This window comes from Oratosquilla oratoria, chromosome 11, assembly GCF_046742065.1.
Source record: "Oratosquilla oratoria isolate Oo_2021 chromosome 11, ASM4674206v1, whole genome shotgun sequence".
NCBI lineage: Eukaryota > Metazoa > Arthropoda > Malacostraca > Stomatopoda > Squillidae > Oratosquilla > Oratosquilla oratoria.
This window is the reverse complement of record NC_134787.1, coordinates 1-140776: the sequence shown is the minus strand read 5'-3', so window position 1 is coordinate 140776 and position 140776 is coordinate 1. Positions and strand designations below refer to the sequence as shown.

General features: G+C 38.4%; 1 protein-coding gene across 1 annotated transcript; it reads right to left on the bottom strand.

The window, feature by feature from the left end:
- Positions 1-41849: 41849 nt before the first annotated feature.
- LOC143029538 (protein dispatched-like) lies at positions 41850-130153 on the bottom strand. Its single transcript, XM_076192189.1, is given in 13 exon segments — positions 41850-44137; positions 44139-44919; positions 57045-57993; positions 61006-61204; positions 72358-72591; positions 72983-73136; positions 78632-78805; positions 80543-80766; positions 93114-93288; positions 103113-103310; positions 114994-115117; positions 119221-119283; positions 129925-130153. Coding segments are annotated over 13 exon segments (3771 nt in total). The 5' UTR covers positions 130005-130153; the 3' UTR covers positions 41850-43721.
- Between the last annotated feature and the right edge of the window lie 10623 nt (positions 130154-140776).

The following is a 140776-nucleotide window of genomic DNA, read 5'->3' as shown; positions in this document are numbered from 1 at the left end:
CAAGAACATGATTCCTCCTCCCTGTTTCTCATTTCTATTTCAATCCAGTAATTGTATAGCCCATCATAACCAACATTGTTGAGTGGTATTGGACCATATAATTTTGTCTCCACAAGTCCCATTATGTCTGGTTTTTCATCTAACAGGTAATCATGTAGTTCATTCAATCCTGAAATCAATTTGCAATATAAGTATAGGCCACTTTTAATATTTTTCTTTCTGCATCTTTTTTTTTTTTTTTTTTTGCCCATTTTGACATACCATTTTCTCAGCCTCATGTTGATTCTCTTCACTTTTTTTTTTTTTTTTTTTTTTTTTTTTTTCTTAGTTTTATCTTTTAGTGTCTTTTCTTTTTCCAATTCCTCAACACTTTTTTTTTTTTTAAATCCATATCTTGTAGTGTTTGCTCCTTGCCAACTTGCTTTTTCTAATATGTCTTCTACCTCCATTTGCAAGCATAGTTTTATCTTTAGGGGGCGATTTCTTTCCTTAGAATAATGTCCCACTCTACACTTCATCTATATCTTTCTCTATTTCCTGATCACCATCTTTTATTTCTCTTAAAATTGATATTGCTCTTTCTTTTTCTGCTTTTTCTCTCGTGTACCTCCCCAGACCATGTTTTTCCCTTAGTCCATATACCACAATACATTTTTTTTGTATCCACTGCATCTCTAACCCAATTTCCCTTTTCTTTAATTACTTGAATGATTTTATCTTTTACATTTTCCTGCATCTGTTGTTGGATTATTTCTTTCATTTTCTATGTTTTCCTTCCATTTCTTAATCTTTTGCATACTTTCCTCACCTAAGTTTTCTTCAATTCTTTCAGTCATTTCTTGTATTTTGTTACCCTTTTTTTTTTTAAGTTTTTGTTATTGGTGGTGTCATTAATTTTCATCTTTTCATTTTCACACTTAACCTCTATTATAACATTTTTCATTACCTTGAGTTTGGTTCTTAGTTCTGAGTTTGTTCTTTTTAGATCAGATATCTCAATGTTACCTTGGGCTAAACATTCCATTAATTCTACAATTTCTTTCCTTAGTTCCATGAATTCTTTCTTCAACCATTTTCCGTTATTACTCATTTCCCTTTCCATGTCTAAGATTCAACTCAAATTTCTTCTCTCTTACCAAAGCCTGAAAATGATTTTTCACTATATATCATGTCTTGCTGGTGTTTCAATTGGTCTGTTTACATAGTACTTTGGTGTGGCACCCCTAGATGTCTCTGCTTTTGAGTCAACTTTTGATTCAAAATTATCATTATTTTCCTGCATTTTCTCTTATTAAGTCACACTAGCACTGCAGAGAATTCATTATAAACAACCACAATTGCTCCCTCCCATTCAATACAAACCAGGCCTACTTCTTTCGTTGTACAATTAAGAATTTTCGTCTTCTATCGAGCGCAAATGAAGAGATGTTTACAGTTCCAATCCTCACCACTCTGTCAAGATGATATTGAAAAGAATCTTTTTCACTTCTAAAGGCACATGTTTTTCCTTTATTATTGGCCAGAGACCTCCAGCACTCGTGCTAAATTTATTAATTCTTTCTGAAATATTTTTCCTATTTCCACCCTCCCCAGTTACTATACTTCCAAGATATCTAAAGATATTTGTATTCCTTACCATCATATTTCCTATGGTAATGCTGAACTCTTGTTCTTTTCTTCTGCAAATGTTCCATATTCTGTCTTTTCTACATTAATTTTCTTGTCTTTCCTTATAAAGCACATATTCCATCTTTTTAAGTCTTCTTTGATCTCTTCCTTGTCTGTGCTCCATTCAGCTATATCATCTGCATATGGCATTACTCTATTCTTATAGTCTTCCTTTCTATATCCCAAAGGCATTTCCCCCCCTTACCAAGGACATAGCTAAGTCAGAATTTTATTCCTATTCCTATTCATTCCACTCCCATCCACCACCCTTTCTTACCTTTCATTTTAGCTGCTCATATTTCTGTCTTTTCTATATTCATTTTCTTGGTTTTCCTTATAAAGCACTCATTTCATTCAGCTATATCATCTGCATATGCCATTATTCTATTCTTATAGTCTCCCTTTCTATCTATATACCAAGGGCATTTTCCCCCTTACCAGGAACATAGCAAAGTCAAAAGGCATACTCACTCCCAAACATTTTATTCCTATCCATTCCACTCCCATGTACCACCCTTTCTTCCCTCTCATTTTAGCTGCTCATGGATGACAGGTCATCCCTGTATCTTGCCCACTGCCCTGGGTAAGAAGCAATGCAGCAAGACACAGCACATCCACAGCAAGGCTGCTTCATTTAATTGGTGTACCCCCCTGTTTGTCTCCTCATGCAGAAAAAGGCAGGGAGAAATCCCTTCTGGCTGCATCAAAATATCATTCACACACAACCATTCCCTAACCTTTCCATCCCTTACCCCTTCCCTTCTTTGCATCATAGTATCATCTATACATAACCATTCTTCACTCACCCTTATCTCCTGCCTTCTTCCTTGTTCAACAGACATTCCTCTCTTGTTCAATGCACCTTTCACCCCACCCATCCATCTCATCTTTGGTCATCCCCTCAAGTTCACTCCCACCACCTTTGCCTTCCACACCTCTTTTACTAATCTTCACTCATTTTTTCCATGTGTCCAAACCATCCCAATACTCTTTCATCATCCCTAGCTGCCATCTTTTCTACCCCAACTCTCCTCACATCTTTTCTCACTCTATCCAACCTTGTAACATTGACCATACTCCTCAGACATTACATCTCAAACATATTCAAACTTTTTGTCTCTGCCTCTCTTAAATTTCAATTTTCTGCCCCATACAGGGCTGTCAGCACAATCATCCATTTATATAATCTCCTCATAGCATCCATTTCCAAATCCCTATTTCTCATGACAATTCCTCATCCCTCAAGGCACTTACTTGCTTCTCTCAATCTACCAATTACAATCTCTTCTTTCTTAAAATCCTCTATCACAGTTTCCATATATACTATGAAGAGCAACAGGGACAACACACTTCTTTGTGTAACCCCTGTTTCCACTTGGAACCACTTTTCTGACCCCTTTGATATTCTAACACTACATACATAGTGGGATCTTCAGTTCATCTTACCAATGTCGTAGAAGATTGAACTACACAAGAGTAAGACCAGCTTTTAATGGTTTTTTGTAGACATTCTATAACACCACACCTCTCCTCCATACATCTCCATAACTTTGCATGAGGTATAAGAACATAAGAAATAAAGGAGACTGCAAAAGACCATAAGGCCTACACTAGGCAGCTCCGTATCCATCACCACCTGTCGTCCCCATCCATAAAGTTGTCTAATCGTTTTTTAAAACAACTGATAGTTTCAGCGCTTACTACGTGGTTACTAAGTTTATTCCATTCATCGACCACCCTATTTGTAAACCAATTCTTGCCTATTTCCTTCTTAAATCTAAATTTGTCCAGTTTATACCCATTACTGCGAGTCCTGCCCTGTTGTTTTATTATGATGACCTTGTTTGCATCACCCTTGTTATAGCCTTTGATCCACTTGAACACTTCTATTAGATCACCCCGCACTCTGCGTCTTTCCAGAGAGTGTAAGTTTAGGTGCCTAAGCCTCTCTTCGTAAGGCAAATTTCCGAGTCCTTGTATCATTTTGGTCATTCTTCTCTGTACTGATTCTAGTGAATTTATGTCCATTTTGTAGGACGGAGACCAAAACTGTACCGCATAGTCAAGGATGGGTCTAACTATCGCTAGATAGAGTTTAATAATTACCTCTGCACTTCTATTTGTTACCGTCCTAGCAATGAAGCCTAATGCTCTGTTTGCTTTATTTCTGGCGCTAATGCACTGCTTCCTGGTTTTAAGGTCCGGACTCACCAGAACTCCCAAGTCCCTCTCGCACTCAGATTTTTCTAAAAACGTGTCATCTAAGTTGTATCTATTTTCGGGGTTGTGTAGCCCTACGTTTAACACGCTACACTTAGAGATATTGAAGTTCATTTGCCATTTCACCGACCATGTTAACAGTTTATTAAGATCATCCTGCAGAATCTGGGCGTCTTCTCCTGACCTAATTAGATCAATGAAGGCAATGTAAAGGTTTTGGTTATAATTCCATGCCTTCTCTATCACCATCTTTAGTCCAAAAGTCATATCTGTTACTAATCTATTACTCCTATAACCATGCTCTTCCTCACCTAAATTTAGGTTTACTAGGCCTCTTACTCTTCTCTCAATTATTTTCTTAAATAGAAACATCACAAATGAAATTAATAACAAACAGAAAGAAATATGGAAAAAACTAACCAACAAAACAGATTAACAACTGATAATGGCAAAGTAATGAATATTGTAAAAACATAAAAATTCAAAATTTAGCAAAGAAAGAAAAAAAAAAAAACACCAATGAAGCAGTTGGTGCAACTCTGGGCAGAATACCATCACCAAAACAGCAACATGACATCATCAAAAAACATTTTTCCAAAACAAGCTTCAAGCCCACAATACCAGAAAATCTATATACCAAGGGCTTTTTCATCCTTACTAGGGAGGTAGCTAAGTCAGAAAGCACATACCCACTCCTACCCATTTCATTCCTGCCCATTTCACTCCCATCCACCACTCTTCCCCAGCTCTCATCTTATCTCCTCATGGATGATGGGTCTTCCCTGTATCCAGCCCACTGTCTTGGGTCAGAAGCAATGTAGCAGGACACAGCACATCCACAGCAATGCCACTTCACATGATCCTTGTATCACAGTATCATATATACACAGCCATTCTCCACTCACCCCTATCTTCTGCCTTCTCCATTCCTTGCTCAACAGACATTCCCCTCTTGCTTAATGCCATTTTCACCCAAATCCATCCATTTCATCCTCAGTCATCCCCTCAAGTTCACTCCCTCCACCTCTGCCTTCCACACCTCTTTTACTATTCCTTCTTCACTCATTCCATGTGTCCAAATCATCTCGGTACTCTCATCATCCCTATCTGCCATCTCCTTTCCCAACCCAGCTCTCCTTCTCACCTCATTTCTCACTCTATCCAACCTTGTAACCCCTACCATACTCTTCAGACACATTCAAAATTTTCCTTTCTACCTCTCTCAAATTCCAAGTCTTTACCCCATACAGTGCTGTCAGCGCAATCATCCTTTCATACAATCTCGTTTGGCATCCATTCCCAAATGCCTATTTTTCATTATACTTTTTAATCCCCCAAGGTATTACTTGCTTCTCTCAATCTACAATTTACTTCCATCTCCACTCCTCCCTTTCCTGCCACATGTGACCCCAGATACCTAAAGCTATCCACTTCCTCCAACCTCTCTCCTTTCAGACTTACTTCCAATTTGATGGCATCATCCCCCTTTTACATCTCATCACCTTACTTTTATCCACATTTACCTTCAACTTTCTCCAGAAAATAGGAAAATAATTAACAACCAGAAAACAGGAAAGCAAAGAAATACATAAAATTAAACCTGACAATGAATCCACCTTCTACAGTTTCCACAGTAAAGATACAAAATGGGCAATATGGAAATAAAAAAAACTCCAAAGCTAAAGGTCCAGATAATACTCAAATATCCATCTCAAACACCTTTCCTAACAACCATAATATTCTTAACAGTTATTGTCAAGGACTCCTGGCTACACCACAACATCCCAAGCAACTGGAACAGAGTTCACATAATACCAATCTTGATACCAAACAAACCACTCAAAAATCCCCAAAAAATAGAAAGAATCCAAAGAGCAACAACAAAGATGGCACCAACACTCAAAATTGACATACGAACAAAGATTGGCTAAACTGGAACTACCAACCCTGGAACAAAGAAGAGAAAGAGGAGATCTACTGGCCATTTACAGAATCATGAAAGGCAAGGAAGTCCTTGGCAGAGAAGACTTATTAAAGTGGGACATAAATATATGTATGTAGTTTTCCACACAGTGGTGGATGATCTGGAACAAATTGGAGACAGTTGTGTGTGCAAAAACCATACAAGAATTTAATAACAAGCTAGATGCTAAGAGATACAAAGACAGGTCACCACGAGCATAGCTCGTATAATACATACATATACCAAGGCTTTTTCCACCTTTCAAGGGAGGTAGCCAAAAAGAAAAAGGCATAAAATCATTCCCACCCATTCCATCCCTGAATACACTCCACTCCCCTCCACCCTCCCTCTTATCTCAGCTCCTCCTTGATGACGGGTCATCCCTGCACCTTGTTCACTGCCCTGGGTCAGAGGCAGTGTCACAAGGCACAGCACATCCACAGCAAGGCCGCTTCGTTAAATTGGCGACCCCCCCCCCTCTCCACCCGCATAAAAGGAGAAGACGGGGAGAAATCCCTTCGGGCTGCGTCAAATTTTGCTCACGTATACTACCTCACTGACATCATGATCTCTTTAGTACAATGCTCTTTACTCTTACATCTAAGTACCTCCCCTAGGGGCATGACTTTACTCCCATGAACCAATTGAATTTTCTCTTCCAACTTAAGCAATACTGCTTACTCAAGCAATTTCAAAATCAGTGCATCACTGGCTTAGTTTACATACTGTTACATCAGCATAATACAACAATAAAATCAGGTCCCCAGCAGTTGTTTGTAAACTTTAGACAAGGAGTGAAATTATACAACTCCTTTGCCTACTGCTGTTGTTTACCAAACATCCAGCTCATAAAAATGAAATTCTTGTCACCTACCCCTTTATCTAGTTTGCTTGTCTACCTTTATCTACCAGCCTCTTATACTAATCTCACTGCTATTCACAATATCCAAGCTGATGGAAAAAATTATAACAGCAAGAATCAAATCAGAAATACATACCTCCCCGAACCAACATGGTTTCAAGGAAGACCACTCTTCCAGCACTCTGCTCTTTACTCACAAACATCACACAACAAGTACTGGAAGAATTTAATAACCCCCCCCCCCTCCAAAAAAAAAAAAAAAAAATGTGGTTGCCATAGATATAGACAAAGCTTTCAACAGTGCCCAGACACATACTATACATAAAAGATCATTGAGATAAACATAACAGCAAGAAGTGGTTAACCAGCTTTATAGTGGAAAGATAGGGCAGAGTAACTCAAAACAACCAAATCTCAGGTACAGAAAGACCCTACAATGGAGTCCTTCATGGTGTAGTAATTTTGGCATTACTGTTCAACCTCTTCATGAGTGATCTCGCAACTCTATAATCAAAACTAAACACCAATATTCTCTTATATGCAGATGACCTGGCAATAATAACCCAGTATAGTAAATGCAAAACAGCATCAAAGAACACCCAAGCCTACCTGAACAAACTGGATCAATGGTTCAAAAATCACAGAATGGTAGCTTCACCCCAAAAATCAACAGTAACATTACTCTCCAGACAACCATGAATTAAAAATATATAGTAAAATTAAATGGCCAAATCCTTCCTCAGAGAAAGAACCCAAAAATTGTGGGCCTCACATTTGATTCTTGTATGAATTTCATGCCATAAAGACCTGACAATAGAAATCAACAAGGAAATATACATATACCAAAGGCTTATTCCCCTTTACAGGGGAGGTAGCCAAAAAACAAAGGCATAAAATTCACTCCCACCCATTCCATCCCCATATATTCCACTCGCATCGATCCCCCTCCCTCCCTTCCTCTTGTGTTGGTTCCTCCTGGATGATGGGTAATCCCTGCATCTCACCCACTGCCCTGGGTCAGAAGCAGTGTTGCAAAACACAGCACATCCACAGCAAGGCCATTTTATTAAATCAGCAACCTCCCCATCTCTGTCCCCTCATACAGAAATGAAGTAAATGGGGAGGAATCCCTTCAGGCTCTGTCAATTTATTTTTCATACATACTCCCTCACCCCCCATCCCCTTACCCACTCCCTTTCATGCATCACAGCATCATCCATACACAACCATATATCTTCTTTAAGTGACTTATGGTCCTACTCAGAAGCTGTTGCCAGTTTCCTCTAGGCTGCAGGCCTTCTACAAGAGAGACCAGGACCAATAGATTGATTGCTCTTCCCTAACTGTTGTGTATTTGTTGAATGTGGGTAGTGTAGATTGTGGCATTAATTCAGTTCCCTGTATGAATCAATGTGTATGTTATATAGGTAGGATTTGAAGCAGTTCTGTGAATTTATGATATTTTATGTTTGGATGGAATGGGTGGGAATGATTTTATGCCTTTTCCTTTTTGGCTACCTCCCTTGTAAGGGGGGAAAAGCCTTGGTATATGTATGTATGTATGTATATTTTGTAGTATGTTTATTATAACCAATTTATCTAAACACCACTTTTTCCATAGTTGAATATAATTTCACACAATCTTTTTCTTAGGTTGCTATTTATAGTAATTTATTAAAAGTGATAATTCCCAAACTATTTCAGATTTATAGAGTATCACATCTCACTTTTCTTCATGTTATTCAGTGTCATTTACAAATAAGTAAAGGTGAATCATTCACAAGACTTATTAAGTGTAAATGGAATGATGAGAGTAGGCAAGGCACCTGGGTTAGATGGGTGTCATGTAAAGTGTCTAAAAAAGGGAGGTACAGTGATGGCGGACTGGCTGGTGAGGTTGTTTAATGTCTGTCAAAAAGAAGAAAGAGTGCCAGAAGACTGGAGAAGTGCCTGTATAGTTCTGCTTTACAAGGAAAGAGGGGACAAATGTGAGTATAGTAGTTTCAGAGGGATCAGTTTGTTGAGTGTAGTTGGTAGGTCTTATTGGAGGGTTTTCATTGAGAGGAACAGAGGGAGTAATTGGTGAGGAACATTGTGGATTTAGGAAAGGTAGGGGTAGTGTGGATCGGATTTTTGTGGTAAGACAGATATGTGATAAAGTTTTAGCAAAGGGTAAGGATGATTTTTGGGCCTTTATGGATTTGGAAAAGGCTTATGACAGGAAGGTACTGTGGGGGTTCTGCAGATATATGGGATAGAAGGAAAGCTGTTATGAGCAGCCAAGAGTTTTTACAAGAGTAGTGCCTGTGTTAGAAATGGAGAAAGCAAGTGGTTTGAAGTAAAGGTGGGACTTTGCCATAGATGTGTCATATTATCTTGGCTGTTCAATGTGTACATGGATGGGGTGGTGCAGGAATTAGATGCAAGGGTAATGGGCAAGGGATTGCTGATGACACTGTGCTTGTAGCAGGATCAGAGGAGGGATTAAGGAATTTAGTGTCAGAGTTTAGGAAGGTGTGTGAAAGGAGGAAGTTGAAAGGAAATGTGGGTAAAAGTAAGGTATTGAGATGTACAAGAGGAGAGGATGGCAGCAAATTGGAAATGATTATTAAGGGAAAGAGGCTGGAGGAAGTGGATAGCTTTAGATATTTAAGGGCATATGTGCCAGGAAAGGGAGGAGTGGAGGTTGAGGTAGAATGTAGTTTGAGAGAAGCAAGTAAATGGGAAATAGATATTTGGGAATGGATCCTAAGAGGAGATTGTATGGAGGGGTGATTGTACCAACAGCACTGTATGGGGCAGAAACATAGAACATAAAAGAGGAAGAGTTTAAATGTGTTTGAGATGAAATGTCTTAGATGTATGGTAGGGATTACTAGGTTGGATAAAGGGAGAAACATGGAGGTGGGGAGAAGAGCAAGGGTAGAAAAGAAGTTGGGAGATAGGGTTGATGAAAGAGTATTGGGATGGTTTGGACACATGAAAAGAATGAATGAAGATTAGTAAAAGATGTGTGTGAGGCAGAGGTGGATGGAGTGAACAGGAGGGGACAATGGAGGATAAGATGGATGGATAGAGTAAAAGAGTCATTGTGAAAGGGGAATGTCAGTTGAGGAAGGAAGGGAAAAGACAGAAGATATGGGTGAGTGGAGAATGGTTGTATATGGATGAGACTATAATGCATGGAAGGGAGTGGGTTGGGGAGGGGGGATTGGGGAGTGGTAATATGTGAATGATATTTTGATGCAGCCCAAAGGGATTTCTCCCTGTCTTCTCTTTTTTTGCATGGGGGGATGGAGAGGGGGAATCGCTAATTAAATGAAGCTGCCTTCCTGTGAATGTGCTGCGTCTTGCTGCATTGCTTCTGATCCAGGGCAGTGGGCAAGATGCAGGGATGACCCATCATCCAGGAGGAGCCAAGAAAAGAGTGAGGGAGGGGTGGTGAATGGGTGGGGATGAAATGGGTGGGAGAGGAATTATGCTTTTTGATCCTGGCTACCTCCCTTGTAAGGGGGAAAAAGCTCTTGGTATATGTAAGTGGAATATAATGAGTTGTTTAGAATTAGAAAATGGTAAAATCAGTTCATGATCAACAGACAACATTGGTAGGTGGCATACCAGGACAGTTTTAGCTTAGCTCCTTGCATGTTGTACCCAATCTTTTCAGTTAAGATTAGGTATATAATACTGATGTACATGAGTAAATACAGTATATTAACCTATTAATTTTTTGGGGGAGGGATGTAGATAGTTTCTTCACTGTAGAAAATACAAATACAGTAAACTTCCACTTATCCGAACTCCAAGGGGGATTAGAAATGTCCGATTAATCGAAATGTTCGGTTAATCCGACTTTGTTTGTTTCATTCCCGTAGAGTTTTATGCGGTAATGTCAGCTGCAATATTCGTACTTGTAAACTTAACATACACATGGAAATGCTTATAATAGTTCATAAACATATTCTATAGAGTATAAAGAGAAAATGTTTAAGGAGAGCTTGTGATACTGTATTGTCACTGAGAGGACTCACGAATGTATGTACCGCCAAACAGCCGATCAGGTGTAAACATGGAGTGTGCTGCCACCGTGTGAGCACTTGGTGAAGCTTGCGGGTGGCGCGGGGGTGGCGGAAGAGGCGGCGGGGTGTTTGAATGTTTGGTTGAGATCCAAATACGTTCGGTTAAAGCGATGGCTACCGTATTGAGAAAATGTTCGGTTAATGCGATTATTCGGTTAAAACACGTTCGGATAAGCGCGAGTTTACTGTATAGTGTTTCCCACCCATTTTATCATTACTATATTCACAAGTTGAAAATACTTATTCTATTAAATGGTACATATATTTTTTCAGCTTTCAGTGACTCCTGACAAGTATGAAGCTTACAAATGTCACATGCCAAGAGAAAATACAGTCATCTTTTTATATATTTTTGGCTTTGTATCAGTTGTGGCTTATATTATAAGATTAAGAATTAGAAATCAGGAGGTTTGTTATATTCATTCAGATTGATTTGTGTTATATTTCATGAATTCATTCCAGATTTGCCCATTATATACTGGATATTATATACATTCCTTGTCAAATTGTGTCTGTTGCATTTACATACGGTAGCTGTTTTTCTAAGGCCATACAGAATAGGTAATAAAGATAATAATTGTTGTCTTAAGTTTCACAAAATGGAAAACCTGCAGCCCCACAGTGGCTGGCAATGGTCCTATGTCCCTCCCACAGATGTCTTGAGGAAGAAGTTTTGGAGTGCAATCTCTACTGTATTGGTGTGGGACTGTAGTTATGTCACCAGCTGAAAGCGGTAGGAGGGGCACAGTTACTGGTTGTCAGTTCTCCATATGTTAAAAGGTGTAAGAAATAGAGTTGAAGTTGATAGAGATCTCAAGTCAGGTCCTGAGACCAAGTGTCAGCCTCTCAGGGCTGCACTTCCTTTTGGATGTGAGGGGGTGAATGGATCACCATAAGCAGGTACCTGTCATTGGTCTCACACAGTAGATATAGAGTCAAATTGGAATTCATTCCTATATTCTAAATAATGGCTTATCATTAGTTTATGATAACCAGAGAAAGTTGTCTCATTTATTATCAAGTGAACAATAACAACAGTGTAGCTTCAAATTGTTGAGCATAATAGATGCTGTTTGATCATGGGTGGTAGTTGATTATGATTAATTGTTACTTTTCTTGTTTATATCTATATAAGATGTAATAAATGCAAGAGTGTGCTTTGAAATATTATTGTGGGTGATTTTAAACTTCCATAAAGGACATGTATTTAAAGTGACTATACAATATACTATATGATTTATTTATTTATTTGCACTTATACTTTCTTTAGTGTTTTTTGAATATTGAAGACAGATGGTTAGAATTAAGTAGACTTGGAATACCACACAGCTGATATTTTTCTAGTGCAGTATTTACCTAATTGTAGCATACAGTAAAAGAGCAATGCTTGTTGAGTCCCATCTCCTACTCTCCCATTTTTCATACCTAGCCTCAAGTTCATGCATTGCACTACCACAGCAGGACCCAACAGTCTGAGCTGATTTATCCACTTTTTTCACCATACAGCCTCCTTCTTTCTCATCAACACAGAATAATTTATGAAGCTACAACATCCTTTCATTCACACACAATTTCCCTACATTCACTCCCATCTTTTGCACTTTCTCTTCCCTGTTTGACAGATATTCCATGTTAATCCAAAACCTCCTTTACCCCATTCATGTTTCATTCTCAGTCTTCCTCTCAAACTCACTCCATCAAATTCAGTTTTCCACACTTCCTTTGCTAGTCTTTCTTATTTCATTCTTCCCATATACCTGAATCACCTCCCACTCCCATTATAAGCCTCACCTCTTCATTTCTTTTGGTCCAAATCATGTACATCATTAGATTATAGGTGTAATTTGTTGAAGAAAATTATGTTACCAGTAAGACATTAAAACTACTTTCACAGTATATGATATTTTATTTGTCTCCTTTTCCCCGGGCCAGAAGTTTTGCTGCATTGCTTCTGACCCAGAAGTAAGTGCATATGGGCCTGGCAGTGAGAAGAGTGTAGAAGAAAGGGAGGCCTTTTGGATAGATTTAAATGAGTGCATAGAGGATTTAGGGAGAAATGTCAATGTAATAGTACTGGGAGACCTTAATGCTAGGGTAGGAAATGGTCCAATTGATGGAGTGGTTGGGAAATGTGGAGTTCCAGGAAAGAATTGTAGTGGAGAGTTGATGGTGGAAATGTGTCTAGAGAGAGTTGATGATAGCAAATACAGTGTTTCGGAAAAAAGTCAAGCATAAGTACACATCGGAGAGGGTGGTGGATGGGAGGGTGGTAGATAGAGAGTTAATGGATTATGTAGTGGTAAATAGGATTATGATAGGAAGAGTTAAGTATGTACATGTGCTAAGGGGAGAGGGTGGGGAAATATCAGATAATTTTTTGGTGGAAGGTAAGTTGAGAGTGGAGGATAGATGGAGAAAGGGGAAAGGGACAAAAGGTAGGGAGGTTCTTAGAGTGAACTCTTTTAATGAAAAGGAGAAGGAGTACAAGAAGAAGCTGAAGGAGTGGGAGGGAGTGAAGGATAGAGTAGAGCTAGGAGTGGGGATGGTTCAAGGAGGGAGTCACAAAATGTGCAAGGATGGTGTGTGGAACAAGAAGGACAGGAGGAAATAGAAGGAAGGGTAGTGAATGGTGGGATAAGGAAACAAAGAAAGTTGTAGAAAAGAAGAAGCGAGCTTTTACAGATTGGTTACAAAATAGGACAAGGGAGTCATATGAGAGGTAGAAAGAAAAGAAAAGAGAAGTAAAGCAAAAGGTAAAGGAGGCAAAGAGGAGAGCAGATGTGAAGTGGGGTAAGAGTATGACAGAAAGTTTTGAAAGTAATAAAAAGATGTTTTGGAAGGAAATTAAGAGAGGAAGAGGAGGCAAATCAAGTAGAGAAGAAAAGGTAAAAGGTGCAGATGGAGAGATGATAATGGAAGAGAAGGCAGTAAGGGGAAGATGGGCAGAATATTTTAGGGAGTTGCTAAATGTTGAAGGAGGATAGGGAGGGAAAGATAGTTGCAGTGGGAAATGCTAAGAAAATGACCGTGATGAGTGAGGAACATGGAGGAGAAATAAGGAAGAATGCAGTGAAGGCAGTTGTTAAGATGATGAAAGCAGGTAAGGCACCTGGTCTGGATGGATGCCATGCAGAATGTCTAAAAAAAGGAAGTACAGTGATAGTGGACTGGCTGGTGAGGTTATATAATGTTTGCTGGAGAGAGGGTAGAGTGCCAGAGGACTGGAGGAGTGCCTGTATAGTTCCACTTTACAAGGGAAAAGGGGACAAGTGTGAATGTAGTAGTTTCAGAGGGATTAGCTTGGGAAGCTACCGTAAACCATTTGCTTGCAACAAACCAACTAATCGAGAAAACGACAGAATACAATATACCTCTGTGCTTAGCTTTTGTAGATTACGAGAAGGCTGTTGTGATATGGTTCGGACAAGCCAGGGAAATGAAACTCACTGTAACACTATGCACTTGGTTTTTATTTAACTCTAAACTCATAAAGGGATGAGCTTGAGAGCAGAGGAGTACTTGAAGCTTGGAGGTGACTGTTGCTTGGAGAGGAGTACTGCTTGTGGAGGAGAGCTGCTTGTAGAGAAGAGCTGCTTGAAGGGAAGAGCTGCTTGAAGATGTCGTGTCCTGGAGTGAACTGCTGCTTCGGCTTGGTCCCCCTCCTTATAAAAGAGGCTGGTGTGGACCCAGGCGAACTGCCCTGGGTCCTGATTGGTCCATTCATTTTCGGTGGAGACGCTCTTGCTAACTATCTTTGCCAACTATAGAGTGGTTGCACTGACGTCACAACTCATCGGCTAACCGGAACGAGCAGCCATATTGGAGTGTAAACAAACAGATCAGACGTGTATGTTACAGGCAAAACTTTTTGGTTACAAATACGTCTCAGCCATGGCAAAAAGGAATATTTCTAAAGTAAAATTGAAAGACACTTTAGATAGATATTGTGATGTAATTAAATAATAATAATGAATCGGCTGCTGCATAATCCTTTTTCTTTTGAATTCTGTCTTCTCATTGTTTAAACCTTAAGATTTCTGGAGAAGCAACTGGTGGTTTTGCCTTTGAACCAAGCATGTTTACTGAGGGTACCCAATCAGGACTGTCCCTTTGATACAATTCTGCCTTCTTCCCAGCTCAGCCATCAGCATCATGCCTCCTGTAGCAGCCCCGAGTCAAGGTAAAGATCTTCCCTCATACAATTTACTCACAGCCAACGGTACACCCGTCGCCACACATGGCAGCCACCACGTTGTCCTGGATCTCCAGAATGTCAAGTCAATGTCAGACGTCCACCAACCCATCCTAGGCTATGACTTTCTATAGCATTATAAAATGTCAGTCAGCACCATGGATAACTGTCTGTACCATGCAACAAGTCACATACCAGGAACTATCATCAACGACACTTCTTCCAAAGTGTCCTCCCTTCAGCCAGCCAGCTGGTGAATACACACAAATCCTACAAGACTTCCCTCAGCTGACATCTCCATACAAGTCCACCACTACCTGCCCCCACAGCATCGTGCACCATATCCAAACAATTGGGCCGCCGGTTTACAGTAAGCCTCGACGCCTTTCCCTAGAGAAGTTGGCACCCACCAAGTAAGAGTTCCAAGAACTACTCGACCAAGGTATCATCCGCCCCTCTGAGAGTGATTGGGCATCGTCACTCCATATGGTTCCCAAGACACCTCCACCACCCACCCAATGGCGGGCCTGTGGTGATTATCGCCAACTTAGCCGCATTACCAAGACTGACCGTTACCCGATTCCACATTCTCAATATTTCCACTTCAAGTTCCACGGGAAGCAGGTGTTCTCTAAGATCGACCTCGTCAGGGCATTCCACCAGATTCCTGTAGCACCAGAGGATGTTCAGAAAACAGCCATTATCACTCCCTTCAGCCTTTTTGAGTGGAGGATGATGTCGTTTGGCCTCTGCAATGCTGCTCAAACGTTCCAGCGGTTTATGGATCACGCCCTCAGAGACTTCAACTTCGTCACCGTCTACATCGATGACATACTGGTGGCCTTTGATGATCACGATCAGCACCGCCACCATTTCCGCCTCCTCTTCCACCGACTACAGGATTACGGCCTCAAGATACACCAGTCAAAGTCCCTTATAGGAGTACCATCACTCGACTTCCTCGGACACCGTATATCAACAGAACCGTTCCAAGCGATCGGTCGTACCCGATAGGTGGTCTCCTGAAGCAACCCAAGCATTTAGGCAGATTAAGGCTGCAATAGCAAATTTCACCCGCCTGTCCTACCCGGTGACTAATGCTCTTACCGTTCTCACCACTGACGCCTCCTCTACAGCCATAGGTGCAGTACTCCAACAGAGGGTCAACGGACAGCTCCAGCCGATCGCATTTTTCTCCAAACGGTTAGACACTTCCCAAATGCGCTACAGTGCCTTTGATAGAGAGCTTCTGGCCATTGTTTCGGCCGTCAAGCACTTCCTCTACCTTCTAGAAGAACGTTCTTTCACCATCCTTACCGACCACAAGCCTCTCACCAACGCACTGGACAGGGTATCTGACCACCACTCACCAAGAGTCTCTCGGCAGCTGTCATTCTTGTCCCAATTTGACACTCACATCAAATACATCAAGGGAGAAGATAACCATGTTGCTGATGCCTTGTCCAGGATTACCTGTAGCGTCATCCCTGAGCACCGACCCATCGACTATGCATTCATCGCAGCATCCCAGACTAACGACGGAGAACTCCATCACCTTCGCCTTGATAACACATTCTCCCTGCAGCTACTACAATTTCCCAATACTCCCGCTCTAGTGTGGTGTGACATCTCTACAGGCAAACCCCGACCATACACTCCAGCCTGTCATCGCAAGGATGTGTTCTCGGCGTTCCACGACCACAGTCATCCTGGAATTCGGGCAACACAACGTCTCCTCACGAATCGCGTCGTCTGACCTGGAATCAATAAAGACGTCAGAGAATGGACCCGTACCTGCCTTACCTGCCAGTCATCAAAGGTGACGCGCCACGTCCATCCCCTCTCCATCGCTTTCCCGCACTTACAAAATGCTTTCAATCGGTCCATGTGAACATTGTGGGCCCCCTACCTACCTCTCGTGGAATACATTACCTACTCACTTGCATCGACAGGTACACCAGGTGGCCGGAAGCGATTCCTCGACCTGATATCTCTGCTGTGACAACCGCTCGTGCCTTCCTCTCAGGTTGGGTCTCCAGATTCGGCGTACCTCACGCCATCATCACCGACAGGGGCTTCCAGTTTGAATCTGATCCCTGGTCTAGAATCCTCAAGTTCCTTAGTACCAACTGCAACCGGGCCACTGCGTATCACTCACAAGACAATGGACTCGTGGGAAAGTTCCACCGCCAGCTGAGTCAGTAAAAGCACAGCATCCCTCATATGGTTGGGCCGACGTCCTTTCTCTGGTGCTCCTCTCCATCCGCAACACTCCCAAGGTCGACAGCGACGTATCTCCATCCCAGTTAGTGTATCCAGAGGACCTTCGACTTCCCGGGGAGATAGCGACCCCGACCGACACGCCCTCCTTCAACTACTCGGGGAGACCTTTGCCAATACCTGCCCCCCCCCCCCCACACACACGGATGAAACACACAAACCCAGTGTATGTTCCCCTGGCTCTTGATTCAGCGGACCATGTCTTCGTCAGGCGGAACTCCAGACGAACCCCTCTCCAACGACCGTATGATGGACCCTACAAAGTTATCAATAAGTTGGCGAAGCACTTCCTCATTGACCGAAGTTCTAAGCTAGACCGCATTTCCATCGACAGGCTCAAACCAGATCACCTTCCTACATTGCAACCTTTCTGTTCCAACCCTTCTTCCCACCTCCTCTTATGCAAGAAGTCTTCCTTCCACTTCAACAGTTTGCCTTGTATTCTTCCTGCAGTTTCTAATTTATTTAGCAATTTCTTATATGGCACCTTATCAAAAGCTTTTTTCAGGTCTAGAAATACACAATCAGCCCATCCATCTCTTTTTTGTATTACATCTATTAGCTTTGAATAGAAACACATTAAGTTTGTGACGCATGATCGTCCTTGTCTAAATCCAAATTGCCTTGGATTTAGTGCGTTGATTTTTCCAAATGCCTTACCCATCTAATTTTGATAATTCTTTCACAAATTTTAGCTATCGTACTTGTAAGAGAGACCGGTCTATAGTTAGTAGGATCTTCCTTGTTTCCCCCTATATATATATATATATATATATATTATATATATATATATATATATATATATATATATATATTGGTACTATATTTGCTCTTTTCCAATCTTTTGGAACTGTTCCTTCTTTCAATGAACTGCTTATTAGACTATGTATTTTGTCTGTTAGTTCATTCCTGCATTCTCTCATAATCCAGTTTGCCATTTCATCTGGTCCATGCGATTTTCTAACATCGAGGCTACTCAAGTGATTCATTATTTCATTCCTTGTTACTTCTATCTCTTTCATAGAGGGGCTATCTCCCACTCGATATCTCTAGGTTGTATGTTCTCCCTCGTAAACACCGATTTGAAATGCTTGTTCATAATTTTCGCTATTTCTATTTCCTCTGTGCATTCAACTCCTTATCGTAGTTCCTCTAATTCTTGTTTGCTTTTCAGTTTGTTGTTTACAAATCTGTAAAATAGTTTTGGTTGATATTTGCATTTTTCTATGACATCCTTTTCGTATTTTCTCTTTTCTTCTCTGCACACTTGTACATATTCATTTCTATAACTAGTATATATTTTCCATTTTTCATTTTTTTTTTAATCCAAGCTTTATCCCTTTTGTCTTCTACCTCCCTACATCTTTTGTTGTACCAACACTTTACATATACTTTTTCTTGTTTTTATCTTGGAACATACTTTTCTACTCTATATATTTTTGTCAAAATATTCCATTTCTCTTCTACTGTTGTTTCCTCCTTGTGTATCCTTTCCCAGTCTGCTTTTTGAAAGAATTCTCTTATTTGATCAAAAAAACATTTTCCATACATCAATCTTCCCTTTCTATATTGTTCGTTTTTCCCATGTATCTCAGTTCCAGTTCAACCAATATGTGGTCACTTTTACTTATTGGCGTCTTATATTCAATCTTGTCCACTATTTCGGGTTCTGATGTGATTATTAGGTCCAATCTCGTTGGTTCTTCCTCATTTCTATACCTAGTATTCTCTTGTATCCATTGCGTCATTGTATGTTCTACAATCATATCAAGTAGTACATTTCCCCATAGGTCATCTCCATCCTTCACTGTCATTTCTTCCCAGCAGATTTCTTTACATTATCTTATTTAGTGTTATCCATGTGTCTTCTAACATATTTTTGTGTTGTTGTTGTTGTTGTTGTCGTTCCCTAGACTGTCTGTCCGAGCAGTCCCGTCTCCCCAAGGAAGGCCACAGCCGAAACTGGGTTTTCCCACAAATCCTTTATAGAGTGTATGTTGTGTTGTTTGCGTGCATGATTGTGTATAATGCAGTCTTCCATTATGTGTTGTATGGTATGGGGTGAAGTGTTACATCCTGGGCAGCTGTTCACAACACGGTCATCCATAATGCATAATCTCAAGCACTCATCTGCCTGTGGCCCTGATAACATAAGCAACATCCACCTAAAACACATTGGACCACAAGGTATACACGCACTCACAAACATTGCAAACTACAGCTATTCACACAACACTATACCCGACATCTGGAAGCATAGTAAAATAATCACCATTCCAAAACCGAACAAAGACCCAACAATCCCATCATCGCACCGCCCAATCACACTTCTCTGCACCCCCTCTAAAGTCATTGAACGCCTAATACTTAAACTTGTCACACCATATATTCCCCTTGCTGACTCACAACACGGTTTTAGGCCACTACACTCCACAAACACTCTTCTGACAAACCTCACACAAAGAATTTTAGATGGCATCAATTCAGATAGGCCCCACCACAGAACACTTCTTGTAACATTGGACATTAGTAAAGCTTTTGATGCTATCCCCCGCCACAACCTAACAAATAAAATATATAACACAGACATGCACAATAACACCAAAAGATGGCTGGCCAATTATCTGGCAGGCAGGAATGCTCATGTGTCATATAATGGCCAATCATCGCACATCAGAAACATTAAGAACGGAGTACCACAGGGCTCAGTTCTATCCCCCACATTATTTAATCTATACATGCATGACTTACCCACGCCAGACACCTCAGAAATACAAATCTCTTCCTACGCAGACGACATAACAATCACATGCACACATCGTAACACAGACAAAGCTGCAGAAATAATCCAGCCTTACCTTGACACACTCAACACATGGTTCATCACAAACAGACTCAAAATAGCTCCAACCAAATCTACAGCAACACTTCTCACCAACTGGACAAAAGAACACAAATACATACCTCATCTCTACATCAACAACACTCTAATACCACACACAAACACACCGAAAATTCTTGGTGTAACATACGATACATCCATGTCTTTCAAACAACACCTCACAAACATAAAAAACAAATGCACACCTAGACTTAACGCACTTAAGTCAATCACTGGAACAACATTTGGACAAAACAAAGAAACTAATATAACAATATACAAACAATGCATACGCTCAGTGATGAATTATGCGAGTCCTGCATGGGCTCCTAATCTCAGTGAGACACATCACAACACCCTTCAAATCATACAAAACAAAGCCCTAAAAACAATTACAGGCTGCACAAATACATCACCTACAGACCATTTACACCATGAAACAAAAGTCCTCAAAGTCAAGGACCACCTCGACATGAGAGGCACACAAACACTTGCTGCAGCCACCACAAACACATCACACCCGCTACACTACATAGCAGAACACCCACGCACACCAAGAAACATTAATTAAAACTACACCCAAAGACCTTTATTACGCACAGATACTCTCTTCTCTTCCTCCACAGCCACCAAATACCAGCCTCCGGAAACATATTCATAATCATATCACTCACCGCTCCATTAACACACTGAAAGACAACACACTGCTGCATGCCAGACCCCCTGATATCCACCCTTCTGAATCCTCTCTCCCACGAAAGGACAGAGTCCTATGAAGCCGTTTTAGGAGGCAGATAATTTACCGCAAACTTCCTGCTCTTCCCATCCCTGTCCTCCACTTCCATCATAATCATCTCTATTCTTTCCATATGTGACATTCCTCACATTTATATCCTTCTTAGTCAAGAACATAACTCCACCCCTTTGTTTTACCTCTCTGTTTCTAATCCAATAATTATATGCACCGTGTCCTACACTGTTGGGTGGTAGTGGACCTTTCAATTTTGTATCTACAATTCCCATTATGTCCAGTTCTTTTTCCTTTAGGTAATCATTCAGTTCGCTCAAGGCTGTTATCAAGCCATCTATATTTGTGTAAGACACTTTTAATTTTCTGCTACTTCCATCGTGTTTTCTGTTTCCCTTCCGTTTTTCTCTGCTATGAACCATTTCCTCACTTTCATATCCACTACTCTCCAATAGAATTTATATTTTTCTGGCTCTGTTCTTTTCTCGTTGTTGTTTTTTTTTCCCTTGGCTTATAGTCTTTTTGTTTTCTCATTCCCTCTTTCCTCTTTATTCATCTCTCTTTTTATCCATACCTGTTTATACTGATCACTTTTTGCTAGTTTCCCTGTTTTTGCTAAGATATTATCTACTGTCGTTTGTGACCTGAATTTAACCTTAATTGCTCTGGTCTTATCTGTATTGTATTTCCCTATTCTATATGTTTTTTTCAATTTCTTTCCCTGTTTCTTGTTCATCCTCTTGAAATATTTCTAATATCTTGTTTACCTTTTCCTTCTCCTCATTTACTCTTGTCCTATTTGAATTATACAGTACTTCTCTTCCATCCCTAATATAATTATACATTTATTTTTATCAGCTAAGTCTCTTACTATATTCTCCTTCTCCCTTATCACTTTAATAACTGTGTCCTTAGTTTGTTCTTTCATCTGTTGTTACTATATCTCTAAATTTAATTTTGTTGTTCTCTTGGACTTTTCTCCAACCCTGTGCTTTGTTTGCTATGGACTTGTAGTGACGTGATGCATCCTACGACCCGTCACACACTGATCAAAGAAATCTTCGGAGCTAGCCTTTCCAAGTTCCCGTAGTTGGCAAGCGTAGTTCGCAAGGGTGTTCCTGCCAGCCAGCGGTCAGCCAATCAGGAATTTGGAAAGCTCCTCATGTTCCCGCCAGCCTCCTTTAAAAGGTCGGCGTTTCGCCGAGATGGGAAGAACAGTACCGACCAGCGCACAAACAACATTTCGTCCAGTCTTCTAGCCGTCCCATCGAGCCTCGCCGTCATCATCTGCTACCGCCTCGCTGACGTTAGGCTCCACGTCCAGCTACAACCATAAGCTCCACTAAGCTGTGGCCTTAGTCCGAGCTTCACCTATATTTTTCATGTGACACTTCTAGTGTCGCACCTTGTGGCTAATTACCAAAAGAGATTAGATATTTTGAGTTGATTTTCATTTGTCTTGCCGTTGTTCCGAACTAAAACTACTACAGACTCTTTATTCTCTTTATTATTATTCTTTAATTCCTCATTCTCATATTTTACTTCTTTTAACTGTCTTTTTAATTCTTCCCTTTCTTTGGTTAGGTTTTGGTTGTCCTTCTTTAGTTCTTCCAATTTATCAACTCTTTGTGTAATCTTTATAAGTTGGCTGACCCTAACCTCACAGTTAGGTCATTTTCTCTAGTTTTCCTCTAGACTTGCTAATCGGGGGAGGTTGGCATCCCCCCCTCATTAAATCCATGGAAATTATCATCTCCACTTTCTATAGAGTTGTTCTTATCTATATTTCTAAATTTAATGCTTTTAGTTTTACTGATATTTTAGACTTCCCCTGCATCGTCTGCAGCCCTCTTGTTGACATTTCTTCTGACGTCCAGGGGAGCCAGTTCGTCTCCTTCCTCATCTTCCATTTCCCTCAGTAATCCCTCCCTTTCTCTTTTTTCTTCACCTTCCCACTACACGAGCTTTCCTCTTCCCTACTAATAGAACAAAGGTACTCCCTCGTCGTTGAGTTCCACGAAAATTGCACTTCTTTTCCGGAGTTCCAATCTTCGCCGTGAATCCGACGTACGTGTGTGTGTGTATATACGGGGGGTGCCACTGCTATATCTCTTCTTCCACCCTTTTATCTATTTATTTTCTAATAATTTCTGCCATATCGTCTCATATTTCTATTTCCACTTTAATGTATTTTTTTGTACTGTTGTCATTACTCCTCTATTTTTTCTCTTTTGCTCCTTCTCTACATTTTATATTCACTTTTGTCTATTTGAGCTTCAACGTTATCCTTTAATTTAGTTTCGATTATGGACATTACAGTATTTTTTTTATAATAATTTCACTCCAATTTTATTGAAAATAAATAATCTAAATTTGTAAATGCAATATTTAGTTTTGTATCACCTTCCCCCATTATTGTCTTCTGGGTGTCACAACTTTCGCGTTGTGACACATTGCCTAGTGCTTCCCATTTTCTTTCATCTCTTTTTCAGCCCCTTCGGTTATTACTTTTCCTTCGCTCTATAGAAGCGCTGGTAGTCTTAAGGCCTCCAGTAACTTCTTGGTATTTTTGCTCACCCTTCTTCCCAGCAACTGTTGTGAGAGTTTAGCGCTAATTGGTTGCAGGCCTTATCAAGTCTAAGTATCTTCTATTTATTCAGGAATACCGCCCCCCTCGTCTTCCAAGATGTCTTCGTAGGTTCATAATCGAAGTCATCACAAGTGTTATATTAAAATTGAAATGTCTCATCTTCTCAATTAGTTTAACTAATTCACCATATATTTTTGTATCCTTGTACTTTGTGATTATGATTGATACATTTTACCTATGTATTGCCATTTGATCTTATTTCTCGGTTTTGGTTGGAGGGTCCGCTGCGTTACATACCTTCCACCTGCGTGCTTGCCACTTCTTGTCTAGGCTAGTTAGGATCATGTGCCCCTTTCTCGTAACTAGTAACCTCACAAGACTCTCACAATTTAACGCTTGGAAAAGTGCCCGCCGAAAAACAGCGTACTGTGCCTCATGCTTGGTGCCGTTGGTATCACGTCGTAGCAGAAGGCACGCGACACTCCCATAGAACACGTCTTCTGGGGACCTCGCAACCTCGCCAGTGAACAAAATCACCACGAACATGAACAAAATATTCTCGTCGTTGGCCATCGCCAATCACGTTACAGTGACTCGTTTTTAGTGTCCCGGAAACTTACAGAAACAAGAAAATGTGCTTCGTGACGTGCCCCGAAATGAAAACTCACAAGTTCAATTGGGGCTCATTGCCAACCCCATTCCAGTGATTCAATACGTGGAACTTACGTGATCAGGAAATTTTACTTCTAGAACAGGATCTGCGCACGGAGATCGACGAAATCGGGGAAATGAAATCCTTGGGCTCGATTCCCCTCCCCCACACGTGTTCGGTGCTATCGACTAAAAACAGACTTGGTTCCCGCCGCCCCTATGCGACGCATGGATCCACGAATATCGAGAGCATCCTATTTACTAAGGGCATCCACTCATTTGAAGACATCACCGGTCAGTGCACTATTACAGGAGAGAACGAAGGAATAATCAGAGGTATCATTATATTTTAGCTAGGTCTTGGAGCACGCAGGGCTAGCCAGGTAGGAAGTCTCCAATCAAATACGTATGTTGTATCTTGCCCAGTTAGTTGATATGTGAATCACCGTGAAATAATTTTCATGATACATTTATTGAGGATAAGACTTGTTGAATATCAATTGCATGCCACTGATTGTGGAGACATCTTAAATCGTAACAAAACCAGTGTAGTAAGCTCTGTTTAATTAGCCCTACGGTTGTGATTTACACGAGATTGCTCCCCCCCCCCCTTTGAGAAACGTTTCTCTGGTCCTTCAAAATTACACACTCGACTTGAAGGGAACGTGCTCGGTCCCGGCCGGCGTCCCAAATTTCCTGGACTTTGGCTCCCCACTGCAGCTATCCCCCTTCACCAATTCTCCCAGTGTATGAGAATTCTCATGTCCCTCAACCACCCCCTTCTCCTTCCACTGTCCAGGGATTTCGGGACATTGGGTTTTAGTTTATGCACCATTTTCTCACTCCCTGATCTACCACTCTCCAATTATGTCTTTTATTTCATTATTTTTTCTTGCGCCGTTACTCTTATTTTATCTCTCTTGTGTTGTGTCTCTTCTTACCTATATTTTCTTGAATTTCCCTTAAACTAGCTAGTTTTCATGTTGTCTTTTATACTGTATTCAGATATAAATTTCATCTGCACTGATCTTGCACCAGATAATTCATATCTACCATGTCTGTAAATTTCATCACCTATGTCTTTCTCATTTCCAATTATAGTTTGTATTATTTCTTTAGCTTTGAGTTGTTCCTTTCTCTTCGATATGTGCTCTTCCTGCCACTATAACAGATTTTTTTTTCAACTGCTTCTCTTAACTTCTTTTCAGTCCTTATCACCTCCTTTTCTATGTCAATTCCTGTGTGTATTTACCTAATTGTAGTATACAGGAAAGGAGCAATGCTCATTTGGTCCCACCTACTCTCCAATTTATACCTAGCCTTAAATTCATATACAGTTCCAACTTCTATACCCTTGGTTTCCAATTATCATATTTAGATTAGAATTAATGTATTATTCAAGCTTGGACATAATCACTTTCTAAATAATTCCAAATATTTGTGCATTTATAAGGAAAACTATTTCTTCATATCCTTTAGACATCTAGTCTTCCTTAGTTTGGTCTCATGACCTCTTGAAGCCCTCCTATCTTATATAAAGAGATATCTTCTGTCAATGTAATATATTCCCTTTAGTGATCTGAATACTGTGATCATATCACCTCTTTCTCTTTGATCTGGGCCCCACAAGAGGGCCCATGAATATCAAATTTCAAAATTGAAATCAGCAATTATGTGTGACGTATTGGCCTCTAAAATAAGTCTGTGGTAGTACTTCTCTAATATAAATTTATCTGCAATAAAAGTATAAATAACGGCTGTGATTAGTTCTTTTCTTAAACTGTTGTGTTTCCTAATTTGCAACAACCTCAGGTTTGTATCACTGGATTCAGAAGGATTTTCCAAAGTAAAGAATAAGTCACTAGTGGCTGTCCATAACCACAACCTAGGAATGCTCCTAGATATTGCTCGGTGCACCCTTAAAACTGCTACTAGGTAAGAGATAATTTTTGCTGTCCACCTTAGATCAGAACCAAATCAGGGCCCAATTTAGAGCTAAAGCTGCCACTACTGGTGCTACCACCACTGCTGCTGCGAGTTTGCAACTGAAGTGCAAATTGGCTCACAGGGGACAGTGCACTTACTTTTATTAGGTCCCATTGCCTTGAGATGATGGTGCTTGCAAAGGGAATTAAAAAAAAAGAAAAAAAAAAAAAAAAAAAAAATTAAGAGGTGTATAGAGAAACTCAAAATTAATAAAACACCAGGGCCTGATGGCTGGCATCCAAGAATCTTAAAGGAAATGAAAAATGAGATTGTTCCATTAGAAATGAATAAAAAAAAATCATAACTGAAGATGTCCCAAGAGAATAGAAGCTAGCTGACATCACTCCAATATTCAAAAAAGGTGACAAAAAGAAACCAAATAACTACAGGCCTATAAGCTTGACTTCAATCATAGGAAAAATGATGGAAACTATCATCATAGATGCTATCGAACATCATTTAGAAAGTAACTGTTTGATAAATGATAGCCAGCATGGATTCAGATGGAAACGTTCTTGCGTGACTAATTTACTCAAATTCTACAACACAGTCATCTCGAGTTATGACAAAAGAAACAATATAGATTTAATATATCTAGACTTTGCAAAAGCTTTTGATACTGTCCCCATGAAAGACTACTTACTAAATTAGCTTCACACAGAGTAAGTGGTAGTCTATTAAGTTGGACTAGAAATTGGTTGAATGATAAAAAACAGAGAGTGGTTTTAAATGACAAAACTTCTGGATGGAAAAATGTTACAAGTGGAGTTCCTCAGGGTTCTGTTCTTGGGCCACTTCTATTCATAGTATATATAAATGATGTAGACCACAGACTAAAATCTATTGTCTCCAAATTTGCTGATGATACAAAATTGTGTGGAATGGCAAATAATCACTTAAATCAATTAGATATTCAAGAAGATTTAGATAAATTACAGCGATGGTCTGAAAAATGGCTAATGAAATTTAACACAAGTAAATGCAAGGTTATGCACATAGGTAAAAATAACAGTAAGTACAATTACAAGTTATTTGGAAATTCATTAACAAAAGTGGATAGTGAGAAGGATCTAGGGGTAATTATCAGTAATGATCTCAAATCATCTAAGCAGTGTATTTCAGTCTCTGAGAAAGCAAATTAGATTCTAGGACTGATTGCACGATCTTTTGACTTCAAAAGTCCATTTCTCATTAACAAGCTATATAAATCATTAGTTTGTCCACATTTGGAATATGCTGTTTCTGTATGGTCACTGAATCTCATCAAAGACATTGACATATTGGAAAAAGTACAACACGAGCCACAAAACTGATTCCAAATATAAAAAATAAATCATACGAAAATCGACTAAAACATGAGTCTATTTTCCCTAAAAAAGCGTAGACTTAGAGGTGACTTGATACAGGTATTTAAGATTCTAAAGGGGATTGACATCAAAAGTGACAGAATTCTTACACTGAATGAGAATTTGAGAAGAAATAATGGTCTCAAACTGTCAGGAAATAGATTTAATTTGGAAGTGGGTAGAAACAACTTTGCCAACTGTGTATGTAGTTAATGAATGGAATAAACTTCCTGTAGAGGCAGTGCAATGTAGTTCAGTTCGAAGCTTTAAGATTCATTTAGATAAACATTTAAGTAAGATGCTGTAATGACAGCTATTTATTTTATATTATTTGATCATTTGTTTGTTATTAGTCTGTTTATTTATTATTTGCTTGATTTCCATTTATCATTATTTGTCAGTTTATTATTTACTATTTACCTGTTTGTTTATTATTTAACTATGCCTATGCATTATTTACCTTATTTATTATTTCTTATATTATCATATATATTTTTTTTTATCTATTTTTTTATCATTATCATATTTATATATTTTTTGCATCCAACCTAATTATAGACCAAAGGGTCTCCTGTCAGCATGCTCTGCCTTTGTAATCCTTTGTAGACAGATCTATCAATATACGAAACACTGTTAAAATTGTGATTTCACATTCAAATACAAGAATATCTCATTATGCGACCGAGTGCTATAAAGTAGGTAAAACAAATGTTGGGTGTATGTGAAACCCCCAGGCAAAAATTGAGGAGGGGGCTGACAGGGTCAATTAACACAACCCCCCTATATACATGTAAAACCCACCTCAATATACAAATTTTTGCATCGTGACCAGTCAGCTGGGAACACAACTCAGTTGCATAATGAGATATTCCTGTATATACAATTTCTATGTAAATATTATGAATTACCTGAATTAAATATTTGTTTTAACAAATTGATCATTGCAATCTAGACCTTTTCACCCCCACCCTTTTCCAAAAGGGGTGGGGGGAGGGTAGAAAAGGTCTTGCACCAGCACATTTTTTCCTCTCAAGGGCCCTGCTTTGATCTTTCAGAGTTGGCATACCCAGTGCTTAGTCTTTCCTCATATGGTTTATCTGCTAGGCAGGGAACCAGTTTGGTTGCTGCCCTTTGTATTCTTTTGATCTTGCTTATATTCTTTGTTCTGTGTGGGGACCATACCACTGATCCACATTCCAATCTTAGACAGATCAGGGTTTCAATGAATTTTTTCATCATCTCTTCATCCATATAGTGGAAAGCCACTTTAATTTTCTACAGCAGTCCATATGTCCCTCCTACAATCCAGCTGACATGTCTGTCTGGTGATAGGTTGTCTTTTATCAATATTCCCAAATCTTTCTCTTCTTTTGCTTTTGTAATGGGATCACTTTCCTAGGAATAGTTTAAATATGATCTTTTGCAGCTATTGCCCATTTTCAGTTCTTTGCATCTTTTTGTATCTAATTCAGTTGTTGTTGTTGTTGTTGTTGTCGTTCCCTAGACTGTCTGTCCGAGCAGTCCCGTCTCCCCAAGGAAGGCCACAGCCGAAACTGGGTTTTCCCACAAATCCTTTATAGAGTGTATGTTGTGTTGTTTGCGTGCATGATTGTGTATAATGCAGTCTTCCATTATGTGTTGTATGGTATGGGGTGAAGTGTTACATCCTGGGCAGCTGTTCACAACACGGTCGTCCAGCCTCTTCTGGTAGCTTAGAAGTGCTGGGTGGTGACCGCATCGCAGTCTGGCCAAGTGGACTCTGTCCTTTCGTGGGAGAGAGGATTCAGAAGGGTGGATATCAGGGGGGTCTGGCATGCAGCAGTGTGTTGTCTTTCAGTGTGTTAATGGAGCGGTGAGTGATATGATTATGAATATGTTTCCGGAGGCTGGTATTTGGTGGTTGTGGAGGAAGAGAAGAGAGTATCTGTGCGTAATAAAGGTCTTTGGGTGTAGTTTTAATGTTTCTTGGTGTGTGTGGGTGTTCTGCTATGTAGTGTAGCGGGTGTGATGTGTTTGTGGTGGCTGCAGCAAGTGTTTGTGTGCCTCTCATGTCGAGGTGGTCCTTGACTTTGAGGACTTTTGTTTCATGGTGTAAATGGTCTGTAGGTGTTGTATTTGTGCAGCCTGTAATTGTTTTTAGGGCTTTGTTTTGTATGATTTGAAGGGTGTTGTGGTGTGTCTCACTGAGATTAGGAGCCCATGCAGGACTCGCATAATTCAGTTCCCATTCTTGGTTCCATGCAAAAAACATTGCTTCAGTCTTTTTGCAATGGTCTATAGCCCTCACTGTTTTTCATTCTATTGATTTTTGCATCATCTGCAAACATGTTTGGAATAACTTGTTGTACCTTCCATTATGTCATTGACATAATCAAGAAACATTATTGGTGCAAGCACTGAACTTTGTGGAACCCCTGCTTTTCATCTTGACATCTTATTCTTTACTAGTGTTCTTGTGTATCTTCCCTTCAAAAAAGCTTTCATTCATCTTTGGTTAGTAGCAGATCTAATCTCGTGGGAGTATAATTTCCTCTTACCCAAGTCAATTCTATTGCTATATCTAACAGGGTATTTCTCCATGATGCCTTGCCACTTGCAATTCATTCCACCGAGGACATCACTATAATTACAATCTCTAATAAGAACTAAATTGTTACTTTGTTAAACAGTTTCTTTAGGAGTTGTGTTGAACATTTCTTGATATTCTGCTTCATTCCAAGCTTTTGCCTTGGAGTGGAGGGTGGGGGGAAGGGACATATGCCATCATAAAGTCTTTTCTATTCTGCCCTTTAGTTCTAAATATCATGTGGGACTGCTTCAGCATTGCCTTCACTCAGACTTGTTTCTTCTACATTTATGTCACTTCTCACAACAACCATTACCCCTCCATCCATTTGATTTTCTCGGTCTCTTTTCCAGAAGTATCTATTGTTCCCCAGCTGTACATTAACATTTGGTGAGAGTTTGGTCTCCACCAAGCACAAAATGTCAGATTCATTTATCCTCAAGTAGTCATTTATCTCCAACCTGGCTGATAATAAACCATCTACATTAGGATAGACTACTTTTAGTTTCCTTGTAGTGTTTCCTATGCAGTAATGCCCTCCTGTTTCTTTTTTCAAACATTTCCTCACATTTTGACTGATAACTACAAAACTGCTGTTTTTCTTCCATCCTCATTTAATTTTTTACTTTAATGAAGAGCTTCCATGTCTTTGCATGTTCCTTTTCACTTACATATTTCCTAATCCAAATATTTTTTAATGACTCCTCTCATGCTAACTTCCAAGACTTACTGATTACTTCTTTTGCTATGGCTTGCAACAACTTGAAATTTACTTTCATTGGGCATTTTTCTCGTACTGACCTAACATGTTATCAATCAGATCTGTTACATCCAAGTAATTTCCCAGAATCATATAGGTAAATTTCCCAACCTTTTGCATCTCCTGTTCCTGGCATACTTTCCATGAGCTAACATGGTCTTCTCACCAGCCAGAATATGAAATATCTAGCTTTGTCAACTATATCTCTGGCAAGCTTTTTTTCCTTACAGTATATACAACCTTTACTACTACATCTTCCAATCAATCAGTTTCTCTTCTTTGTTGATCCATAATCTCTTTACAGGTTACTGTATCCCTTTTATTCTCATTTGCTGTTGACTTATCCTTCTTGAAACCTATCTTTTTCTTCTAGTTTGTTAAGCACCACAATGATCAATTTCCTCAATAGAATTACTCACCCTTATTTGTTGGAAACCTTCAAAATTTGCCATTTTCAGTATAGATGAAAAAACAACAACACTTTTTCATGTAAGCAAACTAAAAAGATTTTTTTTTTGTCATATGCAATGTCCAAGATGAAAAATAATTAATTTTCCTCCCTGACTTTCTCCAAAAATTGGAACCAACAATTTTATGCCTCTATAGTGACCCTGAATAGTGTTGATTTCCCCCTTGTCCACTGAATTGTGGACATTGTGTGTACTTGTTTTCAGTCAGAATTTGTGCTCTGTAATGTGAGTGTGGGACTGAACCCCTTTCAGTGAACTATGTACCTGTTATTTTTATGCATATGGACAACATTTTGGTTTTGGTGTGTAGATTACTAGGTGGATTTGGTGCATCCTGTTATTATTCTTTATGTTTTGTTGGGTGTCTATATTTTATCTGATTGTTAGGAACTATGCCATGGAAGTACAGACAAGTGTGCTTCTTAATAATTATTTGTAGACTATGATTAGTTTCCTTCTAATGGCTAAAACCTGTATTAGATAGTGACCTTACTATGCTTATTATCATGTTTTTTGCTATTGGGTACCTTCATGTGTAGACTGATGATCATATATCAAAAGTGAGACCCAGGATTTTTGGGCTCTTGTCCAACAAAAGTTATCTATTAAATTTTACTGCTTTATAATGCTTTGATTCAGTCTTGTCTTCAAAGAGTAATGTTGATGGTGATTTCTAAGGAGAGGTTTTCCATTCTGTTTTGTCTTAGCCACTGTTCTATTTCTTTTAAACATCACTGGATGTTCTTAGCAATTATTATATAGATAGTGAGTTGGGATATCATCAATAGGTCATCAGCATCGGTGAGTCTCTTGGTGTTATACTCTGGATATGGTTTGCGGAGACCTATTATGAAGAGACTGAATCATGCAGGTAAGAGTAATGCTCCATGGTGGACTGCTGTGCAATTATTAGATCCCAGATAACTTCTTGCTTAGAAGTTTGTTAAACATTTATTGTCTCAAGTGAGAAAGGGATGCATCCTCATCCCAGCATTTTTCAACAGTTGCACAGACTAGGTACTGGACTGAGTTGTTGATCACTGTCACTGTATTCACCTAGTTGTATTTTATGGGAAGGGGAGCTACACTTGTGGTGTCCTGCCTTAGTATCTCACAGTGTCTAGTTTGCTCTTAAATTTGTGAGTGGTTTTTGCACATACTATTGTTTCATCCAGTTTGTTCCAAGTGTCCACCACTCTGTGTGGAAAACTGTTCTTCTTCAGATCTCTTCTATAACTTTTTTTTTTACTTTCTTTCCATGTCCTCTTGTGTTTCTTTTGTCCCAATTTAACAAGTCCTCTCTATTGAGTATTTCTGTGCCCCTTCATGATTCTATAGATGGTCAATAGGTCACCCCTCTCTCTTCTTTGTTCCAAAGTCAGTAACTCCAATTTAGCCAGTCTCTCTTCATATGACAAGTTTGAAAGTGCTGGAGCTATTTTTGTGGTTACTCTCTGGATTATTTCAATTTTCCTTGTATTCTCTTTGGTACTGGGTGACCACAATGTTGCAGCATATTCTAGTCTACGCCTTATCAGTGGGACTAATATTTCTTTAATCATTTCTTCATCCAAATAGGAGCAACACTAATGTCACTAACATTGTCTTTGCCAATAATGGTGCAGGGAGCCAAAACTGCTGGGACTTCAGGTCTCCTAGATCAAGATCAAGGTCTAGGTGTTTTGGGGTTAATTGAATGATAAAGTCTGGTCTGTCTATGTACATGCTGAAGACACTTAGGTCTTGGAAAGTTTCACATACATTATTAAAGAAATGTGTCACAGTGATGGGTCATATCAGGAAGTCCTTTGCAGTATTGCCATGGCCCATAACATTATGAACTTGCTTGACTAGAATACATAAGAACATAGGAATGGAGGGGACTGAAAGAGACCATAAGGCCTATACTAGGCAGTTCTGTTCCTTACCACCTTTCATCCCTACCAATAAAGTAATCTAATTTTCTCTTATTACATTGTTACAAAGTCTATTTCATTTGTTAACCACCCTGTTAGTAAACCTATATTTGTCCAATTATTATGAGTCCTGGCATACTGTCTTTATATGATGACCTTGCCTGTATTACCTTTGATAAAGCCCTTGATCCATTTAAATTCCTCTATCAAATCACCCTGCACTCTTAGTCTTTCCAGAGAGAGAATGGTAAATTTCTAATCCCTTGTATCATTTTGGTTATTCTCCTGTGTACTGATTCTAGTGAATTAATATCCATTCTATAGAATGGAGACCAAAACTGTGCCACATAGTCAAGGGTATGTCTATGGCCACAGTTTAATGAATATTTCTACACTTTTGTTTATAACTGTCCTAGCAATAACTAGGGGCATTAGTCCTATTCTGGGCACTAATGCATTGTTCCTTGGATTTTAGATGCAGGCTCACTAACACTCCTAAGTCCTTTTCACAATGTTTTCTTTAATATGGCATTATCTAAGCTATACCTGTAAGCTGGGTTGTGTAATCTCACATTTAATACACTGCCATTTCACCAACCATGCAAATACTTCCCATCTGCCTTTTATACAGATGTTTGGGCCTAGGACATAAAACCCATTTCAGGAATTGGCCTAGGACATAAAACACCAATTCCTGATGGTGTCATCTGCAAATTTCCCAATGTCACTATTAATCTAATTGTCCAAATCATTTATATACATATTGAACAATAAGGGACCCAAGGCCAAACCTTGGGGAACTGCACTGGTGACACGATCCCATTTGGATTTTACACAATTAATGGTGACCTACTGTCTTCTGTCACTAATCCATGCTTTAATGCATTCAAACACTTCCTCCTATACCATGGGCCTTGAATTTACTTAGTAAAATTTTGATGGAGCACCTTGTCAAATGCTTTGCTAAAGTTCAGGTACATGATATTATAATTATCATTGTCATCTGCTGCCTTGTAGACATTAAGTTAAAAGAATAAAAGATCAGTTACACATAATGTACCATTGGTTAACCCATGCTGTGAGTCACAAATCAGATTATGCCTTGCTAAATGTTCCTTAATATTATTTACTAGTAATGATTCCAGCATTTTATCTATGACTGACAAACTCATTGGTCTATAGTTGTGCACAGAAAACATATTACTCTTTTTAAATACAGGAACAACATTTGCCAGCCCCCAAGAAATAGGCATGAATCAGTACTCATTGAGTATTCTCAGAAAAATTAAATCTGGACCCAGGGATTTTGTAGCTTTAAGTTTATCTTCAGTCCTCCAGCACTCTACCCTCTTTTAGAAAACCATTAAATGACTTCACCAGCCAGTCCACCATCACTGTACCTCCCTTTTTTAGACACTCTGCATGACACCCATCTAACCCAGGTGCCTTACCTGCTCTCATCATTTTAAAAACTTCTTTCACCTCATCTTTCTTTATTTCTCCTCCATTTTCCTCTTTGAGTATTCTCAGAAAAATTAAATCTGGACCCAGGGATTTTGTAGCTTTAAGTTTATCTTCAGTCCTCCAGCACTCTACCCTCTTTTAGAAAACCATTAAATGACTTCACCAGCCAGTCCACCATCACTGTACCTTCCTTTTTTAGACACTCTGCATGACACCCATCTAACCCAGGTGCCTTACCTGCTCTCATCATTTTAATAACTGCTTTCACCTCATCTTTCCTTATTTCTCCTCCATTTTCCTCATTCATCACTGTCATTTTCTTAGTGCTTCCCACTGCAACTACCTTTCCCTCCCTACTCCTTTACATTTGGCAACTCCCTAAAATACTCTGCCCATCTTCCTCTTACCACTGTCTCTTCCATTATCATCTCTCCATCTGCACCTTTTACCTTTTCTTCTCTACTTTATTCACCTTCTCTTCCTCTCTTAATTTCCTTCCAAAACATTTTCTATTACTTTCAAAAATTTGTCATACTCTTCCATTTAACATCTGCTCTCCCCTTTGCCTCCTTTATCTTATGCTTTACTTCTCTTCCCTTTTCTTTGTATTTCTCATATGATTCTCTTGTCCTATTTTGTAACTAATCTGTGAATGCTAACTTCATCTCTTTTACAACCTTCATTGCTACTACTCTTCCTTCTATTACCTCTTGTCCTTCTTGTTCCACACATTATCTTTCCACACCTTGTGACTCCCTCCTTGAAACATCCCCATTCTTCCTCCACTCCTAGTTCTACTCTATCCTTCACTCCCTCCCACTCCTCTCTCAGCTTCTTGTACTCTTTCTCCTTTTCTTTCTCATTTAAGCAGTTCACACTAAGCACTTCCCTACCCTCTGTCCTTTTTCTTTCTCCATCTATCCTCCACTCTCAACTTGCCTTCCCTTCTCTCTCCTCAAAACATGTACATTCAAAACTCTTCCTACTCTTCTCTTGGTTACCACTATATAGTCCATTAAAGCCCTATCTACCACCCTTCCATCCACCACCCTCTCCCATGTGTATTTATGATTGACTTTCTTCCTAAACACTGTATTTGCTATCATCAACTCTCTAGACACATCTCCACCATCATCTCTCCACCACAATTTTTTTCTGGAACTCCACACTTCTCAACGACTCCGTCTATTGGTTCGTCTTCTACCATAGTAATGAGATCTCCCAATACCACTACATTGGTATTTTCCCTGAACCCTCCTTGCACTCATTTAAATTTATTAAAAGAAAAATCCCTTTCCACTACACTTACAAAGATCCACATCTCCCTTCCCAGTTTTACCTTCATCCACATTAACCTTGAAGAAACCTCCTTCCACTCCACCACATGTTTACCTATCTCTTCAGTTACTAGTATAGCCACCCCTTCTATCCCTTATCCTCCCCTCCCAATTTCAACTTAGTTTCACTCAATGCCAACACACTCCATCTTCTCACAAACATACTGCCTATCTCTTCCCTTTTACCCTCATCTGTATCACATCCATGCACATTAAAAAACCCAAACATTAGGGTTCTGGTTGGAAAACTCCTCCCACACCCTTTTATGACTGTTTTTTTTTTAAGGAATGTCCCCCTTTGGGGGTACAGAGAGTAGAATGCCTAGTCCTATCCCTGTCCTGTTTTTGTCAGCTTTTGTGACTCAAGTGGGAACACTCAACAACAGTATTCTTTCCCCCCTACCACAGGGTTCAGCAGAAAAGTAAATGAATACTCAAAGAAGTGATACAGGACAGTATTAAGAGTGGGGGGGCAGCATAATGGAGGGACAGATGCAGTATAATAAAGTAGCATAATTTCTCTATCACAGACAAAATTATGTGTACCTCTGGTCCATAAGGGCACCCCATATAGACCCTAAAGTATCAGTTGCATGCTACTGAGCAGCTTTTAACCCCACAATAACATGCAGCCAATACCCCAGACAAGTGCCTATATAGTTCTGCTGTACAAGGGAAAAGGGGACAAGTGTGAGTGTAGTAGTTTCAGAGGGATCAGTTTGCTGAGTGTAGTTGGGAAGGCTTATGGGAGGTTTTTGATTGAGAGAATTAGGAGAGGAATAGTGGAAATAATTGGTGAGGAACAGTGTGGGTTTAGGACACCTAGGGGTTGTGTGGATCAGATTTTTGCAGTAAGGTAGCTATGTGAGAAAGTTTTGGGAAAAGGTAAGGAGGTTTTTTGGGTCTTTATGGATTTGGAAAAGGCTTATGACAGGGTAGATAGGAAGGCACTGTGGGAGGTACTACAGATATATGGGATAGGAGGAAAGCTGTTAAGAGCAGTCAGGAATTTTTATGAGAGTAGTAGAGCCTGTGTTAGAATTAGAAATGGAGAGAGTGAATATTTTGATTTCACCAGGGATGTGTTGTTGCCTTGGTTGTTCATTTTTTCTATTTACCTAGTTGTATTTACCTAGTTGTATTTTGCGGGAAGGGGAGCTATGCTCGTGTTGTCCCGCCTTTGTATCTTGCAGTGTCTAGTTTGTTTTTAAACTCATGAATGGTTTTTGCGCATACTATTTCATTGTCCAGTTTGTTCCAAGTGTCCAAAACTCTATGAGGAAAACTGTTTTTCTTCAGTTCTCTTCTATAGCTATGTTTTTTTATTTTCTTTCCATGTCCTCTTGTGTTTCTTTTGTCCCAGTTAAGTAAGTTCTCACTATCGAGTACCTCTGTGCCTTTCATGATTCTGTAGATGGTCAATAGGTCACCTCTCTCTCTTCTTTGCTCCAGTGTCGGTAACTCCAGTTTAGCCAATCTCTCTTCGTATGATAGGTTTGCAAGTGCAGGTGCCATTTTTGTAGCTGCTCTTTGGATTCTTTCTATTTTCTTTATATTCTTTTTGGTACTGGGGGACCACAATGTCGCTGCATACTCTAATCTAGGCCTTATCAATGTAACCAATATTTTTTTCATCATGTCTTCGTCCAAGTATGTAAACGCCACTTTTATTGATCTTAGCAAGTTGTAAGTCTCCCCGACAATTTTGTTAATCTGTATATCATAGGACAAGTCGTTCGTGATAATTACTCCCAAATCTTTTTCGGATCCTACTTTCTTTACTTCTTTGGTTCCAATTGTATATTTTCCTGATATTCTGTTTTTGCTTTTTCCAAACTCCATTATGCTACACTTCTTAGTATTAAAGTCCACTTCCCATTTCTGACTCCAGTTCCATACCCTATTTAGGTCTTCTTGCAGTGCTTCACAGTCCTCATCAGTTTCTATTTTCCTTAGCAGTTTGGCGTCATCGGCAAAGAAGCTCATGTAGCAGTTCACGTCCTCATCCATGTCATTCATATAGATAGCAAACATTATTGGTGCCAGCACAGATCCTTGCGGTACTCCACTGATCACCTCTTTCCAGTCTGAATATTTTTCTCTGAGCACTACCCTCATCTTTCTACCAGTCAGAAAGTCCTCTATCCATTTTAGTAGGTTTCCCTGTATTCCTCCTATGTGTTCCAGTTTTTTTAGTAGTTTTCTGTGTGGTACTTTGTCAAAGGCTTTTTGCAAGTCTAGGAATGCACAATCAGCCCATCCATTTCTTTCTTGCACTATGTCTATTAGTCTTGAGTAAAAGCATATTAAGTTTGTGGAGCATGATCTTCCTTGTCTGAATCCGAATTGTCTTGGGTTTAATATGTCATTGTCTTCCAGATGTTTTACCCATCTATTCTTGATTATTTTCTCACACATTTTGGCAATGGTGCTTGTTAGTGATACTGGCCTATAGTTGGTGGGTTCTTCTTTGTTTCCTCCTTTGTGTATTGGTACAATGTTAGCGTTTTTCCAGTCCTCGGGTATCTTTCCTTCTTTGAGTGAGCTGTTTATTAAGATGTGTATTTTGTCTGTTAGTTCTTCTTTGCACTCCTTTAGAATCCAATTTGCAATACCGTCCGGGCCATGTGATTTTCTGACATCCAGGGGACTGGAGATGGTTTAAGAAAATGGAGAAAGGTGATAGATAAGCTAATTATTTTTTGCTGATGACATTGCATTTGTGGCAGGATCAGAGGAAGGATTAAGGAAGTTAATGACAGTTTGGGAAGGTGTGCAAAAGAAGGAAGTTGAAGATAAATGTGGGTAAAAGTAAGGTGATGAGATGTACAAGGGGAGTATTAAGGGAGAGAGACTGGAGGAAATAGCTTCAGATACTTGGGTGTGAATGTGGCAGGAAAGGGAGGAATGGAGGTAGAATGTAGATTGAGAGGAGCAAGTACATGCCTTGGGGGCTTAAAAAGTGTAATGAGAAATAGCCATGCTGACAGCACTGTATGGAGTAGAACCATGAAATATAAGAGAGGAAGAGAGTTTAAATGTGTTTGAAATGAAATGTCTGAGAAATAAGGTAGGGGTTACTAGGCTGGATAGAGCAAGAAAAGAGGAAGTGAGGAGAGTGTGTATGGAAAGGGAATTGGGAGATAGGGTTGATGACAGTATTGGGATGGTTTGGACACATGGAAAGAATGAGTGAAGAAAAATTAGTAAAAGGTGTGGAAGGCAGAGGTGGAAGGAGTGAACATGAGGGGGTGACCAAGGATGAGATGGATGGATGGGGTAAAAGGGACATTGGGAAAGAGGGGAATGTCTGTTGAAGAAGGAAGGGAGAAGACAGAAGACAAGGGTGAGTGGAGAATGGTTGTGTATAGATGATGCCATGATGCATGGAAGGGAGTGGGTGGATGGGGGTGTGAGGGAGTATGTGTGAATGATATTTTGATGCTGCCCGAAGGGATTTCTCCCTGTCTTCTCTTTTTCTGTATGAGGGGATGGAGGGGGGGGGGGCACTGATTAAATGAAGCGGCCTTGCTGTGGATGTGCTGTGTCTTGCTACATTGCTTCTGACCAAGGGCAGTGGGTGAGATGCTGGGATGACCTGTCATTCAGGAGGAGCCAAGAAAAGAGGGAGGGAGGGGTGGTGAATGGGAGTGGACTAAGTGGGGCTGAAATGGGTGGGAGTGGATTTATGTCTTTGACTTTGGCTACCTTTCTTGTAAGGAGGAAAAAGCCATTGGTATATGTATGTATGTAAGTTTATCTATCTACTTGACTACATCTTCCTTGTTAATACTGATGCTAATAAGTCTATCTCTCTTCCCCATTAAAAATCAGGTTGCAATCAGGTACCATATTTAATCTCTCTGTTGTAAATACTGATAACAAATATTACTACTTTTTTCCACTGTATTTATCTAGGTATATTTGTTGGATATAATTGGGCCTATCCTTTCCTTGTTTTTAGTTCTGTAGAAATGAAAGAAACCCTTGGGGGAAGACGTCTGGCAACCTTAATTTTGTAGTTATGTTTCGCTGTCTGCATGTTCTTTTTAGCCAGTCTAGCCATTTCATTATACCTAGTTCTAAGGTGTGTGTCTACCCTTTTCATTTTTTCAACATTTATATAATACTAAAACCCTAGTATTAAGTTTCTTGCACTCCCTGTCTCACAGTATGGATATGAGATGTGGACACTAAATGCTGACTTAAATAGCCATCTCCATCTCTAATAAAAATTGGGTTTGGAGAATAATGGGATACTACTAGTATGGCTTTATATCAAAACAATGGCGGGTCCTTGAGATTCAGTGAAGGCCTGTTACCTGTATAATTTGTGAATGTCAATTCCAGCATGTGACATGCTTACCTGATGCTGATCCCACTCACAAAGTTATTTCCATAAAAGACAACTCTCATTAGAAACAATAAAGGGGACACCCACAGAACTCATGGCTGGAGTAAGTCAACTGATCCTGCTGAAAGGTGTTTGGAAAAGGAAAGGTGGCAGCATAAGTTGCCTGGGACTTTGCCTTTATGAATGGATGATAAATTGATGCAGCCCAAAGGGATCTTCTTATTTGCTTTGTAAATTTTTGAATGGATAGATTTGCCATGTAATGAAGCAGTGAAAATAAATCAGCTTTGGCTGTTGGGCCCAGCTGTGGAGGTGCTGTGTCTTGCTGCACTGCTTCCAATCCAAGCAGTAGATGGTGGACAAGGATAACCCTTCATCCGTGAGAAGCTATGAAAAAAGGGACAAAATATGGATTTAGATGGATGTGGGATGGGTGAAGTGTAGGTGTATACTTTGGTTGGGCCACCCCATCATAAAAGGAAAAGGGCCTTTTGGTATATGTATGGAACATTTGTTCTTTTATCATTTTATATGGCAATTTTTCTCTTATTTATTTTATTGTTTTACTCACTCTAGACATGAATTTTGTCCCCTTAGCAACAGTATGTGTGTTGGAGATGATTCATATCTTTTACCCCCCCTATAAAAAAAAAAAGTATATATATATATATATATATATATATATATATATATATATATATATATATACATTATATATATATTATATATATATAAAATTTATATATATATATATATATATATATACATTATATATATATATATATAATATATATATACACTATATATATATATATATATATATATAAAATTAACTAATTACATGAGGATATGTTATGCTGAGACAGCATAGCAGTTTGATCAAACAACATAATTAGCTTTGATCACTAACAAATCAGCAGAAAGCACCATTAGCCTTATGGACAGGTTTAAGAAGAGAAAGGGCATAGCTATTGGGTCCTGGGGTCACAGAGCCCCTAATCCTTATTAAAATTACAACATTGTTGATATGAAAAAAGAAAAAAAATATACTGTATATATCAATTCAGCTGAAAGAAATGAAAGATGGTTTCATACAGAGGAATTTAAAAAAAGAGGTAACTTTCACAAAATACAGTTGTTAAACATACTGTTGCTGTCAGACATGTCCCTGTCTACTTTCTTCCAACCCTCCCCAAAATAAAATTCCTGGTTACATTATTAGAGATGAGAACCAAGTATGAAGGTCTGAAAAGCTGTTGTCACTGGTACTTGTACTCCTTAATCTTTTGATGTCATGAGGGTTTTGCCTCAGATGAATAAAACTGCTTGGCAGCTACTAGAATAAATGAGTCAAATACTGATCATTTCCATCCTTTGCAATCATTAAGGTTTTCTCTCAGCTGAATAAACTCTCTTGGTGGCTTCCTGAACATAAGAATTGAATATCTACATCAAAGTGATAAAAAAGATGACTACATCCAAATACAGGTGATGTGGGATACAGTTAAAGTTGTAATGATAGATATGACTAAAAAAGGAATGAGAAAGACCTTTCTTAGATTTTATATGTTGTTCACTGCTCCAGGAAAAGTATCATTATTTGCATCATGGCCTTCTTTGCTTTCAACTGCAAATTCAAGGGAGGTATTTGGAATAGATCCAGATTAGCTGTAGTGGTAACAAAGGCTATTATCATGTCTATAAAATGTCATACCATACAACTGGTCAAGTTCATTGCTACCATTAATCTAGGTCCAATGCAACAACAATCAAAACTCAAACCTTACTTCAATCAAAAACATGTTCAAATAAAGCATCACAAAGTAAAATTCCATCAGCCCTTGCAGCACTGAATAGTGGCATGGATTCAAATATAAATCTTTCATCTCCTCAAGTTGGAGTAACAACTTTGTCTGGCTGATAATGTTATTTCTTCACCTTTCATCAAATTCCCATTTACAACATTTGACACCAGTACATACTGAAACTATATGGGCACAGTGTTTACATTCAGTAAAAAACATTAAAGGTTATACAGTCTGTTTTGTTTGTTGTATAGAGCAATGGATATAAAATGCCAACACTTGATCTTGGTAACCTGCATTCAATCCTGTCTAGTATGCATCCCTGCCATTTTTATTAACACAGCAAAACCTTCTCCACAAAGGTGTTCCATTGCCTTCAGGAACAACAAACCAAAGATATACTTTTTTGCAGAACAGTTATCTTATGAAACCTGAAACAATACAGTACCCTCAACAGATGCATCTTATGTGCATTGTTACTGCCAATCTACTTCTTAGATATAACAGAAAGACATTGTGTAAGATACATAAAAGCAAATTTGTTCTCCAAGGAAATACCTGTTATGAGCTTGGGAGACCTGATAGACTACATGGAAGATCACAAGGGTGGCAGCACTTGGATGCTCAGATGAAAAAAAGTTACTATTATGCTAATTGGTAAGAAAAACATTAAACTGGAAAGAAAAACCACAGTCCTCTAAAAAGTACAAAATGTCTTCTATTAGGTGAAAAATGAATTCTACTTTGTAGATAAGTGAGAGAAACTTGACGTTGCAAAGGGTAACAAGAGGCAACACCAAGCCACTGAGAAAAGGTAGCAAAATTGGCACTGAGATCACAATTAACAGTAAACACAAGGGATTTCACCAGCCACCATGAATGGTGAATACCCAGGTGGGACATTGGGCCAAAAACAAACCACACATGTGGCACTGGGGAAAGCGGGTCTTTTGACCACAGGTAAAGTATGTACATGTGGATACCATGGACTGGGATTTGTGGCAATGGCTGAACCACTTACACACAGGTACCAAAGGGGGAAAGGTCAGAGAAACCTGATGGCCCACAGATGAACCATGTATTCATACAAACACACACACACACACACAAAGGACACCTTTTTGGGTTAAGTGAGGGGGGGGGAGCATGGCATCTAAACTCTCCAAGGTCTACCATCATATAAAATCCAGACAAGACCCTGAATCCTCCTTAATTAAGGTTAACTGTTGCCTCTTTTTCTAAGTTGTGAAGATGCTGAAGTACACAAACTGTTCTGGTTGTAATGGGGCCGTGCCGGCAGGCACACTACGGTATTCAGGGTGCCAAGGCTACCAGACTTGGATTAATCTTTGCATGATTAATCAAATATTTGTTAAATTTTACATTATATAGACATGAAAATAATGCAGACTTTTTGGAATTCAACAATTGAGATGACAAAATACTGGTGAAAACTGCTAATACTGACTGTTAAAACTGGCAACACTTGGCAACACTGCTTTGAGACACCAGGGTGAGTTGGTTCCATAGCATCACAGCTGCTGTATATTAATCCTTGTCCTTTAATCTTGTCCTTTTTCTCTTCACGTCACCAAGTCAGCGGTCGCTGCCATCTCTGAACCCGGTGAAGCATCTGAGGGCCTTTGTTGGCTCTCTGTGTCCGGCTCTGAATACAAAATAGTCGTTGAGGATGAGGCTGGGGCCACCACATGACGAGGCGAAGGCCCTGCGCCCTCAGTGCCACTAGAGGAGGGCCCTGCAGGACAGGGCAGGGAGACTTTGCGGGGTACAGCAGCTACCAGTGACCCCATTGAAGGGTCACGGCATGGTGTTGTCAGTGACCCAGACCGACCGCGGCCAACGCCGAGGGCAGGATGATGATGGTGGTGGTGATGATGCTGATGGTGTGATGAAGAACATCCCTCTAGAGGTGGCGCTAAGGCTGTTGCCACTTTGTGTCGTGAGCCCCGCCCTCCTCCACTTCCACTTCCCCCACCCCACCCCACTCCCACCACTCCTGCTGAGACGCATTGCCGTTAGTGGCTCAAGTTCATGTGTGTCTGAAGTTGCAGATGGCGGAGGACAGCATGTGCTGGAGGTGGAAAGTGTAGATTCGCTGAAGGCGTGTTGGTAGACTGTCTTGTCAACATGGCCCTGGGACCACTCACAGCAGTTGAAGCGTGGATACTGGAGCTGTCCACAGCCAGCCTCGGGCCCAAAGAGCCGCAGAAGGGATAGAAAGAATAGCGTTGAGTAAAGGTAAGATGCTGTCATAATGACAACAATGAAGGTGCCGATTTGGATGTAAGCTAACACCTGTGAGGGGAGCATAAAGGCACCAGCCACAACTGTCGTTGTAGCAGCCATGAAGACCGGACTCCCCATCCGGGCCACTGCCCAGATAACTGAAGACTCCCGGTCCGGCTCAGGTGAAAGCCGATAAGTTACACCATAGTGGAGTGTGAAATCAACGGCGAGGCCAATGGCCACACTCACTGTGATGCTCTCAAGGATGTTGAGCCTCCATCCAAGGAGCACCAAGATACCGATGCTCGTGAACATGATGGCTGCAATAGTGAAGGTGGCCAGAAGGCTGATCAGGAGGTTCAGGGTTGTCAGGAGGAGGACAGTGAGGGCCACACCCACTGCCACACCAAGGGCAACTCCAGTCCCAATGGAAAGCGACCTCTGCAAGTCGTAGAAGCTTAGGTAGGATGTGAACCAGCCGCCCTTCATACTGGGAGGTGCTGTCTCCAGTTTTCGTTGCACCCACGTCTCTACCTGTGATTGTCAAAAAACAGCATTTGGTTTATTAAGAGTAAAACAGTAAATTTCAGCCTATCCATTATTTTCAGACTGAATCATAATACATTCCAAAGTCTCAGTATATAAAAGCTGTTAACCTGTAAGGAGAAGTGGCTTATATGTGATGCCACCTGCCCTGTCCAGGCAATTTGATATCATGTCAACTCCTTAGATATTTTCAACAAATATGGACAGAGTTCATATACATTGATACATTTCATACAGACTAATTTGGGAAAAATTTCTTCCTAATTCAGTCATACTATTTGAATGGGATATTTTTATCATGCAGTCACCCACAAAATTGAGACTTATGAACAGAATGTGCATAATTGGGAGACAAGTTTTTCAATGTTTTCTGTTCTATAGCTATGGTATCTGGCATCAAAGAAAATTGTAAAATTTTGTAGTGAGGTAACAGAGTCATTTGATTACATTTGTAACTGAAACTTATCTTATTGTGCTCCTCAATCAATTTACAATTCAATTGCCACTTCAACAAATGAACATTATCAAGGGATTAATTTCCTCACTTATACTTTCAGAGACATTGATCACAGTACATGGGAGAGTGCCATTATATTGATGATGATGATTAATTTATAACAATAATGAAAATAATATTAATAATAATAATAGTAATCACAATAATCTATCTACATATCAAAGGCTTTTCCCCCTTATGAGGGAGGAAGCCAAGTCAAAAGGCACATACCCACTCCCACCCTTCCCTCTCATTTTAGCTCTACTTATCATAACAATAATGACAATAACAATAACAATGATTATAACAACAACAACAATAATAATAATGACAATAGGAACATAAGAATGAAGGAGACTACAAGAGACCATAAGGCCTACACTAGGCAGCTCCATGTCTATTACCACCTGTCATCCCCATCCATAAAGTTGTCTAACAGTTTTGTAAAACGATAGTTTCAGCACTCATTACATGGTTACTAAGTCCATTTGTTGACTCCCCTATTAGTAAACCAATTCTTTCCAATTTCCTTCTTAAATATAAATTTGTCCAATTCAAATCCCTTACTGCAAGTCCTGCCCTGTTGTCTTAATATGATGACCTTTGTGTCACCTTTGAAAGCCTTTGTTTGATCCACTTAAACACCTCTATTAGATCACCCTGCACTCTGCATCTTTCCAGAGTGTGTAAGTTAAGGTGCTTAAGCCTCTCTTCATAAGGTAAATTTCTGAGCCCATGTATCATTTTGGTCATTCTCCTCTGTACTGATTCTAGTGAAATGATGTCCATTCTATAAGACGGAGACCAAAACTGTACTGCATAGTCAAGGATAGGTCTAACACTAGATAGTTTGATAATTACCTCTGCACTTCTATTCATAACCATCCTAACAATGAAACCTAGTGCTCTGTTAGCTTTATTCCTGGTGCCAATGCATTGTTTCCTGGATTTAAGGTCAGGACTCACTTGAACTCCCAGGTCTCTCTTGCACTCAGTTTACTCTAAAAATGTGTTATCTAAGCTATACCTATTTTCAGGGCTGTGTAACCCTATGTTTAACACACTACATTTTGAGATATTGAAGTTCATTTGCCATTTCACCAACCATATGAGCAATTTGTTAAGATCATTCTGCGTCCTCTCCTGATCAAATTAGGCACTCTCCAATCCACAATACAGACATATTAGAGGCAGGGCAATTTTTTTATACATTTAATAAAAAAAAGGGTCTTATACCCTGCCAAATACAATACTTTAGGTATGTAGCAATGATAATAATGATAATAACACTAATAATGATAACAACAATGATAAAAAAATCATAATAATAATGATAATATAATAATATAATTATAATAATAATAATGACACGAATAACAATAACAATATCATTATTATTGTTACTATCATTATTGTTATTATCATTATTATCATCATCATCATCTTATTATTATCATTATATCCCTATATTATCATTATCATTACTAATCAGTAGTAGTTGCCTCAAGTTTCACTGATGGGAAAATCATTGGTCACATACACATACCAAAAATTGTATGTATATGTATATATGTATATATATATGAATATACATATATATATATATATATATATATATATATATATATATATACATACATACATATACTAAAGGCTTTTTCCCCTTACACAGGGGGAGCCAAAAATAAAAAGGCATAAAACCACTCCCACCCATTCCATTCCCTACATATTCCACTCCCCACCACCCTCCTCCCTCTCTCTTATCTTGGCACCTCCTAGATGACGGGTCATCCCTGGACCCTGTCCATTGCCCTGGGTCAGAAGCAGTGTTGCAAGACACAGCACATCCACAGCAAGGCTGGTTCATAAATTCAGTGACCTCCCCCCCTCTCCATCCCCTCATACAGAAAAGGAGAAGACAGAGAGAAATCCCTTCTGGCTGCATCTATTTTTTTTTCTCATACATACTTCCTCACCCCCCATCCCCCACCCACTCTCCCTCATGCATCACAGCATCATCCATACACAACCATTCTCCATTCACCCCTATCTTCTGCCCTCTCCCATCCTTCTTCAACAGACATTCCTCTCTTTTGTAATGCCCCTTTCACCCCATCCATCTCATCCTAGGACACCCCCTCATATTCACTCCTTCCACCTCTGCTTTCCACACCTGTTTTACTAATCTTTCTTCACTCATTCTTTCCATGTGTCCAAACCATCCTAATACTCTTTCATCAACCCTATCTCCCAGCTCCCTTTCCACCCCTGTTCTTCTCCTCACCTCTTCATTTCTCACTCTATTGGTCTTTAACAAGACATGTCTACAAGAAAATTTACTGCCAAAATATACTAATATGTATATATATATATATATATAAAGTATATATATATATATGTATATAATGTATATATATATATATATATATATATATATATATATATATATATATATATATATATATATATATATATATATATATACAGTCGAATCTCGAAAGCCCGGACCCCGAATGCCCGGACCCTCATATGACCGGTCAAAATGAACAAAGGGCAGACTTTTCAAGCAAAGTTCCCTATTTGTCCGGTAGGTGGCAGCAACGGCCGTACACGTGTACTCAAACCCGGCCCAGTCAAGCCGCCATCAGGGCTGCCGTTTTGTAGAATTTTGTACCAAAACGTAGTAAAATAGCGGCATGTGGCAACTGCACAAGGACATGAAATTTTTTCTACATATCAGCGGGCTGTTAAAAACGTTCAAAAACTCAAAATTTTGTTTAAAAATCATAGAACTAGTTATCAAATAATAAATGGTACATCAAAATATGACTTTTATTGATATTTGTGTTACTTATAAAATATTATACCCCAAAAGATACATTTTTACCGTGTAGAAAAAATTCTACGCTAAAGTTTCAGCTTTCTTTTAGCGATAATAATATAAAAAAAAAAAATTATATCTTACTGAATATGTTAGGGCATGAGGGCCTTATATACATTCAAGAATAAAAAACTAGAACCAACATTTTGTCAAAGTTTGACAAGTATATCTTGCTATGAAAGTCTGCACACGCCCAAGAAAAATGTATGCCCCGGTATGGCAACACTCCCATTCTACACAGCAACCCTGGCCGCCACCACTGTCCCGCATGCATACCTTCCGATATTTACAGTGTAAGTAATAAAAAATACAGTACAGTACACTGTATATACAGTACATTTACATGCCTGTATTACAGTTATTATTACAGAATTATTAGTATTATAGCATTATTATTACAGTACAGACGCTCCTCTACTTACGTTCATTTGTTTTACGTTTTTTCGATTTTACGTTTGAACTGACTAAAAGAAAAAAAAAAAAATTGAGTGAATTCTTTAGTTTAGCGCGCTCTCCGTAGTTCAAATGATACTTACGCATGACGCTGCATCCATTGTTTACATGGCACAAATGACAGACTGAACATGCCTTGCCTCCTCCTCCTCCTCCCCCTCCTCCTCCACCATCTCAATTTATGTTGCTTGAATTTAATCTATTGAAATTAATGTTATTATTTTACAATGTTATGTGTATAACTAATGATTTAGGGGTGTTTTATAAGATACGGTAATAGAATTTATGGATGTATAATACAGTAACAACTTACGTTCATTTTCAACTTACGTTCGGCCGTTTGGAACGTAACTAAAACGTAAGTTGAGGAGTGTCTGTATTGTTATTATTACATTGTTAGAGTATTATTCTTATGTGTTTCTATGCCATATCATACATTACCTATACGTATACCACTATGAAAATCTACGGTTGTTAGGGCAATATTTTCGATGACCGGACGTTTGGCATGACCGGACCACCCTTCCCCCCAATTAGTCCGGGCTTTCGAGGTTCGACTGTACTAAACTTGCTACACAAACAGGGTACAAACGAACAGATCGTAAGAGTTTTGGAAAAGATTTATTCGAAAGGTACTGCTATAGTTCGACTACATAAAGATACAGAAAAGATCAAGATCGAGAAAGGAGTATGGCAAGGCGATACAATTTCACCCAAACTATTTACAGCTTGTTTAGAAGATATTTTCAGAAGATTGAGTTGGGAAAAGAAAGGTTTGAAGATTAATGGCGAATATTTGAACCACCTAAGATTTGCAGATGACATCATTCTTATTTCAGAAAGAGCAGAAGACTTGCAAGATATGCTGAGTGATCTAAACAAAGAAAGTACCAAAGTAGGTTTAAAAATGAATAAGAGTAAAACCAAAGTAATGTTCAACACAAAAGTTCAAAGTAAAGAGATTGTAATTGATGATGAGAGTCTTGAGGAAGTTGAAGAGTATAATTATTTAGGTCAGATGGTGAAGGTGAGGAAAGATCATGATAATGAAATAAAAAGACGCATTACAATTGGTTGGAAAATGTTTGGTAAGTATAATAAAATCCTGAGAGGCTCTCTACCTTTATGTTTGAAATGTAAAGTTTACAACCAATGCATTCTACCAGCAATAATCTACAGATGTGAGACTTGGAAGCTGACGAGGGTGATGGAAATAAAGCTAAGGACTGCACAGAGGAGAATGGAGAGATCAATGATGGGAATAACACTGAGAGACCAAAAGAGAGCAAGTTGGGTGAGAGAGCAGACTAGAGTGAAAGATATTGTGGAGGCAGTAAAAGAGAGGAAGTGGAATTGGGCAGGTAAGTTGGTGCGAACGACTGATGAGCGATGGAGCAAGTGTGTTACTGAATGGACGCTGCGAGATAAGTGTGGAAGAGGGAGACCAGACAGAAGGTGGAGAGACGAGATTGAGAAGTTTGCAGGAGTGACGTGGCAGAGGATGGCATGGTTGTGTGAATCATGGAATCCTATGAAGGAGGCCTTTGTTCAGCAGTGGACACAGGATGGCTGATTTGATTGATTGATTGATCCAGAAGGCAAGAAAAACACATTCTTGGAGATGAGAGGAAAAAATACCTCTAGCTACACACAAGATAATCACTTTAAATAGAAAAGAAATAATCTAAAAAAGCAAACAGAAAAAAGAACATCTTCAATAATTAATCAAACAAAAGTATCACAAAACAAATAAACAACAAGCAGAAAGAAAACTGGGTGAAAAAATTATACATACATACATATACATACATATACCAAGGCTTTTTCCCCCTTTCAAGGGAGGTAGCCAAAAAGGAAAAGGCATAAAAACACTCCCACCCATTTCATCCCTAAATACACTCCACACCCCTCCCTCTCATCTGAGCACCTCCTGGATGACGGGTCATCCCTGCACCTTGCCCACCGCCCCGGGTCAGAAGCAGTGCCGCAAGACACAGCACATCCACAGCAAGGCCGCTTCATTTAATCGGTGACCCCCCCTCTCCGTCCCCCCCTTGCATATAAGGAGAGGACGGGGAGAAATCCCTTCGGGCTGCGTCAAAATTTACTCACACATACTACCCCACCCCCCACCCCCCCGCCCATTCCTCCTCATGCAATCACAACATCATCCATATACAACCATTCTCCACTCACCTCTGTCTTCCGTCCTCTCCCTTCCTTCCTCAACAGACATTCCCCTCTTCCCCAAAGCCCCCTTCACCCCATCCATCCACCTCATCCTAGGACGTCCCCTCATGTTCACTCCCTCCACATCTGCCTTCCATACCTCTTTTACTAGTCTTTCTTCACTCATTCTTTCCATGTGTCCAAACCATCCTAATATTCTCTCATCAACCCTATCTCCCAGCTCCTTTTTCACCCCTGTTCTCCTCCTCACCTCCTCATTTCTCACTCTATCCAGCCTAGTAACCCCCACCATACTTCTCAGACACCTCATCTCAAACACATTCAAACTCCTTCTCTCTTCTTCTCTTATGTTCCACGTTTCTGCCCCATACAGTGCTGTTGGCACAATCACTCTTTCATACAGTCTCCTCTTCACATCCATTCCTAAATGTCTATTCCTCATTACACTCTTTAATCCACCAAGGCAATTACTCACTTCTCTCAATCTACATTCTACCTCCACCTTCACTCCACTTTTTCCTGCTACACTTGCACCCAAGTATCTAAAACTATCCACTTCCTCCAGTCGCTCTCCCTTAATGTTCACTTCCAGTCTACTGCCACTTTCACCCCTTGTACATCTCATCACCTTACTTTTACCCACATTTATCTTCAGCTTTCTTCTATCACATACTCTCCCAAACTCTGCCACCAGCTTCCTCAATCCCTCCTCCGACCCTGCCACAAGCGCAGTGTCGTCCGCAAACAACAGCTGGCTCACCTCCCACTTTTCTCCATTTTCTTTAACCATCTCCAATCCCTGACCCACTGCCCTAGCATTCACCTCTCGCACCACCCCATCCATGTATAAGTTGAACAGCCAGGGCGACATAACGCATCCTTGACGAAAGTCCCACCTTTACTTCAAACCACTCACTCTCTCCATTTCTAATCCTGACACAAGCTCTACTACTCTCATAAAAACTCTTGACAGCTCCCAAAAGCTTTCCTCCTATCCCATAAATCTGCATAACCTCCCACAGTGCCTTTCTGTCTACCCTATCATAAGCCTTTTCCAGATCCATAAAAGCCCAAAAAACATCCTTCCCCTTTCCTATAGCTTTCTCACATATCTGTCTTACCACAAAGATCTGATCTACACAACCTCTACCTGTCCTAAATCCACACTGTTCCACACTGGCAAAATATGAAGAGCTATGAAATAAAAAACTCAAAATTGAATTCCCCCTTCACCCATGAAGCAATTAGTGCATCCTCAAAACAGAAGTGCAACATTGTTTACAACCACTCCTCCAAAACTAACCTCAAGGCCATAACACCAGCAAATAGGAAAATAATGAAATGAAATTTGGAAAATTAAACCAGACACAGAAGCCCCTCCCTCTTCACCAGTACATACTGTAAGTCTATCTATCTATATACCAAGAGCTTTTTCCCCCTTACCAGTGAGATAGCCAAAGTCAAAAGGCATATACCCACTCCTACCCATTTCATTCCCATCCATCACCTTTTCCTCCCTCTCATCTTAGTTCCTCATGGATCATGAGACATCCCTGTATCCTACCCACTGCCCTGGGTCAGAAGTAATGCAGCAAAATACAGTACATCCACAGCAGGACTGCTACACTTAATAAGTGACCCCTCCTCTCTGTCCCCTTATGTAGAAAAATAGAAGACAAGGAGAAATCCCTTTGGGCTGCATCTAAGTGTATTTCACACATAACCACTCCTCAAACCCAACCCCCCATCTCTTCCCTTCCTTGCATCACAGTATCATTTATACACAGCCATTTCCACTAACCACTACTTCCTGCTTTCTCCCTTCCTTCCTTCCTCAACAGACATCCTCAATGCCCCTCTTACCCCATCCATTCATCTCATCCTTAGTCATCCCCTCATGTTCATTCCATCCACTTCTACCTTCCACACCTCTTTTACTAATCTTTCATCATTCTTTCCATGTGTCCAAACCATCCCAATACCTTATCTGCCATCTCCTTTTCCACCTCTGCTCTCCTCCTCATTTCTCACTATCCAACTTTGTAACCCCTACCATACTTCTCAGATGTACAGATGTAGAAGGGGCAATAAAGAAATTTAATAACTCCCATGCTGAAGGCCCAGACAAAATCTCAAACATCCAGCTCAAACACTTTGGCCAAACAATTACAAGAGCCTTAACCACTACGATATGATGACGCCCATGTAGGTGTCATGAAATACAAGTAACTACACGAGGATGGTGGTGATGGCATCTTGATTATACAGTATATATATTTTTGCAATTGTACATGAGTTACCCCCAGATTCTGTGAATTGGTTTGATCATGTTTTCTGTGTTTATTATTACTCAGAGTAAAAGGGAATAAGTAATACAGCAGTGACTTTATATTTTATAATGCAAATAGTGTGATGAATCATATGTTTGGCAGCCGATGCTGCATGTGAGAATTTGAGATGTACTGAAGTGGTTACCTGACATCTTCAACTACTCTTGGTTACACAATAAATTCCTATCAATCAGGAAAAGAGCTTATGTAATAATTTACATACCGTATTTTTCAGACCATAAGGCGCTTCGTACCATAAGGCGCACCCGTAATTTGCTATTCCCCATCCTTACATAAGACGCACCTGACCACAAGGCGCACCTGGTTAGGTAGGTCAAACACCACCAGAGGCGCCACCGTCGATGACGAGCACAATAGCGCGTCATTTTATGCGCACGCCATGCAAACGGCCAAATTTACATACCGCGGGAAATTTCATTCATACAAATGTTATGCGAGTGTATTTACTACGATTGTAGTAAATTTCAAACAATTACATCATCAGTTACATGTCGGTACATAAAAACATAAGATAAACATGGCGGCTGGCATTCAGCAGTAAATCGAAAATTGGTTTATGTTTCAGTGTAAAAAATGAGCTCAATAAATTCAGTGTATTGGCAACTGACCAAAATAAACGAAAACTACTAGTCTCGCGGATTGTTCTAATACCAAAATAAAGGCAGCGTGTTACGGAAGAGCTGAGAAATCGGAGGTACTAATTTTTTTTTTTTTCTATCGGGTCGGATTATCGGATAACAACAGCATCAACGTCCATCCCGCCATCTTATCTATGATCACTGGTGGTATGAATCAAACTTCACTCTATTAAGTTTCTTACTATTATGTTATTAGTGTAATAGACTTATAGTTGAATTATTTCATCTATTTTCTTTAAAATGTGTGATTTTCATGTAATATGATCAAAGAGAAGTTACGTTTTTATCCTCCGTAATATTACGGACCACAGCTACGATTCGTCCTGCCCGCTATCTATTCTATGATCATTGGTGGTATGGATCAAGCTACACTATTAAGTTTGTTACTGCTGTGTTATTAGTGTAATAGATTGCATATAGTTGAATTATTCAAACTATTTTCTTTAAATTGTGTGATTTTCAAGTAATATGACGGTATTCATAGCTGTGGTGGGTAATTTTACAGAGGATAAAAACGTAATTCTTTGATTAAATTACATGGAAATCACACATTCTAAAGAAAATAGGTCAAATAATGCAACCATATGCTAATTCTTATATAAAATTGTGCCTGTCAGTAAAAACCGACATTGTTTACGTTTGATCGGCGATTAGTCAGACCGCACGTTTCGGCCCGATTTTCCCTTCAAAATGCAGTATCTAGAGATCTAGGACAGCTAGATGGCTAATTCAAATTGCATTATACTCATAGCGACTTTCTGCATACCATGAGAACTACTTCAGCTCAAATATCAGGAATTCCATTTTCATGTTGACCTAGCTAACCTGGTCTCGTCATTGGATAATCATGCAAATGTGAGTGCATTCAGAACTGAACATTTTCATTGTTGAATGAGAAAAATCGGTTGGGATTTAGCAAAATTACAAAAATAAATGATATATTATTTTATTTTGGTCAGTGAAATCAGACCACCTCCATGGATGGTCTGCCCTGCCAATACCCCTATGAAACAACAAACATACGGGAATTGTGGGGAATAAAACCAACAGTAGCAGTTTATTCCCGGAATTCTCTATTCACTTAAAAACACAAGATTACAAATGAAGGTAAATTTTTGTTTCGACCATGGGCGCAATATAGCAATAGAAAATTAATTATTAATTTTGTAAATTATAATGTATCAACGTAATATGCAATTTTGTGAGCGGAAAAAAAAATTGCTGAAACGGATATCGTAAGTAACGAAGTCGTGTTGGACGAATGGTACGCCATGTTTGTTATGATAGATGCCGACGTCGAAGAAATGAAAGGGTGATAAATTCGTCTAACCTAATCTAACCTGTGTTTAATAAATTACCTGTAAATTAAATGTCATCCCGCTCGTCCTCGATGTCGTCGTCGTGAGAGACGTTGGCGTCCCAATCCTATGCTACCGACTTCTTTCATTAGCATATTACGTTGATACATTTTAATTTACAAAATTAATAATTAATCTTATATTGCTATATTGCGCCCATGATCGAAACTAAAAAAATACCCAAATGACTAGTCTGAGTGGAGCGAGACTAGATCAATGCAAAATGGCTGTCTGTGTTGTGGACGCTATCATATCATAGCCATGATAGCGTGAATGAATGCAGTGGCATGGACCCGAAAACTGTCGAAGTTTTCGCAATTTTCTTGTCAAGATACATGCACCTTGGTTATAACTTGGTTGTAACTTTTGTTAAGCCTATGCACTGTCGCCGTCGGCAGGCTAGCTACGAAACATGTCAAAATAGTACGTCACTATCCGAGGCATTTTTTTTGCACTGAAGCCACACATAAGGCGCACCGCACGATAAGGCACACCACCCGATTTTGGCCGATTTTAAGGATTTTGCCCACGCCTTATGGTCCAAAAAATACGGTAATTAAAAACCAAACAAACCTATTAACCCCTTCCATACGGTGCCGCATACGTAGGCGGCATGAGGAGCAAGTGGATACACAAGGCTGCCATATCGGTGTCTTGATTATATTTATTGTAGTTGCCCCTGAGTAATGACATACTCTCTAAACTGTCTTAATCACATTTTCTATGGTTATCAAAATTCACGGGTGAAAGAGAGAACGATCGATATAAGCGGTGACTATATTTTATGATGCGAGTATTATTACGACACATCGTACGTCTGGCAGCTAATGCTGCCCACGAGATTTTGGCCCGTACTGAAGAGGTTAAAAACTCTGAATCATACTGACTAATTTCACTACTATCCACAATATAGCTGATGGAAAGACAGGTAGCAGGAAGAGTCAAAACAAAATTACCAACTTCCCCTAACTAACATGGATTCAAAGAGGGCCACTCTGCTAGCACACTGTTCACACATATCTCAAAACAAATACTAGGATTCAACAAGAATGCCTCACCAAAAAAAAGTTGTTGTAACCACTGACAGGATCAAAAGACACATACTATGCAAAATGATAATTGAGATGGGCATTCATAATAATTCATAAAAGTTCCAAGAAAAGCTCAAATTCTGGGTAAAATTTTCTTTAAACTATAGCTCAGATTCCAACCTGTTCAATCCCTGCGGCATTTGAGTTCCAAGGTACCACTGTATATATTTATATAAGGTACAAAGGCAATACATTTACCTTTAACTCTTCCCTACTGAAGTACACACATATATACATATACCAATGGCTTTTTCCTCCTTAAAAGGGAGGTAGCCAAAGTCAAAGGCATAAATCCAGTCTCACCCATTTCAACCCCACATACTCCACTCCCATTCACCACCCCTCCCTCCCTCTTTTCTTGGCTCCTCCTGAATGATGGGTCATCCCTGCATCTTGCCCACTGCCCTGGGTCAGAACCAATGTAGCAAGACACAGCACATCCACAGCAAGGCCACTTCCCACATGCAGGTATTGCCATGAAAATGAATAGCCTGGTGATAGCCAGAATAAAAAGAAAAGTGCCAGCTAGTGTGGAAGGAGTCAGGCATTCTTTACCTTTAACACTTTTCATTTTACTATAACAGACCTCTCATCATGAAAGGGCAGCCCCACATACCTTCCCACAGAGAAAGGAAAGCCAAGTGATGTTACCTACCTCATTGTAGAATTGGTGCATCTCATCGTAAGAAACAGTCCAGAGGTAGTTGCTGTCATACTCTACCACCACTGCAGCAACACTGCCTGTCTCTCGACAAAATTTGGGCCCTGCCACACCTGGCAGGAAGAAGTCTGGAGGTGTCTGGTAGAGGGCCCGGATGGCACCATGGAGGCACTGGTTGAAAACCTGCTGTGAATAAGGAAAGGTGGAATTCTCGCAGCAAGGTGATCGGTCAATACCATCGATTGGGTCCATGCATCGCCGTTCCATCAATGATTTGAAGGTCTCAATGAAGCAGTTAGGTAGGAGTGGACCCAAGGTATTCTTATAGAAACTCTGGTTCCGGAGGTCATGGCAGAACTCAAGGAGCCACTGCTGTGCTTCTGGCAGTGACACATCAAACTCCTCATCATACTCAAGGGTGCCCTTGGCATCTGGATTGAGGTAGTCACCATTGTCCACTGGCTTGATCCCCCAGACAATGCGGATAGGCAAGCGATTAGCAATGTCTCTTCGCATCTTGCGTTCAAACCAGAACTTGTCCTTGTACACGAAGTCATACTTCTCAAATTCATGGTCACCTGAGAAGAGCTGAAACTCTTTTGTGTCAGCAAGCTTGAGTTTGGGGAAGTAGAAGACAACCACAACACTACACACAGCCAGTGATCCCAGAAGGAGCACCCACAGATACCGTGGCTTGACTACAATACAAGGCAGGATTTTCTCAAAGTAGATGCGTGCAAATTCAGCACAGCAATAGCAGAGCCGAAGAGGTGCAGCGCAGACAACGGAGCAGCGTGGGGAGAGGTTGGGTGCATAGACAGGGGCAGGTGGAACACAAAGGCAGCATGTAGATGATCCCCACTTCTCAGCCACAACCACACAAGCAGGCACCCATGTGACCATCAGGACCAGGTTGGCCAGAACCACTGTGCCCGCGAAGATGCTACATGGGAAAAGCAAATCATTACTCTGTATTCAGCTTCTAGACTAAAACTATGTTGTAAAACACAGCAAATGGGTTAATGACGGGGTCAAACCCTTTCACTGCAGAAAGTGTTCATCAAATTAATAAAATTACCAGATGGCAGCATGAGTAAAGATGTAGGTTGTAAAATGCAATGAAAGGGTTAATACTTTGTTGGGTTTGGATGCTCCTTCATGTGAATAAAATTATCTGGTGAAAACCAAAATAAATCAATATATCTATTGTCTGACAGTACTTAGTGGCTAAATAAAATTACTATTATTAAAAAAAAAAACAAGCTGTAATGTTAACAGGTTGATATTTATTGTAGTGATGCACAAATTCATAAATCTATACTAACACAACGTGACACACAAAACTGAAGGTTACACAATTCAGGTAGCTCACATTAAAAAAAAATTGAAGTTGTGAGATTTACCTATACTGCTATGCATTCCAATGTCAAAGTATGACAATAGATCTTTTTTGTCCATACTGAAGTTCAGAAGTTGGCTCCAGAAGAAAATGAATTTAAATGAAGGAATTAAGTTAAGCCCACAAACATGCAAGTATGTGCACAAAAAGTTAACTGACAGAAATTGGGGCATAAATAGGTCTTTGTCCAATTGAATCTAACTTTGAACTGTTCTACAGTCTTTGCTTGAAGTTTGTTCCTTTCATAACATGGTTGGTGAAATTGTTTCTGTTTCTTTCTCGAGATATCACTCTCATTTTCTTTTTATCTCTTAGTGATTTATGACAGAAGTTCAAAGTATTTTATCTCCAATGTCTGTTGTGTCTGCGGATGCTGCTGTGACTAGCCTGCAAGAGGCTGCACTGTTGGAACCCTTGGTCAGTGAGAGAAGGAAGACCCCCCACTATGGGGACACTGAACTCACAAGACACTGCCTAAGGGGCCCACAAGTGGATGCAAAAAACCCTTACCTCTCCAGGAAGGTGCAGCACCTGATCTCCAGACTTGCAACCAACCCACATATGCTTGCTTCTTCTCTTCTACTACTGCTTTCACCTTTTCATCCTACCATTCACTTCCCTTCCTTCTATTTCTTTCTATCCTCCTTGTTTTACATACCTTCTTTGCACACTTTGTCACTTCCTCCTTAAAACATACTCATTCTTCTTCTACTCCTGGCTCCCCTTTCTCACCACTTCCCTTACCTCTCCCAGCTTCTCATGGTATTCCTTTTCATTCAATTTATTAAGTCTCAGCACCTCTCAATCTCCCACCCTCTTCCTCCTCCTCCATTTTTCCTCAACTCTCAATATTCCTTCTACTAAAAAATTATCTGATATTTCCCCACTGTTTTCCCTTGAAAACATGAACATCCAAAACTCTTCCTATACCTCCTTTTGATACCCTTATATAATCCATTAATGCCTTATCAATCATCCTTCTGTCTACCATTCTTTTCCATGTATAATTCTACTTGGCTCTCTTCTTAAACATTGTGTTTGCTATCATCAACTCCTTTTCTAAACACATCTCCAACATCATCTCTCCACTACAATGTGTATCTGGTAACCCAAGCTTTCCTACTGCTCCATCTATTGGCTCATCCCCCAATTTAGTATTTAGATTCTCCAATGCCATTACATTTACATTGCTCCCAAAATTCTCTAAACACTCATTTGAATCTCTTTCTATACACAACTCATGGCACAGTTGGTAGAGTTACCGGCTGCCACTATGGAGGTCCAGGTTCAAATCCTGCCCAGGACTGAAATAATTTCAGTATTGCTGTGCTGCAGGTTGTTACTCCAACTCTCATGGGCAGGGAGTTGGGTGTGTGTGTGTGCATGTAAGGTCACAGCATTACCCATAGATCAGTCATATATGAGCTCTGAGCTGTCAATCATGAGTACAACATGTGATCTAAAAACCATGGTGAATCACATGTCCAACACATGATCCAAAGACCATGGTGAATCATGAATCCCACATGTGATCCAAAGACCATAGTGAAAGTGCATCCCTTTCCATTTCACTTGTCTCACTACCAGGTCCATATCAACTCACAAAATCCCACATCTCCCAACACAGTTTCAACTTCACCCACATTTACCTTGAAGATACTTCCCTCCACTCCACCATGCACTTTCCTATCTCAAACCATACAAGAATTTAAGAACAAACTAGATGCTGATATACACAAAGACAGGTCACTACAAGTATAGCTCCCCTTCCTGTATAATACAACCAGGTAAATACTTATTGGCAGAGTCACTGCTTCCCTCCCTTCCCAAATCATCTCTCCTGACATTCTCCCCTCCACACTCCAAAACTCACAATCACCACTCCCTTTCAGCTTTGTTTCACTTATGGGCAACATAGCTGTCTTCCTTCTCATAAACATAATACCAATCTCTTCCCTTTTACTCTCACCTGTGCCTTAATCACACACATTTAATCACTAATACTTTAAGGTTTTGGTTGGAGTTCTCCCTGACCTTCTTATGCCTTTAATTTCTGTAGGATGAATATACAGAGTAGGATCCCTATTCCCATAATTTCATCCCACTTTGTTGCCTTTTATGACTCACATGGTAATCACAATAACAGAATATTTTTCTCCCCTTACCACAGGGTAAAAGAAAGGTAGACTTAAAGAAGTGGTAAAGGACATTTTCAGGGAAACACCATAAAGGGATAGTCATAGTACAAAATATAGCATCATTCCTCTAGGGATTGAGATTCTACTCTAATACAAACAAATGATGTATGGCTCAAGTCTGTAGAGACACCCCAAAACAGTCCCTAAAGCATTGGCTGCATGCTACTATACAATTACTATTGCATGATTGCATGCAGTCAATACCTTAGTATAGAAATAATGCATTTACAGTAAGAAATTACAACCTTTTTAAGTGGAGTAACTGCTGAAGGGAAAGGTGCATTGGAGCTATAGTAATTCATGACTCCAGTCCCGGCACAATTAACATTCCCTACTACTCACCCACATACATTGTTACCTGAAACATCTGATAGCTGTGATGTGGGACACACAGGAAGCATAGAAGGCAGCAGCAGTGGTGAGTGATGTGACAAGGATGCTGGCAGCTGCATGTTTGAGAGCATCCTGTACCAGCTTGACCAGAGTCCCAGCATTTTTATCCTGCTTGCCTAAGCCCCACACTTTGCAGTAGATGAATGTGTCATCTGCTCCCAAGCCTGTGGGGCACAAGGGAAATAAACCAAATCACTAAACCAACATCAAGTAAGTGATTAATAACCTGCAGCCTTTGGGGGACCTTTACAGAAACCTATTTTGCATAACAAAAGGTGATGACAGCCACTGACTTGGCCCACAGAGCTTATAATTAAATTTCAAGGTGAAAGTATCCTCAGTAGAAATATAGAATATTGGATAAATGTATGTTTCCTGACAGCAGTCTCACAATTTCTCTATTTTGCCCTAAAGAAATCAATCATTCTGAAGGATGTTGTTAAAAAATGTGTCATAAACAAATCATACTGTTTAATTTACAAATTAACAAAAATGTGAATGTGACATTTTTCTGCCATTTGAGGCCAAAAATTCCTAAAAAGATAAAAAGAAAAAAAAAAAAAAAAAAAAAAAAAAAAAAAAAAAAAAAAAAGGATATAGCTACTCTATGCTTTTGCCAGCACTGCAGTGCTACTTAATTTAGGTGCTAGAGTTGTCAGTATGCTGGATACTATTGAATGGTTGGAATAATTCTAATCTTTTTCCACCTACGCTTTACTCTCAATCTCCCCTATTCCAAAAAAAGTCAAGTGACATTCCCCCCCACTCTCTTCCCCAAGAACACAGACATCCAGAACTCTTCCTATCATTCCTTTAGATACTACTATATAGACCATTAACCACTTCAGTATGAGTCAAATTCTCATGCACAGCATCGGCTGTCACACAGTGACAATTGAATGAATTGAATGTGCCTGAGAATGCTCCGCGAGCTAATGCTAAATCTAGATTCTTCGACCGAAAATTGGCAATTTAACTAGTTGTAAACAAATCTGAAGGGGGCAATGATGAGTGGTACCGTGATGTAGCAAAGTGATTTAAGTTTAACAAGAATAGAAAAAAGAAGGGAAATGGATGATAAACCAACATACTCAGAGACAACCAAAAGAAGATTAGATATGAGAAAGTATGAAACACCTTTGGGAGTGGTTAGAAAGAAAATATGCAACATAAAAAGTCCCAGATATGAAGACAAATCATTCCATGGATTCAAAACAGAAAGAGGTATCGACCTAAAAAACACACTAATAAACTAAGAAATATTTGAAATGAAAAGGGATATTGTTGAATGGAAAAGGGAACATAACCAATTATACAAAGAAGTGAGTGAATTGAGGAAGGAAAATGCACTATTAGTTAGGGAATTGGAAGAAATGAAAAAGGAACTGGCTAAAGTGAAAAATTATAATGTAAAGATGAAAAATGAAGACACAAATATAAATGAAACTTTGTTGAGGGAAGTTAATGAAAAGATATTAATAGAGGCAGGCAAAGTTGGTGAAAATATAAAAAAAGTTAAACATGATGGAAATCAAAAACGAAATGAAAGAAGACAAAGAAAACCAAAAAATACTATTTAAAGAAATAGTCAAAGAACAAATGAACGAAAGTACAAAGGACACATTGATACATACATACATATACCAAGGCTTTTTTCCCCTTACAAGGGAGGTAGCCAAAAAGGAAAAGGCATAAAATCATTCCCACCCATTCCATCCCTGAATACACTCCACACCCCTCCACCCTTCCTCTTATCTTAGCGCCTCTTGGATGACGGGTCATGCCTGCACCTTGTCCACTGCCCTGAGTCAGAAGCAGTGTTGCAGGACACAGCACATCCACAGCAAGGCCGCTTCATTAAATCTGCGACCCCCCCTCTCCGTCTCCTCATGCATAAAAGAAGACGTGGAGAAATCCCTTCGGGCTGCGTCAAATTTTGCTCACACATACTACTTCACCCCCATCCCCCCGCCCATTCCACCTCATGCATCACAACATCATCCATATACAACCATTCTCCATTCACCCGTCTTCTGTCCTCTCCCGTCCTTCCTCAACAGACATTCCCCTCTTCCCCAAAGCCCCCTTCACCCCATCCATCCACCTCATCCTAGGACGTCCCCTCATGTTCACTCCTTCCACATCTGCCTTCCATACCTCTTTTACTAGTCTTTCTTCACTCATTCTTTCCATGTGTCCAAACCATCCTAATACTCTTTCATCAACCCTATCTCCTAGCTCCCTTTCCACCCCTGTTCTCCTCCTCACCTCCTCATTTCTCACTCTATCTAGCCTAGTAACCCCCATCATACTTCTCAGACACCTCATCTCAAACACATTCAAACTCCTTCTCTCTTCTTCTCTTATGTTCCACGTTTCTGCCCCATACAGTGCTGTTGACACAATCACTCCTTCATACAGTCTCCTCTTAGCATCCATTCCCAAATGTCTATTCCTCATTACACTTTTTAATCCACCAAGGCATTTACTCGCTTCTCTCAATCTACATTCTACCTCCACCTTCACTCCACCTTTTCCTGCCACATTTGCACCCAAGTATCTAAAACTATCCACTTCCTCCAGTCGCTCTCCCTTAATGTTCACTTCCAGTCTACTGCCACTTTCACCCCTTGTACATCTCATCACCTTACTTTTACCCACATTTATCTTCAGCTTTCTTCTATCACATACTCTCCCAAACTCTGTCACCAACTTCCTCAATCCCTCCTCCGATCCTGCCACAAGCGCAGTGTTGTCCGCAAACAACAGCTGGCTCACCTCCCACTTTTCTCCATTTTCTTTGACCATCTCCACTCCCTGACCCACTACCCTCGCATTTACCTCTCGCACTACCCCATCCATGTATAAGTTGAACAGCCAGGACAAAACACATCCTTGACGAAGTCCCACCTTTACCTCGAACCACTCACTCTCTTCATTTCTAATCCTGACACAAGCTCTACCCTAATAAAAACTCTTGACAGCTCCTAGTAGCTTTCCTCCTATCTCGTATATCCACAAAACCTCCCACAGTGCCTTTCTGTATACCCTATCGTAAGCCTTTTCCAGATCCATAAAAGCCCAAAAAACATCCTTCCCCTTTCCTATAGCTTTCTCACATATCTGTCTTACCACAAAAATCTGATCTACACAACCTCTACCCATCCTAAATCCACACTGTTCCTCACCAATTACTCCCTCTGTTCCTCTCCTAATCCTCTCAATCAAGATCCTCCCATAAGCCTTCCCAACTACACTTAACAAGCTAATCCCTCTGAAACTACTACATTCACACTTGTCCCCTTTTCCCTTGTAAAGTGGAACTATACAGGCACTCCTCCAGTCCTCTGGCACTCTACCCTCTCTCCAGCAAACATTAAATAACCTCACCAACCAGTCCACCATCATTGTACCTCCTTTTTTTAGACATTCTGCATGGCATCCATCCAGACCAGGTGCCTTACCTGCTTTCATCATCTTAACAACTGCCTTCACTTCATCCTTCCTTAATTCTCCTCCATTTTCCTCACTCATCATGGTCATTTTCTTAGCATTTCCCACTACAGCTATCTTTCCCTCCCTATCTTCCTTCCCATTTAGCAACTCCCTAAAATATTCTGTCCATCTTCCCCTTATTGCCTTCTCTTCCATTATCATCTCTCCATCTGCACCTTTTACCTTTTCTTCTCTAATTGATTCACCTCCTCTTCCTCTCTTAATTTCTTTCCAAAACATCTTTTTATTACTTTCAAAACTTTCTGTCATACTCTTATCCCATTTCACATCTGCTCTCCTCTTTGCCTCCTTTACCTTTTGCTTTAATTCTCTTTTCTTTTCTTTGTACCTCTCATATGACTCCCTCGTCCTATTTTGTAACCAATCTGAGAAACAGTGAAAAAAATACATGGGAGCGACAAGCGATTTCGCTCGGGAAAGTTTTTCATGCATTATCCATCATTTGGCAATCCCTGAATCCCATCACCAGTGATGAAAGGATCAGAGCAAACACAACTTACCCGTGATCAATCATTGCATTATCAATCGATATCATAAATGCAACACATCAATCAACTTTAATTTGTTGATGTACGTACATATGTGTACACGGTATAGCTGCTAGAGTTCAATGGCTTACCTAACCTAGCTTCGTATCAGCTGAATGTGCGCGTATACTAGTTCATGTTGACTAGACTCTACACGACTATCGTGCTACATAATGTCACTAGTTGCGAATTGCATGGTACCTGTATGCAGGGAAGTTCATTGGTTGCATGCAGCTAGCTGCCCAATCAACGCACTGACTACATGTACAATGCACCATACCCAATACCACATCACCACATGCATACGTACACTGTACATATACAAACTCGCTCCGACATGAGTAATGAGTTAGCCTTCCAATAATTTGAAGGAAATCGAACCTGCAAAAACATGGCTCTGGAAGTATCAGAAATGGCTCTGGTAATTAAAAAAAATGGCTCTGGTAATTAAAAAAAATGGCTCTGGTTAAAAAAAAAAAAAAAAAAAAAAAAAAAAAAAAAAATTAAAAATGGCTCTGAAAAACATACATACATATACCAAGGCTTTTTCCCCCTTCCAAGGGAGGTAGCCAAAAAGGGAAAGGCATAAAAACACTCCCACCCATTTCATCCCTAAATACACTCCACACCCCTCCCACCCTCCCTCTCATCTGAGCACCTCCTGGATGACGGGTCATCCCTGCACCCTGCCCACCGCCCTGGGTCAGAAGCAGTGTCGCAAGACACAGCACATCCACAGCAAGGCCACTTCATTTAATCGGCGACCCCCTCTCTCCGTCCCCCCTTGCATATAAGGAGAGGACGGGGAGAAATCCCTTCGGGCTGCGTCAAAATTTACTCACACATACTACCCCACCCCCCACCCCCCCGCCCATTCCTCCTCATGCAATCACAACATCATCCATATACAACCATTCTCCACTCACCTCTGTCTTCCGTCCTCTCCCTTCCTTCCTCAACAGACATTCCCCTCTTCCCCAAAGCCCCCTTCACCCCATCCATCCACCTCATCCTAGGACGTCCCCTCATGTTCACTCCCTCCACATCTGCCTTCCATACCTCTTTTACTAGTTTTTCTTCACTCATTCTTTCCATGTGTCCAAACCATCCTAATATTCTTTCATCAACCCTATCTCCCAGCTCCTTTTTCACCCCTGTTCTCCTCCTCACCTCCTCATTTCTCACTTTATCCAGCCTAGTAACCCCCACCATACTTCTCAGACACCTCATCTCAAACACATTCAAACTCCTTCTCTCTTCTTCTCTTATGTTCCAAGTTTCTGCCCCATACAGTGCTGTTGGCACAATCACTCCTTCATACAGTCTCCTCTTCGCATCCATTCCCAAATGTCTATTCCTCATTACACTTTTTAATCCACCAAGGCATTTACTCGCTTCTCTCAATCTACATTCTACTTCCACCTTCACTCCACCTTTTCCTGCTACACTTGCATCCAAGTATCTAAAACTATCCATTTCCTCCAGTCGCTCTCCCTTAATGTTCACTTCCAGTCTACTGCCACTTTCACCCCTTGTACATCTCATCACCTTACTTTTACCCACATTTATCTTTAGCTTTCTTCTATCACATACTCTCCCAAACTCTGCCACCAGCTTCCTCAATCCCTCCTCTGACCCTGCCACAAGCGCAGTGTCGTCCGCAAACAACAACTGGCTCACCTCCCACTTTTCTCCATTTTCTTTAACCATCTCCAATCCCTGACCCACTACCCTAGCATTCACCTCTCGCACCACCCCATCCATGTATAAGTTGAACAGCCAGGGCGACATAACGCATCCTTGACGAAGTCCCACCTTTACTTCAAACCACTCACTCTCTTCATTTCTAATCCTGACACAAGCTCTACTACTCTCATAAAAACTCTTGACAGCTCCCAAAAGCTTTCCTCCTATCCCATAAATCTGCATAACCTCCCACAGTGCCTTTCTGTCTACCCTATCATAAGCCTTTTCCAGATCCATAAAAGCCAAAAAAACATCCTTCCCCTTTCCTATAGCTTTCTCACATATCTGTCTTACCACAAAGATCTGATCTACACAACCTCTACCCATCCTAAATCCACACTGTTCCTCACCAATTACTCCTTCTGTTCCTCTCCTAATCCTCTCAATTAAGATCCTCCCATAAGCCTTCCCTACTATACTTAACAGGCTAATCCCTCTGAAACTACTACATTCACACTTGTCCCCTTTTCCCTTGTAAAGAGGAACTATACAGGCACTTCTCCAGTCCTCCGGTACTCTACCCTCTCTCCAGCAAACATTAAATAACCTCACCAACCAGTCCACAATCACTGAACCTCCCTTTTTCAGACATTCTGCATGGCATCCATCCAGACCAGGTGCCTTACCTGCTTTCATCATCTTTACAACTGCCTTCACCTCATCCTTCCTTATTTCTCCTCCATTCTCCTCACTCATCACTCTCATTTTCTTCGCATTTCCCACTGCAGCTATCTTTCCTTCCCTATCCTCCTTTACATTTAGCAACTCCCTAAAATATTCTGCCCATCTTCCCCTTACTGCCATCTCTTCCATTATCATCTCTCCATCTGTACCTTTTACCTTTTCTTCCCTACTTGATTCGCCTCCTCTTCCTCTCTTAATTACCTTTCCAAAACATCTTTTTATTACTTTCAAAACTTTCTGTCATACTCCTACCCCATTTCACATCTGCTCTCCTCTTTGCCTCCATTACCTTTTGCTTTACTTCTCTTTTCTTTTCTTTGTACGTCTCATATGCCTCCCCCGTCCTCTTTTGTAACCAATCTGTGAATGCTCGCTTCTTCTCTTCTACAACCTTCTTTGTTTCCTCATCCCACCATTCACTACCCTTTCTTCTATTTCCCCCTGTCCTTCTTGTTCCACACACCATCCTTGCACACTTTAAGACTCCCTCCTTGAACCATCCCCATTCCTCCTCCACACCCATCTCTGCTCCATCCTTTACTCCCTCCCACTCCTCCTTCAGCTTCTTTTCGTACTCCTTCTCCTTTTCCTTTTCATTCAAGGAGTTCACTCTAAGCACCTCCCTACCTTTTGTCCCTTTCCTCTTTCTCCATCTATCCTCCACTCTCAGCTTACCTTCCACCAAAAAATGATCTGATATTCTCCCACCCTCTCCCCTTAGCACATGTACATCCTTAACTCTTCCTATCATAATCCTATTTACCACTACATAATCCATTAGCGCTCTATCTACCACCTTTCCATCCACCACCCTCTCCCATGTGTACTTATGCTTGACTTTCTTCCGAAACACTGTATTTGCTATCATCAACTCTCTTTCTAGACACATTTCCACCATCAACTCTCCACTACGATTCTTTCCTGGAACTCCACACTTCCCAACCACTCCATCGATTGGACCATTTCCCACCCTAGCATTAAGGTCTCCCAGTACTATTACATTGACTTTTCTTCCTAAACCCTCTATGCACTCATTTAAATCTATCCAAAAGGCCTCCCTTTCTTCCACGCTCTTCTCACTGCCAGGCCCATATGCACTTACAAAGACCCACATCTCCTTTCCCAGTTTCACCTTCATCCACATTATCCTTGAGGAAACCTCCTTCCACTCCACTACCTGTTTACCTATCTCCTCCAAGAGAACAACAAAATTGTATTTAAGAGATATAGTGACACAACACATCAAAGAACAAACTAAGGACACAGTTATTAAAGTGATGGGAGAGAAGGACAATATAGTAAGAGACTTAGTGGACAAAAAGAAATGTATAATTATATTAGGGATGAAAGAGAAGCATAATCCAAATAGGACCACAAGAGTAAAAGAGAAGGAAAAGGTAAACAAGATATTAGAAATAGATTCAAGAGGATGAACAAGAAACAGGGAAAGAAATTAAAGAAATATATAGAATAGGAAAATACAATACAGATAAGACCAGACCAATTAAGGTTAAATTCAGGTCACAAACAACAGTAGAGAATATCTTAGCAAAAACAGAGAAACTAGCAAACAGTGATCAATATAAACAGGTATGAATAAGAAGAGAAATGAATAAAGAGGAAAGGGAGGATGAGAAAACAAAATGACTAAAAGCTAAGGAAAAAAACGAGAAAAGAGCAGAGTCAGAAAAAGAGAAATTCTATTGGAGAGTAGTGGATATGAAAGTGAGGAAATGGTTCATAGCAGAGAAAAATGGAAAGGGAACAGAAAACACGATGGAAGTAGCAGAAAATTAAAAGTGTCTTACACAAATACAGATGGATTAATAACAGGTTTAAACAAACTGAATGATTACCTGAAGGATAAAGAACAGGACATAATGGGAATTGTAGAGACAAAATTGAAAGGTCTACTACCACCCAACAGTATAGGACATAGTGTATATAATTATTGGATTAGAAACAGAGAGGTAAAACAAGGGGGTGGAGTTATGTTCCTGACTAAGAAGGATATAAATGTGAGGAATGTCTCATATGGAAAGAATAGAGATGATTATGATGGAAGTGGAGGACAGGGATGGGAAGAGCAGGAAGTTTGTAGTAAATTATGTGGCTCCTAAAACAGCTTCGTGGGAAGAGAGAGAACACACGAATATGTTAGAAGACACAAGGATAACACTAAATGATATAATAGAAGATGGAGGAAGAATAGTTATAATGGGTGACTTTAATTGTAAAGAAATCTGCTGGGAAGAGATGACAGTGAAGGGTGGAGATGACCTATGGGGAAATGTACTACTTGACATGATTATAGAACATACAATGATGCAATGGGTACAAGAGAATACTAGGTATAGAAATGAGGAAGAACCATTGAGACAGGACCTAATAATCACATCAGAACCCGAAATAGTGGACAAGATTGAATATAAGACACCAATAAGTAAAAGTAACCACATATTGGTTGAACTAGAACTAAATGAGGAAAAACACACGGAAAAAACTGAACAATATAGAAAGGGAAACTTGAGGTATGAATTTTTTTTATATAGAATAAGAGAATTAAAAAAAAAAACAGACTGGGAGAGGATACACAAAGAGGAAACAGCAGAAGAGAAATGGAATATTTTGACAAAAATTTATAAAGGAGTGGAAAAGTATGTTCCAAGACAAAAACAAGAAAAAGGACATGTAAAGTGTTGGTACAACAAAAGATGTAGGGAGTTAAAAGACAAAAGGGATAAAGCTTGGATAAAATGGAAAAAAGACAAAAGACCTGAAAAATGGAAAATATATACTAGTTATAGAAATGAATATGTAGAAGTGTGCAGAGAAGAAAAGAGAAAATAAGAAAAAGATGCCATAAAAAAATGTAAAGATCAACTGAAACTATTTTACAGATTTGTTAATAACAAACTGAAAAACAAACAAGAATTAGAGAAACTACAACAAGGAGGAGTTGAATACACAGAGGAAATAGAAATGGCAGAAATTAAATCAGTGTTTACGAGGGAGAACATACAACCTAGAGATATCGAGTGGGAGGAGAAAGCCCCCCTATGAAAGAGATAGAAGTAACAAGGAATGAAATAATGAATCACTCGAGTAATCTCGATGTCAGAAAATTGCATGGACCAGATGAAATGGCAAACTGGATTTTGAGAGAATGCAGGAATGAACTAACAGCCAAAATACATAGTCTAATAAGCAGCTCATTGAAAGAAGGAAAAGTTCCAAAAGATTGGAAAAGAGGAAATATAGAGCCAATATATAAAGGAGGAAACAAGGAAGACCCTACTAACTATAGACCAGTCTCTCTTACAAGTACAATAGCTAAAATTTGTGAAAGAATTATCAAAATTAGTTGGGTAAGGTATTTAAAAAAAAAAAAAACATACTAAATCCAAAGCAATTTGGCTTTAGACAAGGACAATCATGCATCACAAACTTAATGTGCTTCTATTCAAGGCTAATAGATGTAATACAAGAAAGAGATGGATGGGCTGATTGTGCATTTCTAGACCTGAAAAAAGCTTTTGATTAAGTGCCACATAAGAAATTGCTAAAGAAATTAGAAACTGCAGGAGGAATATAGGGCAAACTGCTGAAGTGGATGGAAGACTTCTTGCATGAAAGGAAAATGAGAGTGGTGATAAGAGACAAACACTCTAACTGGGATGAAGTGATTAGTGGAGTTCCACAAGGAACAATTTTGGCCCCAATAATGTTTGCTATACATATTAATGATATGGATAAAGGAATTGAAAGTTATATCAGCTTCTTTGAGGACAATGCAAAATTGTTGAAAAAAGTGAACATTGTAGAAGATAGTGAGTCGCTACAGAGTGATCCCAATAAAGTATGGGAATGGAGTAGGAATTGGGAGATGGAATTCAATATTAAGAAGTGCAGTATAATGGAATTTGGAAGAAGTAAAAAAAGAATAGTGGGATCATATAAATTGGGAGAGGAAGAAATTAAAAAAGTAGAAAATGAGAAGGACCTGGGAGTCATTATTATGAATAATATGTCACCTGAGAAACATATAAACAAATTTTTGGAGAAACAATTTAATAAGAACAATCAAAGTGGTATTTACATACCTGGACAAACAAATGGTGAAGAAAATACTGGTCACTTTGATAAGACCAAGATTGGAGTATGCAGCGGCAACGTGGTCACCAAGTACAAAAAAAAGTATAACAAAACTTGAAAGAATACAAAGAGCAATTACGAAATTAGCACCAATGCTCTCAGAACTATCATATGAAGAGAGATTAGTAAAACTTGAGCTACAGACATTAGAGCAAAGAAGAGAGAGAGGAGACTTGATAACTATTTATAGAATCATGAAAGGTATAGAAACTATTAATAGAGAGCATCTAATAAAATGGAATAGTAGAGATATAAGAGGACACGGAAAGAAAATCAAGAAAGACAGTTATAGAAGAGACCTGAAAAAGAACAGCTTTCCCCATAGGGTAATAGACGTTTGGTACAAGTTAGATGAGAATGTGGTGTGTGCAAAAACGATACATGAATTTAAAAACAGTCTAGATAAAACGAGATATGAAGAGAGGACACCACGAGCATAGCTCCCCTTCCCGTAAAATACAACTAGGTAAATACACACACACACTTATATATATATATTACATGCAACACTATAATGTCATTTCTGTATCTAAAAGTATCATAAATCAAGTTTATTCTCTACATTATGTGATAACAAAAATTAAACTAAAACATTTCCCAATTCTAACTGACATTCCTTTCCATTTGAAGATCTTGTGCTAAGGTACAATTTTTATCTGTAAACTTGCCTTAGCTTTTACGAAACCTACCAATGGCAATGATGAGGGTGAGGACATTCATGAAAGGGAAGAATGTGATCTCGAAGATGAAGATGTAGAGGAAGTAGGCGATGATGATGGAGCAAGCGACGGCTGTGATGGTGACGGTAGTGATGAACAGCGACCCTGAATAGCACCAGATGAGGAGAACCACAACACTGCCCCCGATGGCCAGCAGGATTGTGTCGTTGATCAGATGCTCATCAAACAGGATGTTCTTCAGACCTGAAGGAATGTGAAAGGGTGTCAAGGTGCAGAAGTGGACATAAGGAAGAGAAGGAAGAGAAGAAAGAAGTAGGTGATGACATGCAAGGACTGCTCGTCTTGTGAGAGGCTGATTTACTTTGTACATGTGGGGTGAATACTTTTTTCCAAGCTACTATGATGCTAAGAGTTAATGTAACCAAGAATACTCTACGTATGGTAGGACATTAACAACAACTATGAGAGTGAAATAAAATAAATAAATAAATAAATAAACAAATAAAGATATCTACATGTATCCTTGGCCAGCTGGGGAGGGTCAGTGACTACCTAAGGCCTGGTCAGCCTGCTAGTCCACTGGCCCTGCCCTAGAATTGGCCTTCAGGCAGGGAGGATGAGGCTGTTACCGTACCAAGGTCCATTGCCACTACCGTCACGTTGTCGACAGTGAGGCTGTCCTTGGTGTGCGTCACGACTTGATAGAAGGGCAGTGCTGCTGAGCTACGCGCAAAGGGCAGGAATAGCATGGTCAACTCCACGCTGCTTGCATGCTTCCTTGGCGACACCTGCAACAGGGGTCTGCAATGCACCTACAAGCTCACTACACTGGGGGGGGAGGGGTGCAACAGATGGTCTGTATCCTTAGACCTTACTATGGCATTAGGATTGTTTATCCCCATCATTTTAGGGACTTATGTCCTGTTAATTACACAGGTGGCATGTAAATGATTTATGAAACTGTTTAGGCATTTTGTAATGTGTCCATCTAGGCACATCGAGCAACTGTTTTATAAACTGATTTTAAAGTTAAAGGGTGGTGCAACCCCAATGCTTTTGTACCATTTAAGAATGAAATCCAGTGTTTGACATATGGGGAGCCGGCAGGCACACTGGAAGGCACTCAGTACAGGTGGCATAATACCAAGACATGCCACATGGTTTACTGCTGCATCAGTATACTGCATGTACTGTTGACAAAATTTTTATGTGGTTCAGTGAATCATGAGATGTGGTTTATATGGCAATAGTACTTATGTGTTCACAGAATGAGGATCTGTAAATACTAATAGAAATTAATAATATAATCACATCATTTCATATTTACATGCAAACACACATGTATTGTTACCATGTCATCCATACTGTACAAGCAAGTCAACCATGTAGAAATCTTGACAACCAATACAAACTGTCACAAAGGTCCACATTCACCAATATTTGTTTTCAGCACAGTCTACTTCATGTAATCACAACAGCTCTATTATGTGGTTATTTTAAGGTCAAATATATATGATGTTCTAATGTCTTCTGTTTACACCCTATGGACAATACCACTGACAAGACATGAGCCTGCTACATGTCTGGTGATTGATTGGTGGTTCCAAGTAAAAATTATTTAGTAAGGTGTGGAATTATGGGAATGAACTTAGATCATATTTGTGATGGTGATTGTGATCAGTCAAGTTAATTCTGGTTGTCTGTTATGGTGCCCAAGAACTGCTAACCAGTCATTATGTATGCAACAGGTTCACATATCCCCAATGGCATGTATAATGATTTTACATTATATTAGAAAATGAGACATGGAAAACAGCATTATCACAAAGAAAAATGTTATTCTGTGTGACAGCATCTATTAGATTCAAGAAATAGTTAATTGTTTGCCTTCAAATGAACCTTGCTTTCAGATTTTCTTTAAACAGATGTTAAACTATTTTTACTATTAATCATTTATACTTTGGTTAAGCATATCTACAACTGCAAGTTCAGGCAACTATTTTAATAAGACTATATATGAAGGTTTTATGGTGAATATGGCACAAAATAACTTACCTGCAAAAATCTACTCTATGAAAAATAGCTTAGTAAAATCACATTTGTTTTCTGACACAGGACAATAATAATGTTTCTGTACTTTGAAGGTTGATGAAAAAATCTGCAATGCTGCCAAAGTATGAAGAACACTATAGTATAGTCCCTGAACTTGTTGTATGTTTAAACCATTAAGCCCACAAATTCCTCTATGATAAGCAAATTGTCAGGTGTTAGCCAGGACTAGATTAGATTATTTCAATGACCACTGGGTTTCATGAATCGAGATAATCTTTACTCCTTGCAGACCCAAACAAACATTTAGGATTGAATAAAATGATTGAAATTGAATTATAAGTATATTCTAATCTGTGCTCCACATCCTCTTCTATTACTAAGGTTGCTTTACTGTCCCCAGGTGAAGGGAGTCTCTTCAGCTCCTGGGGTACGGGAGAAAACTTCTCCACTTTACCTCCATTTCAAATTTCTTTTCTACCAGCCCATGGTATACATTCATGTTCAGAATTCTTCAAATCCTCCTTCTGGGTAATAGTACATTGTCTATCAATACCATCATGACTATCCTCCCACCTACCATCCTGTCCAATGTATATTCATGCATGTCTCCCTTGCCAAACACTGTGTTAACATCATTCCCTTTTTAACACATATCTCTAAAATCTCTCTGCTATAGTTCCTTCCTCCTACTCCCATACCTCCCTACTACTTCATCTATCAGAGCATCTCCTACTCTAGAATTAAGACCCCTTGACACCATTACTTTTACATTTTTCCCAGAACTCTCTTCACACTCATTTAAATAAATCCAAAATGCTTCCCTCTCCTCTTTAGTTTTCTCACTATCAATCGCCATATGCACTCACAAAAGCCCATATTTCTCACACCAATTTCACAATCACCCACAGTATCTTCAATAGGGTCTCTCCTTTCATTCCTCTCTCTCTCACCACTCTAGACACTCTACCCACTATGCTCCCAAACTCCGACTCTTCCTTTCATTTTAGATTTGTTTCATTCGACACTAACATGGGTGATCAGAGAAGGAAGAGTCATACAGCAGGTAAACAGTGGACTTAAGGTGATGGCATAAAGGAGAGATAACAATAATATAAAAACATCTCACCATTCCTTTAAGAATAAAGAATTTACTCAAAGATGAATGATGTGTGACTCTGGCTCACAGACCAATTTATTTATCTATATACCAAAGGTTTCTTCCCCCTTTCAGGAAGGTAGCTACACATGTACCCACCCTATCCATGCTGTTCTGTCATCCATTTAACTCCCCTCTATCTTAGCTCCTCATAGATGAAGGGTCATCCCTATCTCCCACCTACTGCCCAGATCAAAACCAATGCAACAAGACACAGCATATCAACAGCAGGGTTCCATCACTTCATTTAAATGGTGACCCTCCCTTCTTGTCCCCTGATGCAAAAAATAGAGAAAATGAGGAGAAATCCCTTTGGGCCATCTTTTGTCTTCTCCCTTCCCTGCTCAATAGACATTCCCCTTTTACCCAAGGTCCCCTTTAGCCCATCCATCCATCTCATTCTTGGTGTCCCTCTCAAGTTCACTCCATCCACTTCTGCCTTCCACATTCTTTTTGCTAGTCTTTCTTCACTTATTCTTTCCATGTGTCCAAACCATCCCAGTATACTTTCATCAGCAATATCTCCGAGATCCCTTTCCACCCCTGATCTCTACCTCACCTCTTTACTTCTTACTCTATCCATCCTTGTAGCCCCGACCATATTTCTCAAATATATCTAAATGTCTCCTTTCTCCTTTCCTTAAATTCTAAGCCTCTACCCCATACTGTCTCATAGCGACAATCACCCCTTCATATATTCTTCTCTTTGCATCCCCTAAGAGATTTACTTCCCTCACTCTATAGTTTACCTCCCACTCCTCCATTCCCTGATACATGTGACCCCAAATAATTAAAAATATCTACCTCATCTAACTTCTCTCCTTTAAGCCCTAACTCCAATTCACCATCACCCTTGTCTAATATATTTCATCACCTTGCATTTACCCTATTTACTTTCAACTTCCACCTATCATATACCTTCCTAAACTCTGTCATTAACTGTCTTTAGGCTCTGGAAAAGGTAAAGGTTGCAATTGCAGAGGCCACCCGCCAGTCCTACCCAGTGACCCATGCCCCCACCTTCCTTACCACCGACGCCTCCTCCACAATGATAGGTGCAGTCCTACAACACAGGGTCAACGGCCAGCTCTATCCGATTGCATTCTTCTCCAAACAAATGGACCCTTCTCAAATGTGCTATAGTGCATTCGACAGGGAGCCATATTTTCAACCATAAAGCATTTCCTCTATTACTTAGAAGGCCGGCCATTTACCATCCTTACCGACCACAAACTGCTCACCCATGCACTGGACAGGATCTCTGACCACCACTCACCAATAGTCTCTCGGAAGCTGTCATTCCTGTCCTAATTTGATATTCACATCGAGTACATCAAGGGAGAGGATAACCAAATGGCCAATGCCTTGTCCAGGATTACCTCTAGCATCCTCCCTGATCGCCACCACGTCAACTACGCCACGTCAACTCACCAGAAACAGGAACCAAATAATTATGCTTATGTTCAGGACAATCTAGCTCTAAGAGAGTATTAGCACAGAATAGGCCTGGCCACAGAATCAAACTGCCCTAGATGTACAAACTTAGATTTAAGAAGGAAATAGGCAAGAATTGGTTTACTAATAGGGTGGAATAAACTTAGTAAATATGTAGTAAGCACTGAAACTATCAGTTGTTTTAAAAAACGATTAGACAACTTTATGGATGGGGATGACAGGTGGTGATGGATACGGAGCTGCCTAGTGTAGGCCTTATGGTCTTTTGCAGTCTCCTTTATTCTTATGTTCTTATGTTCAACCATCACATAGAGGACACTGAGCACCTCATTTTATACTATTCTTAGACAACAATACAATATTTCTTCCCTGAATTGTCAGACTGTCCAATGGCCATTGCCAGTTATATGAAAGCCTTAGGTCTCTTGCAAGAGAGCCCTGGGGCAATAAATTGATTAATTCAATTTCATATATACCTAGAAAAATTCTTACCTTTCCCTCTGGACTGACATCTTCCTTTGACAATTATTCCCAGCTCTATGTAAGGAGCCACTGGTTTATTGTATATGATCATCTCCTATCCTTCTCTTATATCTACCATCCTACCCAGTTCCTCCAGTCCTATTTTGCCTTCAGGCATAACACACTTTCCTATCTGGTGGGATTTATACCTGTTGGATTCTTTTCTTTCTTGTGGAATTAAACAAAAAGCTTACCCACGAATGCAGTTAGGTATGGGTGATCCTGTCAAGTTGAGTAACATGGACATGAGCATGAGTAACCAGGACACTTGTAAACTGGGGTCAAACCCAGATTCACATAGTTGCAAGGTGAGTGTGAAACTCAACCCTCCATGCTAGTACACTCCTTTTCAGGGCTGTTCTCTCAAGATTTTATTATAAAAGTTTGTCCACATCAACTGAAAATGTCTGAGTTAACATAATGTCATGTAGCCCCATTTTCTATGAATTTGTCTGAGGACAATGATGTGACATCACTTATATCACTCCCTCCCTCCTCAATGATCCTAGCCTCCCAATTTCTCCCACCTCTATCCACTTCACTCCCTCAACAGTTACATACCTTATAAGTTTTTGTTTCAGCTATGGATAGGCTATTCTATTCAAGTTAGGAGTTGTCTCTGTCCTGAAGGGGACTTCAATCAGAAGATCCTTTTAGTTTGAAGCCCCTCAAACTCCTCTGTGGCTCTGGCCATGGCTGTGCACCTCCTGGCACATGTGCCTAACCTTTCTTTTGTCCTCTACCTCATCAACACCACTTATGCATCCCTTACCTCCTCTCTGCTCATTTAGTCTCAGTCTCATACTCCCTAGTCTATCACCTTACTTTCTTATTCTCCCACCCACCCCACTCCTGCCTGCATTTCTTTTTTTTGGGAGGGGAGGGGGAGCTAAATTAGATATATTTGGTTAGCTATACTTAAGTAGAATCTTATGTGAAATTGGTTTAAATATTTTCAGGGTCAAATTTCTGGTCAGTTTAGATTACATGCATCAACTGTGCAAATTTGTGTGCAAATGTGTCAATTCATCACAGACAGAAAAAATAAAATAAATTTTGATGATACAACAAAATTAAATAAAAGTGTCCCCACTCTACCTCCGGGTTCAGAAAATTGACATCAGTGAGGAAATGTAAGATAGTGTAGACAGCGTTGTTCTCAAGGCACTCCTTCGGTGCCTTCTTACAGCGATTCATGCTGCAGCCCCATTCCATGTCAAGCTGGCCTGCACACCGACGAAGGAGGCGCCGCACATTGGCAATGTCCGTTTCCTGAAGGCGGGAAGCAGAAAGAGAAGTGCCACTTGTTAAAGTGCCTTTAAAAAAGGGACCTATTAACATCTTCTGTATGGAAGAGTGTTTATTTCTTTATTGCATCCTCCACCATGCCATTTTATTTGGTTTTGTGGTATTACTTTGGTAAAGAAGGGGAGTCTCAGTGAGTTACACTTCTATTGGTATCAAGTGAATGGGCAAAGGATGCGGGTATCCAGACTGAATTTAAAGTGTGTTGCCAGATATAGTTTTCATTAACTATGTAGATTATATGACAAATATAGTATACAAGAATACAACTTACCACTCCTTACACTACATTACATGAAAAGTATGGAAGAAGCAAAATGAAAACAGGTATGAAAGAAAGCTAATGCACAAACATGCTTTCAGTTACATGATTACTACATTGGCTGATATACAAACACTCCTTGTTTAACGACGACAATTGGGACCAGCATCACCGTCGTTAACCGAATTGGTCGTTAAGTGAAAGTGTATACATATACGTACATGTACTGTATGTACAATGTCCAGCAATACATGTATCTTTATTTTTGTATATTTTCCCTCATTTATACAGTACATTAAGCTTTATTTACTGTTTTAATGGTACAGAAAGCCCTCAAATAACGCAGTGGTTAGGTTCCTGAAATTACTGTGTATGACCGAATCCGCGTATGCTGACATTCCACATTAAATACCGGGGTATTTTTTTAGTTTCGACCATGGGCACAATATAGCAATAGAAAATTAATTATTAATTTTGTAAATTAAAATGTGTCAACATAATATGCAATTTTGTGGGCGGAAATGAAAATAAAAAATACCTTGCTACAAACAAATATGCTAATGAACAAAGTTGGTAGCATAGGATCGGGATGCCATCTTGTCGTCTGTCAATTGACAGCCTCGGTACTTCCGATAGTGCCTTGCCAGGTACATTTTCTTGAAAGAATGTTATGGAGCGGAGATATATGCATCCCTTCAAGCTGCAACTTTGTATACCCCGCAAGCTGAGAGAGTGGTTGAAAAGCCCACCAACGTCTCTCACGATGATGACAATGAGGACGAGCCGGATGACATTTAATTTGCAGGTAATGATTTATTAAACACACGTTATGTTAGTTTAGTTTAGGTTAGACGAATTTATCATCCTTTCATTTCTTCGACTCCGGCATCTATCATAACAAACATGGCGTGCCATTGGTCCGACACGACTTCGTTACTTACAAAATCTGTTTTAGCACCTTCTTTGTTTTTTTATTTCCGCTCACAAAATTGCATATTACGTTGATACATTATAATTTACAAAATTAATAATTAATTTTCTATTGCTATATTGCGCCCATGGTTGAAACTAAAAATTTACCAATACTGGTATATACTGTACCCCAGGTAGTTTTTGCAGCTTGCAGGATGGTAATGTAGACCTAAGCTTCAGAGCACTTTACCTCATAGCTAATATCCATCGTACAAGTTCATTTATAACATCATACAAATTTGCCTCAGCCAACTTATCGTACACGACGTCATAACTTCGGGAGATTTACGTAAACGAATATTGGTCTGTCATAAAGCCCGTTATTACTCCGCGTTGTCATTAACCGAGTAGGTCATTAAACGAGGAGTGGTTGTACTTTTTGTTTTTGAATAGATCTCTTTCAAGTTAAAATGAACAGATTATAGACCTTGGGTTACAGAAGGGCTGAGAACTTTTGGTTTGTTACTTACATTAACATGATGACAGGACTCTCTCTTGTTTAGGAAAGCCACATAGTTGGGCAGCGACCAAGATGGGCAACACCGGTTTCTGGAACGCGTCTCACAGATTTCCTGAAACTGGTCATACTCGCGGAGCTGGGCATCAAGTTTGCACATAGCCCTGATGTTTTCAAGGGTGAACAAGTCATCTTTGGGCTCTTTGCTAGCCAGGACAACATGGGAGTATTCAATTTCTGTAAATATTACTTGGATTAGTGAATAGGCTTCATCATTCTTTTTCTGAATTCAGAGAACAATACTGACTACACAATATATGAAACAGGAATTTTCTTTTATCAGACCTATACTGGAACTTAAATTCAGTTTTGATATGTTCACCACTATCACATTTTAGTAGATGGCTAAATATGGGTATGTGGCATAGGAATAAAAGAAAAATACACTTGTCATTTGCTGGGATGGAATGATATGTTCTTAGTAATACTTGTAGTGAAGTTTTTGTTTCTATAGTGTGTAAACAATCTAAAATAATGTATCAAAATGATTGTGTAAAGAATAATTAATCTTATCTAGTACTAACAAGTCACCATAATTAACCTTTATACTGGCACACTAGGGCTGAGTTAAAAAAAATATCTGTATTACATGATAGAAATTACTGTTTAAAAACCTTGTGGAATCTTGGAGACATAGTGTGAATGTGATGCAGTATTTTGTGTAGGAGAACACTTCAAAAATACTGAATGTGTCATAAACACTATCCTTGTTTTTCTGTGAGCCCAAAGACAGCATTACAGAACCAACATGCACAGAGATAAGCACCAATGATACTCTTATGTTCCATGTTTCTGCCCCATACAGCGCTGTCCGCATAATCACCCCTTCATATAATCTTCTCTTAGTATCTGTTCCCAAATATCTATTTCTCATTACACTTTTTCATAACCCAAAGCATCTACTTGTTTCTCTCAATCTACATTCTACCTTCAATTCCACTCCATGCTTTCCTGCCACATGCACCCCCAAATATCTAAAGCTATCCATTTCCTGCACCCTTTCTCCCTTAATATTCACTTTCAATTTGCTGCCATCCTCTCTCCTTGTACATCTTATCACCTTACTTTTACCTACATTTACCTTTAACTTTCTCCTTTTGCACACCTTCCCAAACACCGTCACTAACTTAATTTCTTTTTTGATCCTGCTACAAGTGCAGTGTTGTCAGCAAACAACACTGGGCTTATCTCCCATTTTTCTCAATTCTTTTTAACCATCTCTAGTCCACTGCCCATTACCCTTGTATTTACCTCCTGCACCAACCTATCCATGTACACATTGAACAGCCATGGTGGCATGACACATCTCTGGCAAAGTATTACCTTTACCTCAAAACACTTGCTTTCTCCATTTCCAATTCTAACACAAACTCTGCTTCTCTCATAAAAACTAATAATACTATAAAAATTCTATAACACTACAAAATATATATAATACTCTATAATACTATAAAAACTCTAATAATGATAATAATAACTACAATAACAAAAGACAATAATAAAGAGTAGACAGGCAGCAAGTCTTCTAATAGACAAAATTTTGTTGAAGGTGATGTTACTTTCCATGTTGATAATTTTCTAGTATGTGGTTTCTTTAGATCTAACTATTCACCACAGTGGAGGGTCTAAACTCTATAGAACTTATCTGCAGGCATTTATATTCTCAGATTCAGATTTCGGCTCAATTGAGCCTTCTTCACAGAGTGATATTGCTGTTTGATGGGCAGTACATTTGACCCTCTTGCTAAATTTAAATAGAACAGACTGGATCAGTAAATAACAGACAAATGACTGTTGTTGGCAATTTGGTACAGTATACATTTATTGCTTTCTTTTATTGTGCCTGAAAATAATATGTTATTACTGAATTATTGATTAGTTCTAACACACACAACAGGTAAATATGAAGTAAATTAACTGAAATAAAGTTCTTTCTTGGGTGGCATGGTGCAGGTACAGGCTGATGTATTACTGTAAGATATCACTCAACAACAGATGAATGACTCGGATCAGACAACTGTATGCAGCAGCAGATGATAGGGCCATCATCCAATTAATTGAGGATCTGTTGCACTGGGGTCCATTAAATGGAGGGTTGGGTGTATTTAACAATTGGTTAAATAAGCTCCACCACAAAGACTCGAACCTTTGTCTTAGGGACTGCTTATTATGAAGGAAAAACAATAGCATTGAGCCAGCCAGACCCTACAATGCTATCATCTTTGCTTCATATTTCTTTTGTAGGGTCTGGCTGGCTCAATGCTATCATCTATGTTTCATAATAAGCAGACACTAAGGCAAAGGTTCAAGTCCTTGCAGTGGAGCTTATTTCCATTTGTCACAATGACATACAATTGGTTAAATGGTAACAGAGGAAGAGTTCACCAGAAGGCTGGAAAATGCTCATCAATTAATATTAAATTACCATGTACTCAGGTGCTTGTACAGTCAAGCTCAAATTATGATCTTTAATGTAAAGTACCTCAATCATTTTCAACATTATTGGATCCATGAAGGTTTTCAAAATTTTAGCATTATTTTTCAGTTCTTCACAGTTTATGAGGTATTTGTGTAATGTGACTGCATAGTTTTTGGGAGTTCCTGCATATAAGTGTGCAACCAGTCTAGATTGGAGCTTCACAGTTGTCATTCCAATATATGTTGATGGAATGGTTCCACAGTTCCTTTTGGTGCATTTGTATATGTATATGATATGAGAATTTCTTTCTCATTCTTCCTGACGGGAGGTATTTCAGAGAAGCAGACAGAATGTTTTCCTGCTTCTGTAATAAAAGATAAATTTTACTGTTTTTTTCATATATGGGCAGTACTAACATTTTTTATAGCCTTCTTGTCTTCCATGTAAGCTGATGAAAAGTGAGATTTGTAATAAAGCCTTATTACTTCCCCGTTATGCTCTAAGCATGAGTTGGTGTATCACTTGTCCATTATAATTGTGGTTAGCTTTTGCACTTCTTAATAGCTAAAGTCATTATTGAGAAAGATCTGAGTTGGGCATTCTATTTCCTGGTTTACATTTGAACGGGCATTTTCCAACTTTCTGGTGAACTTTTTGCATTACCATTTAAACAGTGGTTAAATACTACCCACCAATGACATCAATATCATTCCCCGAAGAAGGCTCAGTTGAGCCAAAATCCAGATTGGAGATTATGAAGAACCATGGACAAGTTCTACAGTTTAGACCCTATACTACAGCGAATAGTAAGATGAAAAAAAGGAACCACCCAGAAGAAAATTATCAGTGTAAAAAGTAGCATCACCTTCAACAAAAATATTAATACATACATATAAACATACATATACATATAAACATACATATATATATATATATATATATATTAATGTTTTTTCCCCCTTACAGGGGAGGTAGCCAAAGTCAAAAAACATAAATCTACTCTGACCCATTTCATCCCCACATACCACTCCCTTTCACCACCAATCCCTCTCTCTTTTCTTGGTTCTTCCTGGATGATGGGTCATCCCTGCATCTTGCCAAATGCCCTTGGTCAGAAGCAATGCAAGACAAAACACATACACAACAAGGTTGCTTCACTTAACCACTTCCATACGGTGACGCCTACGTAGGCGTCATGAGGAGCAAGTGGGTATGCGATGATGCCGATGTCGGCGTCTTGATTATATTTATTGTAGTCGTACCTACGTAACCTCCATTCTCTCTAAACTGGCTTCATCATATTTTCTATGGTTATCAAAATTCACGGGTGAAAGAGAAAGAACGATTGAGCACTGATTTTATTTTTTATAATGCGATTATTAAGGCGCAACATCGCACGTCGGGCAGCTAATGCTACCAGACGTGCGATGTGCCCTGGAGTGAAGAGAATCAGCAATGCCTCCTCTCTGTCCTTTCATGCAGAAAAAAAAGAAGATGGGGAGAAATCCCTTTGGGCTGTGTCAAAATATCATTCATACATACTCCCTCACCCCCCATCCACTCCCTTCCATGCATCTCAGCATCATCCATACACAACCTTTCTCCACTCACCCCTAACTTCTGTTTTCTCCCTTCCTTCCTCAACAGATATTCCCCTCTTTCCTAATGCCCCTTTTACTCCACCCGATCGTCTCACCCTTGGTTGCCCCCTAGTGTTCACTTCCTCCACCTCTGCCTTCCACACCTCTTTTACTAATCTTTCATAACTCATTCTTTCCATCCCAATACACTTTCATCAACCCTATCTCCCACTTCCCTTTCCACCCCTCTTCTCCCCCTCACCTCCCTGTTTCTCTCTCTATTCAGCCTAATAACCCTACCATAATTCTCAGCATTTCATCTCAAACATATTTAAACTCTTTCTTTCCCATATTTCATATTTCTGCCCCATACAATGTTGTCAGCATAATTATTCCTTCATACAATCTCCTCTTAGTATCCATTCCCAAATGTCTTTTTCTCATTACACATTTCACTTCCCCAAGGCATTTACTTGCTATTCTCAATGTACGTTCTACCTCCACCTCCACTCCTTCCTTTTCTGCCACATTTGCACCCAAGTATCTAAAACCATCCATTTCCTCCAGTCTCTTTCCCTTCATACTTATTTTCATTTTGCTGTCATCCTCCCCCCTTGTACATCTCATCACCTTACTTTTATCTACATATATCTTCAACTTCCTTCTTTTATACATCTTCCCATACTCCATCACTAACTTCCTTAATCTCTCTTCTGATCCTGCCACAAGAGCAGTGTCATCAGCAAACAACAACTGGCTTGCCTCCCACTTTTCTCAATTTTCTTTAACAATCTCCAATCCTGGGCTCATTACCTCTTGCACCACTCCATCCATGTATAAATTGAACAGCCAAGGCAACATAACACATCCCTGACAAAGTCCCACCTTTACTTCAAACCACTCACACTATTTCTAATTCTAACACAGACTCTACTACTCTCGTAAAAACTTGACTGTTCTTAACAGCTTTCCTCCCATCCCAAATATGTGCAATATCTCCCACAGTGTCTTCCTGTCTACTCTATCATAAGCCTTTTCCAAATCTATAAAGGACCAAAAAACATCCTTACCTTTTCCTAAAGCTTTTTCACATATCTGACTTACCACAAAAATCTGATCCACACAACCTCTATTTCTTCTAAACCCACACTGTTCCTCACCAATTACTCCCTCTCTTCCTCTCCTAATCCTTTCAATCAAAACCTTCCCATAAGTCTTTCCAACTGCAATCAACAAACTCATCCCCATGAAACTACTACACTCACACTTGTCCCCTTTTCCCTTGTAAAGCAGAAATATTTAGGCACTCCTCTAGTCCTCCAGCACTTTACCCTCTTTTAGACAAACATCAAACAACCTCACTAGCCAGTCCACCATCACTGTACCTCCCTTTTATAGACAGTATGCATGACATTCATCTAACCCAGGTGCCTTACCTCCTCTCATCATTTTGATAATGACTTTCACCTCATCTTTTCTTATATCTCCTCCATTTTCTTCATTCATGCACTTCCCACTGCAATTACCTTTCCCTCCCTATCCTCCTTCACATTCAGCATACATATACCAAAGGCTTTTTCCCCTTATAAGGGAGGTAGCCTAAAAACAAAGGCATAAAATCCACTCCCACCCTTTCCATCCCCACATACTCCACCAACATCCACCCTCTTCCCTCCCTCTTATCTTGGTTCCTCCTGGATGACAGGTCATCCCTGCATCTTGCCCACTACCTGGGTCACACACAGTGTTGCAAGACACAGCACATCCATAGCAAGGCAACTTCATTTAATCAGCGACTCCCCTCTCTATCCACTCATCCAGAAATGGAGAAGACAAAGAGAAATCACTTCAGGCTACATCAATTTACTTCTCACACACACTTCCTCACACTACCCTTCCCCCACCCACTGCCCCTCATGCATCACAGTATCATCCATACACAACCATTCTCCCTTCACTCCTATCTTCTGTCCTCTCCTGTTCTTCCTCAATAGACATTCCCCTCTTTCCCAATGCCCCTTTTACCCCATCTATCCATCTCATCCTTGGTCACCCCCTCATGTTCACTCCTTCCACCTCTGCCTTCCACACTTCTTTTACTATATTTCTTCACTTATTCTTTCAATCTGCCCAAACCATCCCAATACTCTTTCATCAACCTTATTTCCCAACTCCCTTTCCTTCCCTGTTCTCCTACTCACCTCCTCATTTCTCACTTTATCCAACCTAGTAACCCCTATCATACTTCTCAGACACTTCATCTCAAACACATTTAAACTCCTCCTCTCCTCCTCTCTTCTGTTCCATGTTTCTACCCCCATGCAGTGCTGTCAGCACAATTACTCAATACAGTATATAAAAGAAGAAACAAGGAAGAACCAACTAACTATAGGCCAGTCTCAATAACAAGCAATATAGCCAAAATCTGTGAGAAAACCATCAAGAATAGATGGGTAAAACACCTGGAAGACAATATAATAAACCCAAAACTATTTGGGTTCAGACAAGGAAGATCATGTACCACAAACTTAATATGTTTCTACTCAAGGTTAATAGACATAGTGCAAGAAAGGGATGGGCTGACTGTGCCTTCCTGGACTTACAAAAAGGTCTTGACAAAGTACCACACAAAAAATTATTTTAAAAACTCAAACATATAGGAGGGATACAAGGGAACCTACTAAAATGGATGGAAGACTTCCTGATTGGTAGAAAGATGAGAGTAGTGCTCAGAGAAAAATATTCAGATTGGAAAGAGGTGATCAGTGGAGTACCGCAAGGATCTGTACTAGCTCCAATAATGTTTGCTATTTATGTGAATGACATGGATGATGATGTGAAATGTTACATGAGCTTCTTTGCTGACGACACCAAACTCTTAATGAAAGTAAAAACTGAAGAGGACTGCGAATCACTGCAGTAAGACCTGAATAAAGTATGGAACTGGAGTCAGAAATGGGAGGTGGACTTCAATATTAAGAAATGTAGCATAATGGAGTTTGGAAAAAGCAATAACAGAATATCAGGACATATAAAATCGGAACCAAGGAGGTAAAGAAGGAGAAATCCGAAAAAGATTTGGGTTTAATTATCCTATGACAAACAGATAAACAAAATTGTTGGAGAATCCTACAACTTGCTAAGATCAATAAAAGTGGCATTTACATATTTGGACGAAGAAATTATTAAAAAAATATTGGTCACACTGATAAGGCCTAGACTAGAATATGCGGCGACATTGTGGTCACCCAGTACCAAAAAGAATATAAAGAAAATAGAAAGAATCCAGAGAGCAGCAACAAAAATGGCACCTGCACTCGCAAACTTGTCATATGAGGAGAGATTGGCTAAACTAGATTTACCGACTCTGGAGCAAAGAAGAGAGAGAGGTGACCTACTGACCATCTACAGAATCATGAAAGGCACAGAAATACTTGATAGAGAGGACTTGTTAACCCTTTGGCTGCCCGATGCTGGGAGGATTTATGTTTCCGAAAAATTGCATTTTACCCATAATATATGAAGTGTCTATTTCCTTCTTTTGCATAATATTATGATGTTGTGGACACCATTCCCAATCCAAATATACCAATATTAGCTTTCTGAGATAATTCATATATTTATTATGAATATTTTTTTTCTGAAAAATGAAAATTTTGGGGAATTAAAAAAAAAAGAAAAAAATACAAAAGTCATTCTTTTGTATGCCAGTAATACTCAGTAAGGTAGATAATGACCATATGTTATAGGAACAGTGATATAGAGACACATAAGTTGGTCCTGAAGAAAAAAAAAATTAAGTAAAAATTTATTTCTTAGGGTACCTAAATTTTCTATCAATAAAATGATTATTCACACATTTTACCATATCACATCTAGCCTATCATAATTTTCTATCACTGGAAGTATTGTAACTAGAATATTTTAAGGCTAAAACGTTTATTGAGAATATATATACGATCGATCAAAATTTTTTCAGTTGTCTGCAGCTGCTACTGAAGAGAATTACCATACGCTATTAATTGGAGAAAAAATCATTATATTTCCTATTTCTTAGTGATTGTAAAACAACTACTCAACATATGAATGACAAAACTTAGCTATGAATCATATATTCGGCCTTTTATGCAGGTTTAAATGCCAATTAAAGTCCATTCGCTCGCAAATGTTTACATTCCATTAGCTGATATCACCGCGTAGATAATGGCCATTAGTTTGTCCAGCTGGTAAGAGATGGCGGCACCTAACCGATTGTAAACTTGATCTCTCGTTTCTATAAGGTGTTGGGAGCATAGCGCGATGTTTAAAACGTTTTTTTGGCTTGCGGTGCATTTTTGCGAGTTAGGGCTGTCATGAGACTGTTTTAATTTTCGCAAAAATGCGCATTGGGCAGTCAAAGGTTTAAACTGGGACAGGAGAAGCATAAGAGGACATGGAAAGAAAATTAAAAAACATAGCTACAGAAGAGATCTGAAGAAAAACAGTTTTCCACAGAGTGGTAGACACTTGGAACAAACTGGACAAGGAAATAGTGTGCACAAAAACCATTCATGAGTTTAAAAGCAAACTAGACACTGCGAGATACAAAGGCGGGACACCAAGAGCGTAGCTCCCCTTCCTGCAAAATACAACTAGGTAAATACAACTCTCTTAGCATCCATTCCCAAATGTCTATTTCTCATTACATTTTTTAATCCTCCGAGGCATTTACTTGCTTTTCTCAATCTACATTTTACCTCCACCTCCACTCCTCTCTTTCCTGCCACATTCACACCCAAGTATCTAAAACTATCCACTTCTTCCAGCCTCTTTCCATTAATACTCACCCTCAGTCTGCTGCCACTTTCTCCCCTTGTATATCTCATCACCTTACTTTTACCCATATTTATCTTCAACTTTCTTCTTTCACACACCTTCCCAAATTCTGTCATTAACTTCCTCAATCCTTCCTCTGACCCTGCTACATGTGCAGTGTTGTCAGGAAACAACAACTGACTTATCTACCACTTTCCTCAATTTTCTTTAACTATCTCCAATCCCTGACCCACTACCCTTACATTTACCTCTTGCACCACCCCATCCATGTATAAATTGAATAGCCATGGTGACAACACATCCCTGATGAAGTCCCACCTTTACCTCAAACTACTCACTCTCTCCATTTCTGATTCTAACACAAGTTCTACTACTCTCGTAAAAACTTGACTGTTCTTAATGGTTTCCTCTTATCCCATATATCTGCAAGACCTTCCTGTCTACCCTGTCATAAGCTTTTTCCAAATCCATAAAACCCCAAAAACCATCCTTACCTTTTCCTAAAGGTTTCTCACATATCTGTCTTACCACAAAAATCTCATCCACACAACTTCTATCTGTCCTAAACCCACACTGTTCCTCACCAATTACTCCCTCTCTTTCTTTCCTAATCTTCTCAATCATGACTCTCCCAAAAGCCTTCCCAACTACACTTAAAAAACTGATCCCTCTGAAACTACTACACTCACTTGTCCACTTTTTACTTGTAAAGCAGTATTATATAGGCACTCCTCCAGTCCTCCAGCACTCTACCCTCTCTTAAACAAACATTAACCCTTTGACTGCCGAATGCGCATTTTTGCGTAAATTAAAAGTCTCATGACAGCCCTAACTCGCAAAAATGCACCGCAAGCCAAAAAACGTTTTAAACATCGCGCCATGCTCCCAACACCTTATAGAAACGAGAGATCAAGTTTACAGTCGGTTAGGTGCCGCCATCTCTTACCAGCTGGACAAACTAATAGCCCTTATCTACGCGGTGATATCAACTAATGGAATGTAAACATTTGTGAGCGAATGGACTTTAATTGGCATTTAAACCTGCATAAAAGGCCGAATATATGTCATTCATATGTTGAGTAGTTGTTTTACAATCACTAAGAAATAGGAAATATAATGGTTTTTTCCCCAATTAATAGCGTATGGTAATTCTCTTCAGTAGCAGCTGCAGACGACTGAAAAAAATTTTGATCAATCGTATATATATTCTCAATAAATGTTTTAGCCTTAAAATATTCTAGTTACAATACTTCCAGTGATAGAAAATTATGATAGGCTAGATGTGATATGGTAAAATGTGTGAATAATCGTTTTATTGATAGAAAATTTAGGTACCCTAAGAAATAAATTTTCATGTAATTTTTTTTTTTTTTCAGGACCAACTTACGTGTCTCTATATCACTGTTCCTATAACATATGGTCACTATCTACCTTACTGAGTATTACTGGCATACAAAAGAATGACTTTTGTATTTTTTTTTTTTTTTAATTCCCCAAAATTTTCATTTTTCAGAAAAAAATATTCATAATAAATATATGAATTATCTCAGAAAGCTAATATTGGTATATTTGGATTGGGAATGGTGTCCACAACATCAGAATATTATGCAAAAGAAGGAAATAGACACTTCATATATTATGGGTAAAATGCAATTTTTCGGAAACATAAATCCTCCCAGCATCGGGCAGCCAAAGGGTTAAATAACCTCACCAGCCAGTCCACCATCACTGTACCTCCTTTTTTTTAGACATTCTGAATGACATCTACTCAACCCAGGTGCCTTACCTGCTCTCATCATTTTAACAACTCCCTTCACCCCATTTTTCCTTATTTCTCCTCCATTTTCCTCACTCAGCAGTGTCATTTTCTTAGCACTTCCCAATCCAACTACCTTTAACTCCCTATCCTCCTTCACATTTAGCAACTCCCTTAATTACTCTGCCCATCTTCCTCTTACTACCTCCTTTCCATTATCATCTCTCCATCTACACTTTTTACCCTTTCTTCTCTACTTGATTCGCCTCCTCTTCCTCTCTTAATTTCTTCCCAAAACATCTTTTTATTACTTTCAAATTTTTCTGTCATACTCTAACCTCATTTCACATCTGCTCTCCTTTATGTCTCCTTTATCTTATGTTTTACTTCTCTTTTCTTTATACTTCTCATATGATTCTCTAGTACTATTTTAAACCAATCTGTGAAAACTCTTTCTTTTCTACAATCTTCTTTGCTTCCTCATCCCACCACTCACTACATTTCCTTCTATTTTCTCCCATCCTCCTTGTTCCACACACCATCTTTGCACACCTTGTGACTCCCTCCTTGAACCATCCCCATTCCTCTTCCACTCCTAGTTTTACTCTATCCTTCACTCCCTCCCACTCCTCTCTCAGCTTCTTCTTGTACTCCTTCTCCTTTTCTTTCTCATTTAAGCAGTTCACTTTAAGCACCTCCCTACCTTCTGTCCTTTTCCTCTTTTTCCATCTATCCTCCACTCTCAACTTACCTTCCACCAAAAAAATTATCTGATATTTTCCCAGTCTCTCCCCTCAGAATGTGTACATCCTTAACTCTTCCTACTATACTCCTGGTTATCCATTAACGCTCTATCTACCCTTCCATCCACCACCCTCTCCCATGTGTACTTATGCTCAAGTTTCTTCCTAAACACTCTGTTTCCTATTATCAACTCTCTTTCTAGACATGTCTCCATCATCAACTCTCCACTATGATTTTTTCCTGGAACTCCACACTTCCCAACCACTCCGTCTATTGGTTTATTTCTTACCCTAGAATTAAGGTCTCCCAACACCACTACAATGACATTTCTCCCTAATCCCTCTATGCACTAATTTAAATTTATCCAGAAAGCCTCCCTTTCCTCTACACTCTTCTCACTACATAGCCCACATGTACTTACAAAAACCCACATCTCCCTTCCCAGTTTCACCTTCATCCACATTAACCTTGAAGAAACCTCCATCCACTCCCCTACTGACTTACCTATCTCTTCACTTACTAGTTTAGCCACTCCTTCTCTCTCTCGTCCTCTCTTCACTCCTGAGAACCTCCCATCTACACTTCCAAACTCACTCTTGCTCCTCCCTCTCAAGTTAGTTTCACTCAATGTCAACACATCCATCTTTCCCCTCACAAACATACTGCCTATCTCTTCCTTTTTACTCTCATCTGTACCACATCCATGCACATTAAAAGACCTAAACCTTAGGGTACTGGTTGGAAAACTCCTAGACACTCATGCCTTTACCTATTTTGGGAATGTCCCCTTTGGGGCTACAGGGAGAAGGATGCCTAGTCCTATTCCCTGTCCCATTTTTTTGTCGCCTTGTACGACTCAAATGGGAACAATAGGTTGCAGTATTCTTTTCCCCCACCACAGGGTTAGGTGAAAAAAGGAAATGAATATTCAGAGAAATGGTACAGGACAGTAACAAGGGGTGGGGGATAGCATAATGGAGGGACTGTCACAGTATAATGAAGTATCATCATTTCTCTATGAACAGAGATTTCCTCTATCACAGTCAAAATGATGTGTGGCTCTGATCTGTAGGGGCACCCCATATACACCCTACAGTATCAGCTGCATGCTACTTTGCCACAATAACATGCAGCCAATACCCCAGACGGGGAATAATGAATATAATAATATAAAAAATATGGGATATGTTCTCCAGGATCAGTCACTTACGTATGTCATTGCAGAAGAACCCTGTTTCATCCACCATGTCATGCTCCATTGTGTGCTCCTTCCGGAAGCGGATGAGGGTGTCCATAGGTGTTTCTGAAGTAGTGTCATTAGCATCATGACTGCTGCAGTTCTCAAAGACCTGCACAGGTCCTTCAGGTGTGTCCTCATAGCACAGCTGCACATAGACAATTAAGAAACCAGGGTTAAACAAGTGACTGGAGCATGAGAGATGCTACTTTTATTCAACTCTTTACTATTATCATCACTTCTCCAATTTTTTTCTCTTGTCCCTAGCCTACAATCTATATTCACCTTCGCCTATTTGAGATTTGATTTTTCATTTAGGTTGGTTTCAACTGGGCACATTATATATATTTTTTTTTTAAATAATTTATATATGCAAAAGTAAATCTAGTATTTACCTAGTTGTATCTTACAGGGAGGGGAGCTATGCTCATGGTGTCCCATCTCAGTATATTGCCATATCTAATTTGCTGTTAAATGAGTGTATTATTTTTGCACACACTATTGTTTTGTCTAGTATGTTCCATAAATCCACCACTCTGTGGGGAAAGCTGTTCTTTTTCAGGTCTCTTCTATAATTGCCCTTTCTGAGCTTTTTTCCATGTCCTCTTGTGTTTCTTTTATCCCAATTTAATAAATCTTCTCTATCAAGGATTTCTATTCCTCTCATACAGTAATTCTGTAGATGGTCAACAAGTCACCTCTTTCTTTCCTTTGTTCTAGATTTGGTAATTCTAATTTTGACCATCTGTCTTCCTATGACAGTTTTGACGGTGTTGGGGCATATTTGTAGTTGCTCTCTGGATTTGCTCGATTTTCTTTATATTCTTTTTATTACTGGGTGTCCATAGTGTTGCTGCATACTCCAGTTTAGATCTTATCAGTGTGACTGGTATTTTCTTTACCATTTCGTCATCCAAATAAGTAAAAGCCACTTTTATTGATCTTAGCAAGTTATAGATTTCACCAATTTTTTTTTTCATCTGTTTGTCAGGGGATATATCCTTTGAGATGATACTCCCAGGTCTTTTTCAGATCCCACTTTCTTAACTTTGCACAAATCTTATATTGTCATGATATCCTTTTTTTTTTACTTTTTCCAATCCCATTATGCTGCATTTCTTAATGTTGAAGTCTGTTCAGGTCTCTCTGCAGTGAGTCACAGTCTGTTTCAGTACTCACTTTTTTTTTTAACAGTTTTGCGTCATCTGCAAAGAAGCTCATGTAACATTCCACACCCTCGTCCATGTCATTCACATAAATAGCAAACATTATTGGAGCCAATACTGATCCTTGTGGAACTCCACTAATCACCTCTTCCCAAGTAGAACTCTTATCTCTGAGCACTACTCTCATTTTTCTTCCATGCAAAAAGTCCTCCATCCATTTCAGTAGTTTACCTTGTATCCCTCCTATGCTTTCCAGTTTTCTTAATAGTTTTTGTGTGGGACTTTGTCAAAAGCTTTTTGTAGATCTAGGAAAGCACAATCAGCCCATCCGTCCCTTTCCTGTATTATATCTAGTAGTCTTGAGTAAAAACAGATCAAATTTGTGGCACATGATCTTCCCTGTCTAAATCCGAATTGTCTCGGATTTAGTATATTGTTCTCCTCCAGATGTTTTATCCATCTACTTTTTATAACTTTTTCACAAATTTTGGCTACCGTGCTTGTAAAGGAAACTGGTCTGTAATTTGTTGGGTCTTCCTTGTTTCCTCCTTTATATATTGGTACGATATCAGCATTTTTCCAGTCTTCTGGTATTTTTCCTTCTTTGAGTGAGCAACTTATTATGTTATATATTTTGTCTATTAGTTCTTCTTTACATTCTTTTAATATCCAGTTTGCGATTCCATCTGGGCCATGCAATTTCCTGACATCAAAGTTCATTATTTGGTCCATTATTTCTTTCCGTGTTACTATTATTTCCCTCATGGAAGGGATTTTACTTCTCTCCCTTCATCCCAGTGTTGTACATTTTCTCTAGTGAAAACCGACTTGAAGTGTTTGCTCATGACTTCAGCCATTTCTGTATCTTCTATGTATTCCATATTCCCTTGGCATAGTTTCACTATTTCCTGTTTGGTCTTTAGTTTACTGTTCATATATCTATAGAATAGTTTTGGTTGATCTGTATATTTTTCCATTATGTCTTTTTCATAGTTTTATTTTCCTCCCTGCATTTTTTACATAATCATTCCTTTCATTGACTTATATTTGCCACTTTCTAGGTTTTTTTTCTTTTCTCCATCTTTTCCAAGTTTCATCTCTTCTATATTTTGCTTGGTGCCCCTTTTGTTAAACCAGCACTTAATATACACTTTTTCCTGTTTTTGCTTTGGGATATATTTATCTACTCCTTCTTTATAGAATTTTATAAGAATTATCCATTTTTCTTCCACTTGTGTTTCTTCATTGTTGAATTTTTCCCTAAGTTTATCAAAGTCCATTTTACTATACATCAGTCTTTCTTTTCTGTATTTCTCATTTCTCTCTATATATATATATATATATTTCCTCCTTTAGCTCTAACTCATGTAGTATGTAGTCACTCTTTGCAATTGGTTTCTTGTATTCAATTTTGTCCAAAATTTCAGGTTCTGACATAAAAATAATAAATCTAGTCTCGATGATTCTTCATTATTTGTAAATCTAGTGTTTTCTTTTACCCAATGTGTCATTGTATGTTCTATAGTCATTTCGAGTAATACATTTCCTCATTAACCTCTTCACTCCGGGGCACATCCCACATCTGGCAGCATTAGCAGCATTAGTGCGATGTTGCATTATAATAATCGCATTATAAAAAATAAAGTCAGTGCTTAATCGTTCGTTCTCTTTCACCCGTGTATTTTGATAACCATAGAAAATATGATGAAGCCAGTTTAGAGAGAATGAAGGTTACGTAGGTATGACTACAATAAATATAATCAAGATGGCGATGTCGGCATCATCGAGTACCCACTTGCTCCTCATGCCGCCTGCGTAGGCATCACTGTATGGAAGTGGTTAATCCTCTCCATCTTTCACTGTCATCTCTTCCCAACATATTTCTTTGCAGTTAAAATCTCTCATAAGTACTGCATTACCTGCATCCTTCAGCATTTCATTTAATGAAAGCCTTGTATCATCTAACATTTTAGAATAATCTCTTTCTCTCCAAGACCCCATTTTTGGGGGCACATAAATCACTGCAAACTTTCTGCTTTTCATGTCACTATCTTCAACTCTTATTGTGATCATCTGTTCTCTCTCATATGTAACTTTCATCACATTTAAGTTTTTCTTAGCCAAGAACATGATTCCACCTTGTTCCTCCTCTCTATTTCTAAGCTAGTGACACTGGTAATAGTGGACCCCATAATTTTGTCTCCACAATTCCAATTATATCTGGTTTTTCCTTTGACAGGTAATTAATCATTTGGTTCATTTAATCCTGAGATTAATCTGTTTATACATCCACCATTTGTATTTACCTAGTTTACCTAGTTGCATTATACGGGAAGGGAGCTATGCTTGTAGTGACCTTCTTTGTATCTTTCAGCATCAAGTTTGTTCTTAAATTCTTGTGTAGTATTTGCACACACTGTTGCCTCATCCAATTTATTCCAGATATCCACTACTCTGTGTGGGAGGCTATTCTTTTTCAGACATCTTCTATAACTATCCTTTTTGAGTTTCTTTTCATGTCCTCTTGTTTTTCTCTTGTCCCACTTTAATAAAGCATCTCTATCTAGGACTTCCATTCCTTTCATAATTCTGTAAATAGTCAGTAGATCTCCTCTTTTTCTTCTTTGTTTCAGGGTTGGTAGTTCCAATATAGACAATCTTTGTTCGTATGTCAATTAAAAGAGCGTTGGTGCCATCTTGGTCATTGCTCTTTGTATTCTTTCTAATTTTTTTATACTGTCCATATTGTTACAGCATAGTTTGTGTGTATTTACCTAAATATTATTTACTTAATCATAGTGTACAGGAAAGGAACAACACTCAGTGGGTCCTGTCTCCTACTCTCTAATTTTCTAACATACCTGGACTCAAATTCATGTACAGTTCCAACTAAATCTATATCCTTGATTTCCAATGATCATATTTAGATTTGAACTCATGTATTGTTTGAGCTTGGGCTATATCATCTTCTAATTTTTTTTTGTATATTTATGCATCTATATGGAAAACCATATTTCTTCACATAATTTAGACATGTGGCCTTTCTTAATTCACTCCCATAACCTCTTAATCCTTCCCATCATCAGGAGATCTCTTCTGTCAATCCAATCTATCCCCTTTAGTGACCTGAATATTGTAATCATATCACCTCTTTCTCTTCAACCTTCCAAAGTTGACAGACTCAGTGCTTTTAGTCTTTCCTCGTATGATATCCACCATGCTGGAGACCAGTTTGGTTACTGCCCTCTGTATTCTCTCAATCTTATATCCTTCACTATGTGTGGGACCATAACATTGACACATATTCTAGTCTTGGACACATCAGGGTTTTGATGAGTTTTTTCATCATCTCTTTATCCATATGGTGACACACACACACCCCCTTTTTTTTTTTTTTTTTTTTTTTTTTTTTTTTTTTTTTTTTTTTTTTTTTTTTTTTTTTTTTTTAATCTTCTGCAGCAGTTTGCAATCTCTCCCACACTCATGCTGTTATGTTTGTCAAGTAACAGCTTGTATTTTATCAACACTACTAAATCTTTCTCTTCTTTTACATTTGTAATGGATTCACTTCCAAAGGGATATTTTAAAAATGGTCTTTTGCAGCTATTGCCCATTTCCAGTATTGAAATTAATTTCCCATTCTTGGCTCCATGAAAAATAGTGTCTAAACCTTTTGGCACTTGCCTACAGTCCTCGTTATGTGTGTATATGTGCATGCAGCTCATACAAATAACATAATAGATATCAGTAAAGTAAGAATTAACTCCACATTTAAGTAACCATCCTAATCAATTATTCAGTCTGCAACTTTCAGGTTAAATTTTGCAATAAGGCTTCTTAAACTCTAAAACTAATTAACATAGACACAAACAAGCCTGGGCCCCCAATTGGAGACTCATGGTTTGATTCTTTGATCCAAAAATTGAGTAAATATGTGTGTATACAGAAAACAGCCTGATTCCACCTTGCCCCTCATGGTCAAAACTTGGCTATACTACTGTTGTTGTGGTGGACAAGTACTTTAATTTTTCATAATGTCAGGACTGGTACCACACTTGTGTCCTATAAGTCTTAGCATCATAAATTGACTACTTTTTGTTAACTGGGGTAAACAAATAATACAGTAATACAGTATTGATAAAAATGTACAAATCTCTTCACAAAAGTATATAAAGAAATGCATATTAATAAAATAAAAATCACAATAAATGAAGCAGGATTGAAATGTGATATTCCAATGATTAATTCTTTACTGTCAATATGAGACATTGAGAATTCTGTTCTGGTTAATGCCAGACAATCTTCTTCAGCTTAGAGGAACCCCTGCTAGTACATACATACATATACCAATAGCTTTTTCCCCCTTTAAAGGGAGGTAGCCAAAGTCAAAGGCATAAATCTACTCCCACCCATTTCCACTCCCTTTCACCATCCCTCCCTCCCTCTTTTCTTGGCTCCTCCTGGATGATGGATCATCCCTGCATCTCACCCACTGCCCTGGGTCAGAAGCAATGTAGCAAGACACAGCATATCCACAGTAAAGCAGCTTCATTTAATCAGTGACCCCCCTCTCTATCCCCTCACATACAAAAAGAGAAGATGGGGGAGAAATCTCTTTGGGCTGCATCAAAATATCATTCACACATACTCTCTCACTTCCCATCCCCCACCCCCCTTCCATGCATCACAGCATCATCCATATACAACCATTCTCCACTCACCCCTATCTTCTCCCTTCCTTCCTCAACAGACATTCCCCTCTTTCCCAATGCCCCTTTTACCCCATCCATCCATCTCATCCTTGGTTGCCCCCTCATGTTCACTCCATCCACCTCTGCCTTCCACACCTCTTTTATTAATCTTTCTTCACTCATTCTTTCCATGTGTCCAAACCATTCCAATACTCTTTCATCAACCCTATCTCCAAACTCCTTTTCCACCCCTGATCTCCTTATCACCTCCTCATTTCTCACTCTATCCAGCCTAGTAACCCCTACCACACTTCTCAGACATTTCATCTCAAACACATTTTAAACTCATCCTCTCTTATGTTCCACATTTCTGCCCCATACAGTGCTGTCAGCACAATCACTCCTTCATACAATCTCCTCTTAGCATCCATTCCCAAATGTCTATTTCTCATTACACTTTTTAATCACCCAAGGCATTTACTTGCTTCTCTCAATCTACATTCTACCTCCACCTCCACTCCCCCCCTTTCCATCACATTTGCACCCAAGTATCTAAAGCTATCCACTTCCTCCAGTCTCTCTCCTTTTAATACTCACTTCCAATTTGTTGCCATCCTCTCCCCTTGTACATGTCATCACCTTACTTTTACCCACATTTATCTTCAACTTTCTTCTTTTGTACACCTTCCCAAACTCTGTCACTAACTTCCCTAACTCTACCTATCTCTTCCCTTTTACTCTCATCTGTACCACATCTGCATATACATTAAAAGACCCAAACCTTAGGGTTCTGGTTGGAAAACTCCTCCTGGACCCTCTCATTGCCTTTGCTTTTTTTTAGGATTGTCCCCTTTAGGTCTACAAAGAGTAAGATGCCTAGTCTTGTCCCCATCCCAATTTTGTTGTCTTTTATGACTCAAGTAGGAACATTCAGTAGTAGTATTCCTTCTCCCCTTCCACAGGGTTTGGTGAAAAAGGAAATGAATATTCAAAGAAGTGGTACAGGACATCAGATGTCTATTGTATGATGCACCACACTACTTGTGCTATAAAATATAAAGTCATTGCTGTATTATTACCTGTTCTCTTTCATTTTGAGTAATAATACACATAGAAAATGTGATAAAACTAGTTCACAGAATTTGGGGGTCACTCAGCTACAACTACAAAATAAATATAATCAAGATGCTGACACCGGCATTCTTGTATAACCACTTGCTCTTCATGACACCTACGTAGGTGTCATCATATCAAAGAGGTTAAGAGTAGGGGGACAGCATAACAGGGGGACAGTCACAGCATAATGAAGAAGCATAATTTCTCTATGAATAAAGATTTCCTCTATCACAGACAAAATTATGTGTGGCTCTGGTCGATAGGGGTGACCCATATAGACCCTAGAGTATTAGCTGCATGCTGCTGAGCAACTTTTAAAACCCCCCCAATAACATGCAGCCAATACCCCAGACAAGGAGTACACCTGCTACATATCCGCTAGTACACTAGATATAAAAATTGTACACAAGGAGAAAAAATTGTGGATTTTCTTCAATCATATTTTCAAGATCAAAAGATGGGGAACCACCTTGAGGGTCAAATTCTGTAAATTTGGGTGACTTTCAAATTCCAGGTCATGAAAAACATTATTTTAAGGTAATAGATATTTATCATGGATGTTATATTTTGTATAATCTTGTTAACATAATGTAAAACAGTTAGGCATCTCTAGGTTGTAGTTCTCAGAGTGACCCTGAATGAACTTTAAAGTTCAAAGTCAATGTAATACTAATATCTAGATATTTAAAACAGGAAGTTTGGTGATGGAGATAAATTGCAATATTTCAAATGGGCCTGCAACTTTGATGATCTTGCAAGTTTCATATCAACTACCAAGGTCAAAATCACAGTTCTATCAGCAAAGCAGTACCATATGTCTTCAGCTGTTACATCTGTCCCATGAACAAGTATTCAAGGAAATGTATCTGATTTTTATTTTGGAGCATCTGCATCCTCTGTAGTGAATTAGTTCATAGCAGGACTGTGATACCTGGGAGTCTTGACCAGCATGATTTTGATTTACGTTGTATCTTTGAGGATGTTTTTTTTTTTACAAGTCCTATTTAGCTGGATTAATGTCAAGCAGGTCACTTGTCCTGTTATGAGCAGCGGGCGGAGTCAGATGTCTGGAAAGAGCTCTAATGTGCAGCACTTTGTCGCTAAGATATTTTGGAAAACACTAGTTGTATTTATGTACACAAAGGGACTTATGCTAATTGAGTGACCGTAATGGAATAACTATCATAAAAACTTGTGCTAATTACATAACATGGAGGAAGACAAAAGTGAAAGAAGGAAAAATGAACCAGCAAAGAGATGTCTGGACATGAGCAAAATGGAATCACCACTGGGGGTAATTCCTAAAAGATTCCATATGAATGAAACCCCAAAATCATATCAAAAGTTGGATAATTATGCTTTTTAAGGGCTTGCAAGAGAAGATGAAGTTTTAGGTAGAGGTGTGGAGTTGGATAGAGAACCTAGGTACAAAAATATTTTAAGAAATAGGTATATTACTGATTTGTTGGATGAACTAATAGAATTGTAAGTAGATGGGTTAAATATCTGGAAGAAAAAAATATACTGAATCCAACACAATTTGAATTTAGACAAGGAAGATCATGTGCCACCAACTTGATTTGCTTCTACTCGAGACTAATTGAAATAATTTAAGACAGGGATGGATGGGCGGATTATGCTTTTCTAGATCTACAAAAAGCATTTGATAAAGTACCACAAAAAAACTATTAAGAAAAATGGAATCAACAGGTGGTATTCAAAGAAAATTATTGGAATGGATGGAAGATATCTTGACTGGGAGAAAATTAATGGTAGTACTTAGAGACAAATACTCGACCTGGGAAGTAATGATAAGTGGAGTCCCACAAGGTTTGGTATTGGCTCCAATTATGTTTGCCATATATATAAATGACATGGATGAAGGTGTGGAATGTTATATGAACTTCTTTGCAGATGATGCAAAAATATTAAAGTACAGAGGAAGATTGTGAATCACTACAGAAAGACTTAGATAAAGTCTGGAAATGGAGTCAAAAGTGGGAAGTGAACTTTAACATCAAGAAATGTAGTATAATGGAGTTTGGAAAAAGTAAAAATAGAATATTGAGGAAATACAAAATTGGTGCAGAGGAAGAGAATCTTCAACTTACAAAGGTCGATGAAAATGGCTTTTGACTATTTGGATATGGAAATGGTAAAGAAAATATCAGTTACACTGATAAGATCAAGACTGGAGTATGCTGCGACACTATGGACACCCAGTACTAAAAAGAATATAAAGAAATTAGAAAGAATACGAAGAGTAACGACAAAGATGGCACCAACACTCTCCAAATTGACATACCCGGTACATTGTCCAAATTGGAACTACCAACCCTGGAACAAAGAATCAAATGAGGAGATCTACTGACTATTTACAGGATTATGAAAGGAATGGAAGTCCTAGATAGAGATGCTTTATTAAAGTGGGACAAAAGAAAAAAAAGAGGACATGAAAAGAAACTCAAAAATTATAGTTTTAGAAGAGATATGAAATAGAATAGCTTCCCACACAGAGTAGTGGATATCTGGTCAGAATTGTTTTTATTAATTTTCTGAGCCCATGTATGCTGCCTACACTCTGTTATGGACCACATCATGTTACCATGAAATAAGGCAGAAGATTAAGGGGGAAAAATCTGAAAAAGATATTATTACTGAATATCAGGGTGAGAGCGATTCCCCTTTAAATCATATGCAATGTCACACTGATAACTTTAACCTAGAATAGTGTTTTTCTTGACCTAGAATTTGAAGGTTACCCAAGGTCACAGGATTAAACCTTCAAGGTGGTTCTCTATATGAAAATTATTTATTGGGTCTAAACATATTATTTAGGAAGTTCTATCCTTTTATCACTTTGTGCATGCTTATCTGTGTTTAACGGCTGTATTACACACTGTAAAAAGTTTACATTATTTATTTCCTGGTTCCTTTCGGATAGGCAGCTGATGACTCAAAGACAGGCACTGGTCAATATACCCCTAAATTTATCTCACCGTATGAATGTGTCCTGGGGGTGGGGCCACAGTGTCATTTCCATTGGGGGCAGGTGTGGAAGCCCGGGAAAATTTGGCTTGTAGCTCAGGATCCTGTGCTGGGTTGACAGAGAGAGGCCCCAGGTGCCGAGATGCCTTCAAAAGGTTTTCCCAGGCTACAGCACGCTGGGCGATAACTGTGCCACGAGATTCAAAGCCCTGGATAGAGGAAAAACATTGTAATAAGTTTTGAAGAGTGAAATAGGTCTTCTTCACATCATAGTCTCCACCCTTAATCAAAGATAAAATTATCTCACTAAACTGAAAGGAGTTAATAAAGATAGGAAATATGATAAGACAAAGGAGGGGAAACATAGGAAGCTGGGCATTCCTTTATTAACCAAATAACACTATTCAAATGGTTCCAACTTATGTCCTTTACATGAGTTAGTGTTATGACCTGTTGGTAACTTCACTAGCCATGATATTGGATAGTCATTGGCTTTGCCTAGTATCAATGTTGGGGTTGCTACATCTCTGGCTCCTCTCTCTTCTGGCTGTTCTCACCCTATAAATGGTTATCACTGTTGCTCCCTGTAGGGTTTAGTCCTGTATTATATGCTGTAAAAAGTTTGCATTGTTTATTTCCTGGATCCTTTTGGATAGACAGCTGTCCAAGTTGGATAGACATCTGTGCTCTGGATAACTACACCTCCTTGATCAGGTATGGCTTCTTCTGTTATGTCACACTGTGACCTATCCTAGTGTTGCTGCTCAGGTGGTAGGTGTCATTACCGTATTTTCCGGCTTAAAATGTGCATCGGGTTATAATGCGCACCCATGCACTTAGTTATCTCAATACACAGATAGCGCGTACCGACATATAACGCGCATGCCAGGAAAAGTCACTGGTGGCTAAAGCTCGTGAACTGCATGTATGCAACTACTGCTTGCGTTGGTCCATTGTTTTGTGGGAAATTTGAGCCATGAAAAGTTTATTGAATACAAAATGTACATGAAAAAATTCGGATTTTTACAGAAAAATTGTAATTTACTATCCTGAGGGAATAATTCATCGTACAAGTTTTTATCACCGTGTACAAGTTTTTATCGCCATGCAGCAACAAACTATGTTTTGGTTCATAAGTGTCTTTACTGAAGTGACGTTTAACAAACTCTCGCAAGAGGGTGTTTAGTGTAGGCTAGATTGGCAATAGAACTGTCAATCTCGGCCCTGATCTAGCATATTCCAGGTGAGCTAAAATGGCCAACGTTCATGATGTTGGTACCAGTGCTGTTTTACGGATCCCAAATATTTGCATAGACTACGATACTTTGTGTTAGTAAAAATAAACCAATGAAATAACGGCGATTAATTACTTAGTATCATGTGAACGAGGTTACATGGAGAAGTATTTTTCATTGGCTAGAGCCACCGCTAGGAAATCTATTGATTTGTCACTAAATTAAGTGTCAGTTTAGGCATCAATCAGGACACAACTAAGAAAAAGTCGGAACTACATGTACCGGTATATGACTCATGTTGTGCGTTGGTCCCTTATTACTTTGTAGCTTAAATAGTTTGTAGGAAATATGATCTAAAAAAAGTTTATTGAAAGTAAAATATACAGAAAAATTTTGGGATTTTTACAGAAAATGTTCATTTTATATCTTGAGGAAATAATTCGTCTTTACCATTTTTTATTCAATACTGAAACAAACTACAGACTGTTTTGTTTTAGCTTTGAACCTGCAATGACAGTGGTGAAATAGGACAGTCTCTCATCGAGGTGACGTTTAGTTAATATAACTCCCGAAAGAGGGTGTTGTAGTCAGGTGTTTGACACGAGTTTATGAACGGCCACAACGGAATTTGTACCATACCTAAAGTGAAGCAACAAAGCCAACATAAAAATTCAAACTAGGATGCTGTGAACATGGGCAAATATCATGAATATTGATCATGTTTCATGGTGTTTAGGCCTATTTAAACATGAAAAATAAGATTCGATAGATACCTACCTATACCAAATGTTTGTATAGCCCATTCTGGCATATTCTTTCATGTCACCATGGCTGTTCTTCTTGTTCTCACGGAACGTCACGGAGAAGTGTGCCGTCCCGACGTTGTTGTGAAAAAAATTACACATACAGCCGCAGAATTTTTATCGTAGGACGTAGATAATGCACACCACCGGATAACGCACACCCCCCATTTTTAGGCCCTTCCAACGGAAACAATTTGCACACTATACGCCAGAAAATACGGTAAGTAACCAGTTCCACTGCCCGATACCCACATTACATATCAGCACCCTTTATTCATGTTGAATGGTATTTGAAAAGATGCTGCTTCCCTAATAATTTTTGTTCTTTTGTTCATGCTTTGAGTCATTATGTTGGACTGTTCCCAGCCTGGTATGTGTCCTGTGAGGTCTACATGGGACACACTGCATTGAGCATTCAGCGTACCTCCACTTATCTACCCATCCCACCTACACAAACCATGGTGGCATTCTACAACTGCAAAATAAAACTTGTGAGGTCATCTAGAGAGGCACCAGGAATAGGGAGGATACCAAATATGTCATTCCTCCACAGCACAACCATCAACCGTAATTTCTTGAGGGGGTTCTGCACAAAATTTATTTGTGTGTGTGTGGAGTAAGGATATAATAAAACAGAAAAAGCCACCACACTCCCATGCAGGCAATGTGCTGTACTCCATCCCATGTAAACCATGTAAAAGAATCAACATGGGTGAGACAGGCAGAGGGCTGGAGGTATGTCTTACAAAGGATTAAAAGGTGGAGCGTGCTGACAGGAGACCTTCTAGTCCATAATAGGTCGGATGTGAAAAATCATAATAATGATAAATGAATAAATGAAAAAATATGATAATATAAATAGTAATAAATAAAATAAATAAATAAACCTGTCTCTTTTTAGCAATACTTTTTTTGGTTTCTTTGCCAAGCCATTTTGGACAAGCCTGATTTGGGGGGAATATGTCCTTAAACGGGACATAAGTATGAATCATCTTTTGAAATATTTCCCACATCTGATTTCCAGATCTTTCGCTTAATTTGCCTACCAATCTGTAAGGTGAAGCTCCTGACGTAGTCCTATGAACTGAGCTTTACTGAAATTGGATATTGTAGAAACACAAATATCTATTAAAAATAGCAGTTTTAATCTAACTAAGTTGTGATTGCTATTTGCAATAGTTTCACCGACTTCTACATTGGTTATCATGCTTTCGAGGCTATGTGATCAATAGATTGAGTAAGTTTCCATGTTTTGTATTTATTTATTTACCTAGTTGCATTATACGGGAAGAAAGCTATGCTTGTAGTGACCCGTCTGTATATTTCAGTATCAAGTTTTTTCTTAAAATCTTGAATAGTGTTTGCACACACTGTTTCTTTGTCTAATTAGTTCCAGGTATCTATCACTGTGTGGGAAGCTATTTTTTCAGATCTCCTCTGTAATTATCTTTTTTGAATTCTTTGTGTGTCCTCTTGTTTTTCCATTATCCCATTTCAATAAATCATTCTTATCAAAGATTTCCATTCCTTTCATAATTCTATAGATATTTTGTCCATTAATTCATCTATACATTGTTTTAGTATCCAGTTTGTAATTCCATGTGGGCCATGTAGTTTTCTGACATCAATGTTCATTATTTGGTGCCTTATTTCTTTCTGTGTCACAATTATTTCTCTCATTGGGGGGATCTTTCTCCCCTTCCTTCATCCCAATTGTGTATGTTTTCTTTTGTGAATACAGATTTGAAATGTTTGTTCATAATTTAAGCTATTTCTATATCCTCTATGTATTCTATGTTCCTTTGATGTAGTTTTACTATTTCCTGTTTATTTTTTAGTTTACCATTTACATATCTATAGAATAATTTAGGTTGATCTTTACATTTGTCTATTATGTCTTTTTCATAGTTTCTTTTTTCTTCCCTGCATATTTTTACATATTCATTTCTTAGTTTGATATATATTTGCCACTTTCCATTTTTTTTGTCCATCTTTTCCAAGCTTTGTCTCTTTTATCTTTTGCCTCACTACATTTTTTGTTATACCAGCACTTAATGTACACCTTTTCCTGTTTTTGTTTTGGTACATATTTATCCACTCCTTCATTATAGATTTCTTTTAATATCGTCCATTTCTCTTCCATCTGTGTTTCTTCATTAAAGAAGTTTTCCCAACTTGCTTTTTGAAAGAATTTTCTGAGTTTCCCAAAATCTGTTTTGTTATACATCAGTCTTCCTTTTCTGTGTTTCTCGTTTCTCTCCATATATATTTCCTCTTTTAATTTGAGCTCAAGCAGAGCCCTTACATGCCTAAGTGCCATCCCAGGGCAAAGTTCTCAGTGATGCCCACCCCTCCCTATCACTACTTCTTATCTCTACCATCCCTTACAGCCTGTTTCAGCTACTGGCTTGTGAAATAATTAAATTGGCTTGTAATGCATGAGGTGGAATGGGCAGGGGGATGGGGGGTGAGGTAGTATGTGTGAGCAAATTTTGATGCAGCCTGAAGGGATTTCTCCCGTCTTCTCCTTTTATGCATGGGAGGACGGAGAGGGGACCTTGCTGTGGATGTGCTGTGTCTTGCAACACTGCTTCTGACCCAGGGCAGTGGACAAGATGGGATGACCCATCATCCAGGAGGTGCTAAGATAAGAGGGAGGAAGGAGGGGTGTGGAGTGTATATGTATCTATGTATTTTAAAAATTGTCTTCAATGTCCCTATTGCAGAAAGGATAAGGGAAAAATATTTCATATTCTGTTTAATCTAACAAAATTTATTACAGTAAAATATTCAGGGTTCCTTTGACTTTTTTTTTTATTAGAATTATTTTGTCAGCCTTGCGGGCGGCATGCCCAGACTAGAATTGCCGTCCCCCTAAATGTGCTGCCCCAGGGCATATGCCACCCCCATGTAAGGGCCCTGAGATCAAGTAGTATGTGTTCACTCTTCCCAATTGGTGTCTTGTATTCAATTTTATCCACAGTTTCAGGCTCTGATGTAACTATTAAATCTAGACTTGACAGTTCTTCATTATTCCTATATCTGGTATTTTCTTTTACCAATCGAGTCATTGTGTATTCAATGGTCAAGTTCAGTAGTATGCTTCCCCAAAGGTCCTCTCCTCCCTTCACTGTCAATTCCTCCCAACATATTTCTTTACAGTTAAAATCACTCATAATTACTAAATTTCCTTCTTACAGCATTTCATCTAATGTATGCCTTGTATCTTCCAACATTTTGGAATGGTCACTCTCTTTCCAAGAATGTGTTTTTGGGGGCACATATATCACCACAAAATTTCTACTTTTCATGTCACTATTTTCAACTTTTATCATGATGAATTCCACATTATTTTCTCCTTCTGTGATCTTCATCACATTTAAGTAATCCTTAGTCAAAAACATGACTCCTCCACCCTGTTTTTCCTCTCTATTTTTCATTCAGTGATTATATAAACCTTGTCCAACACTATTTGGTGGTAGTGGACATTTTGTCTCCACAATTCCCATTGTATCTGTTTCTTTCTTCCGCCACATAATCATTTAATTCATCTAATCCTGATATCAGACCATGTTGGTATAAGTTACTTTAATTTTTTTTTCTTTTCCTCCTTGTTTTCTGTTCCCTGTGTTTCCTTTCTTTTGATATACCATTTTCTTAGCCTCAGGTCCAGCATTCTCCAATTTTCATTAGCTTTATTTTTTTTAGCATATTTTCTCTTTTTTCTCATCACTCATTTCCTTTTTTATCCATATAATTTTGTAGTCTTCATTTTTCACAACTTTGCTGTTTTTGCTAACACTTCTGCTATCATTTGTGACCTTAGCTTAATTTTTAGGGGTCGATTATTTTTCTTTTAGTGTTGTCTCATCCTATGCACTTTTATTTCCTTTTCTATTTCTTGTTCCTCATCTTGTACTTCTTTCAGAATTTCTTTTGTTATTTCTTTTTCTTTTTGTCTTAAGTACCTAACTAAATTGTGTTTTTCCTATATACCACTATCCACGTTTTTGTCTATTGTGTCTCTGACCCAATTTTCTTTTTCTTTGATTACTTTAATGTTTCTTTCGCATTTTCTTGTACTTGTTGTTGGACAACTTCTTTAAAAGATATTTTTTTTCTCCTGATCTAATTTCCATTGTTTTTTATTTTTTGAAGGTTGTCTCCTTTATACTATATCCAACTTTCTCAGTCACCACTTTAATTTGTTTACCTCATTTTTGTTGGTATCTTTATTTTTCATCCTTTCATTTTCATTTTTTACTATGTTTAGTTATTTTTTTACATCACTAAGCTCTCTATTGATTTCTACATTTTGTTTTTTTAACTCTCTGATTTCTCTACACATTGCAAGGCATTTGTCTCTTAGATCTATAATCTCCTTCTTTAATTCCGTGATCTTTTGATTCCATGAAATATTTTTATACCTCATCTCCCTTTCTAAATTTATACTTTTACCCAGTCTTCTATCATCTCTTGTAAAGCTGGAAAAACCAACATAACTTTCATCTTCATACCTTTGATTCCATTGTGGCATCTCAATATTACAATTTTTCTTTGGGATAACACCGAACGGCAATTCAACCCTGCTCACATCTAGTCTTCTTTAAGTTGGTTCGCCATATTTCTGTCTGCCTTGACCATACTCCATTTTTGTTTCTTTGTCACTCACCAATTTCACTCTATTAACTCATTTCGGGCATCCCTAAGCTTTCCCTTCCCATACAAATACCAAACTAGGCATTCGTTTCCTCCAACTTAGCGAAAAAGCGCTATTCTCCAGACCTCATTCTAGATGTCAGTTCCAGTCAGTATTTTGTATGTGTACTTACCTAGTTGTATTATACAGGAAGGGGTGCTATGCTCATGGTGACCCATCTTTGTATCTCACAACGACCCATCTTTGTATCTCACAACATCTAGTTTGTTCTTAAATTCATCTATGGTGTTTGCACATACTATTGTTTCATCCAATCTGTTCTAGACATCCACCACTGTGTTTTGAAAACTTTTTTTTTTCAGATCTCTTCTATAACTATCCTTTTTGAGTTTCTTCTCATGTCTCCTTGTTTTTCTTCTATCCTACTTTATTAAGTCTTCTCTTTCAAGGACTTCCATGCCTTTCATAATCCTATAAATAGCCAACCAATTACCTCTTTCTTTGTTCCAGGGTTGGTAATTGCAGTTTAGATAGTCTTTGCTCATATGCCACCTTTGAAAGTGTTGGGGCTGTCTTTGTCCTTGCTCTTTGGATTCTTTCTATTTTCCTTATACTGTATTCTTTTTTGTACTGGGTGTCCATAGTGTCGCTGCATACTCCAGTCTTGGTCTTATCAGTGTGACTACTATTTTCTTTACATTACCTCATCCAAGTTATTAAAAGACACTTTTATTGAACTTAATAAATTGTAGGTTTCTCTGCCTATTTTATTTATCTGCTTGTCTAGGGACATGTCTTAGGTGATGATTAGTCCTAGGTCCTTTTCGGAACCAACTTTCTTTACTTTCTTTGCACCAATTTCATATTGTCTTGATATTTTTTTTTTTTTTTTTTTTTTTTTTTTCCAAATTCCATTATACTACATTTCTTAATGTTGAAGTTCACTTCCCACTTCTGACTCCATTTTCAGACCTTATCAAGGTCTCTCTGTGGCGATTCACAATCGTTTTCTGTACTTTTAGTACTTTTGCATCATCTGCAAAGAAGTTCATGTAACATTCTATACCTTCATCCATGTCATTTATATATATAGCAAACATTATCAGAGCCTGTACTGAGCCCTGTGGGACTCCATTTATCATTTCTTCCCATATAGAATTTTTATCTCCGAGCACCACTCTCATTTTTCTCCCATGCAAGAAATCTTCCATCCATTTCAATAGTTTTCCTTGTATACTTCCTGTTGTATATGTATGGGGCAGAAACGTGGAACATAAGAGAAGAAGAGAGAAGGAGTTTGAATGTGTTTGAGATGAGGTGTCTGAGAAGTATGGTGGGGGTTACTAGGCTAGATAGAGTGAGAAATGAGGAGGTGAGGAGGAGAACAGGGGTGAAAAAGGATTTGGGAGATAGGGTTGATGAAAGAATATTAGGATGGTTTGGACACATGGAAAGAATGAGTGAAGAAAGACTAGTAAAAGAGGTATGGAAGGCAGATGTGGAGGGAGTGAACATGAGGGGACGTCCTAGGATGAGGTGGATGGATGGGGTGAAGGGGGCTTTGGGGAAGAGGGGAATGTCTGTTGAGGAAGGAAGGGAGAGGACGGAAGACAGAGGTGAGTGGAGAATGGTTGTATATGGATGATGTTGTGACTGCATGAGGAGGAATGGGCGGGGGGGTGGGGTAGTATGTGTGAGTAAATTTTGACGCAGCCCGAAGGGATTTCTCCCCGTCCTCTCCTTATATGCAAAGGGGGACGGAGAGGGGGGGGGGGTCGCCGATTAAATGCAGCGGCCTTGCTGTGGATGTACTGTGTCTTGCGACACTGCTTCTGACCCAGGGCGGTGGGCAGGGTGCAGGGATGACCCGTCATCCAGGAGGTGCTCAGATGAGAGGAAGGGTGGGAGGGGTGTGGAGTGTATTTAGGGATGAAATGGGTGGGAGTGTTTTTATGCCTTTCCCTTTTTGGCTACCTCCCTTGGAAGGGGGAAAAAGCCTTGGTATATGTATGTATGTATGTACTTCTGTTGTTTTGAGTTTTCTTAATAGTATTTTGTGTGGTACTTTATCAAATGCCTTTATAAGTCCAGGAAAGCACAGTCTGCCTATCCATCCCTTTCTTGCATTATATCTATTAACCTTGAATAGTAAATCAAATTTGTGGCACATGATCTTCCCTGTCTGAAACTGAATTGTTTTGGATTATATTGTTCTCCTCCAAAGGATCAGTCCATCTGCTTTTGATAAGTTTTTCACAAATTTTGGCTATTGCACTTGTAAGGGAGACTGGTCTATAATTTGTTGGGTCTTCCTTGTTTCCTCCTTCATCTATTGGCACTATATTGGCATTTTTCCAGTCTTCTGGTACCTTTCCTTCTTTGAGTGAGCAATCTATTATTATCTTTTATATTTTGTCCATTAGTTCATCTATACATTATTTTAGTATCTAGTTTGAAATTCTGTCTGTGCAACATGATTTTCTGACATCAATATTAATTATTTGGTCACTTATTTCTTTCTGTGTCACAAGTATTTCTCTCATTGGGGGGATGGGATCTTTCTCCTCTTCATCCCAATTATGTCTTTTTTCTTTTGTGAATACAGATTTGAAATATTTTTCATTATTTCCTCCATTTCTATATCCTCTGTGTATTACATGTTCCCTTGACATTTTACTATTTCCTGTTTATTTTTTTTAGTTTACCATTCACACATCTACAGAATAATTTAGGTTGATCTTTACATTTGTCTATTATGTCTTTTTCATAGTTTCTTTTTTCTTCCCTGCATATTTTTACATATTCATTTCTTAGTTTTATATATATTTGCCACTTTCCAGTTTTTTCTTTTTTCCATCTTTTCCAAGCTTTGTCTCTTCTATCTTTTGCCTCACTACATTTTTTGTTATACCAGCACTTAATGTACACCTTTTCCTGTTTTTGTTTTGGTATGTATTTATCCATTCCTTCATTATAGATTTCTTTTAATATTGTCCATTTCTCTTCCACCTGCGTTTCTTCATTAAAGAATTTCTCCAAACTCACTATTTGAAAGAATATTCTAAGTTCCCAAAAATCCATTTTGTTATACATCGGTCTTCCTTTTCTGTGTTTCTCATTTCTCCCCATATATATTTCCTCTTTTTGTTCGAGCTCAAGTAGTATGTGGTCACTCTTCCCAATTGGCGTCTTGTATTCCATTTTATTCACAATTTTAGGCTCTGATGTAAATATTAAATCTAGTCTTGATGGTTCTTCATTATTTCTATATCTGGGATTCTTTTACCCATTGAATCATTGTGTATTCAATAGTCATGTCCAGTAGTATGTTTCCCCAAAGGTCCTCTCCACACTTCACTGTCATCTCCTCCCAACATATTTCTTTAGATTTAAAATCACCCATAATTACTAGATTTCCTCCTTTCGGAATTCATTTAATGTATGCCTTATGTCTTCCAACATTTTGGAATGGTCAGTCTCTATCCAAGAAAGTGTTTTTGGGGGCACATATATCACCACAATTTTTCTATTGTGCAAGTCACTATTCTCAACTTCTATCATGATCAATTCCACATTGTTATTTTCTTCTGTGATCTTCATCACATTTAAGTAATCCTTAGTCAAAAACATGACTCCTCCACCCAGTTTTTCCTATTTGTTATCCAGTGATTATATAAACCTTGTCCATCACTATTTGGTGGTAGTGGACCTATTAATTTCATCTCCACAATTCCAATTGTATTTGTTTTTTCTTCCACTAGATAATCATTTAATTCATCTAATCCTGAAATCAGACCGTCCATGTTGGTATACATTACTTTTAATTTTTTTCCTTTTCCTCCTTGATTTATGTTTCCTGTGTTTCTTTTCTTTTGATGTATCATTTTCTCAGCCTCAAGTCCAGCACTCTCTCTCTCTCTCAAAAAAAAAAAAAAAAAAAAAAAACTTTTCAGTCTCAGTTCCTCTCTCTTTTTTCATTTGCTTCATTTTTTAGAGTATTTTTCTCTCTTTTTCCTCATCACTTATTTCTTTTTTATCCATATGTTTTTGTAGTTTTCACTTTTTCCCAACTTTGCTGTTTTTGCTAATACTTCTGCTATCATCTGTGACCTTAGTTTAATTTTTAGAGGTCGATTATTTTTTTTGGAGTATTGTCCCATTCTATGCACTTCTATTTCCTTTTCTATTTCTTGCCACTCATCATGTACCTCTTTCAGAATTTCTTTTGCTATTTCTTTCTCCTCTTTTCTAAAGTATCTAGCTACATTCTGTTTTTCTTTAATACCATATATCACTATGCACTTTTTTTTACTGTGTCCCGACCCAATTTTCTTTCACTTTGATCACTTTAATAACTGTTTCCTTTGCATTTTCTTCCACTTGTTGTACAATTTCTTTAGAAGCTATTTTTTGGTTTTCCTGATTTAATTTCTATTGTTTTTTATTTCATAAAGATCTGTTTCCTTTATGCTATCTCCAACTTTCTCAGTCACTGTTTTAATTTGTTGTTTTACTTCTCTATTCAAAGCCTCATTTTTGTTAGTATCTTCATTTTTCATCCTTTCATTTTAATTTTTTACTATGAGTTCTTTTTTTAGTTCACTAAGCTCGAGCTTAGCTGTTGGTTTCTGCATTTTGTCTTTAAAACTCACTCATTTCTCTATACATTGCCCTGCATTCTGCCCTTAGATCTATAATATCTTTCTATAACTCTGTAATCTCTTGATTCCATGGAATATTTTTATACCTAATCTCCCTTTCTAAATCTAAACCTTTACCTAGTCTTATACCTTCTCTTGCAAAGCTGAAAAATCCTAAAGTTTCTTTTTCATACCTTTAGTTTTGTTGTGGCATCTCAATATTACATCTTTTTTGGCGGATGACATTTAATGGCAGTTCAACTGCACTCACATCTAGTCTTCTTTTAGTTGGTTCGCCATATTTTTGTCTGCCTTCACCATCCTCCATTTTTGTTCCTTTTTCACTCACTAAATTTATCCTATTAATTCATTTTGAGCACTCTTTATGCTTCCCCTTCCCATACAAATACCAAACCAGGCCAGGCATTCATTTCTTCCAACTTAGCAAAAAAAGCGCTGTAATCCAGAGCTCGTTCTAGACATCTATTCCAATCAGGGGTTTGTCGGTGTGTTTGCTTGTGCATCTGTTTGTAAGGAGGGTATATCATACTCACATAGGCAGGGTCGGTGAAGCTGGGGAGAGGCCGCGCAGTGAGGGAGAGGACAAGACAGGACGCTGCAACAACAACCACCCCACTGAGCACTGCATAGGGGTGATGGGCTAAAAGCCGTGCGTACCTATATAAAAAAGGGGCATATGAGCACACAAATGAATAAATCACTAAATGAATAATTAAACTATCTTGACCAACTTTTTACTTACCACTAAGATGAATTTGGTACCTCTAAGGAATGGGTTCTAACTCCATGTGTGAGTTGCATTGAATAGATATATCAATTACAGTCACATCATATAAAGTGAGGTGTGACAACCATAATTTTTTATTTACCCTGTTCAATTAATTATGCCAGTATTTGGACCTAATGCCTTAGTTGGTTTGGCTGGTCCAGTATATCTTTAACTGTGTGCGTGTGTTTTTTTTTTTTTTCTAATACAATTATCAGTCCTGACATAACTGACTCTCATTCTACAGGTATATTTGGGAAGCAGGAGAATAAGGGGTAGCAGCGTTATTTGATTATTTTAACTCATAAGCCCACAAAAAATTCTTTAACTCTACACTTATTGGAAAAGAACTCCTTGATAGAGAGGACTTACTAAAGTGGGACAGAGGAAAAAAAAGAGGACATGTAATGAAACTCAAAAAGGACAGCTACAGAAGAGACCTGAAAAAGAACAGCTTCCCACACAGAGTGATAGATATCTGGAACAAATTGGACGAAAAAATAGTGTGTGCAAACACAATACAAGAATTTAAGAACAAACTTGATCTTGCGAGATACAAAAACAGGTCACCACAAGCATAGCTCCCCTTCCTGTAAAATACAACTAAGTAAATACACAGGAGTATCCTATCTCTTCATCCGAGACTCCAAGCACAATATGGTGATGCATATGCCCTATATAATGTTATATGTTTGTAAACTCTCCTGAATAATTCTTGATCTACTAGTTGCTAAGGGTAATCATAATGGGGGCAAAATAGTAAAGAACTGCTGCTTTAGAGGAAAAACTATGGCAAAATGGAGGCATAGTGGGCATATTTCTAATGACCAAAATAACATTATTTCCTATTGGAAACTGGTATGTTATAACACATTTGTAAATGTTCACTATAAACCTACTATCGGAGAAATAATATCGGAAGTACAGGAAAAACTGTATATTTAAACTACTATCTGTAGTCCTCTTCAGCAGAATAGTTACAGAAAGTTAGAGTACAGGTATAAATGAGGTAGTGAGGGGTACAGAAAAGGGGATGAGGAAAGTGGAGGGACTCAGGTTACATGCCCTTGATATGGTTGGGTCACGGAAGGACAGTTAGTATTTTGTCAAGAGCGGTCGGACAGGAAAGCACATTAAGTGGAGGGAAGCATCTCCAAGGTTAATGTGGGTGTGAAAGTGAAACTGGGATGTAAGCTTTCAATTTTTCTGAGTGGATATGGACCTGGTAATGAGAAAAGTGAAGAGGAAAGAGATGCTTTTCTGATACAATTAAATAAATGCTGAGAGAATTCTGGGAATATTGTTAATGTAGTGGTGTTGGGGGATCTCAGTGCTAGAGTATGGCATGAGCTAATAGATGGAATAGTAGGAAGGTTTAGGATGTAGGAAGAGAATATTAGTGGAGAAATTATGTTGGAAACATGTTTAAAAAGAGAGTTCATAATAGCAAACACATTGTTTAAGAAGAGAGACACACACAATTATAAATTGGAAAGAGTAGTGGAAAGAATAATGGTGGTAGAGCATTAATGGACAGTGTAGTGGTATTCAAAGGAAGGAAAGGATGATATCTGGACATTCATGTTTTCAGGAGAGAGTTGGGGAGTGTCAGATAACTTTTTTTTTATACAAATTTAAGTGAGAGTGGAAGAAAACTAGAAAAAGAGGAAAATGTTGGAGGTGGAGAAGTGCTGAGAATTAATAAATTAAATGCAACTTTCCTTGTTCAGATTACACAACATATTTCATAAACCTTCTACTGTCTCTGAAATAAGAATCATTTGCAAATTTAAGGTGAATAAAATATTCACTATTAATATTCAAAGTTTTCTTTTCCCAACACAATCTTCTGAAATTGTATATGAAATTGTATTGCCTCGCTGTACTCCTTTCTTGATAACTATATTTTCTATATTTCTATGTAGTCGAATTACTGCAGTACCTTTCGCACATAGGGGTCTGGAATACAGTAAATCACAATTTCTTACTTCTAAACCACAGGAATATATATAGCCCCATAAGAATGATATTATGCCTTAGAAAGAAACAGGAAGTACTACAACAAAAAGTTCGAGGCAATGCAACTGATGGATTTGATTATTACAATATAGTATTAAATTGGGCTTTCAGAAGATGAAATCAAATAACAAACATATACTACAAAATAGATCAAGATCCAATGATATATAAAAAAAGACAGCAAAATGAAAATGTTTGGAAAGGGGGTATATATATATATATATATACCAACAAAACATGAGAGGTGAAATTAGTAATGGTGTGGCTACTGTTGTAAGATCAGGCTTGAAGCATAGGACATCACAAAGACTTCGAGGACTCATTCCTAGCAGTGCAGAAAAAAATCAGCAGACACAATCATATGATACACAATATATCTTTCACAAAAATGACCTTACTTCCCAGAACAAAGTCATAACCATGTGTTCCACCATGGGAACTCTGTTCATATGAAAGGCAACTTCAATGCCAGCCATAGATATTCCAGTCACAATATCAGTATGGCAGTGGATGATAAAATAAGAAGAAAGAAAAAAAAAAACATGAGCCCAGACTTTCTGACTTGCATCAGACAGGACAGTGCCATGACACCAGATGTAATACCAACAATGATATAGGTATAGAACATCCATAACACAGCCAGATCTATTAGCATCTGTGACTTCTTTTCCAGTGTAGCAACATTATCACACAGCTTAATCATGCTAAGCACACCACCATCAATTGAACTAAAAATTGAACTGGGATTCCTACAAGAGGAACTTAAGCTAAAACAAGGACCTGATCAAAAGAATACACCATATTCAAACATAGATAATGCAGTGCAAGGGTATTATGAGGACATATGAAAGAAAATTGGCCACAACTTTTGTATTACCTATCACAGAACAATTTCACACCCTTACACTAGCCATGCATTATGTTTTCCCCAAGCACAATATAATAATATATAGCTTGTTAAATTCACAAGATGGACAGCTTACCTCTGAATCTGATATAGCAAAAAACATGCTCCAGGAGACCAAATGCCTAAATGATGTAAAGTAGGAAATACTGGTAAAGGAAATGAAAAAGAAACACAGTGATCCACAAGTATTCTGGATAAGGATATAAAGACTGATGGGGAACCAGAAACTGGACACTACCCTACCTTTACGACGAACAGAACAAAAGTATATTCCTTCTTTAGGGAAGAGAGATATCATTTCCTTTTCAATACACATCTCCGACATCTCTCCACTATATTTCCTCGCTGCCACTCCATATCTCACTCCTGTTCCATTTAACAGCTCATCTCCAAGATACTCTAACATCATTACATTTACATTACTATCAAAAGAAACCATGTGAAGATGAAATGTTGTACTAGTAAAGGCTCAGTCCTCATATGGTGTTTCTTTTGATAGACTTGTTGGCAAACTGCCAAATAACTACAAATATACGCTACTCTCAAAATGCTACACTCAATAACAGTAATATTAAATGTAGACAGCAAGTCTTCTTTTGGACAGAGTTTGTTTAAAAGTGACACTACACTCTGCATTCACCATGGAGCACAGTAGCTGATAATATCATGCCTGATGGTATGAATATATATAAAAACAGAATTTTGCCATGACCCGTATAACAAATTTTCTAACAAGGCTCAATGTATTGCGAGAAGTAATACTCAGATTTCATTGCACTGGAGTTCTTCATTATTTCCTAAAAAAAAAATCATGTTCATCCTTTACTGCTCATATGGTGAACTGGATACCTTTAAGGATTTTATCTTGGTCAACACCAGATGATTTTATTCTGACTTTTTGAAGGTTAATGTGTTTTATTTCACAAATATTTACCCTTACATCTATTAAGTTATAACAAACAGCCTGTAACTATCCCAATCTTCTTTTGTTCTTCTCTTTCTTTTTCTCATTTATTCATACTCCAAATGTTCCCATCCTTCTTACTTTACTAGAGGTGGCCTACTCACCAGTTCATATGGGAGACCGGAGACGATGGCTCAAGTCTGCCCACATGGTCCTCTCTGTGCTCTCTGGAAAAGGAGATGACATTGCAGTTAAAAAAATTGATCACAAACTTACCTGGTTAACACTGTTCCTACACTTTACGGCTTAATATAACTTCTACCTGCCACTAGGTAATTCAATTTAGCTTAGAGAAACCCTCTCAGCAGCAAAAGGGTTAACTTGTCTTTATCCTACATCAAGTAACCCTTTTGGTGTGTTTTACTCTACCATTCATTCTAGCTGCCATAAAACAAACCTATTTGGCAAGCTTCCATGACAAAAATAAAAGAGTCATCCAGAACAGAGTGGGTTAAATGAGTTAGGCTAGAACCCTTTGTTACATGGATACTATAGATAAGAATAAAAAAAAATTGTGGCACACACAACAAGGGAAAAGAGCATCCTGTATGGAAATAACAGTGTACACATGAATGCTGTTGATCTTAATTAAATCTTATGTAGAGGACTGGAGGTGGTTAAAGAGAGTGGAGGGAAGTGGGAGGTGAGCTAGTTGTTGTTTGTTGATGACAATGTGCCTGTGATTGGGGCAGAGGAGGGTCTAAGCAGTAGTTAGTGATGGAGTTTGGGAAGTCATGTGGCAGAGGAAAGTTGAAAACATATGTGGGCAAATTCAAGGTAATACGATGAGGTGAGAGCAGTTATTAAAATGATGAGAGCAGGCAAGGCACCTGGGTTAAATGGGTGTCATTCGGAGTGTCTAAGAAAGGGAGGTACAGAGATGGTGGACTGGCTGGTGAGGTTGTTCAATGTTTGTCTAAAAGAGGGCGAGTCCAAGAGGACTGAGGAGTGCCTGTATAGTTCTGCTTTATAAAGGAAAAGGGCTCAAATGTGTAGTAGTTTCAGAGGGATCAGTTTGTTGAGTGTAGTTGGAAAGGCTTATGGGAGGGTTCTGATTGAGATAATTAGGAGAGGAACAGAGGGAGTAACTGGCAACAGTGTGGGTTTAGGAAAGGTAGGGGTTACATGGATCAGATTTGTGTGTTAAGACAGATGAGAAAGCTTTAGCTCAGGGTAAGGATGTTTTTTTTCGGCCTTTATGGATTTCGAAAAGGCTTATGACAGGGTAGAGAGGAAGGCACTGTGGGAGGTTTTGCAGATGTATGGGATAGGAGGAAAGCTGTTGAGAGCAGTCAAGGGTTTTTATGATAGTGGTAGAGCCTGGGTTAGAATTAAAAATGGAGAGACCAAGTGGTTTGAGGTAAAGGTGGGACTTTGCCTCGGATGTGTAATGTTGCGTGGCTGTTCAACATATACATGGATGGGATGGTACAAAAGGTATATGCAAGGGTAATGGGTACGGGATTGGAGATGATTAAAGAAAATGGAGAAAAATGGGAGATAAGTCAGTTGTTGTTTACTGATGACACTGCACTTGTATAAAGATCAGAGGAGGGATTAACCCCTTGAATACAATGACGCCTACATAGGCATCATGAGGCACAAGTGCGTATATGAGGATGCCAGCATTGCCTTCGATTATATTTATTTTGTAGTTGTAGCTGAGTGACCCTCTTATTCTGTGAACAGGCTTGATCACTTTTTCAGTGGTTACAAACATTCTGGGTGAAAGAGAATGAGTATAACAGCTGTAACTTTATATTTTATAATGCACATATTGTGATGCATCATCATATGTCAGGCAGCTAATGTGCACATGAATATTTGACTTGTATTGAAGAGGTTAAGGAAGTTAGTGATGGAGTTTGGGAAGGTGTGCAATAGAGGGAAGTTGAAGGTATATGTGGGTAAAGTAAGGTGATAAGATGTACAAGAGAGGATGGCAGCAAATTGGAAGTGAGTATTAAGAGAGAGAGAGTGGAGGAAGTGGATAGCTTTAGATACTTAGGGGTGAATGTGGCGGGAAAGGGAGGAGTGGAGGTGGAGGTAGAATATAGATTGAGAGAAGCAAATAAATTTCTTAGGGAATTACAATGTGTAATGAGAAATAGACATTCAGGAATGGATGCTAAGAGGAGATTGTATGAAGGGGTGATTGTGCCGACAGCACTGTATGGGGCAGAAACATAGAGAGGAAGAGTTTAACTGTATTTGAGATGAGGTGCCTGAGAAGTATGGTACAGGTTACTAGGCCTGGATAGAGTGAGGAATGAGGAGATGAGGAGGAAAGCGGGGATGGCAAAGGAGTTGGGAGATAAGGCTTATGAAAGAGTATTGGGATGGTTTGGACACGGAAAGAAATGAGTAAAAAAAATATAAGTGAAAGAAGTGTGGAAGGCAGAGATGGGTGGAATGAACAGGAGGGGGCAACCAAGGATGAGATGGATGGTGTAAAAGGAGTGTTGAGAAAGAGGGGGATGTCTGTTGAGGAAGGGAGAAGGCAGAAGATAGGGATGAGTGGAGAATGGTTGTATATGGATGATGCTGTGATGCATGGAAGGGAGTGGGTGGGGGATGGGGGTGTTAGGGAGTGGTTATGTATGAATTATATTATTATGCAGCCCAAAGGTATTTCTCCTCTTTTTCTGCATGAGGGGATGGAGAGGGGTGGATTGCCAATTAAATGAAGCAGCCTTGCTGTGGATGTGCTGTGTCTTGCTGCATTGCTTCTGACCCAGGGCAATGGGTGAGATGCAGGGATGACCCATCATCCAGGAGGAGCCAAGAAACGAGGGAGGGAGGTAGGGGTGGTGAATGGGAGTGGAGTGGGTGGGGATGAAATGGGTGTGAGTGGAATTATGCTTTTGACTTAGGATACCTCCATTGTACACCTTTGGTGTATGTATGTTTGTAATAAGATGTACAAGGGGTGAGGGTGTCAGTAAGTTGGAAATAAGTCTTAGAGGAGAGGTTAGAGGGGCTGGATAGTTTTAAGTATTTAGGGTCACATGTGGTTCCATGGGACCTTAGTTGAGGTAGATTTTTGTTCTTATATTTCAAGACATCACAAAAATATCACAATATCATATACCATATAAGACATTTAATGATTAAAATAAAACTCATACACTCACAAAAACACCTCAAACACAATCAATAAGCCTTCCTAAACATATATAAAAATCCATAAACACCCACACAAAACAATTCCTATAATCCCCACCACTACAGATAATACACATAAACAGACATTCCGCTCATGACACACAGTGTGATGTCTATCCAAAGAAATATCCCACAGTCTTTGTACCTGTTTTCCTTATAATCCCTCTCTCCAAACATTAACCTTCATATACAATAATCTGACATATTTACTTTCAAATATTATTTACATACTTTTGAACTTGTATCATTTATTCTTCCATAACCACCCTCCCTTCTCATTCTATGAACTCCTCTTTAGATAAAACCAACCCCATAAACAAGTAGAATAAAGAAGAACTGGTGGAATCTACCTCTCCCCCCTCCAGTGGTTTTAACAATTCTGGGATTTGACAAACCTCGAGATAGCTACTGAAGGTGTTGTCAAGTAAAGGAGGGAAGAGGAGAAGTTAAAAAGAGATGGTCGAGATTATGAATCTGACCAATCTAAATGATAATTAACAAAAGTGTCTCACTTTTTCAGGACGATGTGAAATTTTTGTTTAAATATTGATGTTGTGTTGTAGTTGTCTCTGGGATAACCTGATATCCTTATCTCTGAAATGACGACTAATCGAGAGCAAAATCGTTACTTGGTTAAATGTAAGATCGCATGTGGTTTGAATGGTAGGTGATATAGTGAAGAAATAACTCTTGTCAAGATGGAGAAGATGCGTCTCCTGAGCTTGTTACAATACCTTGGATAGAGAATACAGAGAACTTTGGGAGCTCAAAAATGAGGATTCTAATGTTGGGGATGATATAATTGATTTATAGTGTCTTCTTGATAAAGAAAGAAGAAATAGAAAAAAGAGATAGACTGGCAGATAGTCCATGCATTCAGGATATTATAAGCATATGATGTAAAATACTTGGAAATAAAGATACAGCATTGTTGGCTAGAGACTAAAAGATCTGAAGTTAATCCACTGACACATAAGTGATGCCTGGGATTGATGTGCTGATGACGAGCACAACACAAATGCTATTGAAGATCTGCTGATTTGAGTGGGCAATGTTTGGTTCAAAAATCGCGAATATATGTTTGTACATCAGAATGTATACAGACATAAATGTAGTGTGTATTGTGTGACTTAAATTGCAGGTTGAAAGTAGTGTGTTAGTACTCACCAAAACATGGTATTAGGTATAGGACAAACCTTACGCGCATAAACAGATGAAGTTATCTGCTATCTTCTAAAGATCAACTCCTTCCTCTGTTAAGTTGTGACATCTTGAAAACTGTACTAAGGGTTAATTTTGTGTAGACGAATGATTAATGCAGATCATTATGGTGCTTCCGTAGATGGTATTCAAGTATTGTGAGCAGGCAAGGCGATTTTTTACATATTATTCGAGTTTGAATAGAAATGATGTATTCAGATATAGAGAAAGTGGAGTTGAAATCCAGGTGTGTAGCGCCTAGCTCAAAACACACTAGTTTTGACTACAGTGAAGAATCACAGGCTTAAAAAGATGGTCACAAAATGATGTAAATGTAGATGGCCTATTTCAAAATCTGATGCACACATTTCTTTTATGTATCAGCAGAGTTCTATATGAACATTAGTGCATAAATAATAATATTAGGCGTCATTGGTATATGAAATGAAATGGTATGTTTAAGTACCATATTATATGTGCACATCACTCACGATAAAATTAATCTCAGTTTCATAGTGAGAGACCATGTCTTATTTTGAAGAGGAGAGTTTGATCACAAAGATTAGAGTCGATCATCTTGCTTTTTTAACATTGTGAAGTAGAACCATATCATTTATAATCATGTGACAAACATAGGGACAGATTCTCACATTTCACCAAAAGGACAATGTGGAGAAAAGATGGAGGTACATGATATACAATAATAGATAAGATGACCGATGGCCCATGCCTATTCATCTGGGAGAATATACACATAATTGTAGATCGCGATATGTATAAAGGAAAACATAGACTCAATGGGTCAAGGAAAATACCAGATATAGAAAAAACTGTTGAGACTAGACTTATTCTTCAATTGACAATTGTGTGACAAATGGAGTGTGAATATGAGTGGACACATACTAATACGGTCCACCTACATAAAAATGCGGCGGTATTAAGGCGTGAATAAAACTGAGATTACATTAAAAGAGTATTATGACACATGCTTCCATAGCTAATCTTCCCGCAGTAATAGAGAAAGAAGTATTGAAAAAAACAAATGGATTGAAAAATGTACTTTGCAAGACTTAGAAAAAAAATTCAAACACAAACTGGGATAATTTTTCAAATGATGAAGCAAAAATGGAAGAGAAATGGAACATATTTAAGGAAAAATACAAGGAGGGAACAGATAAATATATACCTAGGAAGAAACAAAAAATGTTTACTTATAGTGTTGTTATAACAAAAAAAGTAGTGGGGCTGAAAATAGAAGAGATAACGCCTGGAAAAGATGAAAAAAAAGACCAAATGGCAAACATACATCAAACTGAGAAATGAATATGTTGATATACACAGGGAGGTAAAAAGTAACTACAAAAAAGATATAATAGATAAATACAAGGACCACTCTAAACTATCTTACAGATATAAATGATAAACTAAAAGACAAACACAAAATAGTGAAACTGCACAAAGAAAATAAAGAATATATAGATTACGTAGAAATGGCTGAAGTTATGATCAGGCATTTTAGGTCTGTATTTACAATTGAAGGCTCACAAATTTGGGATGAAGGACAACGAGGAAGATCCCCTGAAATGAAAGAAATAACGGTGACATAGAAAGAAATAAGGGACCAAATAAAAAAACCTTGATGTTAGAAAGTCACACGGGCCTGATGGAATTGCAAACTGGATATTGAGAGAATGTATAGATGAACTAACGGACATAATACACAAGATAATTGACTTCTTACTCAAAGAAGGAAAAGTACCACAGGATTAAAAAATGCAAATATTGTACCAATATAAAAAGACAAAGAAAATCCAACAAACTATAGACTGGTATCCCTTACAAGCACAATAGCAAAAATATGTGAAAAAGTCATTAGGAATAAATGGATTAAACACTTGGAAGAGAACAAAATAATAAATGCTAAACAATTTGGTTTTAGAAATAGAAAATCATGTACTACAAACTTAATATGCTTTTACTCAAGATTAATAGAAATAATACAAGAAAGACTGATGGGCAGATTGTGCTCTCTTGGACTTACAAAAGGCTTTTGATGAAGTATCACACAAAAAGCTACTAAGAAAAATTGAAATGATAGGTGGAATACAAGGAAAGTTATTGGAATGGATGAAAGATTTCTTGAATGGGAGAAAAATGAGGGTGGTACTTAGAGACAAGAACTCAAATTGGGAAGATATGATAAGTGGAGTCCCACAAGGCTCTGTATTGGCTCTGATAATGTTTGCTATTTATATAAATGACATGGATGAAGGTGTGGAATGTTATATGAACTTCTTTGCAGATGATGCGAAACTAACCATGAGAGTACATACAGAGGAAGATTGCAAATCTTTTCAAGAAGACCTGGATAAAGTCTGGAAATGGAGTCAGAAGTGTGAAGTGAACTTCAACATTAAGAAATGTAGCATAATGGAATTTGGAAAAAGCAAAAATAGAATATCATGTCAATATAAAATTGGTACAAAGGAAGTAAAAAAAGTAAACTCGGAAAGGGACCTAGGAGTAACTATCTCAAATGACATGACACCAGACAAACACGTCAACAAATTAGTGAGAGAAACTTTCAACTTATTAAGATCAATGAAAGTGGCCTTTGATTACATGGATGAAGAAATGGTTAAGAAAATACTAGTTACACTGATAAGACCAAAATTGGAATACGCTGCGACACTATGGTCACCTAGTTCCAAAAAATATATATAAAGAAACTAGAAAGAATTCAAAGAGCAACGACAAAGATGGCACCAACACTCTCCAATTTGACATACGAACAAAGATTGGATAAACTAAATCTACCAACCCTGGAACAAAGAAGAGAAAGAGGTGATTTGCTAACCATCTACAGAATTATGAAAGGGATGGAAATTCTTGATAGAGATGACTTACTAAAGTGGGACAGAAGAAAAACAAGAGGACACGAGAAGAAACTTAAGAAGGACAGTTACAGAAGAGATCTGAAAAAGAATAGCTTCCCACACAGAGTGATAGATATCTGGAACAAACTGAATGAGGAAACAGTGAGTGCTAAAACTATACATGACTTTAAGAACAAACTGGATGCAGAAAGATACAAAAGCGGGTCACTACGAGCATAGCTCTCTTCCCGTAAAATACAACTAGGTAAATACAGAAGGAAAGAATCAACCTCTAAAGATCAACTTAATGTCACAAATGGCAGCAGAAGAAATTTGAGCAAAAACAGGAAAATTAGCAAGAAGTGAACACTAGGAAAACGCAGTTCTATTGGAAAATGTTAGACATGAGACTGGAAAATGGTATATATATATATATATATATATATATATATATATATATATATATATATGTATATATATATATATATGTATATATATATATATATATATATATATATATATGTATATATATATATATATATATATATATATATATATATATATATATATATATATATATATATATATATATATATATATATAAAGGTTCAGAGAATGAGATGGAGGGAGTAGCAAATTAAAACTACCTTATACTATAGACAGATTAATCTCAGGATTAAACAAACTAAATGATTACCTGTCAGAAGAAAAACCAGACATAATGGGAATTGTGGAGACAAAATTAAGGGGTCCACTATTATCAGTGTTGGACATGGATTATATAATCACTGGCTTAGAAACAGAGTGGGGAAATGGGGTGGAGGAGTCATGTTCCTGGTTAAGAAAAATTTGAATGTGACAAAAATTACATATGGAGAGAACATTGTGGAAATTATCACAATAAGTTGATGATAGCGACATGAAAAGCAGAAAGTTTGCAGTGATTTATGTGCCCCCAAAAACGGGGTCTTGGAGAGATTACTCCAAAATGTTAGACAATATTAGACTGTCATAAAACGAGATGCTGAAGGATGGAGGTAATGTGGTACTTATGGGAGATTTTAACTGTAAAGAAATCTGTTGGGAAGAGATGACAGTGAAAGGTGGAGAGGATCAATGGGGAAATATATTAATTAACATGACTATAGAACATACAATGACACAATAGGTAAAAGAAAACACTAGATTTAGAAATAATGAAGAACAATCGAGACTAGATTTATTATTTATGTGAGAACCTGAAATTGTGGATAAAATTGAATACAAGGCACCAATTACAAAGTGACTACATACCAATTGAGTTAGAACTAAAGGAGGAAATATATATAGAGAGAAATGAGAAACACAGAAAAGGAAGACTGATGTATAGTAAAATAGACTTTGAGAAACATAGGAAATTTTTTCTTAAAATGAACTGGGAAAAAATCTACAATGAAGAAACAAAAGTGGAAGAAAAATGGATGATTCTTATGAAAATCTATAAAGAAGGAGTACATAAATATGTCCCAAAGCAAAAACAGGAAAAAGTGTATATTAAGTGCTGGTTTAATAGAAGGTGCAGCAAAGTGAAAGATAGAAGAGGTAAAGCTTGGAAAAGATGGAGAAAAGACAAAAACCTAAAAAGTGGCAAATATATATTAATCAAAGGAATGAATATGTAAAAATATGCAGGGAAGAAAAAAGAAACTATGAAAAAGACAAATTAGAAGAATGTAAGAATCAGCCAAAACTATTCTAGAGATATGTAAATGGTAAACTAAAAAATAAACAGGAAATAGTGAAACTATGCCAAGGGAATATGGAATACACAGAAGATACAGAAATAACTGAAGTCATGAGCAAACACTTCAAGTCATTTTTCACTAGAGAAAATGTACAACATTGGGATGATGGGAGAGAAGTGAAAGCCCTCCCCATGAGGGAAATAATAGTAACACAGAAAGAATGGACCAAATAATGATCCTTGATGTCAGGATGGAATAGCACACTGGATATTAACATAATGTAAAGAAAAACTACTAGACAAAATATATAACATAATAAGTTGCTCCCTTAAAGAAGGAAAAATACCACAAGACTGGAAAAATGCTGATATTGTTCTAATTTATAAAGGAGGAAATAAGGAAGACCCAATAAATTACAGACCACATTCCCCTACAAGACCAGTAGCCAAAATTTATGAAAAAGTTATAAAAAGTAGATGGATAAAACATCTGGAAGAGACAATTTGGTACAGTGAAGATCATGTACCACAAATCTGATCTGTTTTTGCTCACAATTACTAGATATACAGTAATACAAGAAAGGGACGGATGGGCTGATTGTGTTTTCCTAGATTCACATAAAGTTTTTGATAAAGTTGATCACAAAAAACTATTAAGAAAAATGGAAACCATAGGAGGGATACAAGGTCTACTGAAATACTGGAGGACTTTTTGCATGGAAGAAAAATGAGGGTAGTGCTCAGGGATAAGAGTTTTACTTGGGAAGAGGTGATTAGTGGAGTTCCACAAGAATCAGTACTGGCAACAATAATGTTTGCTATTTATGTGAATGACATGGACGAGGGTGTGGAATGTTACATGAGCCTCTTTGCAGAGGGCGCAAAACTGTTAAGGAAAGTGAGTACTGAAATTGACTGTGACTCGCTACAGAGAGATCTGAACAGGGTTTGGGAATGGAGTCAGAAGTGGGAAGTGGACTTCAACATTAAGAAATGTAGCATAATAGAATTTGGAAAAAGTAAAAAAAGGATATCAGGCTAATATTAAATTGGTGAAAAGGAAGTAATGAAAGTGGGATCTGAAAAAGACCTGAGAGTGATCATTACAAAAGATATGTCCTGTTTTGTGAAATTTACAGGGATGTGATAACTGAACCCAACAAGAGAAGAATTTCAGGTACCTCAGCACCAACACATCGGGTGGGGCATGAGTGGATGCCAGCAGGAGAGGGTTCTAGATGTGGGGACATTTGGACTTTTTTGATCTATGAATTTTTGACCCAATGACCTCCTCCTACAGAGACCTTACTTTTGAGGCAACTTATTTTTGAAATGTATGTGAGAAGACCAGAATGTATGTAGATCAGGATTCATTAACTCCAGTAATATTCACGACTTAATGAGGGATGGGTCCAAGAGAAAAGGTATTCTACAATCAGTTTGCAGAGGTGCTAGCGAAGAACAAACAACAACCAAAGATGAGGTCAAATTTCCCATGCTCACTCCTAAGGTCAGCTCTCCTATGTCTGAGAGGTTCAAGTCCCTGTGCTCTATATTTACACACATGGAAAACCTTGACTTAGAGTAGACTGTAGTAGTAAATCAGATGAGTGTAAAACATCTATTAATCAATATATAAAAATGTTTTCGACCACAGCACTGGCGAGAGTAGGACCAATTAACTATGTCTGCAGAAAACATATCCTACCTGCTTTCACCACACAATTCCATATGGATGGAAATCTTTATATAAAAGAGTAGTGGCAGCAGTATAATTTGCTTGTATATTGATTAATACTTTCATGGCACAGTAATCTAAAACTTAGTTCTGACTGGAAACCTACCCGGCTGAGGAGTTGGATACTTGCCTATTTGGCAGGGTCAGCTCCTTTACTCTCCTGGGACGTTTTATGTCAGTCTGCATGGCAGTAACGTATGTTCATCTTTTTTATCCCAGGCAATATACTAGTTGGAACCAACACACTGATACTATTTTAGTATCCAGGGAATTGCATTTTCATAGATGATTGATCTTTATCACTATGGTTTCAAATAACATTGGCACAGATGATTGCTCCTGCAAAATAAGAAAAACCGGAAGTCAGGAAGGTGATGTTTGATTGATAATATATATATATGTATATATATATATATATATATATATATATATATATATATATATATATATAGATAGATAGATAGAGATAGATAGATAGATGTATATAGATATATATATATAGATAGATGTATATATAGATATATATATATATAGATATATATATATATATATATATATATATATATATATATATATATATGTTAAGATATCACATATTTCACATTCATAATATAAGATAATGAAGACAGACTAAATAACCTCATAAACAAGAGGCTACAGAAGAAGTTAGCCACCTGATTATTTTTATGCTATGTTCTGTGCACCGTGAAAACTGTTCCTTTTGTTCAAACTGTTCTCACCTCTCCAGCACTACTCATTCCAAAAGCAATTCCATTCATCCTCTCCAGTTACCCAATTCTTTCCAGAGTTAATCACTTTCCTCATTTAAGGGCACAGTGCCTCATTTTCTGTAACACTTACAGTCCCCAATTTATGAAGCCAGATATTTGGTCCACCTTTTTAACCTTCCCTAGTATTCAGTGATCCCCTCCTCCCCTACCTCCCTTCCTCTCTCCTTCCTTTCCTCCCCCTCCCTTTTCCCCATTTCTTCTTATTTAATCTCAGTCATGTGTATTATGACGATGTGCTTGAAAAAGCAGTAACAAACGAAATGTCATACTAATAAGGGCTCTGTCCTCATATGGTGTTTATTTTGACAGACTATAGGTTATTGCAAAAAGATCTAGACACTATTTTTGCATGAACTCAAGAATGGAAAACAAATTTTAATGCCAAAAAATGTAGAGTACTGGAATTATAAAAGCAACAGAGGAGAAAAATTTAAGTGTTGGAAAAGAAAACAAGTCACCTGATAGACATATAGACAGGATTGGATTGTGAGAGACATGCAGACTGCAGATGATTAAAGTGGCTTTTCACTATATGGATGAAGAGAGATGAATGAAATTAAATAAAAAAAAATCAAAGAAACCCTAATCTGCTCAAGACAGGAATATACCTCAGTGATATGGCCACCACATAGAGTGAAGGATATAAGGAAAGTGTAGGAGGAAAAAGTGCATGAGCACCATTTCATTGTTGTGAGATTGGGATTGAAATAAGGTTTTTAAGAAAGGATTTGTTACAAGTTTTCAAAGTGTAATCAGTTACATATCATGTGCTTATTTGTATACAGAATTTCCTACTTTATCTTTATATGCACATACACAATCTCTCTTAAATGTGATGAATGTTACATATGGAGAGAACAGGGTAGAGATGATCTCAATAAGAGTTGAAGATAGTGACATGAAAAGCAGAAAATTTGCAGTGGCCCCAAAAACAAGGTCTTGGAGAGATTACTTCAAAATGTTAGAGGATATGAGAACTTCATTAAATGAGATACTGAAGGATGGAAATAAAGCAGTAATCACAGGAGATTTTAATTGCAAAGAAACATGTTGGAAAAAGATGACAGTGAAAGATAGAGAAAATCAATGGGGAAATGTATTACTTGACATGAATATAGAAAATACAATGACACAATGGGTAAAGGAAAAAATTAGATTTAGAAATAATGAAGAACCATCGAGACTAGATTTGTTATTTACATCAGAACCTGAAATAGTAGACAAAATTGAATACAAGACACCAATTGCAAAATGACCACATACTACTCGAGTTAGAACTAAAGGAGGAAATATATATAAAGAGAAATGAGAAACACAGAAAAGGAAGACTGATGTATAGTAAGATAGACTTTGAGAAACTTAGAAGAAGAAAAATTAAAGTGAACTTGGAAGGATTCTACAAGGAAGAAACACAAGTGGAAGAAAAATGAATGATTCTTATGAAAATCTACAAAGAATGAGTGGATAAATATGTCCCAAAGCAAAAGCAGGAAAAGGTGCATATTAAGTGCTGGTTTAATAGAAGGTGCAGTGAAACAAAAGACAGATGAGATAAAGCTTGGAAAAGATGGAGGGGAAAAAAAAGTGGCAAATATATATCAAGCAAAGGAACAAATATGTAAAAGTATGAAGGGAAGAAAAAAGACTATGAAAAAGACATAACAGAAAAATGTAAGGTATTAGAAATTCGTAAAAGATGACGTCATATTGAACTCGTTTATTGAACTCTAGAAGTTTAATTTCATTAAAGTAATAAATTATGTATATTTAAATTATTGGATAAAAACTGAATAATTAATAATGTTAATGATCAATTGCTACTGATAATTTGTAGTCTATTGAAAAATTCAAACATTTGAAATAAATACCGAAAATTCTGGTCGGTGAAAAGTAAACAATGGTCGCGAAAATTCATTCAAATACTTGTTTTCGTGAAGTCAAGACGCTTACAATTTGTGTCAACTGAAACTACAGAAAATCAATTTCGGAGGAACATTTACTCCCAACTGTAAAGAGAAACCTCTCTTTAAAGCATAAGATTACACAATTGAAAATAACGGATAAACTTAATAAGGCGAAAGGGACGTAAGTATAACTCGGCCGAGTTAAAACCGGTCTCTCGAAAATCCGCCTTTTCTCTAAATTACATTAAAATTCAAGAAGAAGGTAAGATCGAACTTTCTCATTTTGAATTAGTTTAACTAAAGTAAGAATTATTTGTTTGGATAAGGAAAACAGATCCTTTTCCAATAAAGGATCAGCCAAAACTATTCTGTAGATATGTAAAAGGTAAACTAAAAGATAAAAAAAAAAGGAAATAATGAAACTATGCCAAGGGAACATGGAATGCACAGATGACTGAAGTCATGAGCAAACACTTTAAGTCGGTTTTCACTAGAGAAAAAATGCAACATCGGGATGAAGGGAGAGAAGTGAAAGCCCCCCCACCCCCCATGAGGGAAATAATAGTAACACAAAAATAATGGATCAAATAATGAACCTTGAAGTCAGGGAATTGCACAGCCTGGATGGAATAACAAATTGGATATTAAAAGAATGTAAAGAAGAACTAATAGACAAAATATATAACATAAGTTGTTCACTTAAAGAAGGAAAAATACCAGAAGACTGAAAAAATGCAGATATTGTATCAATTTATAAAGGAGAAAATAAGGAAGACCCAACAAATTACAGACCAGTTTCCCTTATAAGTTGTGGTGGGAGTCAGGGATAAGGAGAAATGACTAAGCGGTTCGGGTCATGCAGCGGTATTGACTTCACAGAGACTGTCTGTCACCTGCATTTATTAGCTCTATTTATAGGTAACATAGCAGAGCATTGTGAGAGCTTTGCCAACGTGGACCAATCAGGAGTCAGGTATAATGTGTAACAATTAGATAACAGATTGACAAACAGACATGGGGAAAATACTACAAGTATAAATCCAAAAAAAATTAATGACAAGTGTGTGAAATGTTATGAAATTAAAGAGAAGCGTTGAAATAATTATTTCCATCCGATCACAGCGACACGGGCCCAAACAAACATAGCAACGGGTACACACATTTTCAATATTTAACACAATAACACTTGTACGTGACTAAACAGGAGTTTTTAATAGCATATCGATTTATGGAACAAACTTCGTAGGTATACAAGTGCCATTTCTACAGAATTTGTGTCATGCGGTATTTTCCTTTCTTTCGTATGTAACTTCGTATCCTGCATTTGCCGCAGGACGCCACAAAGTACAAGAACCAAAAATTGTGAATATGTTATAAAAAGTAGATGGATAAAACATCTGGAGGGGAACAATATCCTAAATTCGAGACAATTTGGATTTAGACAGGGAAGATCATGTACCACAAATTTTATCTGCTTTTACTCAAGACTACTAGACATATTACAAGGAAGGGACAGTTGGGCTGATTGTGCGTTCCTAGAACTACAAAAACCTTTTGATAAAGTCCCTCACAAAAAAACTATTAAGAAAAATGGAAACCATAGGAGGGATACAAAGTAAACTACTGAAATGGATGGAGGACTTTTTGCATGGAAGAAAAATGAGACTAGTGCTCAGAGATAAGAGTTCTCATTAGGAAGAGGTAATTAGTGGACTTCCACAAGGATCTGTATTGGCTCAAATAATGTTTGCTATCTATATGAATGACATGGACAAAGGTGGAGAATATTACATGAGCTTCTTTGCAGATGATGCAAAATTGTTAAAGAAAGTGAATACTGAAATGGACTGTGACTCACTGCTTTTCACCTGCCCACTACACCACGAGCTTTTGTGAGGCGGCAGATGATTTCTTTCCTTCCACGAGGCGGCAGATGATTTCTTTCCCTCTACCATCTCTCCATCATGAAGAGACAACAAGGCCTTTCATTACAAGAGGCCTCTCAGACCCTCAGCTGAGCTCGGAGGTCACGAAGTGACCTTCACCCCCATACACCTGCCAGAACATCCCAAACAACATGAAGTCTCGCTCAAGTCAGGGTCAGAGGTCAACGCAACGACCGACGTTCTACGGGCTGGCATCACAAGAATGCCACCCTACTGCAGTTTTTCTATTGGGTACCTTCTCGTAGGACACGCCCAGTTTTTTGTAATTATTTCATTTAGCTAGGAAGATCTGGCACCTCCAAAGTTGACTTCGGAGCTGCCAGACCAAGACTGTTCAGATCAGATCAGGCTCTCCCAAATAAACCAGAAGAACCCTATCGGCGTTTTCCACCAAAAAACCCTCCAACACTTTCCCCTTCCCTATTAAAACAACATAGGTACTCCCTCGTCGTTGAAATATACGAAAACATCGTTTTTTCCGGAGTTCTAATCGTCACCGCCTCTCTGCCGATCGTGTGTGTGTATTTACCTAGTTGTATTTTACGGGAAGGGGAGCTATGCTCGTGGTGTCCCATCTTCATATCTCATTTTATCTAAACTATTTTTAAATTCATGTATTGTTTTTGCACACACCACTTTCTCATCTAACTTGTTCCAACTGTCTATTACTCTGTGAGGAAAGCTGTTTTTTTCAGGTCTCTTCTATAGCTGTCCTTTTTTCTTTTCTTTCCGTGTCCTCTTGTATTTCTATCATCCCATTTTATCAGATTCTCTCTATCAGTAATTTCTATGCCTTTCATGATTCTGTAAATAGTTATCAACAAATCTCCTCTCTCTCTTCTTTGCTCTAGTGTCTGTAGCTCAAGTTTTGCTAGTCTCTCTTCATATGATAGTTTTGTGAGTGTAGGTGCCAATTTTGTAATTGCTCTTTGTATTCTTTCAAGTTTTTTTTATACATTTTTTTGTACTTGGTGACCATATCGTTGCTGCATATTCCAATCTTGGTCTTATCAGGGTGATTAGAATTTTTTCACCATTTCTTCATCCAGATATGTAAATGCAACTTTGATTGTTCTTATTAAATTATAGGTTTCTCCAAAAATCTTATTTATATGTTTCTCAGGTGACATATTATTCATAACAATGACTCCCAGGTCCTTTTCATATTCTACTTTTTTTATTCCTTCTTCTCCCAATTTATATGATCCTGTTATTCTGTTTTTACTTTTTCCAAATTCCATTATACTACACTTCTTTGTATTGAACTCCATTTCCCACTTCCTACTCCATTCCTGTACTTTGTTTAGATCTCTCTGTAGTGATTCACAATCTTCTTCCGTGTTCACTTTTTTCAATAGTTTTGCATCATCTGCAAAGAAGCTCATATAGCTTTCAATTCCTTCCTCCATATCATTAATATATATAGCAAACATTATTGGGGCCAGAACCGTTCCTTGTGGAACACCGCTTATTACTTCATCCCAGTTTGAGTGTTGGTCTCTTATCACTACTCTCATTTTTCTTTCTTGCAAAAAGTCTTCCATCCAATTTAGTAGTTTGCCCTGTATTCCTCCTTCAGTTTCTAATTTCTTAAGCAACTTTTTATGTGGTACTTTGTCAAAAGCTTTTTTTAGGTCTAGAAATGCGCAATCAGCCCATCCATCTCTTTCTTGTATTATATCTATTAGCCTTGAATAGAAACATATTAAATTGGTGACGCATGATCGTCCTTGTCTGAATCCAAATTGTCTTGGATTTAGCACGTTGTTTTTTCTAAATATTTTACCCATCTATTTTTTACAATTCTTTCACAAATTTTTGCTATTGTACTTGTTAGAGAGACTGGCCTATAGTTGTTAGGGTCTTCTTTATTTCCCCCTTTATATATAGGTACTATATTTGCTTTTTTCCAATCTTCTGGAACTTTACCTTCTTTCAAGGAACTGTTTATTATGCTATGTATTATGTCTGCCAGTTCATTCCTGCATTCTTTCAAAATCCAGTTTGCTATTTCATCTGGTCCATGCGATTTTCTGACATCAAGATTACTCAAGTGTTTCAATATTTCATTCTTTGTTACTTCTATTTCTTTCATAGGGGGGACTTTCTCTTTCCATTCAATCTCTTCAGGTTGTATGTTCTCCCTTGTAAACACAGATTTAAAATGTTTGTTCATAATTTCCGCCATTTCAATTTCCTCTGTGTATTCAATTCCTCCTTGTCTTAATTTCTCCAAATCTTGTTTGTTTTTCAGTTTGTTGTTTACAAATCTGTAGAATAGTTTTGGTTGATCTTTACATTTTTCTATGACATCTTTTTCATATTTTCTCTTTTCCTCTCTGCACGCTTGTACATATTCATTTCTATAACAAGTATATATTTTCCATTTTTCTGGTCTTTTGTTTTTCTTCCATTTAGCCCAAGCTTTGTCTCTTTTGTCTTTTATCTCCCTACAACTTTTATTGTACCAGCACTTTATATATTCTTTTTCCTGTTTTTGTCTTGGGACATACTTTTCTACTCCCTTTTTATAGATTTTTGTCAAAATATTCCATTTCTCTTCTACTGTTGTATCTTCTTTGTGTATTCTTTCCCAGTTTTCATTTTGGAAGAATTCTCTTATTTTATCAAAATTTGTTTTTTCATACATCAATCTTCCTTTTCTATATTGTTCATTTCTTTTTATGTATTTTTTCTCATTTAGTTCTAGTTCTATCAATATGTGGTCACTTTTGCTTATTGGTGCCTGGTATTCTATCTTTTCCACTATTTCAGGTTCTGATGTGAATATTAGGTCTAGTCTCGATGGTTCTTCTTCATTTCTATACCTGGTGTTCTCTTGGATCCATTGTGTCATTGTGTGGTCAGTAATCATCTCAAGTAGAACACTTCCCCATGAGTCTTCTCCACCCTTTACGGTCATCTCTTCCCAGCATATTTCTTTGCAATTATAGTCGCCCATCATAACTATTCTTCCTCCATCTTCCATTATCTTGTTTAGTGTTATTCTTGTGTCTTCTAACATGCTTTTATGTTCATTCTCTTCCCATGAGGCTGTTTTTGGGGGCACGTAGTTTATTACAAATTTTCTGCTCTTCTTATCTCTATCTTCTACTTCTATCATAATCATCTCTACTGTATTGTTCCCATATGTGACATTCTTCACGCTTATATCCTTCTTAGTCAGGAACATAACTCCACCCCCTTGTTTTATCTCTGTTTCTAATCCAATAATTATATGTATTGTGTCCTATGCTGTTGGGTGGTAGTGGGCCTTTTAATTTTGTTTCAACAATTCCCATTATGTCCGGATCTCTTTCTTTCAGATATTTGTTCAGTTCATTCAGTCCTGTTATTAATCCATCTATATTTGTGTAGGATACTTTTAACTTTCTGTTATTTCCATTGTATTCTCTGTTTCTTTTGTGTTTCTCTCTGTTATGCTCCATTTCTTCAATTTCATATTCACTACTCTCCAGTAGAATTCTTGTTTTTCTGTCTCCGTTCTGGTCTCGTTTTTTCTCTTAGCTTCATGTCTTTTCCTTATTTCCTCCTCTCTTTCCTCTTTATTCATTTCCCTTTTTATCCATACCTTTTTATATTGTTCACTTGTTGCTAGTTTCCCTGTTTTGGATAAGATATTCTCTGCCGTCGTTTGTGACCTGAATTTAATCTTAATTGGTCTGGTCTTGTCTGTACTATATTTCCCGAGTCTGAATTTCTCTTCTATTTGTTTCATTATTTCTGGCTCATCTTCCTGAACTGATTCTAGTAATCGGCTTACTTTTTCATTTTCCTCCTTGATTCTTGTGGTTCTATCTGGGTTGTGTTTCTCTTCCATTCCTAATATAATTATACATTTCTTTTTATCTGCTAAATCTCTTACTATATTCTCCTTTTGTCTTATCACTTTAATAATTGAGTCTTCAGTTTGTTCTTTCATTTGCTGTTTAATTATGTCAGTGAATGCCACTTTATTGTCTTCTTGGGTTGTCTTCCAACTCATAGCTTCTTTAGCTATGGCCTCTTTGTTTTCTTTATTATTCCTCTTTAATTCTTCATTCTCCTCTTTTACTTCTTTTAACTGTCTTTTTAGTTCTTCTACTTCCTTAGTTAAGTTATTGTTTGCTTTCTCTAGTGTTTCTAATCTTTCAACCCTTTCAGCCATTTTTGAAATTCTATCAAATCTACTCTCCCAATGTTCAGTCATTTGTTCAAGTTTTTCTTCGAGTCTTGCTAGTTGGGGGAGGTTGGTATCCGCCCCCCCCCCCTCATTAAATCCATGGAAATTATTATTCTCACCTTCCACTGTGCTACTCATATCTATGTTTCTAATCTTTACATTTTTGTTAGACCTTTCATCGTCACTCAGCTGGTCAGGACCCCTTTTGTTTACATGTCGCCTGCCTGCCTGGGTCAAGTCCTCCCCTTCCTCATTTCCTTCCATTTTCCTCAGTAATCCCTCCCCTTCTCCTTTTTCTTCACTTTCCCACTACACCACGAGCAATTTCTCCCCACCCTGTAAATACAATAGGTACTTCCTTTGCTTTGGGATCCACGAAATTTTACTTTTTCTTCAGAACGTCCTCTAAGCCGTCCGTTCGTTGAAGTGTGTGTGTGTGTGTGTGTGTGTGTGTGTGTGTGTGTGTGTGTGTGCACGTGTATGCATACACACACACACACACACACACACACATATATATATATATATATATATATATGCATGTATGTTTGTGTGTGTGTGTGCACGTGTATGCATACACACACACACACACACACACACACACACAAATATATATATATATATATATATATATATACGCATGTATGTTTGTGTGTATGTATGCAGCAGCCACTAGGACAAAATGCATACGCTAACGCACAACTATAACCTACACCAATGGAATGATGAGATGAAGTCACTAAAATCGGTGGCGCATGTCAATACATGCCCATTTCGACAAAAGTTCTGCATTCGAGAATTAATAACACTGAGAACAGTGAACTCAATTAGGAATGCATTTAATTTCTTGCTAACACAACATAACATTATTCAACTTAAAGAATTCACTCTTTGTGTTCCGAGGCAAATGGGTCAATGCTGTTTTTTTTCTTTTTCTTTTTTTATTTATTTATTTATTTATTTATTTATTTATTTATTTATTTATTTTTTTTTTTTATACAGTGCAGCCTCGTCTTGAGGGTGGGGTTGCGTGCGGCTTAACACCTAGGAAATCTTCCCTACGTGACGCAGTATCCTGGAAGAGCGGAGGCTTTCCTCCTCCAACCATGGCTCGCTCTACTTCCCTACTCTGACTTAAGCTCTCTAGAGCGAAGTCCAGTAATGCGGTCGTCTATACGCAAGGGGAACTCCATCTCCTCCTCCCCAGAAAAATAAGAAAGAAGAAGAAAAAGTAGTAGAAGTAGTAGTAGTAGTAGTAGTAGTAGTAGAAGTAGTAGAAGAAGAAAGAGGAGGAGGAGGAGGAGGAAAAGGAAAAGAAAAATGAAGAAGATGGAGAAGTATAAGAAGAAAACAATTAAGAAGATATTGAAGAGGAAGAAGAGATGTAACACGGTGGTGGTATCCTTTTTCCCATGGCCTGTTTTTCGTGGATCACTAATGTTTATGATGTATGGAACACTTTTTCTAACTTATCTTATTATAGTTTCTAGACTATTTAACAGTATACCTCGTTTTTATCTTTGGGGTCTGCATAATGGTAGGAGATATTTTTGAGGGTGGGAAAACGGTGGGATAGTAGTCAAAATGGTTCAGCATTCTTTTTTGGGTAAAGATTTGCCTCCATTCATAGAAGAATGTGGAGTGACTTGGTCTGCAGGGATGTTACTAAAACCCCTAAAATACTGATTGTACCAAACATGCTGTCAGTACTAAATGAGGGGGTCTCTAGGAATGTCCCCATTACTCATTTATGTGAAGAACTGTGGAAGCCAGTTCTCCGGACCGTAACCTGCTCTGTGAATTCACTCACTGGTTCTATGCGGTTCTCCATTCACATATGAACAAACAGCCCCAGCAATGGTTTTTGCTATTCATTAGCAATAAAATTACATTGCTGAATAATTTCTTTGTTTGTAAAATGAAATGACAAAATCAACCAAGATGTTTACGAGTTTATGAAATTGTAATAATGCACTGAAAATCTGGAATTCAACAAACAAAATAAGTACATACTTTGAAGAAATGGGCGAAATATTGATAGAAAATAAAAACCATGAGTCTCACAGAGGTATAGGTCTGTATTTTGGAGGTTAAGACTCAATTTTGGGGAGCCAGGAACGCGGAAATCCTGTTC